General features: G+C 37.6%; 1 protein-coding gene and 2 pseudogenes across 3 annotated transcripts; all 3 read right to left on the bottom strand.

Annotated features, from left to right (window-relative positions):
- Nucleotides 1–28,458: 28,458 nt before the first annotated feature.
- On the bottom strand, nucleotides 28,459–36,387 carry LOC308513696 (high mobility group protein B3-like; annotated as a pseudogene). Its single transcript has 3 exons — nucleotides 36,333–36,387; nucleotides 36,213–36,274; nucleotides 28,459–29,120 (listed from the first exon to the last, which is right to left on the bottom strand). The product of its transcript is annotated as a high mobility group protein B3-like (transcript).
- An 11,095-nt stretch (nucleotides 36,388–47,482) lies between these two features.
- Nucleotides 47,483–122,990, bottom strand: LOC308513695 (uncharacterized protein; the record flags this gene model as incomplete). The annotated part of the gene is made up of 6 exons (XM_081083868.1): nucleotides 47,483–47,744; nucleotides 86,748–86,879; nucleotides 102,118–102,164; nucleotides 120,264–120,308; nucleotides 121,407–121,458; nucleotides 122,880–122,990. The coding sequence occupies 6 exons, from the start codon at nucleotides 122,988–122,990 to the stop codon at nucleotides 47,721–47,723; spliced, it is 411 nt and encodes a 136-aa protein (XP_080939994.1). The 3' UTR covers nucleotides 47,483–47,720.
- A 230-nt stretch (nucleotides 122,991–123,220) lies between these two features.
- On the bottom strand, nucleotides 123,221–124,116 carry LOC308514124 (large ribosomal subunit protein uL1-like; annotated as a pseudogene). The gene has a single exon. The product of its transcript is annotated as a large ribosomal subunit protein uL1-like (transcript).
- Between the last annotated feature and the right edge of the window lie 20,063 nt (nucleotides 124,117–144,179).

Raw genomic sequence — 144,179 nt, 5'->3', positions numbered from 1 at the left:
AAGCAGGCTTAGGGAGTTTTAGGAATAAAGAGGGAAGGATTGCATATTGGAGCTGCCAAAAGGCATACATTCACAGAGGGGAAAAAAAAAAAGAGGTGCCACAGGATAAGCGGGGAGGAAGACATCCATTCACAGAAGATAGGGACAAGCCACAGGGAATGGGGAGAAAGAGGAAACAAACTTTCACAGAGGATAAAGAAATGCCAACAAATGGGAGAAAGAGGAAAACAGATTTTCACAGGAGATAGAGAGTTCTACCACTGAAGAGGGAGAAAAAAAAGGGGGACACCACATGGATTTTGAGCTTTGAAGCTGATATTCTACCAATTGGAAGGCAGTATGAAGAGACAAAGAACTGCAGCCTTTATAAACCTTAGAAAAAAGGAGCTCAGAGGGCTACCCCCTTGGGGCCACCTCCCTACCCGGGAGTCTGTACTTGCTTCTGAAGGGGAAAATAAGACATTTGGGGGGCTAGCTATATGAATCTATGCTAGTAACCTGCCTGCTGACATACACCCTTGCTTGCTGATAAACTCCATTCTTATCTGTGATGCCTGTCCTGCCTTGCAGAACCTGTTTCCCGGAATACTCCCAAGAGGCCATAAACCATGAACCATATACAATCCCCAGAGGGGCTGGTGCCAGTGCTGGCAAGCCTCTTGGTGTGGTCTCACTTCTGCCATCTCAACTTATGGAGTGGGGGAGGGGGGTTGCAAAGCCTGCGAAGGGTCTGGAAGCCTGATCCATATTTGGGGGACAAAGGAACTAAGAGTATAAAGGGAAAGCTTCATCCATATTCATCGCTCAGGATTTGGAGACTGACTCCCCTGAGTCACGGCACTAGTGCAATCTGCAATAAAGGCTACTTTTCTGAAAATATCCTCTTGAGTGCCCAGCTGATTAATTCTCCTGCACTGCCTGGCAGTTTATCTGCAACACTTCCTATAAATTTCCACCCTTTTCATCTACCACCTTTTGTCCATGGCTTCATTCTTCAAATCCATCTGGACAAGAACCCAGGAAAGAAATCACCCTTGCATCCTGCTCAGGAAAACAACCTGACTCATAAACAATGATCACCTTTAGAGTCTTACAACTCATGACTCATTATCTAAATAGAGATAACTCTTCTTAATCTGTAAACTCTTGGTTAGGTCTAATCTTCATTGAGGTCAGACATTCCATTGTCCTGCAATTTGCTTCCTTAGCATAATGACTGAAATATAGAAGGGGACACACACACACACACACACACACACACACACACACACAGCTAAGTCGAGGACACACTCTTGATCTTCTAATCATTGCCTTTTCAAAACCCTTACTCTTTTAAAAATATACATATTCTTTTTTTTCATTTCAAGGGGGAAGAGAGAGAGAGAGAGAGAAACATCAATGATGAGAGAGAATCATTGATTGCCTGCCTTCTGCCCACCCCACAGTGGATTTCCGGCCTGCAACCCCAGCAGGTGCCCTGACCAGGAATCAAACTGTGACCTGCTGGTTCATAAGTCAATGCTCAACCACTGAGCCCCAGGCTGGGCAAACCCTTACTCTTTTTAATGTGTTTTATTTCTGCCTTGATTTGGCCAACTTTTCTCAATTCATGGAGTTTTAATTCATCATTTTAAGAACATAGCATTTAGAATAACATATCCATGGTTTTAACATCTTGTTTTATACTTATTACCTATGTGAACTAGAGATAATATACAATGCTTCTTAGATTTAGATTCTCTACTTTTAAATTTAGCTCTCCTAAATTTTGTTTGCATAATTAATCATAAATTGCATATAAAGCCATTGGAATGCACAAGCTTAATAGTACTTAACCTATTGCAGGAAAATATCTGTAAGGATTGTGCCATGATCTGGAATATAGTGTGCCAGATCAGCTTGATTTTTTGATTTTTTGATATTGTAATTTGTTTCCCCTTTTTGTTACTTAAATTAAAAATTGTCATCAAAATATTTTTAAAATTTGTGCTTAAGCACTAATATAACTTGGCAAATGGAATACTTTCTAATATGATTTTCCAGCTATTTCTTCAGCCTCAGTAAATTATTTTCTATGTTATCCTTATTCCTTTTGCTTTATTTTCCTTTGGTTCATTTTTGAAAATGATAACTATTAAAAGATTACTGGTTTTGATGCTATATTTCAATATTTTTCTCCTATTTCTTGAACTGAAGGATTATAACTAGTTTTCACTCCCTACGTTATTAATTCTACATTTTGCTATACCATGTCTGCAATATATTACCTCTAATTAGAGTTTTATTATGCTGTAGGAATATGTCTTCTGTTCTCAATGTTTCTTGCTTTTTAATATTTCAACATGCCTCTTTGAAGCTATTTCATCTTTTATAAAGTAGATAATTTCTTATATTTTATTGATATTAGAAATGCATGCATTATAGAATTATCCTCTCTTATATTGTAATTTTTACACCATGTTTATACTCTCTAATACCTGAAAAAAACTCTCACCTCTGACATTTAAAAAAATATATGTTTATTGATTTCAGAGAGGAAGGGAGAGGGATAAAGAGATAGAAACATCAATGGTGAGAAAGAACCATTGATTGACTGCCTTTGAGCCTGCAACCTGGGCATATGCCCTGACTAGGAATCGAACCACTACCTCCTGGTTCTTATAAAACATGTTTTCTTATTGTTTTGATCTTAAACTAGGCAATGTGCAAGCTTTATTTCTTATTTTCTTTCAAAGGAAGTCTTTAAAAATCTGACTGTATTTTCAAGTTGGAAGATAGCTCTTAACCAAATATTCATTAACCAGTTGATTCTCACTTATGTTAGGCTCTGATAAATTAAGAAAGACTATTATGCTTTTTAAAGTATTTGGGATTTTTGTTTTCCATGATAAAGTGGTGTGTGAGTTATTCTTTAAGAATAAAAAGCAGTTCAAAATACATCTGAAACTAATATAACCATTATGAGATTGTATACCAACTATACTTAAATTAAAAAAAAAAAAGAATTATCTTCTAATCCTCAAAAGTGGATAGATATTTTTAAGCTTCAGCATCAATGAATTTTGCCCCCAGTGTTTTCATCTTTTTCCATATACATAGCTCACTTCACAAGCCAGCATACAATTCACTGTTTCCTTTCCCTACTTCTCTCCAACTGTGTTGCAATAAAGAGCTCTTTTCTCTTAGTGGCTATCCACAGAGAATAACTGTGAATGAATGGTTGTGTGTAGGAACTCGGGAAATCGTGTAGGAACTCAGGAAATTGTATATGTGCAGTGGAGAAATAGGTTCCTCTTCTTTTGGTTGATAGAACATTGCATCTCTGATATATTGGTCATTGGTCAAAGCATAGGATGTTACAGAATTTAAACTATGGATTGACTTTCAGGGCTTTCTCAATAATAAAGTTGATGTTAACATCTTCTGATGATAATAAATATCAGAAAATCTGTGATAATTGACCATTGATATTTCTGTTTACCATTTGTGAATTATATGTATTCCTGATTCTACATGACTAATTACATACATTTAAAGAATAATTAGATATTACTAAAAGAATCATCTTAAACCAAACTACCTAGAATTGTTAAATGTTTAAGATTCTGAAAAAATATATTTCTGTTATCTAATTATGTGGTTCCTTTCAAAATCCCATGTAAAATATGGTTCTTCAATTTGAGGTGCACTGTAAGAAACTTGAGATTACAGACTACAGTCAGAAATGTCTCTCCTATGTTTTGCCTTTATGAATATATATTATTGGGTTAGGTTCTCAAATTGCACAAAATCATTACAATATTGACAGCAACTCGTGTCCTTAGTACAAAGGACAATGTTAATTTTTTTAATATTGGAGTTATCCTCTGTCACATCTTAATGCCTTTGGCAGCTTTTAAAAATAAACCCCTCTATACTGCAAAGTCATAAAGCTCCCCTAAATTTTGTTTGCATAATTAAAAATCAATTCATATGGAATATATTTATATATGTTGTGAGGTAGGAACCTAATTGTTTTGTTTCCTATATTGTCTGTTCTATGTATCTTCACATGTAAGTTGTCTGTGAAACATGGCACTGTTATTTCATCTACTTCTAATTTTTTCCTGTGTGTTCGTCTCAGCCATTGAGCTGCACTTCAAAATGAGTCTGCTTCTTTGCTTTGGAGTGAGAAAATCAACTGTCAGGACCTGAATACAGTATCTAGCTTTATTCCAATAGTTTGGAACTTGAGTGAACTCCAACATGCAGTCTCCACTAAGGGTACTTTGTACCTTTCTCTAGTTGACAACCTTTCAAAGCACTGCCTTGTCTTTTTTTTAAAGTTTATTCCAGAAAATTCTTTGTCTTGGCCAAATACCTTAAAATCACAGCCGTTCAGCTCTTAGGTGGGAGCAGAAATGCAAAGTAATTAGTAGCCTACCAGTTTCCATGTTGGAAACCTACCTTAATCACATCAGTTGCCCCAGGTGCAGTGTTGCTGCTTCAAACTTCTCTGAAATCACTCTGTAATAAGGATTCTGACCCATTTTTTGGCACATGGCTGCTGACAACTTTTACACCTCACCCCTGCATCTTTCCCTCTGCCCTACATCTAGGCAAGCAGATATGAATATTGGATGTTCTGTCCTCTGGTACCAGTGGGAGATTCAAACAACATAAGCTCTTACCTATACAGGGAACCCTCACCCAGACCCTGCTACTAAATCACAATTGAAAAAACCTAAGCCATGTAAGGATTGCTTAAGAGGCTGGCCATCCTTGCCCCTAGAGATTTCAAGTATGTCAGTAACAAATATTTTAATACACTTTTGATATGTTTGGCATGATCAGTCTCAATATCTGAACCAAATTTTGCCTAGGGGGTTCCTCCTGTTTCAGAAAAGTTACTACAACACTGTTACATAAGTTGCTGTGTTTGATCTAAATACTTTTTTTGAAATCTTTCTCCATTAACTTCTATTAATTTCTAATCTCTCATGGGCTCTTTATAGTTACATTTCTATGAAACACTGGAATTTATATTTATGAAAAGGGCCTTGCATGTGCCAATAAGAATTTTTAAGAATTACTGAGGCCCAGTGGAAACCAGTTAGGTCATAGAATGTGCTCCACGTGCCATCTAGGTCAGAAGTCCTCTAGTAGACTTTGTACTATTCTTATTTCCTATATATACGAAATATACATGTAAATATACACATATACTAGTATATGTATGTATATATACACTAGTACACAGGGTGAGCAAAAGTAAGTTTATAGTTGTGTGTATGCAAAACAGTTTATTCTTATATTATTATTATTTTCTATATGAACAACTATAAACCTACATTGCCCAACCACTTCTATATATATAAAACCCTAATATGCAAATAGACCAAACACTGGAATAAACAACCAATCACTATGACGTGCACTGACCACCAGGGGGTGCACACAGAACATGGCGGGCGTTAGCTGCAGTATGATGGTGGAGCAGGTGAACCGGGGTGCCAAACCAAGGCAGGGCATGGGTCACTGTCATCTGGGTGAGCCTCTGGTGGTTACTGAAAATTCTTTGCTCCTGCGCACGATGGTCCCACCCAGCACTCACACCTGCTGCCAGCGCCAGCACCAGCCCCACTCTCAACAGCTGCTGGCACCAGCCCTGCTTGCACACACAGCCAGCACCGAAGTCACCTCTCACACCTGCTGCTGGCACCTGGCACTGGTCCCAATTGCTTGGCACCATCAGCTGGTGCGAGCCGCAGCTGCCGACCCCGATTGCCCCTGAGGGTTTCTGCACCTCCCCCTGCTCCTGAGGGGCAATCAGGGCAGCAGCCACCACTCACATCTGCTGAGAGAGCTGGACCCACTTACACCCACTGATGGCATCAACCCCACTCGTGCCCGCTGTGGGCGCCAGCCCCAATCGTTCCACACCATCAGTAGGTGCGAGCTGTTAGCACATGGTAGTGGTGGCAGTGGGAGTGGGGCTGCCGGCACACAGGGGACTAGGACCCACAATGGGAGGGGCCAGGCAGGGGTGTGGATGATGGGCCAAGACCCACCCCTGTGCTCACCGCAGCCTTGCGGATCACAGTTCCTTTCAAGGTGCAGGAATTCATGCACTGGGCCCCTAGTCTATATATATAAAAGCCTAAGTGACCAAATGACCGAACAGCAGGTCGACCAGTCACTATGACATGCACTGACCACCAGGAGGCAGATGGTCAATACAGAAGCTTCCCCCTGGTTGTCCTTGTGCTCCCACAGCCAAGCTCCTGTGGTGGGTCAAACTCCTGCGGACCCTCTCCCCAGCCAGCTGGCCCCAATCGAGACTAGGCAAGATGGCTCCAATGGGCCCCAATCTCCGGCCAGGCTGAGGGACCCCACCCTTGCATGAATTTGTGCACTGGGCCTCTAGTATCTATATCTATATCTATCTATCTATCTATCTATCTATCTATCTATCTATCTATCATCTATCTATATATATATATATATAAAACCTATGCTACTGTTACAACCAGTTGACTGGTCGCTATAATGCACACTGACCACCAGGGGGCAGACGCTCAATGCAGGAGCTGCCCTCTAGTGGTCAGTGTGCTCCCACAGTCAACCTTCTGTGGTCCCTCCCCTCAGCTGGCCAGCCTGATTGACCCTGATCAGCCCAACTGGGACTGGACAAGAAGGCCCCAATTGTTGGCCAGGCCGAGGAACCCTACTTGTGCACGAATTCGTGCACTAAGCCTCTAGTATTAGCAATAACCCTATTTAAAAAACTGTACAGTTGGGCCTTGACTTACGAGTGTCCCGACTAACTAGTATTTCAAGATATGAGCCGTCTCTTGGCCGATTTTTTGCTTTGAGTTGAGAGCTAAAATTCGGGTTACGAGCCAGCTTCAGATACCCCACCACAAGTTGGTGCAGCGAACGTCACAGTGAACACCACAACATCAGCCCAGCATCACATGCCTCACTCGTTCACTTTTTGATTTGACATATGAGTAATTTGAGTTACGAGCTCCATCACGGAACTAATTAAACTCATAAGTCAAGGCCCCACTATAGTAATAATTAGGAACAGGAGTAGGCTCAGATTTATTATAATTACCATGTCAATGTTATCTATCAAGAACTGCAAAAGTTGTTTATTATGAGCTTTCTATTTGTACAGTTATATATCCTTTGCAATCATTATTATAGTTTCAAACTAGAGGCCCAATGCACAAAAATTCATGCAAGAGTAAGCCTTCCTTCCCCCAGCTGCCAGCACCAGCTTCCCTCCAGCATCCAGGACCCTGGCTTCCCTCCTCCAGCTGCTGGTAGGCACCCAGGACCTGCACTTCCCTGTTGTTGAAATAGAAACCTGGCATACTGGATTTGGAGGTCTATTATACTGATATAGAGACTTGTGAATGATGAAGTCTTTCTCTTCATGTTTTTAGAATTTATGGGCTTCCCTCCAGCCATCGGCAGGCACCCAGTACTTGGGCAGCTTGGCTCTCACCCCGGCTTCATCCTACGGACATCTGGTCTAATTAGCATATTACCTTTTTATTATTATAGATATAATTTAAATTTGAGCCCTAGAAGAAAGCTAATTTATGGGATTTTCAGCCAAATATATATTATAGTAACAACTATGTTTTTGAGAAAATTGTGTCTTATTCCTTTACTTATATTTATTGAACTTCAATCATTTAAAGTATATGAAGTATCATTTTAAAAATAAGTTATTATTAAATAACTATTGGATGTCATACCTTTTTTAGAACCTTTTGTTCACCATACAGATTTTCCAATACCTAAAAATTTTAATAGATCTTCCCCTCCCACTAAGCTTTTCATAATAATTTTGGAAAATATGATCATATGAGTTTGCTGATAAGTTATTTTATTTTTTTAATTATATTTTTCAATATATTAGATTAACCATTTTCTCTTCTTCTTAATAAATAAATGCTTTCTAAGGGAATTTTTATATATTTCTTTACTCATTGTTTTGGAAGTACTACCTAGACCAAGGGTGGGCAACCTTCTTGTGAGTGTGTGCCCAAACCAGCAAAATCTCTGACTCAAAATTCTTCTGCGTTCCAACCCTAATTTTTTGAGAACATGTCACACCTACTTGATATTTCTTAAGGTGTACATATGTGAAGAACCTTGAAGAAATATCAAAATTGATTCGAGGGATGAAAAATACATTTATTTTTTAATGTATACATGTTATGTAAAATTATTTATTTACCTAAGATACACCTATACTGAATTTATCTGAAAAATAAAAAAGTCAATATTAAGAAAAAAATTGTAAATGGAAGATTATGAGAGAGGGTTTCACGTGCCAGCAAATGTTACTGGCATGCCATGTTTGGCACGCGTGCTAGGGGTTGCCCACCCCTGACCTAGACAATATCTTCAGTCCCATTGTTTTTACTTTATTAGTAGGAGTCTATCTCAAATAGTGCATTGTAAAAATCTGCCAAACACTTTTCAATACTTGCCAGACTTGGACTTCAGATGATAACTGCAGTGGATTCTATCAACACTGTTGTTGAAATAGAAACCTAGCATATTGGATTTGGAGATCTATTATACTGATACTAGGGGCCCGGTGCACGAAATTCGTGCACTGGGTATCGGGGGGGGGGAGGGGGAGTGTCCCTCAGCCCAGCCTGCCCCCTCTCACATACTGGGAGCCCTCAGGCGTTGACCCCCATCACCCTCCGATCACCTGATCGGCCCCTTGCCCAGGCCTGACGCCTCCGCCAGAGGTGTCAGGCTTGGACAGGGGACCCCCATATCCCCCCATCACTGGCTCCGGCCCCCGCCCAGGCCTGAGGCCTCTGGCCCAGGAATCATGCCTGGGCAGGAGACCCCCATCTCCCTCTGATCGCTTGCTCCACCCCCGCCCAAGCCTGATGCCTCTGACCCAGGCTTCAGGCCTGGGCAAGGGGACCATCATATCCCCCCAATCCCCAGCTCTGCCCCCCACCCAGGCCTGATGCCTCTGCCAGAGGAGTTGACCCTCATCACCCTCCGATCACCAATCACCGGATTGGCCCCTTGACCAGGCCTGAGGCCTCCAGCAGAGGTGTCAGGCCTGGGCAGGGGACCCCCAGATCCCCGCGGTTGCAGGCTCCGCCCCTGCCCAGGCCTAACGCCTCTGGCCTAGGCGTCCGGCCCAGGCAGCGGGGACCTGCAGTGGCAGTGGGGGGCGCCGCGATTGTGGGCTTCGCTTTGGGCCCAGGCAAGGGACCCCTAGCTCCTGGGACTGCCAGCTTCGACCGTGCCCAGCTCCCATCACTGGCTCCACCCCTACTTCCTGCTATCACTGGCCAGGGCGGCAAAGGCGCCTGATTCTCCAATCATGGCAGGGGGGCAGGGCAAAGGCGGCCCCAGGGCCGCCTTTGCCCTGCCCCCCAGCTCTTAGCTCCCCCTGGGTTTCAGGTCACTGTCAGTGGCAGGGGGCTTCTTCCTGCTTTCCCTTTCGCCTCCCTGCATTGTGCCTACATATGCAAATTAGCCGCCATCTTGTTGGCAGTTAACTGCCAATCTTAGTTGGCAGTTAACTGCCAATCTTAGTGGGCAGTTAATTTGCATATAGCCCTGATTAGCCAATGAAAAAGGTATCGCCGTACGCCAATTACCATTTTTCTCTTTTATTAGTGTAGATAGAGATTTGTGAACGATGAAGTCTTTCTCATTACGTTTTTAGAATTTATGCTCAATTGTGAAGCAATCTACCTGGAAGAAAGCAAGTGGTGTGCTCAGTGTCAGTGCAGAGTTGTAATTGATGTTTCATATGAAAAAAACATTTGCAGGACACTATTAATGTAAGAAATATCTTGAAATTTCTGAAAATGCAGAAGTGTAAGAAACTGAGAGAAAAACAGATGCAATTGAAAGTAAACCAGTGGAGCCGAAACCGGTTTGGCTCAGTGGATGGAGCGTCGGCCTGCGGACCAAAGGGTCCCGGGTTCGATTCCGGTCGAGGGCATGTACCTGGGTTGCGGGCATATCCCCAGTGGGAGATGTGCAGGAGGCAGCTGATCGATGTTTCTCTCTCATTGATGTTTCTAACTCTCTATCTCTCTCTCTTCCTCTCTGTAAAAAATCAATAAAATATATTAAAAAAAAAAAAAAAGAAAGTAAACCAGTGGAGAAATAATTTGTATATGTATAGTTTTCCTTACTAAGGTAATAGCAAATGACTAAGTTTGATATCATGATAAGAATGGTTATGTATACAATAAACTGAAATAAGAGTTGAGTATTGATATTAAATTTCCTTTACTTCTAACAAGCTATCCTATCTAATAAAGCGGGAATATGCTAATTGACCATCACACCCTCACAAGATGGCAGCACCCACAGCCACAAGATGGTAGTGCCCAGGCCCCTCAGCACTGCCTCATCCAGCCGGAGTCCACCAGTCCCTTTAGCCCCATAGGGGAAGGCAGTTGGGGGTGATTGGGCTGGCAGGGGAGGGCAATTGGGGACTATCATGCTGGCAGGGGAGCAGTTAGGCATCAATCAAGGCAGCAGGGGAGCGGTTAGGGGGCTATTAGGCTGGCAGGCAGAGCGGTTAAGGGAAATCAGGCAGGCAGGCTAGTGGTTAGGAGCCAGTAGTCCCGGATTGTGAGAGGGATGGCTGATCGGACATCCCCCAAGGGGTCCCAGATTGAAGAGGGTGCAGGCTGGGCTGAGGGACACCCCCCTATGCATAAATTTTGTTCACTGAGCCTGTAGTCTATATGTATAAAACGCCTGTGGTTGTCATGCCCTCATACTGTAATGACCGATCAGTAGAAGGCTGTGTGTGCAGCAGGTACACATGGGTGGGCAGAGACTTGACTCTGGAGGAATGACTGGAGGCGTGGATGGGTTTCTGGGTCCTGCCTCTTATGGCAGCAGTGGCAGCTGCAGGGCTCTTTCTGGGTCCCACCAATCTGCGGGACTCTGGGTCTTGGGTCTCACTTAATTTCGTACTCTGGGCCCCTAGTCTATATATATAAAACAGGGGTCCTCACACTAAGGCCCGCGGGCCACATGTGGCCCGCCAAAAACATTTATCCAGCCCGCCAGGTGTTTTTGCCGCCACTGCCTGTCCTGCTTAGCAGCCGACTCATCCCAGGCCCCCAGTGTGCATGTGTGGAATGTCTGAGGGACAGTGAACTGGCCCCCTTTTTAAAAAGTTTGAGGACCTCTGATATAAAAGGTTAAGTGTCTGTCCAACTGTCAGACTGGTAGCTATGATGCACACCAAACAACAGGGGGTAGACTCTCAACACAGGAGCTGCCATGACATGCACTGGCCATTTAAAAAGAAACAGCAACAAGGACCTGGCGCCAATAAACCACCACCCTGGAGCAACACCCCACCATATCACAGCCAACACTGCCAAGACCCCATGGCATAAAATATAGCTCATAGCCCAGAACAGCCCAGAAATGGTTGCTGTGGGCATTGGGTGATAACATCACATAGCAATGCCCGGCTTTCTCTCCCTAGAGACTAGCCTCCTTAGAATTTCTTCAGCCCAGGAACATGATTTGCTTTATAGCCGGGTGCAAACATTTTACAGTTTAACCAAATGTATGTGAAGTTTTGTCCCACGCCTCATCTCCTTTGATCCTCACAGAAATCCTAGAATAGGTACATAAGAGACTTGGTAGAATCCTATTTTCTTTTCATTAACCAGAAAATGGAGATTCAGAGAGCTTAGAAACTTGACCCAACTGAAAAGAAGCAGGAATGGTGGACCTTGAAAAATGACTTCAGGTTTTCTCACTGTGCAGAATATAGTCAAACACTGCTGCAGTTAAATATTTTACCTTTTGTTCTCCCTGCATCATCCTATCTAATAAAAGAGAAACATGGTAATTAGTGTACGACCGCTACCCTTCCCATTGGCTAATCAGGGCAATATGCAAATTAACTGCAAGCCAAGATGGCGGCCGGCAGCCAGGCAGCTTGAAACTAACATGAGGCTTGCTTGCTTCAGTGAAGGAGGACTGCAACGTTCCCCGCCTGCCACTGCAGGCCTCTGAGCTGCAACTAAGCAACTATGTAACAAACATAGAAGCTAAACAAAACCCCAGAAACCTGCTTTAGTCCCTGGCTTCAGCCAGCAGGATCACAACATTGTAAGCAAAGGCCAGAAACCTACTTTTAGCGGAGGCCTAAGAGTTGGAACCAACCCTCAAAGCTAAAGCTGGCCCAGAATAAAAAAAGAAAAAAGAAAAAAAGGAGCAGTTGGGAGCTTCAGTCACCCCCAGCCTGAAAACAGCCCTCAGCCCCTCACCCAGACTGGCCAGGAACCCCAGTGAGGACCCCCACCCTGAAGGGTGTGTGACCAGCTGCAAACAGCCATCATCCCCTCACCCAGGCTGGCCAGGCACCCCAGTGGGGACCCCCACACTGAAGGGTGTGTGACCAGCTGCAAACAGCCATCATCCCCTCACCCAGGCTGGCCAGGCACCCCAGTGGGGACCCCCACCCTGGTCCAGGACACCCTTCAGGGCAAACCAGCTGGCACCCACCCGTGCACCAGGCCTCTACCCTTTATAGTAAAAGGGTAACATGCCTCCCAGCACCGGGATCAGCGGAGCCGCGAGGCCTCCCGGCACTGGGATCAGTGTAACAGGGGACAGCACCCAAACCCCCTGATCGCCCTGTGGCTCTGTGTGTGACGGGGGGGACCACAACCTCCCTATCCACCCTGCTCTGTTTGTGACAGGGGAAGGCGCCCCAACCCCCTGATTAGCCCTGCTCTGTGCCTGATAGGGGGGAGCTCCCCAACCACCTGATTGCCCTGAGGCTCTGTGTGTGACAGGGTGCGGCGCCCCAACCCACCCCCCCCACCACCACCACCACGGGCCCTGCTCTGTGTGTGACGGGGTAGAGCCACACTCGGCCCTGCCCTGAGTGTGAGAGTGGCAGCGCCCCAACCCCCTGATCGGCCCTGCTCTGTGCATGACAGGGGCAGCTCCCCAACCCCCTGATTGGCCCTGCTCTGTGCGTGACAGGGTACAGAGCCCCAACCCCCCTGATGGGCCCTGCTCTGTGCATGACAGGGGGTGGCGCTGCAACCTCCCCATCGACCCTGCCTTGAGTGTGACAGGGGACGGTGCCCCAACCCCCCAATCAGCCCTACCCTGAGCGTGACTGAGGGTGGCATCACAACCTCCCGATCTTCCCTGCTCTGTGCATGACAGGGGGCGGCGCCCCAACTCCCCAATCAGCCCTGCTCTGAGTCCGACCAGGGGCTGCACCTAGGGATTGGGCCTGCCCTCTGCCACCCGGGAGCAGGCCTAAGCCAGCAGGGCGTTATCTCCCGAGGGGTCCCAGACTGCAAGAGGGCACAGGCCGGGCTGAGGGACCCCCCCTCCCCCCCAAGTGCACAAATATTTGTGCACCAGCCTCTAGTCTATAATAATAATGTACTTCATGTTGATATTTGCTGCGGTGTTGCTGACCTGAAAGAGAAGTTGGGGTGCTTCACTGGGCTGAAGAAAGTTTAGCTAAACCAGAAAGCAGGTCTAATTAAGCAGATTTATCTTTATATATAAAAGGCTCAGTTGACTCATGCATGCATGATACATATAAAGCTCTTGCTGGCACCAATCACATGTGTGTTTTTCGATCTGTCATTGTCGATAGTGAATTTGGTTGACACTTCTATTGTAGAGAAAGGGCAAATAGCAATATTAAAATATTTCTTCTGATTAATTTCTTTTCAATGTGCATGAATCTGTGCACTGGGACACTAGTTTATAATATAATTATTTTATTATGTAAATTACTGTTGAGGAAACAGAAGGAAGTTAGGCCATTATGGGTGGACCATGGAGGAAGGAAGCAGAACCAGGGAACCGAACCAACCAATGGAATTGCTAAGGCAACCCAGCTGGGCAGAGACAGAAGGATGCACTTGGGAGACATGGACCTTAAAATATATGGATATTGCTAAGAAAGGCAACTTGCAGATAACCAATCCCAATGATGTTGCTAAGGCAGAATTCTTTGAAAGAACCAATCAGAAGCTAGCAAACATGTATCTACCCCTAGATAAACAAGCACACTCTCTTATTCCTCTCTCTCTCTCTCTCTCTCTCTCTCTCTCTCTCTCTCTCTCTCTCTCTCTCTCTCTGGCACGCTGGCGCTCCTAAGGCAGGAGATATGTACCCCTGTACCCTTGTGGTTTATGGCCATGTTGGACTCCACATATATGGACTAATGAACTTTAGTTAGCTTGGATGCTGAACTGCACCCTGATGTAACATGGAATGGAATCTCTGGACACTGGCCTGCTCCTAGAACCCCAGCTACACTTTTTCCAAGACCAGCTTCTTTCAATAAACTTTGCTTCTGCTAACCGTTTTTGTCTGCAAATTTGTTTGTCGATTTTGCAAGATAATGAACTGGGCCCCAACACCATATTTCAGTTTCTTTACTAAATTTCTTTTAGTAAGTAGCTTGACCATGTGAGAGAAAGTACTTAGAATTTCAGAAAAACATTGCATATTAGAAAAATGAATGAAAAATGTGTCTCATTTACAAATAAATTTAAATGGAAAGTTTATAGATATCATATGTTTTCATTTTGAAATTTTGGTCATTGAAACATAAAAATCCATAATCCACTGATAATTTCCATATAACTCCATAGTAATAATTACAAATATATAGATAGCTTATATATTTTCAGTATGGGAGCATATATGATTAAATTTCTACTTCTCAAAATCCCAGTGAAATGATTAACATATAAATAAGATAAAAAACATTGCTAGAATATGCATTATGATCTAGAATCTCAAATAATATGAGAAAGCTTGATTTATTCCATAAATGGTAATGTAATATTCATAATCTATTTTATTTATTATTATTAAATTTTATGAAACAAGATAGTTTCAACAATATAGAAGAGTATTTACATAATTATGTTTAGAAGTATGCTCTGCATATATATTCTATATTAGTTTGCTAGGGTTGCCATACCCAAATACCACAGACTGGCATTTTTTAAATAACAGAAATTTATTTATTTACAGTTGTACAGGAGAGATGTTTCAGACCAGTGTTGGCAGTGGTGGTTTCTTAGGGTGCCCCTCTTGATGGCTTTTACATGGCAGTCTTCCCCATATCTTCATATAACCTTCCTTTTGTGTGTATCTGTATCTCTTCTTCTTGTAAAGACAGCAGTAATATTGAACTGTGGCCTACCCGTGACGTCTTTTCAATGTAGTTACCTTTGTAAAGACCCGATATCTACATACAGTTGCATTCTGAAGTACCAGGGATGAGGATTTCAACATATGAATTATTAGAAGTCACAATTCAGCTAACTCACATATATATACTTTGAAAAATTTTATCAAAAAGAATATTATAACTAAAAGGATAATAAAACAAAAACTTGTAAATATGTGCAAAATACATATATTTTGAATGATTTATAACATATAATATTTTAATTGTAACAATAATCAAATACTTAAAACTAAAACAATAATATAATATATTTAATCTATTTCTGTGCATTTATATTAAATGGTAAAGTTTAACAAGACTATTAAAAAAGTGAGTCCTATCCTTGTCATCTATTAGCTATGTTACCTTAGACATATTATTTACCTTCTTTCCCAATTTAAATAAAGTAATTTACTAACAATGCAAGACATTCATAGGACTTTAATGAATCAGTAAAAGCAAAGTGTTTATCATTATTATCAAATATAATTTTATATTATAATACAGCAGATTATTTCAAAGAAAAAATAAGAAAGATTGGACTAGGGCTAGCATTTACTCATATAAATTTTACTGAATTACTTTATAAAATTTTAACCAAACATATTCTTTAAATTCCGCATAAATGAGTGTCAGCTCATATCCTCATATTAATTTTAATATTTTTAAACTTAGTACGACCAGTTGTTATATTCTTCTGTATCAATGAGTGCCTATATGAATCTTTTAGGGTTTCAAAGTAGCACTTTCTTCTGCATTTTAATGATGTTTTACTATGCTAATCACTTCCCATTTTAATATCTTCTTTGAAATAAAAATCTAGGTGCTAGATTGCTTTTAGTTTTGATCAGAAACACCGTGAAGACATATAAACAATCAAGGGGAAAAAAATCAAGGCATGGGTCATTGAGCGCAAGCTGTCTATTTCTAAACTGTGAAAAATAATCCTGTCTGCCATAAATCAAATATATCTTATGAGATAAATTCAATACATTGCCTACCCAGAGTGCATTAGTTTTATTGATTTTTCCATGTTTTACTTATTTAATATTTTAAGTTATAGAGCATTTGCATGCTAACTTTCCAAGACCCTAGCAAAACCCATAAATGTATTCACATTATCATCTCCTTAGTAATAAATTTAAAGTATGGTATTTAGTATTATTTTTTAAAGAACTTACCACTATCACCACCACCATGGCTAATTATATAACTTTCAAGCATTAATAGCTGGATCTGGCACTATAGCATGCTTTATATACAGAAATATCCAGTAATGCACATTATCATTTCTTCCAGTATTGTGACTGCAATAAATCCCTTTCATTTTCCCAGGCACTGAATGATTTGGATTTGTGCTAGAAATATTTAAACACCTCTGACTGTCAAGATAATGTTTCTAAAATAAGGCTGAAGCAATAAGCACAGGTAGAATTGAGGATGATTGGAAGAGGGAGGAAAAATCTGGGCTGGATTATTACAAGATGCTTAGTAAAGCTATGTAAAATTTAAGGAAGTAAATACAGTTATATTTTACATATAAAACTTTCAGTTAATGTTCTTCTACCCTCTTGTATATCTTTCTAATATTTTTCACCCATATGCGTATAGATGTTAAATGAATATCACAGCTCAAAGTTTTAGTTCTAGAAAAAAGTTGATAAATTTGTTACATAATTATGAAAGGAAAAGAAGTCCTTTTTATGGATGTATCAGGTCCTTTAGTTGCTGTCCACCTCCACTCATCAGATAGGAAACTTTTTATATGGATTGACATTGTATCACTAACATAAATATTAAAACTCCTTCTTCTTTATCTCCTACCTTTCTTTCACTATTTCCCCAATGAATGACTGTGAGAGTGTTCTGAAATCGTACGTGACTATTCACAATGATGGGTATATTGACATACTTTGTATGCATATTGTATATTACCATACAGATAAAATAATATTATCAATCATTCTGGGCTTAATGGCCACCCTACATATTTCATCAATACAGCAGATGTTCTGTTACAAAGTGATTGATTGGTGTCTGTTAAAGTAAGTCCACCACATACCGTTCCAGCTCATTTAATCTTGAGAAAGAGGTTTTGGTTGGTTGTTCTTATTTGGTGTTTCTTGACAAAATTAGCCCTGCCAGGGATGATCAGAACCTGGAACAAGTCCAAACTTGACTAATACAAGTTTATATTTTAACTATCTCCTACAAATAATCATTAGGAAAGTAATCCCTAAACTTTTTTCTCAGTCCCTTGACTATATCCTGAGCTTCCTTTCTCTCATAATTATATTCAATAAATAGAATTTAAAAATAATTTTACACAAATATGTTACACTCTAAACACCTCTCAAAATTCAAATAGGTGTTAAACCACTGAATCCAATGTCCTGTCTACTGTATTCATCTTCTTTCAATGCTGTAACACATTTACTTTTTTAATTTCCCATTTTTTCTTAGTGGGAAATAATCCTCTCCAATACTGCTTCCTATCTCACATTAACAGTCAACATTTTTTATCTCATAAAAATTAATAATTGCCACTTTAAATACCACTAAAAACCATAAGAATCAATTGAAACTACAAGAAAAATAGGCAAAGCAGACATTACTGATATAGTTTCGTTTGAAGAGGTGGGAGCAGTTACTTAAATAAGATATTCACTAACTACTTAAAATAAAAAAAATACATTATAACTCTTTTCATAATAACTGGTACATATTACCTGTAACTTCCTAAAAATCATATATCTTGTTGTCCCTAATAAGGTTCTTTGAAAATAAATGTCAAGTTTACTTGTACTGAATAAAATTTAAAACTACAATACATCTGTTCCATTTATCAGAGTTTCACACAATAAATGGGTGTATGTCGCTCTCCTTAGATAAATGATGAATTTGAGTGTGACTGTAACTTCAGTATAGTTCATGCTTGGGTTTGAATTTATTCTTCATAATGTGTATACTTATCTTTGATGAATATGCAGATTTATAGAGACATTGAAATATATACAAGTAATATAATATACGCGTTATATTTGTATATATATATATATATATTAGATGTTTTTAGTTGAGATAAATATTTTAATGTTTTTATGTTTATATCTTACTTACAGCTATTTAAAGGAATTAATTTAGTTAGATTAACAATTAGCATTTTTCCATTTTGAAAATCTCGCAGCACAGATCTAACCTCCAGTGTCCATTCTGCAAAGTGTTTTAGTTCTGCAGGCAGTCAAGGGTAAAGGAGCCAAAGAGAAACCTGATCATTTAACTCCCATGTTTTCGTCTTTCGGCCTATTTAACTTTCCATTAGCTCACTCAACCTCCTCAGAAGTTATCAGCAAGTTAAGTGGAAATGGGGACTTTTAACTGTTGAATTCAGTTTATATGTTCTTGTTTGAGCACTTAAAAGCTTTGTTAGGAAAATATGAGCTGAAACTAAACACTCAGTGGTTCTCCTGACATTTAGATAAAGGGGCCTGAATTAAATTCAACAGAGCCAGAACAATCAGCTTGGAGGCTTATTTTCTTGGGGGATTATAAAATTAAATGACTTTATTGGGGTCCAAGTAAAGATATTATTTAACTTAGACATAATTTTAAAAAACCTATAATAATGTTGCTTAAAATACTGCAAATATTAATTTCTGAGTTTTCTAATTAACAAGTCTTATAAATTCATTTATTATACTATATTTTTATGTTTCAAAATAAATAGCCATGTTTTTGAAATAATGAAGAGTATTTCAATGTAGAAAGTAATTGAGGTTTCATATAAGAAATTAAAATTAATTTTGCTCATTTAGTATATTAAAATACTTCAACATATAAGCATAAGTATCTGTAAATAATTTTGTGAGCTGAAACATAATTGCACAATCATTGATCAATCAATGATTGAAAGAAAGGATGACTGCACAACGGGCTCATGTTTATCTGAGAGTCAGTTTTTCAGCCCTTCCCAGTGCCTCTTAGATAGGGCCCATTCTGTCCAGGTTAAATATTGTGAATATCACCTTGCATACTTAGCATATTAAATTTCATGCCCAAAGGGTATATTTGTCAAACTTACATGAATGGTCATTAAAAAACCATAAAATGTATATAGTTATCACAATTTTTTCAAGTCTTTCCTAGTAATTTGAAATTGGTTTGCCTGTGTGATCATATTTATTAACTAAAATTAATTAATTTCAAGAATAAGTTTTTAGAGTTATATTATCTAGCAGAAAAGATGAACAACATGTGATGGTGACAGGAACAATGGGACAACAGCTGAATATTGTCATGCTACGCCACCTATGAGAGAGAAAAGTGGAAATTTTTATTCCACTTTCATTTCCCCTAACTGCTTTATCCACAGATTAAGCCTCCTAGGCCCTTGAAAAATATTAAGCATTTCATGAAATTTGACTGTTCCTTTCTCCATCTTGATAAGTGGTACCCTAAACTTCTCCTTTATATCTTTCCCATGCAGTAGCTTGTATAATATAATTCAAAAGATAGCTTCCTACCATCTGCAAAACAGTTTCCTATATAGCTCAAAACTTTGTGTATAATAGATTTGTGTTGCCACGATTTCCTACGTCTTTTCTGGAATTAAGTCACTTCACCCATTTTCCAAATTCGATTTCATTTATTTTTAAAAATCAACTTGTTTTCATACCTAACAGTCATGAAGCAATGTCAGTGAAATGAGGGCTAAAATAAGAAAGAAAGCAAAGAGGTGTATTTTTGGATTGCAGCTGATTGAGAGCAGATGGGCTTTTGACATCCAAAGGCAGCAAGAGGGGCAGACATCCTGAGGGATTGGATACAGCAGACACAGAGAGGTGAAGTGTGTCAGACATACATAAAGTTCAGTTAAATCTCTAAGAAAAATATTAACCTATTCAAACAAGTCATCTGTACACTATATTGTGTGTTCACCACCCAAGGCCTTACCTCTCTTCTTCTCCAAGACACTAAGCAGAACTTTTATTTTATTCTTAAACTAGAGGCCTGGTGCACAAAATTCGTGCACTGGGGTGGGGTGTGTCCCTCGCCCAGCCTGCACGCTTTCCAATCTGGGACCCCTCTGGGGATGTCTGACTGCCGGTTGAGGCCCGATCCCATATGGCAGTCAGACATCCCTCTCACAATCTGGGAATGCTGGCTCCTAACTGCTCACCTGCCTGCCTGATTGTCCCTAACTGCTTCTGCCTGCCAGCCTGATCACCCCCTAGCCACTCCCCTGCTGGCCTGATTAACACCTAAACTGCTCCGCTACCAACCCTACTGCTCCCAACTGCCCTCCCTTGCCAGACTGATGTTGCTTCCAACTGCTCTCCCCTGCCGGCCTGGTCACCCCCAACTTCCCTCCTCTGCTGGTCAATTTGGTTCTGATTGGTTGGTTTCTATGCCAATCAGTGTAAAAAACTCTGCCTCTTAGGCAGCCATTGGCTCCTCACAGTTCACCAGATTTGGTTGTGATTGGTCAGTTCCTATGCCAGTCAGCGTCAAAAGTTCTGCCTCTTAGGCAGCCATTGGCTCTTCACACTTCACCCAGATTTGGTTCTGATTGGTCGGTTTCTATGCCAGTCAACGTCTCTGGGCCTATCAATGAAGCCTGATCAGAAAAGTGGGGCTGATCAGCAGCCCCAGTGGAGGCCTGGAGAGAAATGGAGAGCCAGCTGCTGGAGAGAAAGAGAGAGGCAAATGCTGATCAAAAGCTGCCACAGAGGCTATGGATCAGTCCCTGCTTCTCTCTTTAGGCCTGATTTGCAGCCCCCTCAGCAGTCAGTGCTGGGTCACCATGCCTGCAGCCTCAGCAGTCAGTGCTGGGTCGCCACAGCAACCCAGCACTGACTGCAGGACTGACTTCTAATTGGTGGAGCCTCCAGTAATGACAGACCCAGAGTTTTTATATATTAGGATTGCTTCTTATATTTGAAAACACTGCAGGATCCTGGGAGGGGAAAATGCTCTGGGAACAAAAGAAAACAATAGTAGCCCTGATGCTGCTGATGACAATAATATAAGGTTATGCTATATTTACCGATATTTCAGAATAGTAGACTCTCCTCTGGTTTTCCAGCTATTTTATTATGATTCAGAAGAAAGTAATCATGTGGAAAGTGTCTACTTGTGAGAGTCTACAATTAAAATAACTATATGGTCTTAGCAGTAAGTGATCTCATTTATGAGTATTAAATATGGTTTGTGGGTAAGTAACTCATTAAAGACTTGATATCTTGGAAGGAGTAGGTAGGATAACACCATAGAAGACTTCTTCTGATAACACACAGAAGAATTGAATTAATGAAGTTCCAGGCTCTAAACCCCATAACAGCTGGAGGCTATCGATCACAAGTGTTTCATTTGCTGCAGAGGCTCTTGGAATCACTGAATCTCAAAATGAACCCATCATCAGGGAACTAAATGGTTGATTACGCTCCAGAGGCTGGGAAATATATTTCGTCTTTTCTTTTCCTTCTTTTTTTTGTAATAAATTATATCTGTGATTTCTAATCAAATACACTACATATTTAAGAATATATTTGAACAAAATATTTAATTTTCCTAAGGTGATTATTTTAAAAACATTGATCAGAAAAGAAGCTCACTACTTTGGAGATCAGGTTTCAAAAAATTAGATCTAGAATTAGTTAGCCAATGGCAGGTGTTTGCTACTTAAAAGAATAAAAAACCCATAAACATGAAAAAAATATATAAAAATAAAATGAATGCTGGTGTTGTGTACAGATGGCAGATTAAAGTTCTTCCTCATCCAAATCCCAGGAATTATCAGGTGGGGGAAGCCAGGCACAGTGGTGGTGGTGGTGGTGTGGGGGGGTCGGGGAATAAAATACCATAAGGATCCTTGAAATATAAAACAACATGTATTTGTTCAGGAGAAAATACAGCAGTCCAGTGTACATGTGAGAAGCACCGCTACAAAAGGGACAAGTATTAAAGGTGTTGAAGACACACCAGAGCACGTTTAAGTCTGTGAGTTTAGTTGAGCAAACATGGATTTAAATTTGGCAGTGCCAGACTGAAGTGGATTCGGAGCGCTCCACCACAAGAACGAGGGGTTAATATTTTATGGAGAAGATGAAAGAAAAACAAGGCCATTATTTGATTGGCTATCGTTTAAGCAGTTCTGTATATGGGAAAGCCTAGTGGCTGTTTGTGACTTGTTGGTCTTTAGTTTCATTTCCTCGATTTCCAGTACATTGACTCTGGGTTAGGATTGGGTTTGTCCGTGCAGGCTACCAAGGCATTAGAACCACCTCCGTTAAAAGCTGCCTTGTTTAATCATTTTCACAAGAAGCTTCTCCCAACTGAGAGGGGCAGAGGGGAGAAAGGAAGTGGGAGGAACCTGGGACATCCTTCTCTCAGTGTCTCAGTCAGAAAACTAGTTGACCCTGCAAAGTATAGTGCTTGCTTTTTCCTCTGGTCTTGTTGTGCCCAGAAGCAGATAGGAAGGTGTATTTCCTTAGTAAAAGACAGGGATCACCAGGATGGGAAGGGCAGGGTCGGGTAGGAGAATGCCTGTCAGGAAAAGAGTGACAGGCAGCATGCTTGGTGGCTGGTAACACTCAGAGGAAATAACCAGGGCAAGAACTTCCAGATCACTCCCTGTGTGCCCCACCACACAGAAAGGCATCTTGTCTTCAAAATTGCTGGGGGCAGGTTGTGTCAAGATAGTGCATAAATAAAGACATTTAGACTTGGTATCTTAGAAATTAAGCATGCTCAATGATGAGCTAAAGAAAGAAACTAAGATGTGATGAGTGTCCAAAAGGGTACAATTACAGGGCACATTTGGGAGAGGAAAGATGGAACTAAAATTTTCTCACATAAGGTGACAAAAAGATCAATCTATGGTGACATATTTTTCTCATCACAAGAGAACAAGTGAAAGTAGCCCATAACGTTGAATGTGAAAACATGATCAAAACTCTGTAAATAGATGGAAATTGTTTTTATGTGTAAGGAATTTCTTCTAGAAACATATTAATCATCAAATGTGTTATTCATGGGCAGTGTGTTCCCATAAATATCAGCAGCAATTACAGAAGAAATATACTATGGATATAGTAATCAGTGGACCCTGTAGGGAACCGCAAAAGATAAAATCTAAAGCTCAGAAAGGGGACTTTTTCTTGTACCAGGAGAGGCTCATATTTTCAAAATTTTTTCAGGGAATTCTTTTTTCTTTATAGAGTGGTATGTCTGAAATAAACATGTAAATATTTAATAGATGCAGTGTTTTGTGTTTTTCCCACTGTTTCTATTTTTTGTTTGCTAGGTCTATAAGGTTTAGTTTTTACCTTCTCAAATTTAGCTTTAATCATCTTCCTGTGCATGAAAATTCTAAGCTACTTTGATTCATAGATATATATTTATGACATACTGCATATTCGGAGCTCTCTTACCTTTGTAGATCAGAGTTTGAGGATGGTTTTGGCTCACAGATAATTTCTTTCAGGCCATTTACTCATTAAAAATATTTTAAATTTAATCACGTGTATAGACATTTAGATGTCTTTGGTATGAAAATTTTACAATATTGCCGAAATTAAAATTCAAAAGACATTCCTTAAATTCAATAAGCAACTTTGAAACATGATTCTTATAACCAAGATGAGAAAACTAAGACCAATTATTTCATTAAATTATTTAAATTATAAAATCAAGATAGAAAATATACTTTGCCTTAATACAGATACAGCTCTAGAACCTAGTACAGTTGCCATACAGATTTGATTTGGTGGACTCAACATTTTTCACAAATGAAGTTTTTAATTTGAAGTATGAAAAACATAGATTTAAATACAAATGTTAATATTTCCACATACTTATAACATACATTGTGACATTAGATTTGAAGTTGCATTTGAGGTTATCCTAGATAACAAAAGGCTAAAATTCAAATAGACCAAATGGTAGAATAACCGAACAACCAGTTACTATGACGTGTGCTGACCACCAGGGGGCATGCATGGAATATGGTGGTGTCAGCCATGGCAGGATGGTGGAGCAGGTGAATGGGGGAGCCAGACAAGGCAGGGCACTGGTCGCTATCATCAAGGTGAGCCTCTGGTGGTTACTGAAAATTCTTTGTTCCCACACATTGTGGTCCCACCCAGCGCTTACACCTGCTGTCAATGCCAGCCCCACTCACACACGCTGCTGGTGCTGGTGCTGCTCGCACCCACAGCCAGTGCCGGAGCCACTGCTCATGCCTGCTGCCGGTGCCCAGGGCCGGTCCTGATCGTTTGGTGCCATCAGCAGGTGCAAGTGGTGGCTGCTGGCCCTCATTGTCCCAGAGGACTTCTCCAGCTCCCCCTACTCCTGAGGGACAATCAGGGCAGCAGCACCTGCTGACAGCTCTGGCCCAGCCTGCACTCACTGCTGGCGCCAGCCCCAGTCACTCCATGCCTTCAGAGGGTGTGAGCAGGGTTGGCTCTGTCAGGGCATGGGAGGGGCAGTGGCAGGAGTGGGGTTTCCAGCAGACAGGGAACCAGGGGAGGTGATGGGAGGGGCTAGGCAAGGGAATGGAGGATGGGCCAGGAATGGTTCATGTGCCTACTGCAGCCTCGCAGCCCACAGTTCCTTTCAAGGTGCATGAATTTGTGCACTGGGCCCCTAGTTTTTAAAATAAAATTCTTTAAAAGTAATAGGAAATATTCCCGAAATCAGAAGTTTTAACATACTACAGTTAATAAACATATTTTAAATGTACAATTTCTCTTGACAGCAAATTGAGGTACTTAAGATTTTTTGGAAGCTAATTGCACTCTCATTTAGTTTAATGAACATTTTCATTAGCAATATTATGATTCATGTTTCTCTGAGAAAGAGCAGCTTGATACTTATGAAGTGTTGAGTTGTTCTAAGCAAGACATGTGGCTACTAGGGGGATATTTTTTTTTAAGCAAATAGCTCAGTCTTACATTGTCAATTATTTCTTAAAGAAATCTATTCCTATATTGAAAGCATGTTGTGCTTGAAATAAGAAAGCTGCGCTTCAACAGCACTGTAACTATTCTAGAGAAAATTTTACCTGAATGCATCAGCCCCAATTCTTTCTTTATTTTTTTTCTCACTAGCAAGAATCCTTCTGGAAATGATCAACTATTGTTATGACCATTTAATGTGCAGGAGGGAAGAAGACTTCTCTAAAACTTTCTACACAGTTTATTTTTTTTAAATTATAGGTTTCAAATAATTATTTTTGAAGATATCTGATTTTATGTAAGTGAATTATCATTACTATTGAGATTCGCCAATAGTTGAATAATCACATGTTTTAACCCTCTCAAGTTTAGGCCCAGTTGAACAATAGAAGTATAAATTAAAAATTTATCAGTTTAATGATTAATGAAAGATTTTGGTGAACATGGCTTATACCTATTTACAAAATTGCATAATCTTTATTAGGGAAATATCTTCCTACTGTCCTGGCATACTCACCCCTCCACCTTCTCCCGCTCTTCCCTCAGTCCGACTCTCCTCCCTGAGCTCTATCCCACTTTACACCTCAGTTGCCAGGGGCTGCCTGCTGCACTTAATCTCAGGCAGTGGTCTGCAGCATTGCCTGCTGGATTTCTTGAAGCTCTTCTTTGCACAGATTCTGGGACCTAATATTTCTTGAATGAATGAAGCCAAGCAAATTTGGCCAGATGCCACAACAGGGAAATCCAGATGGCAAGGAACTGAAGTATCCTGCAAAGAACTGAGACTCTCACTCCAATGCCCAGGAGAAACTGAATCCTGCCAACAACCACTATAAGATTACCATGTGGATTAAAGGGGAAGAATCACAAAGAAAGATAAAATTATAGAGAGAGGAGCTATGGAAGCAGCAAATGCTCTTCCTTTCTATTTGCTACTTAAGGAACTCCCATAAAATAGACACCAAAATATCTAGATCTTTTTTCAGTTATATTTATCTAAAACATTTGGAAATCTGACAACATGGTAGAAATATATAAAGCAACAATACCAGTGACAATTGAAGTTTAAATTAGTATAATTTATGAATTCAAAAAGTAGATAAATATATCTTAAGAAAGATATCAATCATAATAAGTTCAGATAAGAATATTGCCAGGATCTTTGAAGCTTCTACAGTGTCACTTTCTGGTCTAATATTCTTTCTTCTGGTACAACTGGTAGATAGGGAGGAGTTAAAATGACTGATCTGTAATCCATTTATTTTCTGATTATCTGAAAACCATCCTATATAATTAAGAGCTAATATGCAATGGTTGTCACTCCCTCGTGCCCTCGCCCCCTCACGCCCTCGTGCCCTCACTCCCTCACACCAGAGCTGGGGGATCTGAGGCTGGGCCAGGGTCCTGAGGCTGCACCCCCAGACTTGCCACTGGGGCTAGGGAACCTGAGGCCAGGTGGGAGGACCTGAGGCCACTCCCCCTGCCCTGGCACCGGTGCTGGGGGACCTGAGGCCGGGCAAGGGGACCTGAGGCTGTCCCCCCACCCTGCGGGGCTTGACGGGGGTGGGGTTGGCTGGGTCTGGGCCTTGCGCAATTTGGAGATGCATGCGGGTGGGCGGGGACTTGACTCTGGGTCCTGTGGCGTGCCCCAGACTCTGACAGGAGAGACATTTTTGTATACACTTTACTAATTTTCTTTCATCACTGACACTTCTATTATAGAGAAAGGGCAAATAGCAATATTAAAATATTTCTTCTAATTAATTCCTTTTGAATGTGCACGAATTTTGTGCACCAGGCCACTAGTACCTAATAAAAAGAAGAGAACAAAACTGCCATGATTTTTTGTTTGTTTTTTGTTAATCTTCACCTGAGAATATTTTTTTCCCATTGACTTTTAAAGAGAGTGGAAAGGAGAGAGGAGGAAAGAGAAAGACAGAGAGAGAGAGAGAGAGAGAGAGAGAGAGAGAGAGGGAGAGAGAGAGAGAGAGAGAGAGAGAGAGAGAGAGAGAGAGAGAGAGAGAATGTGAGAGAGACACATCTACTGGTTGCCTCCTGTATCTGGGGAATGGACCTGCAACCCAGGTATGTGCCCTTGACCTGGAATGAAACTTGCAATCCTTCGGTGCACAGATCAGCACACTCCACCACTGAGCCACATAAACCAGGTATTTTTTTTTTTTTTTCAAACAAAATCCACGACCTATCTAGATACTTTAATAATAAAATATTAAAAGATATATTTTATTGAAAAGCTCTAAAGAGAAAACAGATAAATCCCCTTACAAATAGTACAGTAGTGAATAAGGTACCAAATCATAAAATATATAAAGCTTGGTTTAATTATGTACTAAATTATAAAAGGAATATTTTATAATGATTTTATTAATTTGCTTTATTTTTTTTTAAATGTAACACTGTTTTCATTTAACTTCAAAAACATTTCAGCATTCTAAACACAGGAAAAATAACAAAACGTTGCAAATTGTGTTTAGTACAGAAGGTTCTTGAACTTTCTTGACTCTTCACTTTGTTGACAATGAAGAGTTGTAGTTTCTTTTAAAACAGTTTAAAACTACCACACAACTAAAAAAAGATCCACATACTTCTCATTCCAGCTGAGCCCCCTTTTTCCACAGCTAAGAATGTCAGGATGCTATGTCACTACTTACAAAGACAAGATGACCTGAAGCTAAATGGCTGCCCATTGCAGTGTCCACAGGTCCAGACTCACAGTGCACACCCCGAGCTGCAGCCCCTCCAAAAGGCATCGTCCTCACAGCCTCAACGCCAAGCAAAGAGCATCAAGAGCTTTTCTTAGTTGTTTCTTCTTTTTACAAACTATAGAGATGTACAGTTGAGAACTCAGGATTTCTAGCTAATAACCAAATATTTAACACCTCCTTACAGATTAAAAAAAGAGAGAGAGAAAATGCCAGAAACATCTTTAAATGCTTTGTCACACCAACAGCAAATTGCACGGAGTGAGAACACGAGGGTCTTTTCATTTGAAAATGTTTGGAAATATGTACAACTTTGATACAGTTTCTGGGTGCTCTGGACACCCATGGCCACTTCATGTAAACCACTGACAATTTCTAGAGCACTTTGAAAGACTACATGTGATCATGATCTGATTGTGTAATTAATCCTAATGAGGGCAACAGACACCTCTCAAATTAGAGCTGTGTCAATTACAGCGCTCCCCTACACTAAGGTATTCACAAGGAGACAAATAAGCACTTTTCTTTTTTATTCCTTCTCCTCCTCTTCTTCCTCCTCCTCCTCTTCCTCCTCCTCTTCTTCCTCCTCCTCCTCTTCCTCCTCCTCTTCTTCCTCTTCTCTTCCACCTTTTTCTGGGCAACTTTAGCAAGACCCTTTGCGCCATCAAACTTGACTTTAGACTTATAGTCGGCGAGATCCTTCTCATACTTCTCCTTCAGTTTTGCAGCTTTATTGTTGTAAGGTTGCTTTTCACTGTCACTTGTTATTCCACATCTCTCCCAGCTTCTTTGCCACATCTCCAATAGAAATTCCAGGGTTTGTGGATTTGATCTTGAGGTGGAATTCCGAGTAGAAAAGGAAAAATCCAGACAGTGACCTTTTGGGAGCATCTGGGCCCTTCTTCTTGCCTCCCTTAGCTGGTCCATAATTCTTCATTTCCCCATCATAGCGTACTTTATCTGCCATTGCCATCTCATCAAATTAAATTTCTCTTTTGCCGACATTGTCTTCCACCTCTCAGAGCACTTCTTAGAAAATTCTGCAAAATTGACTGGAACTTCTGGGTTTTTCTTCTTATGTTCCTCTCTGCATGTCTGCACAAAGAAGGCATAAGCAGACATCTTGCCCTTTGGCTTCTTGGGATCACCTTCAGCCTTCCTGACTATATTGTTCTCTAGTCTGGGCAGTGCCTAATTTGCTTTACTGTTGCTAAGTAGAAATTGCTTCCCTTTTCTTTGTATCCTGTTGGGAAGGCTTAACAAATTTTTATGCTCTTGCATATATATATTTCTTCATTACTGGCACCAAAACATTTTTGATCATTAAAGTGATGCATATAAAGGTGAATTTAATAACAGCCTGAAGATTGTGTAAAATTTGTAGAATACAAAGAAACTGAGGGCAGAAAGAAGTATATTTGATTAAAACATAAAGTTGTACTGAGTTGATTTAGAGCTAAGGACATAATCTTCTTTTTAAAATGATAACTGAACTTCTGGGCAAATAGGCTAACAGTTCCTGTTGAGAGAAGGATACGTGTGTATGAAATGTTTTAAAAAGCATGTCCCAGATTAAGAACTTCATATAGTTAATAAGTCCAGAATCTATGAGTTAATGAAGCATGACTCCTTAGGAAATGACACATGAACAGTGATATACAACAGAGATGCCTTACATGCTAAATGCTCTTCTGTTATTGGTGTAAAACTACACAATTTTACATGAGGCCTCCTATGTTATTCTAGACCATGCCATCCACATTTGATGTACCAAAAATCGCAGGCAGCCACCCACACAAGATGCTAGGTTTATCCAGGATTTTCCTGAGACTGGGACTATTGATTGCCTGTATCCTTGTACTTACTAGTAAACTTTAATCTATTGATACTAATAAAAGGGTAATATGCTAATTAGACTGGACATCTTCCAGATGTCCTTCTGGACAAAGCCATGGTGGTGGGGGCCGAGGCAGAGATGGTTAGGGGTGATCAGGCTGGCAGGGAGCAGTTAGGGGGCGATCAGGCTGGCAGGGGAGAGCAATTAGGGGCAATCAGGCTGGTGGGGAGAGCAGTTAGGGGCAATCAGGCTGGCAGGGGAGCAACTAGGGGCATCAGACAGGCAGGCAGAGGTGGTTAGGGGTGATCAGGCAGGTAAGCAGAATGGTTAGGGGCAATCAGGCAGGCAGGCGAGTGGTTAGGAGCCAACTAGTCCTGGATTGTGAGAGGGATGTCTGACTGCCAGTTTAGACATTAATGATCAAAACTGGCAGTCAGACATCCTCTGAGGGGTCCTGGATTGGACAGGGTGCAGTCTGGGCTGAGGTACACGCCCCCCTGTGCACGAATTTTATGCACCAGACTTCTAGTCTATACTAATAAAAGAGTAATATGCTAATTAGAACGGATGTCTTCCAGACGTCCTTCCAGACAAAGCTGCAAGGGTAGGCAGCCATGGCAGCAGCTGCAAGGCCTGGGGCTCAGGCAGTCGTGGGCTCAGGCAGTCATGAACCCCAGCGGCTGTGAGGCCTGGGGCTCAGGCCTTGCAGCCATGGCAGCCAGCTGGCATTGGCAGCAGCTGCAAGAGGGTGATGGAGAAGGTGCCTTCCACTGATCAGCAGGTTGCCTCCCACAGAGGGAGGCCAGACTGCGGCTTAGGCCCTCTCCCCATTGGGGGATGTCAGAGTGCCGGTTTTGGCCCGATCCCCCAAGGGGTCCTGGATTGCAAGAGGGAGCAGACTATGCTGAGAGACCCCACAGCTGCACCGGGGCTCTAGTTATTTTTATAAGATCTCATTAGCATGTTTGAGTTTTACAATCCAATCCTTTGTATTAGTTCAATTATAGATTAGTTTAGCATGTATTGAAACAACATCGAACAGTACATATGCATTTGTACATGACTTCTTTGCCTTAATGTTATCCTTATGACATTCATCCATAGACATCTTTTCCTGTATGATTCACTTCTGCTTTCTCCACATATGTAGAGAAAGAAAAACTTTCAGTTTCATCCTTCAGAACTGTCTGCTTTTTAAATATTTCCATAAAATATTAGAGATTCTTTATAAATATTCAGAACAAATATGCTGGGAATTTTATTGTAATTTAGAGTGAATCTATACATCAGTTGGTGACATCTTAACAATACCAAATTTTACAAGTACATCTTGTAAAATGTACTTGTAAAATGTACTTGATGAGTACAGTACATCTTTCCATGAATTTAAGTATTTTTTTAATGTCTTACACATATGTTGATGCTAAATGGTTATGTTATATTTTGGCTTCTAGATTTTGTTGCATATATAAAATTAGATTTTTTGTTGCTATATTGATCTTGAATCCTGCAAGCTTGCTAAATTCACTTAACAATTTGATATAAACTGGTATTAATTGAATGTATAATTCAATTCTTTGAAGTTTCTTTTTTAATGTTATCTAGGTTTTTTCTGTTATTTTATGTTAGAAATAAATACTTATTATCAAGTTACCTTACTTTACAAAAGTTAATACTAAAATAAGATTTATTCATATTTAAAAAGGAAGATAAATAAAATTTGTAAGAAAAAAATTTGTCCTCAGATTTAAAAAATAGGGAAAATACTTATTTCTAACCAATTAGATTATTATTTATTTTTATTTATGTTTGTTGTAAAAATTCATTTTATTAAACATTTGTTGAACTCCTTCTAGAAGCTGAACCTCAGACTATAAAGATTTTTCATAGGACAGAGGGATATGGATAAAAGTGGAATACATTATTCAGGCCACTTGAAAAACCAGGGCAGCAGAGAGGAGAGCTGTTGCCAGGCTTCAGTCTCTGAATGGGAACATGGTGCTCACAGCCATTTAAATGTTATCTGATTTTGATTTGTTGGTAGCCCTTCTGACAGGTGTGAGATGGTACCACATTGTCGTTTTGATTTGCATCTCTCGGATGATTAGTGACTTTGAGCATGTTTTCATATGTCTCTTAGCCTTCCTTCTGTCTTCTTTTGAAAAGTATCTATTTAGGTCCATTGCCCATTTTTTGATTGGATTGTTTATCTTCCTTTTGTTAAGTTGTATGAGTTCCCTGTAAGTGTTGGAGATTAAACCCTTATGGGTGATAACATTTGCAAATATGTTTTCCCATACAGTGGGCTTTCTTGTTGTTTTGTTGATGGTTTCTTTTGCTGTGCAGAAGCTTTTTATTTTGATGTAGTCCCATTTGTTTATTTTCTCTTTAGTTTCCATTGCCATGGGAGCTGTATCAGTGAAGAAATTGCTCAGGCATATGTCTGAGATTTTACTGCCTGTGGATTCCTCTAGTATTTTTATGGTTTCCCATCTTATGTTTAAATCCTTTATCCATTTTGAGTTTATTTTTGTGAATGGTGTAAGTTGGTGGTCTAGTTTCATTTTTTTTTGCATGTATCTGTCCAGTTTTCCCAGCACCATTTATTGAAGGGACTGTCTTGACTCCATTGTATGTTCTTGCCTCCTTGGTCGAATATTAATTGGGCATAGTGGTTTGGGAGGATTTCTGGGTTTTCTATTCTATTCCATTGATCTATATGTCTGTTTTTGTGCCAGTACCAGGCAGTTTTGAGAACATTGGCTTTGTAATACAGCTTGATGCAGAGAAAAAGGAACCCTCATGCACTGCTGGTGGGAATGCAGACTGGTACAGCCACTGTGGAGAACAGTATGGAATTTCCTCAAAAAACTATAAATGGAACTCCCATTTGGCCCAGTGATTCCACTTCTAGGAATATATCCCAAGAAACTAGAAACACCAATCAGAAAGGATATATGCACCCCTATGTTCACAGCAGCACAATTCACCATAGCTAAGATTTGGAAACAGCTTAAGTGCCCATCAGCAGATGAGTGGATTACAAACCTGTGGTACATCTACACGATGGAATACTATGCTGTGGTAAAAAAGAAGGAATTCTTACCATTTGCAACAGCATGGATGGAACTGGAAAACATTATGCTAAGTAAAATAAGCCAGTCAGAGAAAGATAAATATCACATGATCTCATTCATTTGTGGAATATAATAAAAAACATAAACTGATGAACAAAAACAGATCCAGAGACAGAGAAGCATTGATCAGACCATCAAACCTCAGAGAGAAGGTAGGGGAGGGTGGGGGTAAGGGAGAAAGATCAACCAAAAGACTTGTATGCATGCATATAAGCATAACCAATGGACACAGACACTATGGGGGTGAGGGCATGAGTGGGGGAATTTGGGGGGGCAATGAGAGGATAAGGACACATATGTAATACCTTAATGAATAAAGAAATTTAAAAATAAATAAATAAAGCTGGCCAGGGGTGGACCCCTAGCACAGCATTTTTTCAAAAGAAAAAAAATCAATGATGAGAGAAAATCATTGATCAACTGCCTCCTGGACTCCCCTCACGATGCTTTACTTATGTGCTTATGGTCATGCTGGTGTGAACATGCCTACAGCACTGCCAGTGGCATAAAAGTACAGTACATACAATTATGTACTTATTAATGATAATAAATGGCTATGGTACTGGTTTATATATTTATTATTAAAAAAATAATATCTGATGGCCGCTGGTCCTTGTGCAGCAGGAAGCAGGATCCGGGCTGGCTGAGAGTGCCTTGCACCCTATTCCCAAGGCCCCCTGGAAAGACAGGAAAGCACAGGCTCTTCCTTCCCAGCCTGCTTCTCTGCATGGAGTTCTGAGTCACCCTTGGGAAACTGCCAGCAGACTCCACCAGAACATCTCGAAACTTCCCTGGGTTGTTCTGACCATGCATGAGAGCATGCATGGTCAGGGGCTGACCTGACTTTCTTTTAAGGGAGGTGTATTGTGGTGTCTCCTGGGGTAGAGAAGATGGGACAGTATCATCATGTTTGCCTTTGATAATTCCTAGCAGAGGTTTCTGGGCAATTACTGCTCTGGACTCATTGCAGGAACCTCCTTCACCTGGAAACTGTGGAGGTGCGGGAAGAGAGAGGAGATCTAGGCTTGCAGGAATGTGACATCCTTTTACTTCTGAGCTGAGCTGATCAATTTAGAGGAACATACGTGCTCTAATCAACTGTCTTGTATGAAGAGCAAGATGTTTATGAAACTCGAATGTATTTTCACCATACTGTTCTTCCTCTAGCAGACATCTTGGACTGTGAACTCAGCCAGAAGATCAATTAGATTATTTTGATGATTAAACTATTTAAGATATATAAAGCTCCTAGAACATAAAAACTATAATTCCTACTAATGCATTTTATTCCAAATTTAAACAAATAGAACTATATAAAACTACAAAGTTTCTGCACTGAAAAGGAAACCAACACCAAAATGTAGAGGAAACTCACAATATGGGAGAACATATTTGCCAACGATACATCTGATAAGGGGTTAAATTTCCAAAATATACAAAGTACTCGTACAACTCAACAAAAGGAAGACAAACAATCCAATTAAAGGACGGGCAGAAGACCTGAATAGACACTTCTCTAAAGAGGACATGACATGCAAATGGCCAAGAGACATATGAAAAAATGCTCAATGGCAGGAATCATCCAGAGATGCAAATTAAAATTACAATGAGGTGCCACTTCACACCTGCCAAATGGCTATCATCAATAAGTCAACAAACAACAAGTGCTGGCAAGGCGTGGAGAAAAAAGAATCCTTGTGCACTGCTGGTGGGAATGCATACTGGTTCAACCACTATGAAAAACAGTGTGGAGTTTCCTCAAAAAGTTAAAAATGGAACTGCATGTTACCCAGTGACCCCTCTTCCAGGACTATATTCTAAGAAACCTGAAACACCAATCAGAAAAAATATATGTACAGTGGGGCCTTGACTTACAACTGTCCCAGCTAACGAGTTTTTCGCGATACGAACTGTATCTCAGCCGATTTTTTGCTTTGAGTTGCGGCGAGCTAAAATTCGGGTTACAAGCCAGCTTCAGATACCCCACCGCTAGTTGGCGCAGCGAACGTCACAGTGAACGCCACAACATCAGCCCAGCATCACGTGTCTCACTCGTTCACTGTTGATTTGACATACGAGTAATTTGAGTTAAGAGCTCCATCATGGAACGAATTAAACTCGTAAGTCAAGGCCCCACTGTACTGCAGCATTATTTACAATAGCTAAGATCTGTAAATAGCCCAACTGCCCATCGGTAGGTAAGTGGATAAAATAGCTGTGGTACATTTACACAGTGGAATAATACACAGCTTTACAAAAAGCATCTTCCCTGGCTGGTGTGACTCAGTAGTTAAGCATTGACCTATGATGCAGAAGGTCATGGTTTGATTCCCAGTCAGAGCATATGCTCAGGTTGCGTGAGCAATGTATAGTAGGTAGCCATTCAATGATTCTCTCTCTTCATTGATGTTTCTATCTCTCTCACTCTCCCTTCCTCTCTGAAATCAATACAAATATATTTTTAAGAAATTGTTTCAACTCTAGTGCATTTTTCAATGGAATTTGAACATTAAATTATGGACTTGCTCAAAAATTTTATGTGTGTCATGCATCTTAAAATGCATGCTTAAGGCATGGTCTGTTAATGCTACTCATTTTTTAAGGTTATATAGGTAGGTTAACAATCTGTGGGGGAAAATCAATGAAAATATTTCAGGGAGACAATCTGTAAAATAGGCTTTACGTGTTATTTAAAATGAAGTTCTCCTCTTAAAAAAATACTTTGCTTTGTTAAGCAGGAGTCTATTGAATTGTCATCTTCAGACATTCCTCTGCAAATTATAATATGACACAAAAACAAAACAAAAATATGAAAAGGAAAATGGCCTATACCTGACTTCCAGCCTTACAAAATATACCTCCCTTTTTTTTTTTTTTTTTTTTTGTTTTATCTCTAGTGACTAGACTAGAACACCTTTCTTATCCCTTTGCCTATATACGGAGTTGAAGGTTGAGAAGCAATTTTTATAGTTCTGCTGATAGGGATAATCTTTTCCATGATGTGCTGATCTCAAAAGCCTGGTATCCCTAGGGTTGAATTTGGAAAGATGTAAATCGGTTCCCTAACACTACGTTTTGCAATGTGTAAATTAATAAGTTGACATTTCACAGCTGTTTTAAAGGCTGTGCTTTAAAGAATGAAATATCAATCACAAATATACATACACCCGGAAATGTCAAATCCCACCCAAATGAATACCACCGCAAATTAGCAGCAGGTCACATTGTTCTGCTGTCTCTCACCTGTGATTCATGTCCTTCCTTTCCAGGTTAAGAGTTTCCCTGGAGAGGCTTAAACCTATTTTATACCTCATGAAAAAGACGGGTGGTGAGCTGCTTTAATAACAGGACATAGTACCCAAATGCTGAACCTATGTGTAAGAGGCAATGCGGAATAGTAAAAGGAGGTTAGGGTAGGAGTCAAAATACCTGCACTGAATTCCCAAGACTGTGCTTTAGAGTTAGTTGAACTGAGACTACTCATGGCCTCGGCTTTCACATCTTTACAATTGGTCTTGCCAATTGCACAGGATTACCTAAAAGTGACTTGCCTTTCTCATAGGGGCTTAAATTAGTTAATAAGTATTCCATTTTAAATTTTAAAAATAAGCTTTGAGAAATACAAAGGAATAATAATGCTCTAAAAATAATGTTTTCTCTCTAGTTATATATGTTTATGTCATGATCGGTACCCTGTTTGTCAGATCATGAGGGAAATGACAATTTGTCTCATATAAGGAATAATTTCGTAAAACATCTTTCAGTGATTGAGCCCACGTGAGTAAATATTGGCAATAGCTGCTTAACTACATTCATGTCTAAAAGACCTATATCATATTTCCATTAATTTTCAAAATACAATTCACATTCTGTGTCTCTAATAAGCCATTTCTGATTTTCAAGTAGTAGTTGATCCTTGGAATTCTCTAGAATATTTCTGAACTTTTATATTGTATTACAATTGGTTGAATTAAATTTTTGCCTTCCTAATTGCACTCTAAAATACTTTAAGTTGCGAAGAGTGTTTTATTCTCTACTATATACCTTTGGCATTGACCTGTGATCTGTACACATAGAGATTCAATAGAAATGGCACTGCCTTAGCCGGTTTGGCTCACTGGAGCGTCAGCCTGGGGACTGAAGAGTCCCAGGTTCGATTCTGGTCAAGGGCATGGACCTTGGTTGTGGGCACATCCCCAGTAGGGGGTGTGCAGGAGGCAGCTGATTGATGCTTCTCTCTCATCGATGTTTCTGACTCTCTATCCTTCTCCCTTCCTCTCTTGAAAAATCAATAAAATATATCTTAAATAAAAGAAATTGCACCTACTTGTTTTAAGACCACAAATTTTGCTCAAAAAGCTATGCATAGAAGCACACCTTCCTTAAGTAAAATTTTACACAAACCATACGATACTGTGTAATGAATTTCCCAAACATGTGAGAGGTACAAGAAATGTAATGAATGCATTAGTGTTTCTATTCATCAATTGCTTTAACTTAAATAAATTATTCATGTAGGGACTACCATTATTATTTCATAAATTATTTTTATTTAATTCTGTGTTTAATTATCTGAAACAACTTTCAAAAATAAAAATGAGATTCTCTTCCTTATGGGATATTCAGGAGAGCCATGCTCTAAGAAAGTCAGAACAAACAATTTTTAAACTAGAATAGCAAATTATAGATTCTACAGAGAAACTACTAAGCATTAAGTTCAATGAGAGCACACTTAGCTACAGAAATTATGAAAGTACCTTAATAATGTCTTTTCATATTTCACACAATTTTGTGAAAATATTATAAAATGAGTCTATAGTCTATAGACTCCATCTTTATAAGTAAAGTCAGAGAGTACGGCTTCATTTTTCAGTGTCTCCTGCCACAGGAAAAAAAAAATGTTATGTTTCTTGTCTTGGAATTAAATTAGCTTTACATAATTATCTCTAACTAACACAAAATAAAATCTTGTTTCAGATTATTCACACCAATATAAAACCAATTTTCAGGATATACTGATTCGATGGAATATTTTCTGATATACAGTAGGACTTTGCTGGGATTCTTCTAAAGATTCAAATACAGAGAAAGGCTAAAAAACCATAATTAAATGCAAAACCAAGTTGAGTTCTGAATGTCTAAGAAATTATAATTTAAAAAAGAAAGATTATTTCTTTATTTCCTGTGAAGACATTATTACTAGATATTCTTTCTCAATTTTAGGAGCACAGGCATGCACACCTTAACTCATATATGCATACTTTTATTTTCTCACTAAAAATAGAGCTAAGAATCAACTTAAAAATATTTTGAATGGATAAGCCTCATTTTTTAATCCATAAAATAATTTTGATATGATCAACATTGACACTTACAAATTATTCAAATTTTATTTTTCAATTCAGTAATATGAAAGTATATATAATTTTAATCATTAAAAATATTTTTTTTTTACTTTTATATGATAGTTTAGTCAAAATAATAAATACGTATTTTTATACCAGTTTTATTTTAGGTCTTGTCTCTAACATATATAGCTAACTTGTCCAGCACTGTTTTCCATGTGTTTAACGCAAAATCACCCATCTCTTTGAAAGATAGAAACCTAAAGTGTTGGTATTTCAAGCCAGTCTGTCTATCAGTAACTGATGTTGTGGCTGGACCAGTCCTTGTGGATCTTATTATGACTCTAAGATATTCTTCAGCAATAACCAACAGGAGACTGAAAAAAATACAAGCTTTTTACTTACAAGACCATAAAGTTACACAGCACATGGACGGCTACACAGTGAGGTCTTGGGTAGAAAAAGAGCAACAGGCCTGGGTTCTGCTTTTATTGGGGTTGAGTATGCATGCCTAAGTTTCAAGGCTTATTCTGTTGGTGAATTTAAAACATAAAATTGGAACTTAAAGTGTACTGGGGGGCGGGGGGCTGGACACATAGCCCAAATAGTTATTGAAATCAACCAAGATCTCTAAAACAAAAGAGCCTCAGTGGGAGAAGGTGGCCTGGCTCTTGAAGTAGTCCTGTAGTTGACAGTGTGGTGTTTGAAACAGCCCTCTTCGACGTGGATGCCTCTTTGAAATGGATGATTCACCAATCAAAGTTTAGGTCAAACATGCATCAAGGCTTAGACCAGGGGTGGGCAACCCCTGGCACACGTGCCAAACATGGCACGCCAGTAACTTTTGTTGGCACGCGAAACCCTCTCTTATAATCTTCCATTTACAGTTTTTTTTCTTAATATCGACTTTTTTTATTTTTCAGATAAATTCAGTGTAGGTGCATCTTAGATAAATAAATAATTTTACATAACAAGTTATCTTAAAGACCATAGACATGGATTGACGAGAGAGGGGAAGAGCAGTTTCTATGCCTCTGCCTTAACTCTCCCTGCCTTCTTAGATCCGACCAGTGTTTTGGTTTCATTTACATATGCTTGTGAATCTTTGTTCTCAATGATGAATTTTGTTAAGTCTTGTAATAGGAGTAGCCTGACGGATGAAAGTAGTAGCTGGTGCATATCTCTGAAGGTCACGAAATATAAACCTGATGTAAAATCTCTGTCATCAGTGATGCAGCAGCAAAAGGCCCACTGATAATATCAAATGGAGTCATAAAGTTTTCTGTCGGACTATCAGTGTACATGTATACATTAAAAAATAAATGTATTTTTCATCATCATATACTGTGTTTTTGTCGCTCTAATGAATTTTATTATTTCTTCAAGGTTCTTCACATACGTACACCTTCAGAGATATCAAGTAGGTGTAACATGTTCTCAAAAAATTAGGGTTGACATGCAGAAGAATTTTGAGTCAGAGATTTTGCTGATTTTGGCACGCACTCACAAAAAGGTTGTCCATCCCTGGCTTAGACTACAGTTGGTACAATTGGTAAATATAGGAATTACTCTGTATCATTCATTGTTGGGAATTTCTAATTTTGTGGGGGTAGATGATGCTTACATTAATCTAATAGAAGTTTAAAGACATACAGAAATACATTTGCTTAATTTCCCCCCTCCATATAAAGTCATTCTCTGATGATTTTATAAAGACTCCATGTATGTTATTAAATTTCAAAATAATTCTCTAGATGTGAAATTTACACCCCTCAGAAACCCTTTATATTGATGGAGCAGATATTATTTTCCAAGAATAATAGTTGAAACACATGAATAAGAAAATACTTGATTTCTATATAAAATATAATTGAATATTAACAAAGTATTCTACTAATAAGATCCATTGAGAGATGGAAGAAAGAATTATGAAGCAGATGCCTCCCTCCATCTTCATTCCCACTAGTTCCTCCTCTTGACCATGTTGCTCAGTTTCTTCTATAAAAGTCAAAGGAAGAGGTACCTTCTCATGGTTGAGTTAGATAACAAGAACTTATGGCAGTGAGTGGTGAGTGGTGAGTGGATCAATAATAACTACTCATTGTTAGTATTAGTAGCAGGAATAGTAGTAGTATTCGCAGCAGCAGTAGTGTTTGTCTACATGTGTGATAAAAAGTATTGGGAAGAATAGCCTACAGGAATCTGTTTACTTGTTTACTCATATTTACAAAAGCTTCTCCTGGAGATGAGAATAGTCATAAAATATTATATATATATATATATATTTTTTTTTTTTTTTACAGAGAGGAAGGGAGAGGGATAGAGAGTTAGAAACATCGATCAGCTGCCTCCTGCACACCTCCTACTGGGGATGTGCCCACAACCAAGATATATGCCCTTGACCAGAATCGAACCTGGGACCTTTCAGTCCACAGGCCAATGCTCTATCTACTGAGCCAAACCAGTTAGCGCCATAAAAATATTTTTAAACAGAATTTTTCTAGGTCCTATATACCTAATCAGTAAATATTCCAAATAATCCCAAATACTTCCTAAATTATGCAAATTAATCATAAGCAATATTTTGTTTGTATTTTTAAAAAATATTTAATTTACTCCTTCATGAGACCTCTAGTTTTCATAATTTCCTATTTCTGCACATATCAACCCTTGTTATTCAAGTCTAACACCTGGAGAAGTTTATTTCCAAGTAAATGCTGCTGATCTGACCTAAGGAAGGTCCAACCTTTCATCATTTCCAAAAGGGATAGTGGCCCATAGTCTCAGTGTACAATGGAGATGGTTACAACCCTTTGAATACAGTAAATTCAATAGATAAAACCTACAAAAGATCTTTGGGGTTCTCAATGATTTTTAAGAGTACAAAAAGGTCCTAGAGAGGTGATTTAGAGTTCAAGTTAGGGAAAAAGTTAAACTGAAAGAGAAAGCCCTGGCAAAGAAAATGACCACTATGGGGTTAATGTGGGAATGGACTGGTTGATGAGCTTTTCACCTTTAAAACAACTGAAGTTTCATGTCAGCAGCAGTTGAGCCATTATCCAAGAGGTGCCCTTATGTTTTCCATTACCAGTCACTTCTATCTTGTAGGATAAAGTCCATGTGGGCCTCATGGCCAATGATGAGAAATTAGGAGGAAGATTTAGCTGATGCCACTGAATCCCTTTTTTGTAAAGGCCTGGCTATTTTAAAAAAAAATGTATTTTAACTGCTTATGTGAAATGGTGACCATCCTCATTCTTCAGTCCTGCTGGCTTGCTTTATTTGTCTGTTTGGTTCACATGTTTGAAAAAAATATATGAGACCAGATGAACGTTCAGTTTTCAATTACTTTAATTCACTACTTCCTATATAAAAGTTTCATTTCCGGGACTTTCTGAATTGAATTGTTAGAATGGAATACTAGGTTCTGCATTTGTAATTCTTCCTGGCTCTGTTTAACCTTTGTGTATCCTGGGTGCCTACCACCGAATCTAGTACTGGCTCTGCATACAGTGAATATATACTGAAAGCATAAAATCACCTTTTTGAAAATTCTGACTGTGTAAATTTTTTGGATGTGCAAGAAACAACCAAAATTACACCCGTCAAAATGTACTTTAACTTTATTCATTCTCTCAATTAAAAAAAAATGCAATATATCTGATATTGCTCTTAAACAATGAATTCTGTGTTCTCTTAGTCACAAAAGAGTTAAATGTTTTTGGAACTACTATTATGGCTTTAGGATATTGAGCTGTATATCTCTGTCTATTCACCTGTCTTTGTAATAGCATTCACTATTTTTTCCACCCACCAGCATAACCCTAGTTTTATGCAAACTTAGTTTTATCTTTTAAGGCCATAGGGACTTACATCAATCATTCTTGCTCCCTAATTTTCCAAGCAGTAAAGCCTGGCAATTGCTCCTCCTCTAGTTTGTTATCACAATACACTCTTGAAATTTTTAATGAGTTTGATTCTAAACCTGAACTTGCTTCATGGAGCAAAGTATTTTATGTTGCAGCTGAGTAACAACTCCCCTATTAAATAGAACTAGTGATATTCTGTAATAAATAACAGTTTCAGCAAATTTTCATATAAATGGAGGTAATAGATAGTAGATGGACAGGCCATTCATCCAAAACCTTATCCACAGAAAAGTATCCAATATTTGTATACCACACATCTTCTCTACAAACAACTCTAATAGTCTTATTGGTAGAAACAAAGCATTTAGATTGTTTCTGTTAAATGTCTGACATTTTTAAAAGTGTAATCTCCAGATTTAAAAAAGTACGGCATTCCACAAAAGTTCTTGAAGTTCATCCAAATATTCTTTCCTGGAAGCAATAGCACTAAGCAAAAGATATCCCAAAAGATATTTGCTTTTTTAACTCAGCAATCAATTAAATGTAAATTTTTAAGAATTCATTTTACTAGGTTTTCTAAAACTCAGGGAAATAAGAGCTTATTACATTGTTGAAAAATTATGCACATCATGATTAAAACCCTAATTCCTCTCTCAAATAGATTATTAATTCTGACTGTTGGACATCACCATGCATGTATAAAGGCCTTCTTTGTATTTTTTTTTTTTTAATTTCCACCAGCAGAGGGCTCAGGCCAGCAACTGATATATGAATTCCTCCATTGCCACCTCCTATCATCTTTACAAAAGTTAGCGACTGACACTCAACCTTTCTCTCTAGCATTTAGAAAAATCAGTGCATGCTCTGTTTATATATCCCTCTTGGAATCACCAATTTACTTTTGATAATTTCCATCCCCACTCCCAACCCCCAAATGCTTTGCCCTTGAAAGGAGCTTTTAGGGGTAAAATTGGCAGGTTTAGGAAGTTTTAGGAATTAGCGGGCCCGTAAGGGAGAACCACAGGCTGCAAAGCTGAGAGCTATCCAAAGGTATACATTCACAGAATAATAGAGCTGCAGAAGGTATACATTCACAGAATAATAGAGCTGCAGAAGGTATACATTCACAGAATAAGGGAGCTGCCAGCGGGCACACATTCATTGAATAAGGAGGACTTCGTTTTTCGAATCCACCTGGACAAGAACCCGGGAGGCCACCTTTGCATCCTGCCCAGGGGAACACCATGGGTTCCAGTTCAATTTTCGCATTTCACCCTCAACACCACCACCACAAACAAACATAAGAAAACCGAAAGATGGTCTTGGGGAACTTTTAAAAAATGTCCAACCTTTTTCTGAGGCATTTCTCTTCCAATATAGTCTTTTAAACATACTGACAGTTGATCATTTTAGAAAATAGAAACCTAAAATCATTTATTATAAGAAAAAATTTACAACAGAGAACAAAAAACTGCAAGATAATCTGGGAAGCTGAATTTGCAGAAAATAAATGAGGCTGGTTTTGCACATAGTGTGTAGAATTGATTTGTATTGGCCTAGAATCGGCAAAAATGGAAATAAAGTTATGAAATGTTGAATTAAAACAAGGCTGAATTTCAGATAGCATATAATATAATACACGCATACTGGAAACATTTGTAATCATATAAAATCTATTATTTTAATACTACTTTTCAAAAGAAGAGATTTAAGTTGAATACTAAAATCAAATCTAGAATAGTGCATATAAAGCAGTGTTTTCAGTGAGGCACCTTAGAGATACAAGTTACACTGGTAAAGGCTGATGGATGTATCATTACTCAGTTCAGATCCATCAGCTGATTTCATGGAATTTTACTGTCTGTGCTTCAAGAGAGGATAAAGAGAGGGGGTATAGTATCAGAATAGCTAACAAATTTCTGTTGTACTCTGTTTCTCATACTATATCAATCCATCAGATTATTTTCATAGTGTCTAGTGAAAATATCTGACTGTTGGTAATCACAACGCATGTACAAAGGTCTTCTTTGCAGTTTTTTTTTTTTCTTTTCCTACAAACAGCTCTAATAGTCTCATTGGTAAAAACAAAGCATTTAGATTGAATCTATTAAATGTCTGACATATAGCCACAGCCTTCTCCTTCAGAAAGCAGAATGTTTATTCATCTCTAGGGTCTGTTTATGTTTATATCTCCAAGACTATTTACCTTTCACATATACATGCCCCAAATAACTTTATCTTCCTTCCCCATCTTCATTATGACACCCTACCTAAGGGGTTATTCTGTCCCCAAAACTTTCTTTTCTTATTTTGCATTTATTTATCCTCCAAATTTCCTTAAACAGCAGCTTTTGAAGACATTTGGTTATACCTCACAAAAACAAATACCATGAGAAAAAATTAAAAAGACAAAGCAACATATTCACACAGCTACAGTGATAAATTCTACAAATTAGGGTAGTCTGTCTGGAAGACTAAAAATAAACAATTTCAAAAGACTTCAAGCATGAAAATTTGTCAGTTTATAAGCTTAATTATAATTATACTAGAGGTCTGGTGCATGAAATTTGTGCACTGGGGGGGCGGGGGGGGGGACGTCCCTCAGCCTGGCCTGCGTCCTATCACAGTCCGGGACCCCTAACTCCTTACTGCCCACCTGCAGTGAAGGTGGGAGAGGCTCCCGCCACCACCCTTGTGCTCGCCAGCCATGAGCCCAGCTTCTGGCTGAGGGGTGCTCCCACTGTGGGAGCTTCTGCCCCCTGGTGGTCAGTGCGTGTCATAGCAACCAATTGCTCCACCATTCAGTGGATTTGCATATTAGGGTTTCATTATATAGGATTTTAGATATACTAAAAGGTTTCCTCATTGCTTGTATGAAAATGCCTAGCTTTTCCAGAGTCCAGAGTAATGCCCAAGAAGGAACTGGCAATTTGAATTTTAGCTCTGTTACACCCAACACATCAAGTTGCACTTCCCCTGTAATAAAATAGTTGCACTACCTAAAAGGTCATGATAATGCTCATCCAAAAAGTCTTTGGAGGCCATGGAATGTCCCTGGTGTCAGATACTTATTTTCTGTTCTTCTGTTAGTAAAAAAAATGCTTTTACGAACAGAAAGAAATAAAGACAAAAGTTGGGGGAGATTGTTAGAAATGAGCTTTCCAAAGATTTTTAAAATTTTTATTCTTCTTAAGTCCTTAGTTTTTGACCAAGTCATTTAAGGGTGCATGCCAGTCCCTGTGTTTAAATACAAGGTGTGGCAAAAGGAGGTGTATAGTTGTGAGTACACAAAATACAGCATTTATTCTTGCATTATTATTTGTTAATTATTGTATTAGTTTCTATACAAACAACTGTATACCTACTTTTGACTTACCCTGTATATTCTACTTGCAATAGTCAGTCTGTATCACCTATAGTATTTTTTTTGTGTTTTGTTTTTGTTTAAGTAAGGTCTTTTGGGATGTACTGGCATATGTGAAGAACAGAAGTATAAGCTAAGAACTAACACAGAAAAGTCAGCCACACAGCCTGATTTAGCAATACTGATTTCTCGGGTGCAATACCTACTTTACCTGCACTCTTTCTTGATATTTCCAGAACAGCAAAAATGTAATTTTCAGCTAGTTCCCTTAACAGTGGTCAATTACAGAGTACCCCTGACCTATTCACTGATTCCATTCTCTGCACAGGCAGTTTCCAGAAATTGAGTGCACAGACCTGTGATTTTTACCTTCGGATACATCTCTAGAAAAAATAAGCAAGAAGAAAAGAAAGGGGAGAAAGAAGAAAGTAAAAGAAGGAGGCTAAGAACGTTAAAAATTACAGTGGAAGGTAAATACATGTATGGCTGCTATTTTTAAGTGCCCTGACACATTTATATAAATAATTTTGAAAACTTATAGAAATATGAAATGCAGGATAATTTTAAGTGACTTAAAATATTAAAGAATAAGAATCCTTAAAATGAAGCTATAGTTGATATTTCCTTCCTTTGCTTATATAAAACCAATACCTTTAAAGGCATATATACTAGTATGTTATATACAGGGTGTCCCAAAAATTGAGTACACCCTTTAACAGCTGATAGCTCAATTTTGAAAGTGAAATGTACTTGAATAAATACTACCTTTATAATTATTCAAAGTGTGTGTATACATTTTTGGGGGAACACTATATATATTTGTCTATATAAAAATATATATAATATATGGGAAAATTGTACCAAAACATTTGTAGCATATTAAAATTGTTTTGTGAATAGAAAAGAGAAACGATGATCCAAATTTTTTTTCAAAAGCATACTAGAATACTAAAATAAAAAACAAAAATCTGTATTAAAATAAACATATATACATGACATGGTTAAAGAGCTATAAATACTGCATTAAGCAATTACATTTAGTCAAACTTACTAAATATATTTGTCTACATAGAGAATATATTAAAAAATAATGCAATAAGGGAATTATGTATCATTTCTTCATACAGGACCAGCACACACAAAATATAAGTTTTTATCAAACTAACAATAATCATTCAGAAAACATGATATATAATTTGAAAAGAATTCCATTCACTTTGGCAAGAAGAAAACATAACTTACCTAGGAAGAATATATATTTAAATTATAATTTGTGAATTTATATATATAAAGAGGCAGAGGCCATTGTAACAGAACGGATGATCAAATGAATGACCAAACAAGCTGAGTGGGGCGTCAAGGCTGGCAGGGGGGTTAGTGAAGGACGACCAAATGACTGAGCAGCAGGCTGTGTGGGGCAACCAGGCTGGTGGGGGGGGAGGGGCAGTGAGGAATGACCAAACGACTGAACACCAGGCTGCATGGGGCGATCAGGGGGCAGGGGAGTTAGTGAGGGACAACCAAACGACTGAGCAGCAGGCAGCGTGGGACGACCAAGCTGGCAGGGGGCCGTGAGGGGTGACCAGGCTGGCAGAAAGGGGCAATGAGGGTCAACCCGGCTGGCTGGGGTGGGGGATCTGGGGACGACCAGGCCTGCAAATGGGGCAGTAAGGGGTGACCAGGCTGGCGTGGAAGGGGCAGTTGGGGACAACCAGGTTGGAGGGGTGGGGGGGACAGTTGGGGGCAACCAGGCCAGCAGGCAGAGGAGGTTAGGGGTGATCAGGCTGACAGGGGGGCCAGTATATCAGGCAGGCAGGCAAGTGAGCAGTTAGGAACCAGCAGTCCTGGATTGTGATAGGGATGTCCGAATGCCAGTTCAGGGATCGGGCCTAAACTGGCAGTCAGACATCCCCTGAGGGGTCCCAGATTGGAGAGGGTGCAGGCTGGGCTGAAGGGACTTCCCCGCCCCCATGCATGAATTTCATTCACTGGACCTCTGGTAAATTTACAAAACTGCAATGTATTTTTGGATACATTACCAAAATAATTGGAAAGTACAATTTAATCTAGGTTTTCAACGAAAGCTCAATCAAGAAAAACAAATAATGACCAAAAAAATTTACAACGTTAAAACACAAATGAAAGGCTAGGAAAAGGTATCAGCTGTGTCCGTTTAATTCTTAGATGTTGGCTTTCAGACTCTCAAAAGTTACGGACAGTTGTTTCCCAGTCTTCCACACTAAGCTCCAGTTAGTCCTTCTCGCTGGAAAATAGAAATGCAGTTTCAGCAAACATGGATACAAAGGTACTTTATTTTTTATTGTTATATTTTATTATTATTATTACAACTATTTTTACTTTAAAATGTTAATGTTGACTAAATCTGTCTCCATTTGTTGTTTTCTGCAATTATTTTTCTTTAAAATATGTTTCATTGATTTTAGCGAGAGAGAAAGGAGAGAGAAAGAGAAAGAAACATTAATCAGTTGCCTCCCCCCCACAGCCCTACCAGGGACCAAACCCACAACTTGGGCATGTGACTTGACTGGGAATAGAGCTGGTGACCTTTCTGTGCACAGGACGATGCTCAATCAACTGAGCCCCACAGGCCAGGGCATTTTCTGACATTCTTTAACTGAGATTCACATTTTTAAAAAATCAGGTGTGTGGTAACTTCTGTCCCTTAGTGACTGTACAAATCACTTACTTCTTCCTAGTAATTTTAATTAAAGTCCAAGTTTTATTCAGTTGAGTATAATAATCATTTATATCTTGTATATGTTGCTATGATTTAAATATTTAATATCACTTTTTTTCAAAATATTCAAAGAAATTGAACCTTTTATCATTATGAAATATATCTTTATTTCCCTTGCAATATATCTTCTTCTGATCATCTCTTTTGTCTGATATTAATATAGTTACACTAGGTTTTTTGTAATTTGTGTCTACATTATATATATATATGTATATACATATATGTGTATATATGTACATTCATATACATATTCATGAAATACTTTATGGGAGGCTACTAAGTAAATGAAACAGTATTAATAGTTGTAGAAAATAACAGAAAACATGCCTTCCCTTATAAAACATATGGTGTAGTAGAAAATCCAATTAAAATAGTGTGTGATGAAGCATTTTGATAAAGTCTGGCTTATTATAAAAGTACATGAAAATGTTTATAATCTTCACCTGTGGGCATTATATATGGCTGCTGAAAGTAAATGATTCTCTCACAGTGAGTGGAAATAGGCAAGGCGAATGAATCATGGATGGAAGTGAGAGTAACAGTAAAAAGAACAGTTTGTGCAAAACATGGGATAAAAGGAAATACAGAATCATTTGGGAAATAAAAGACATTTGAGTTGTGTGAGTAAAAGATTACTTGTAGTGTTGATTTGTCGAACACAACAAATGAGGTTGGAGAGGTAAGCAGGGGCCACATTACTCAGGCCATATAAGCTCTGTCAAGGACTCAGGACCTCAAAAAGAAAGCAAGGGGGGGAGGGGCTTGAATATTTTTTAATGTAAGTAAAACTTGATCTAATTTGAATTTAAATGATTTGCTTAATGTGTATTTTAGAAAGTGATTTAGATGGAATTAAGTCCTAGTTATCTATGTATATATAAGCCTAAGTGACCGTCCAACCGTCTGACTAGTAGCTATGATGCGCTGACCACCAGGGGGCAGATGCTCAATGCAGGAGCTGCCAACTTGTGGTGACTTGGGTGCACCCAGAACCAGAAAGGAGAGAGCCTGATTCCTGGGTGTGTAACCCGAGAACCGCCCTCTCGCAATCTGGGACCCTTCAGGGGATGTTGGAGAGCTGGTGTCGGCCCCATCACTGCAGGCCAGGCCAAGAGATGCCACCGGTACATGAATTCGTGCACCAGGACTCTAGTAAAAGAATAACTGAGAGGGAATACCAGTAATGCAAACAAAAATTTATATTGATCTAGAGCAGGGGTGGGCAAACTTTTTGACTCCGGCCACAATGGGTTCTTAAACTGGACCGGAGGGCCGGAACAAAAGCATGGATGGAGTGTTTGTGTGAACTAATATAAATTCAAAGTAAACATCATTACATAAAAGGGTACGGTCTTTTTTTTTTTTAGTTTTATTCATTTCAAACGGGCCAGATCCGGCCCGCGGGCCGCAGTTTGCCCACGGCTGGATTAGACCCTGTTTCTCTCTTCAGGCCTCACTGTAAACAGAAAAACTTGGATTAATTTAGAAAAAATATACAAAAGAGAAGAATGGAAGAACTTTTTATCATTTGGATTGAGAGGGAAAGGAATTGGAAGGGAAATAATGTCTTTTCTAGGAAGCATTCATTGGATGGTATTTCTATTCACTAAAGTAGAAAAGTGACTTAGAGAGCACAAGATAAATGAATTTTCTGTATTGGACATGTTAAGTTTGAGGTACCTGCAGGCCAACCAAATAGAGATGTGCAACAGGATGAATAGATCCAAAGTGAACACCCTCTAAACTGGTGGTACTTATTTGGATGATATAAGTTTAGATTACATTCAGGGGAACTACTGAGAAAAGGACAAATGAAATGAAATACAGACCACAAGTAAAAGTTAAGAGAAGACTGCTATAAAGAAAATCAGAAGAGTGCTGCATTTTAGAAATAAGTGAAGAGGTTTTTAAAAACAAAACAAAACAAACACAAGTGCTGAATAATGACAGAAGTTATGGAAAGATTAAATATGACAAAACTAAAAAAATTAATGGTAAATTTAAGTAATTTAAAGAAGACGATAAATCCTTTGTCAAATTCTCCTTCCCTTGATTTTGGATTTACTTGACAAATACACCATGGTGGATTGACAATCTAGGACATCTAAGATGAGCCATGAAGAAAATGTGTGCCCTGTATCATAGCTCCTAGGGAAGAGGTTTAGCTGCCTTGCTGGAAGTCCTAAGATTACATGAAGAGAGAGGCACTCCCCCACCCCCTTAGCCTTCCAGCTTTTCCCAAGGCACTGGGCATGTGACTAAGTACATCTAAGAAACCACTCCCACCTCTGCCCCAGGTGCCAGCTAAATTCCACTGAGTTAACCAAGTTGACATCAAGAAAGACAGGAAGGTTGTTGTTGTAATTCATTAAAGTTGGATGCATTTCTTAAATGTAGCAATGAATAATGTGAACATGTCTTGCAAGTAGAATGATGCTTTCATAAATCCTCTAATAAGTCACGTTGGCTTTTGTACCTGGATTCCAGACTGAAAGTGTAAGGGCCTCAAGGAAACTTTTAGTGATCCTGGAGAAAAAGGGCCCCTTATTATACTAGTATAGTGGCAGCAATATTAGTGAAATCATTGCAGGTGTAACATGGAAAATAGAAAATATACGTAATTAATGGGGGGATTTAGCTAGATGGAATCTGAGTTGGGTGTTAAATGTAACAAAGAATTCTATTTTCTTGCTTGTGATAAGGTACAGACAAAGAAAAATGAGCTAAGAAAAAACGTTCAGTGTCCAAGCAGAATTTAGAGGAGATCTAAATGAGCAAGAACTTTCTTAGTTCAAAAATAAATTGGTTTCTCATTCTTGGTTACCTCAAGAAAAAAAAGAAATGTTATCACTTAAGGAACGGATTCAGAACAAATGTTCAATATTCAGGGCACTATTGTAAAGCAGATAAAAGAGTGACAATATCAGGAAATGTGACCTTAAGATCTTTTAAAATATATTTTAAAAATTAACTTTTTATTTATGTATTTATTTTTTTTGCAATTACATATTTTTTTAAATTTTTTTCCATCACCATTTATTCCCTCTATAACATCACTCCTCACTATCACCACATTGACCTTAGAAGAAATGAATGGTAGGAGGGGCATTAAACATATTAGGACACAATATCCTTCAATGTAGACAATTAACACCTAGTAATCTTAAAGATAGCATCAACATTCTATATCACTCAAATGCATGTAGGGGAGGTTCTGTCTTGCAAAGAAAAGAGAGATCTTTGCATAATAGAGAAAATTATATGTGATTTGATACATAAGAAGGTTTTGACCAGTTTGAATTGAAAGAAAAATTAGAATACCAAAGTTTAAAAAACACACCAAAAAAACACTCTGGGCTCCCATACTTCTACAGGCAGGAAACAGGCTGGATGTTTCAGTGGAATCTGAAGGCTGGAAAGGACCAATGTCCCAGCTCATTAATTCAGGTGGGAGGAGTTCTCTGTTACTCAGCCTTTTTGCTCTATTCAAATCTTCAATTGATTGGTTGAAGCACACTCTCTGTATGAGGGCAATTTGTTTTACTCAGTCTACTGATTCAAGTGTTAATCTCATCCTCATCGATAAACCCAAAGTACTAATTGACTGAATGTCTGAGTACCACATATTCCAGTCAAGTTGGCACATGAGATTAAACATTGCATATAGAAAGGCAAATGACCCAGAATAGTCACATGATAATAAAGAAAAAGAACAAGAGCAGAGGACTGACACTACCTGACGTCAAAACTTGTAGAGAGCTATTATAATCAAGATAGTGAGGTACCGGTGAAAGAATGCATGAATAGATCAAAGAAAGAGTACAGAGAGCCCAGAAATATACTCATACAGATATAGTTAACTTATCTTTCACAAAGGAACAAAAGCAATTCAATTGAGAAAGAGTAGACTTTTCAACAAATAGAAATGGAACAACTGGACCTCCACAAGAAAAAAAAAAATTTGAACCTACATACTGATGTTAAACATTTCACAAAAACTAACTCTAATGGACCATAGACTTGAAATGCAAAACCCAGAAGAACATAATATAGAAAGAAATCTAGATGACCTTCGGCAATGTGCTTTAGATATACCACCAAAAGCAAGATTTATGAAAGGAGAAAATAATAAGTTGGACTTCATTACAATTAAAACTTACGTGCTGTGAAAGACATTGTTAGATGAATGAAAGACAAGCCATAGATTGGGAGAAAATATTTGCAAAACATATATCTGGTGCAGGACTTGTATCTTAAATATAAAAAGATTTCTGAAAATTTCAACAAGTAAACAACCAATTTAAAACTGGGGTAAGATCTGAACAGGGACTTTACCAAAAGGATACCCAGATGATAAATATGCACAAGAAAAGATATCAACTCATTAGGGAATTGCAAATTAAAACAACAGTGAGATCTGATTACATGCTTATTAGAATGGCTAAAATCTAAAACATGGAAACACCAAATGTTGATCAGGATGCAGAGCCACAACAAGTATTTTTTAAAATATGTTTTTGTTTTGTTTTATTTTGGTCTTAAACATTTTTTAAATATATATTTTTATTGATTTTAGAGAGTAAGGGAGAGGGAGAGAGAGATAGAAACATCAATAATGAGAGAGAATCATTGATCTGCTGCCTCCTGCACACCCCCTACTGGGGATTGAATCCGAAACCTGGGCATGTGCCCTTGACCAGATTTGAACTTGGGACCCTTCAGTCTGCAGGCTGATGTTCTATTCACTGAGCAAAACCAGCTAGGGCTAAAATATGTTTTTATATTTTTAGATAAATAGGAAAGGAGAGGAAAAGAGAAATAGAAACATTGATGAGAGAGAAACAATATCCATCAGCTGCCTCCAGCACTCCTCTTGTGTCCTGAAAATTCACAATGGTATATGCACTTTAGAAGAGATTGGCAGGTCATTAAAAAGTTTAACATAGTCCAACCGTATAATCCAGAAACCACACATTCAGATACCTTAATTTATTGAAAACTATTTCCACACAAAACCTGCATACAAGTGTTTACAGCAGCTTTTTATCTACTTTCTAAAAGAATGGAAACAATCAAGACTTTCTTCAATGGATGAATGTACAAACATACTTTGACACACCAACATAATAAAAAATTTATATATTTATAAGTAAAAATAAATGATTTATCTAGTTATGAAAAGACATAAAAGGACACTTAAGTGCATAGTCCTAAGTGAAAGGAGCCAGTCTGAAAAAGTTACCGATTGTCTAATTCTAATTCTACAGCATTCTGGACAAGGCAAAACTATTAATAGTAAAAAGGTCAGTGGTTGTGTTGGGTTGGTGGAAAAAGGGATATATAGGTGGAGGGTGGGTAAAAAGGCACAGGAAATTTTTTGAGAAGTGAAATATCTCAGTATTATATTGTTATGATGAAAATGTGTCATCATACATTTGTCAAAATACAACTTCATAACACAAAGAGTAAAACTTAATGTTAACTATAAACTTTAGTTAATAATGCCATATCAATATTGGTTCATCAAATAAAACAAATGAACCACACTAATGCAACATATTAATAATAGGAGAAACTGCATGGAGGATACAAGAGGCATATGGTTACAATCAAAAAACTATTTGCTCAATTTTCTTTGAACTGTTCTGAAAGTTAGTTTTTTTAATGTAAAATTAAATTAATTTTAATTTATAAAGGATTTCAGGTAATTATTTTCTTGTCAAATAGAAATATTTTTCTAAAAGTCGCAAAAGGAAAAAAACACACCAAAAAACTGAATATTAAGGAAATGATAGCAAAACTAGAGGCCCGGTGCACGAAATTCGTGCACTGGGGGGTGGGGGGAGGGTGTCCCTCAGCCTAGCCTGCATCGTCTCCAATCTGGTATCCCTCTCACAATCCGGGACTGCTGGCTCCCAAGCGCTCGCCTGCCTGACTGCCTGATTGCCCCTAACTGCTTCTGCCTGAGAGCCTGATCACCTCCTAACCACTCCCCTGCCAGCCTGATTGACACTTAACTGCTCCCCTGTCGACCCGATTGCCCCCAACTTCCCTCCACTGCCAGCCTGGTTGACCCCAACAGCCCTCCCCTGCTGGCCATCTTTGACCACATGGGGGCGGCCATCTTGTGCAAGGGTGTGATGGTCAATTTGTATATTACCTCTTTATTATACAGGATATTCAATATACAATTACATATCACAGGTAGACTCACAGATATTTATAAGCATATATTATTATTTTTTTAATTTTTATTAAGTTATTACATATGTGTCCTTATCCCCACATTACCCCCCATCCCTGCCACATATGCCCTCAACCCCTTGTTATCTATGTCCATTGGTTAGGCCTATATGCTTGCACATAAGACCTTTGGTTGATCTCATCCCCTTTACCCCCACCCTCCCCTACCTTCCCTCTGAGGTTTGACGGTCTGATCGATGCTTCTCTGTCTCTGGATGTTTTTGTTCATCAGTTTATGTTGTTCATTATATTCCATAAATGAGTGAGATCATGTGATATTTATCTTTCTCTGGCTTATTCACTTAGCATAATGCTCTCCAGTTCCATCCATGTTGTTGCAAATGGTAAGAACTCCTTCTTTTTAACCATAGCATAGTATTCCATTGTGTACATGTACCACAGTTTTCTAATCCATTCATCTACTGATGGGCATTCAGGCTGTTTCCAAATCTTAGCTATGGTGAATTGTGCTGCTATGAACATAGGGGTGCATATATCCTTTCTAATTGGTGTTTCTAGTTTCTTGGAATATATTCCTAGAAGTGGGATCACTGGGTCAAATGGGAGTTCCACTTTTAGTTTTTTGAGGAAACTCCATACTGTTCTCCACAGTGGCTGCACCAGTGCACGAGGGTTCCTTTTTCTCCACATCCTCTCCAGCAGTTGTCGTTTGTTGATTTGTTGATGACAGCCATTCTGACAGGTGTGACATAGTACCCCATTGTCATTTTGATTTGCACCTCCCAGGTGATTAGTGACTTTGAACATGTTTTCTTATGTCTTTTGGCCTTTCTTCTGTCTTCTTTTGAAAAGTATCTATTTAGGTCTGTTGCCCATTTTTTTATTGGGTTGTTTATCTTCCTTTTGTTAAGTTATATGAGTTCCCTGTAAATGTTGGAGATTAAACCCTTATGGTGATATCATTTGCAAATATGTTCTCCCATGCAGTGGGCTTTCTTGCTGTTTTCTTGATGGTTTCCATTGCTGTGCAAAAGCTTTTTATTTTGATGTAGTCCCATTTGCATAATTTCTCTTTAGTTTCCAATGCCCTAGGAGCAGTATCAGTGAAGAAATTGCTTCAGCATATGTCTGATATTTTTTTTGCCTCCTGTGGATTCCTCTAGTATTTTTATGGTTTCCCATCTTCTGTTTAAGTTCTTTATCCATTTTGAGTTTATTTTTCTATATGGTTTAAGTTGGTGGTCTAGTTTCATCTTCTTACATGTATCTGTCCAATTTTCCCAGCACCATTTATTGAAGAGACTGTCTTGAATCCATTGTATGTTCTTGCCTCCTTTGTCTAATATTAATTGAGTATAGTGGTTTTGGTTGATTTCTGGGTTCTCTATTCTATTCCATTTTTCTATATATCTGTTCTTACTCCAGTACCAGACTGTTTTGAGAACAGTGGCTTTGTAATACAGCATGATATCCGGTATTGAGATCCCAAAAATTTTGCTCTTCTTTCTCAGGATTGCTGCAGCTATTCAGCGTCTATTTTTATTCTAGATGAGTTTTTGGAGAGTTCATTCTAGGTCTGTGAAATATGCCATTGGTATTTTAATGGGAAGTGCATTGAATTTATAGATTGCTTTGGGTAGTATGGACATCTTGATGATGTTGATTCTACCAATGCATGAACACGGTATGTTCTTCCATCTGTTTATATCTTCCTCTATCTCCTTTTTCAGTGTCCTTAGTTTTCTGCATATAGGTCTTTTACTTCCTTAGTCAAGTTTATTCCTAGATATCTTAATTTTTTTGGTGCGATGGTAAACGGAATTGCTTCTTTAGTCTCTCTTTCTGTAAGTTCATTATTGGTGTATAGAAATGCCATAGATTTCTTGGCGTTAATTTTGTATCCTGCTACATTGTTGAATTTATTTATTAAGTTTAATAATTTTTTGATGGAGTCTTTAGAGTTTTCTGTGTACAGTATCATGTCAATTGTGAATAAGGATAGTTTTACTTCTTCTTTTCCACTTTGGATGCTTTTATTTCTTCTTCTTGTCTGATCACAATGGCTAGTACTTCCAGTACTATGTCGAACAGGAGTGGTGAGAGTGGGCATCCCTGTCTTGTTCCTGCTCTTAGGGGAAATGGTTTTAGGTTGTGCCCATTGAGTATGATGTTGGCTGTGGGTTTGTCATATATGGCTTTTATTATGTTGAGGTATGATCCTTCTATTCCCACCTTGTTGAGAGTTTTTATCAAGAAAGGATGTTGGATTTTGTCAAATGCTTTTTCTGCGTCAATTGATATGATTATGTGATTTTTATCTCTCAGTTTGTGTGATGTATCACGTTTATTGATTTGCAGATATTGTACCTCATGTGTCTGCTGCTCACATGGTTGCAGTGCCCTGGACTTTCTCCGGGATCCTCTGCCCTTCCCGGCTGCAAACCATCTCCCGGCTGAGTCTCCTTTGCCAATTCGGGCTGGATGTTACTCGTTTCAGCTGCTCACCCTATCTGCTTCGGGACATGGCTCAGGACACATTCATCTATACCACCGCCATTCTGTCTCTCTAGCATATATTATTTTTAATGATAATGTTATATATGCAACACTATTTTTAAAGCATATTTAGTAGTAGTTTGTTAAATTTAAGAATAGTTTGTGAAGAAATTGGTAGCTCATGTAAACTTTGTTTATTAATAAGAAATAAATGTCAAAAATTACATCATAATTTTTGAGAATATTAATACTAAAAATAAAAATTTATGTTTATGTGATTTTTAATTTGTAATCAGATGTAATTATATTGTTGCACTATTATTCATATTCAAAGTATACATGAACTATATACCTTTGTAAAATGTTTATTATAAGTTACATCACAAGGTCAAGCTATGATGTTTTTATTGTGTAGCTAAATAAATATAAAAGTTTTGTTTCATCCTCAGGAAACATGTGTGTGGCTGCTTTCATTTGTAAGGATGATATCACCTTCTTTCCATGATAAACAACATTTTCATTTAAATTATCTGTAGTATCTCAAAAAATACATGGCTTATATACATTCATGAATATGCTTTCATATGATTAACTTATGTCAAATCCTATCTAATGAAAGAGAAACATGGTAATTAGCTGTACATCTGCTACCCTTCCAATTGGCTAATCAGGGTGATATGCAAATTAACTGCCAGCCAAGATGGTGGCCGGCGGCCAGGCAGCTTGAAGTTAACATGAGGCTTGCTTGCTTCAGTGACAGAGGACTCCAATGTTCCCCGCATGCCTTGCTGGCCTCCAAGTGTGCAGTTTGAAACATTGTTACAAATATAGAAGCTAAATAAACCCCCAGAAACCTACTTTCAGCCAGCTGGGATCTCAGAGCTGGAGTTGATACAGTGTTTTGATTATAGAACCCAAACAAACCAGATACCTGCTTTCAGCAGCAGAGGCCTCAGAGCTGAAGCCAGAGCTAAAGCTGGCCCAGAATAAAAAAAGAAAAGAAAAAAAGGAGCAGTTGGGAGCTTCAGTCACCCGCCAGCCTGAAAACAGTCATCAGCCCCTCACCCAGGCTGGCCAGGCACCCCAGTGGGGACCCCCACCCTGATCCAGGACACCGTTCAGGGCAAACCAGGCAGCCCCACCCATGCACCAGGCCTCTATCCTATATAGTAAAAGGGTAATATGCCTCCCAGCACCGGGATCAGCAGAGCCGTGAGGCCTCCAGGCACCGGGATCAGCATGACAGGGGGCAGCGTCCAAACCCCTTGATCACCCTGGGGCTCTGTGTGTGACAGGGTGCGGTGCCCCAACCCCCTGATCAGCCCTGCTCTGTGTGTGACAGGGTGCGGTTCCCCAACTCCCCTATCAGCCCTACTCTGTGAGTGACAGGGGGGAGCTCCTCAATCCCCTGATCTGCCCTGCTCTGTGCATGACAGGGTACGGAGCTCCAACCCCCCTGATGGGCCCTGCTCTGTGAGTGACAGGGTACGGAGCCTCAACCTCCAGATTGGCCATGCTCTGTGCATGACAGGGGGCGGCACCCCAATTCCCCAATCGGCCCTGCTCTGAGCCTGACCAGGGGCTGCACCTAGGGATTGGGCCTGCCCTCTGCCACCCGGGAGCAGGCCTAAGCCAGCAGGTCATTATCTCCCGATGGGTCCCAGACTGTGAGAGGGCACAGGCCTGGCTGAGGGACCCTCCTTCCCCCCGAGTGCACAAATTTTTGTGCCCTGGGCCTCTAGTATGTAAATAATTGTGTAAATAAAATTTATATAAGTAATTTTTTTCATCTGTTTTTTTCATCATAAGGTGGGCAAATACAGATTTGTAATAAAATAACATATTTATAAGTAAAAATTATGTACTTTAAAAATATTCAAACATTAGTTCCATTATTATTTTTATATAATTTTGGTGTAAGTAACAATTAATCTAAAATAATAACAAGTGAAGATTTGTGGTTTAAATTTTCAAAAAAAAAAATTGATTAAAGAATGGTAAGCTTTTCATACCATAATAATAAATATATATTTTAAACAATTTTGATGTTTCTTTTAAATTCTGGTTGGGGAAAAAGAAGTAAAAATTCCTTTACGTATATTTTTATTTGAATACTCTTTAATTATGAGCCAAAAAGTTATTGTGTTTACACACCTTTAATATCTCTGAATCAAGTTTCTCCTTCATTAAAATTTATGCTTTTAAATAACCATTGATTGAGAAAATTTGTTTTATACATAATTTGGTTGGAGCACTGTGTTAACAACATATTATTTCTACCTCTACAAATTTCTAGTTAAAATGCATAAAAAAGAAATTTTAAAATTATTAAGGATTTCTGATAAAATGCAGTTATTTATTTATGATACTTTTGAAGAAACAATATTTCCTCTAACATCCATTTCTTAAAAATGAATATACATGGGGAAGCTAGTTGATATAATTAGCAGATAGTTGATGATAAAGCAATTAAACGAAAGGTCATTTGCCTTATCTCTGAACAAAAAAATTATCATCCCTATTAGTCTATTAGGTGGAATAATTTGTTTTGTAAATGTTTCTGTTCATGCTGAAAATCAGTAGCTCTCATAATGAAATGCCCTGATTGAACCTGGTATACACAAATTGTAACACCTAGTGCTATGGTTGCACTTTAAACTGATATGTTGTCACTTCAAATTACTTTGCATTGGCATCTGTGGTTATTTAGAATTACAAGTTAATTTGGATGACTTCCAGAACAAATAAACAAGTGTAAAACTGTCTCAATGCATTTATTGTGCTTGAATGATTGAAGGACTTTTTTTGTGTGTGACTTCAATGTTCCAGAATAATTTTCTCTAACAGCAGGAGGTGGCTAGACTTCCAAACGGTTATTTTACTATAAATTATATAAAATCTGCATTAAAAAGAATATTTAATTTTAAATACAATAAAAACAAATAAGAACTGACTAAAGCATCTTACAAAAAAGTTACATACATAACATAATGACAATAATAACTATAACAGTAAAATATAAATGACCATATTGATTAAAAAACAATATAATAAATTAGAGGCCCAGTGCAAGCCAGAGTCCATGCATGTCATCGCTGTATCATCCTGCTTTTTCCGTGTTAGAGTAGCCTTGCCAGGTTTTAATTTTTAAATCTCAAAAACTATTCCCAATATATAGGGTAGGGTCCCCAGGCCTGGCCGGAGATCAGGGTCAACTGTGGGGTGACCAGCGGGGCGATAAGGGGGGGCCCCACTGGCATGCCCCTTGGTTGGTGGCCTGGCGCCACCCGCTCGCAGGCCCCAACCCGGGACAGCTCTCGCATTGAGCATCTGCCCCCTTATTGTCATTGTGCATCATAGCGACCGGTAATTCCGCCATTTAGTTGATTTGCATATTAGGGTTTTACTATATAGGATAGAAAAAAATGATTTTGAACTACTCATAATAAATTAAAGAAATCATGGTTGAATAAACAGGAGACAGCTATTAAAAATACTGGAAAAAATGTAATCCTAAAACAATAATTGTGTTTTTGGAAGCGAAACAGTGTACCAATTCAATACCAACTAAGGAACCACCGGCAAAATGAATATATATCCATTATGTCTACGGGCATATACATCATATCCATGTTCTCAGTCTCTCACTATAATCTGTTAATATCATAATGCCTGCTTACAAATCTAAATCTTAAGTTGTGCCTGTAATCATGTAAAATGGATGCTGCAATGTGTTGTTGGCTTGCTCCTTGGGCACTTCTTTTTCCCATTTGTATATTCACTCAGGGAAATCTGATCAAGTCCCTTACTTAACTCTGCATCCATGGATGTACATGTCCTGCCCTCATCTCCCAACTAACTTGTAAAACCTCCTAGGTTCAAATGCTGTGATGGTTAAATTTCATGTAAACTTGGCTGAGCTATTGTTCCCAGTTGTCTGATCAAACACCATTTTATTTTATTTTATTTTATTTTATTTTATTTTATTTTATTTTATTTTTTAAATATATTTTATTGATTTTTTACAGAGAGGAAGGGAGAGGGATAGAGAGTTTGAAACATCGATGAGAGAGAAACATCGATCAGCTGCCTCTTGCACAACCCCCCAGTGGGGATGTGCCCGCAACCAAGGTACATGCCCTTGACTGGAATCGAACCCGGGACCCTTCAGTCCGTAGGCTGACGCTCTTTCCACTGAGCCAAACCGGTCAGGGCTCAAACACCATTTTAGATATCCCTATGAAGATACTTTTTAGATGTGATTAAATATAAATAAATAGGCTTTCATTGAAGAAGATTGCCCTCCATGATGGTGGAATGAACCTCATCTAAGGAGTAAAAAGCCTTAAAAATAAAAATTTTCAAAGATGCAATTCTGCTTCAAGAATGTAACATAGAGGCCCTATTTCCAGTCTGTAGATTTCAGACTCAAGATTGCAAATCAATTCTTTCCTGAAATTTTAGCCTGTTGACCTGCTTGACAAATTTCCAACTTGTCAGCCCCCACCCAATTCCCTAATATTGTCAGGGAATGTTAATTTCATTTTTTTATTGAAAAATAGTCATTTATAATATATCTAATATATATATATATTATAAATGACTATTTTTCAATAAAAAATGAAATTAAAACACTCTTAGGAATTAATAGAATATTTAAAAAGTGATCGTTGAAATATTTAACAACCAATATTACAAAGATATCAATAAATCAGAAAGAACCTTAGGATTATAGAAAGATAAGTGAAGATAAACTGGTAAAATAGTGTACTAGCTGTTATCAGCTTTGCTTTAAACCATTAATGAAATTAAATTCATAATAAAAATAATTTTAGAAAAAGACTATCAGATTTAGAGATACAGTTCTCACATATATTCATAGAAAACTTCAATTCAAATATGAAGCAAGCTTCTGCAAAGTATAACAAAACACATTTTCTCAACAATTAGAGACCAGCCTCATTCATAGATTTGCAGGTAATTATTCTTTTAAAAGTTCACAAATAAATTTAGCAATGCTTTAAAAATTATAATACATATTGGTTCAGTGGCATTTTATCCTAGGAATTCAAGAATCTATTATATCAGAAAATTAATAAATTTAACTAAATTAACAGGGTTAAGTTAAATAATCCAGAAGTTATCTATAATAATAAAAGTGTAATATGCTAATTAGACTGGACATCTTTCCGGATGACATTCTAGATGAAGCTGGGGCTGCGAGGGAAGCCTGGGTCCCGGGTGCCAGGGGGAAGCCATTGCTGGCAGCCATGGGAAGGAAGACCTACTCTTGCATGAATTTCGTTCATCAGGCCTCTAGCACTCTATAATCCTTTCAATGAAATAGGGCCAGAGATTTGTGTATTTATTTTTATTAAATGATGTATCTGTATTTAGAAGTGTGCCTGGCACATAGTATTTTTTCAATAACATTTGTAAATAAGTAGCTGCAGGAAAAAAAAAATACATAAAACCACAACTTCCATTTCTTTTTTTTTCTTTTTTTTAAGTTAAGCTTTTACCAAGAAATAAAGGAAACAGGGACCTTGCTAATGTGTTAACAGTAGCTTAAAAAATAAAAAAGGAACAACTATAGCCCAGTGAGTGTGGGCTCAGTGGATTGAAAGTTGTCCCATGAACCAAAAGGTCACTGGTTCAAGTCCCTATCAAGGCAACATGCATGCCTGGGTTGCAGGCTCCATCCGTAGTAGGAAGCCTGCCCGAGGCAGCCATTCCGTATTCTCATCAATGTTTCTATCTCTCTCTCTCCCTCTCCCTTCCTCTCTCTCTCTAAAAAAAAAAAAAAAAAAAAAAAAAAAAAAAAAAATTAAACAAAAAAAGAACAACTATAGAGCCATAGGAACATTGCGCTTAATATTGAAATATTGAAAACAATATCTGTAAAACTGATGAATATAAAATCAACATAAAAATAACTTTTATTAACAAGTGAGCAAAAAAAATGTGACTTTGTAAATATACATTTTACAGTGGCATTAAACTGTGAAGTACCAGTAATAAATGGCAATTCTAAATTATTTGATATTCTATCTATGAAATTATAAGAATTTATTGAAATGCATTAAATAATCCTAAGTAAAAGAAAGCTATACCATGTTCTTTGATTGTAACACTTAATATCATGAAGATATATTTTTCCCATTACTTTACTTTTTTACTTAATGTAATTGCATTCAAAATCAATAGATTATTTCTTGAGAAATTTCACAAGCTGATTTTAAAATATGTAAATATAGGCAAATAGTCTAAAAATTATAATATAGTTTATAAGAAAAAATAACCTGGGGAACATGCTTTCCTACATTAAAAATATAAAGTTATAGGAATTAATGTAATGCAGTATTTGATCAAGAATACATACATTTATGTATTAAATACACCCATTCCCATATGAAACTTTAGTATCCCAGAGGTGCCTTATCACATCAATGGTGAATGGAGGACTACTCAGCAATGTAAATAGAAAAAATGATTATCACTTTGCAAAAGAAGGAGTAGGAGGAGGAGAAGGAGAAGGGTCCCAAATCACCATAAACAAAATTTAACTCCAGATAAATTAAAAAACTAATATCTGCAATTTCTAGCAAATCAACCTGGCTATCTCAGTTTGTAAAGCACAAGACTCAAAATTTCCAGCAAATTGATGAAGAAAAATGATCCACCTGATTGAAAGAATGAGTAAACAGCATCAATAGATAATTCACACACACACGAATGACATATGGCCAGGAAATATAAGAGAGATGTTCAATATTATTAACTAATGGCCCAGTGCACAAATTCATGCACATTGAAAGGAAATTAATTAGAAGAAATATTTTAATATCGCTATTCACCTTTTCTCTATAATAGAAGTGTCAACCAAATTCATGATCAACAGTGAGAGATCAAAACACACGCGTGCGATTGGCACTAGTGAGAGCCTTATATGCATCGTGCATATGCAAATCAACTTAGCCTTTTATATAGAGAGAATAAACTTGCTTAATTAGACCTGATTTCTGATTTAGCTAAACTTTCTCCAGCCCAGTGAAGCACCCCAATTTCTCTTTCAGGTTATTGTCAGCAACACAGCAGTAAATATCAACACGAAGCAGTTTATTATTATAGATCACACAGGGAGAACAAAGGGTAAAATATTTCACTGCAGCAGTGTTTGACTATATTCTGCATAGTGAGAAAATCTGAAGTCATTTTCAAGGTCCACCATTTCTTACTTCTTTTCAGTCGATTCAAGTTTCTAAACTTTCTAAATCTCTGTTTTCCGGCTAATGAAAAGAAAATAGGATTCCAATGAGTCTCCTATCTACCTACTCCAGGACTTCTGTGAGGATCAAATGAGATGAGGCATCAGAAAATGCTTCACAGACATTTGGTTAAAGTGTGAAATGTTTCCACCTGGCTATAAAGCAAGTCATATTCCTGGGCTGAAGAAACTGCAAGGAGGCTAGTCATCGCTAGGGAGAGGACGCCAGGCGTTGCTACATGACATCATTACCCTGACTGGCACTTAGCATATTAGTCTTATATATATAAATTATTAGAGGAATGTAAGTCAAAAGTGCAATAAATGTCATTTTATGTTTATTCAATTGGCAGTAATTGTAAGGCCTATGAATGTTGATTGTTGAAGAGGATGTATGGTAAATCTACAGGTTCTCTTAGGCACTTCTTGTGAGAGTTTAATTTGATACAACTGCATTGGAAAACATTTGTCTATTTTTACATTGGAAAATACTTTTTCATAACTAGTATGCTCTTCCCAATTTCTCAAGCCAAAATCTCTGAAATCAACCTGACACTTCTTTTGTTCTCAAGACTATGATGACTTACCACCTGGTTTTCCTGGCTCAAGCCATTTTCAAGATGCAATGCTTTCTGTTCTATAATGAAAAATTCAAGGCAAATCAAGAGTTTGGTTACGCTAACTCACATGCCATAGCCAATTTATCAGTAAATCCAGTTTGTTTCAACTTCAAAATATGTTCATATAACCACATGATACTCTCTCTACCCCAACCTGCCTCATGCTCCCAATGTCTGTTGTCTTTTTGAGGTAAGAAATTAGACTCTGAAGGCAAACATTGATTTGACGTACATGTTCACTCATTGCTATTATTTCTAACAGTAATAGTTAAGTGCCAAATGAAGCTTCAGGAGTTTATAAGTATTGATGTGGCTCAGGACCAGCTACCCCAAAATATGCCACTTTGTCATAATGATGATTTTGAATTAAAGTTAGTTACTTAAGAAACATGTTCAAAAATGACAGTCTGACTGCCATTAGTTTCCCTAACAGCAGGAAATAAATCTCTTGTGATGAAAGCTGCCCTGCCTACATAGGGAGGTAGAGAGATATCTTTATCATCTGAGACAGGGGGTTCAGAGCAAAGAGGGCTGTGTAAACAAACTCTGCTTAGATTTTTCACTAATTAAGCATTCCAGACTAACTCTTTGTATTGTCCTTTTGTCATGAATTTATGGTTTCTTTGTCTAAAATGTATAAAAGTTTCCTGCTTTGGTCATATCTTTAGGTCCCATATACTAGGATATGAGACCTCTACACATACTAAATTAAATGTGCTTTTCTCTTGCTAATGTCTTATGTCAAATTATTTCTTAGATGACCCAGAACCTAGAAAGGTAGAAGAAGAAAAAAAATTCTCCTGACAGTGGCATAGTCAGAAGGATTAACTTCTTTGGCTACACACTATTTGCCTTCCGCAGCTGGGAACCCTGGGACCTCTGATAAGCACTGGCGGAAGGTAAGAACATGCTAGTCCCCCAGATCTCTACCCGCAGGGTCTAATGCAAATGAGAGTAGTGAGAATCCTTTTCTCTCCGCCTGAATTTACATTAGCCACAGGAAATACTTGTGGAACTAGTTCCTTGGGCATACTAGTAGTGATTCTGGTAAAATTGGTAAATGCATTCTCTGACTTTATTGATCTTTTCTTTTTTAAAAAATATATTTTTATTGATTTCAGGAAGGAAGGGAAAGGGAGAGAGAGAGATAGAAACATCAATGCTGAGAGAGAATCATTGATAGGCTGCCTCCTGCACACCCCCGCTGGGGATCAAGCCCGCATGGGCTGATTCTATTGATCTTTTCCTCCCAAAGATGATGTTAACATAAGAAATGTCCAAACCTGTAGAGAATTTTAAAAATAATTTATTTGAGCCAAACTGACCATTGCCAGGGATCAATGACAGGTTTGCGGTTTCTTTTATAGCTTAGGAATTAAGGAGCAAAGTAAGGAAGCTTACAGGAATGTGGGAGAAAGCGAGGTACAGCACAGCTAACAAGATTATATGCTCCCTTGAGGGTGGTTTCCCCTGCCAGGTGTCTGGAAGAGTATTACTCCTGGCATTGCAAAAGTGTGCTAACCTAGATTCACAAGAACAATGTACAGGGATTGCTTAAACTTTTCAAAAAAGAAGTTATAGGCCTGGGGTGTGATTACCAACCATGAATGCCCAGCTAGGAATTTGTGATCAGATCATCCTGGAAGGCTGCTTCCCTTAGAACTCCTTTTTCATCTACAGTCGCCACTTTTTTTATTTTGTCATTGTTTCATCTCTGTCTGTTGTGCAGTCTGTCTTGTTTTATGTCTTAAGAGCTTGGCTTTATGATCTGTGAGAACATACATACAGACACACACACACACACACACATACATTCATTCTCTAGGGCAGCGGTTCTCAACCTGTGGGTTGCGACCCCTTTGGGGGTCAAACAACCCTTTCACAGGGGTCTCCTAAGACCATCGGAAAACACATATATAATTACATATTGTTTTTGTGATTAATCACTATGCTTTAATTATGTTCAATTTGTAACAATGAAATTAGGGGTCACCACAACATGAGGAACTGTATTAAAGGGTCGTGGCATTAGGAAGGTTGAGAACCACTGCTCTAGGGTCTCTACCATCTGAAAGGTGCATTTACTGAGTTCCATCTGGTTATTAGTCAAATAGACTGGAGTTCTGAGATACAGTCACAAGTGGCACTCTCTCTGTTGAACCATGCCAGCTCTCAGGAGAATTTGTCATGAGGGATCCCAGTCTGTAAGGGGACCTGGCCATCTCGATCTCTGTTGCTTTGTGAGTGCTGGAAAAGTCCCATCCGGTGCCTGCTCAGTGTCACAGATTAATGGGTCAGTGACTGGAGGGAGCATACGTTACTATTGAAGACCTGAGACACTGTTTTCATCGCCTGCACAGCAGATTTTGCTTTCTTAGGTTAACATTGGGAGTAAACTTTCTGGGTGTTGTTAGGGATGCATATTTTCCTCTCTCTTGTGGGACATCTCTGGCATCTTTGTTTAAGCCATAAAAATGCTTATTGGCTTGACTTGCTAATGAGATTTATAGATCCTATATAGCAATGCTCAGATAATGAATTTTTTAAATTGGAACGTTTTCGTACAGACCTGTTTTATTAGTACCTATTGAAAGATCAAATTTAAAAAAATGATACAAAGAGTACAATAGAAACTTCCTAACAAAATGAAACAACCAAAATTAAACTGAAGACAAAAATCAAATATAAATCCCCTTTCTTAAAAAGTGTCTGCAGGTTCTCTTGAAAATAATCAGAAAATGGATCAGCTAGAGGCCAATATTCAAGGGCTAATAAAGCAACTGTCTTTGAATTAAAGATATCTACAAAGCCAGAATTAAAACTCTAGAAGCAAGTCAAAACTCACTTATTTTAACAGTCCCCCAACTTCACCTATTCCTTCTCTCAAATGCTTACACATATTAGAAAAGATCAGGATATTAGGAACAATTTGTCCTTTACTTAAGAAAAGGAAGGAAAGTTTTAAATAATAAAATATACTCTAAAACTCAGGAAAAAGCTTGCATTCTTTCTATGTTCCTTGAAGATGTAAATCTTTGAAATGCAAATATAGCCCATACTCACCTGAAGCTCAAGAAAAGGAAAAAAGAGCCCTTTTAGCATTCAGTTGTAAGAAGTGCTCTCTTGCCCAACTCTAGACCACAGCCTTCTTAAAATTATTTTCCAGGACAAGTACAAACCTTACTGAGTCTTCTACACAAATATTAAAAAGTGTTAGCCATCTCAGCAGGCAAACTTAACTTACCACAGCTGCCAAAACAAAATTTGGATCCAACTGGTCTTTTATAAACTAGTGAGTTTTGTACAATTGTACCCATGTCTTGACTAACATTTTTCAAAATCAAAGCTAAAAAGTCTGTGCATCTGTCTATATATGTGTCTATATAAATATGTGTGTGTGTGTTATAAATCTGTGCTGTGTTCAAACCCCAGATGGTATTGCTAAAAATAATTTATAACAGAGCCCTAAATTGGCCAAAACAAACAAACACATATATATTTAGTATTCATAAAAATTTTTCAAAAATATTATAAAAACGAATACAAAACCTTTTCAGGTTCTTATTATCTAGATAAATATTTGGTATTAAAGCTAATTTAAGTTGTTGGTGTAATAAAAACAGACACATCCTCAGAGTTATGGGCTTTCAATATAATGCAGATAAACAACTTTTTATTTGACCTGGGTTTGTTAGTCAAATAAGTTCATTAGCCCTGTTGCAAAAATTGTCAGCCAAAATATAAATAAATAAATAAACAAACAAACAAATAAATAATAAATAAGATGATGACTGACATTGTCTAATGAAGTTTTCATAGGTAATCTATACATTTGTTGAAAACAAATAATTTTAATAAATGTAAGTATAAGATTTTTTTATGAACTTTTTAAAAATTTATCTCTATTGTTGAAATATTACAGATGTCCCCTTTTATCCACCATTAACCCCCTCCACCCCACTCCCACCCCCTCTCCAGGCCTTCACTGCACTATTGTCTGTCCACAGGTCATGCATATATCCGTATAAGTGCTTTGGTTAAGCTCTTCCCACCACCCTCCCCACTTCCCTCCGAGATTTGTCAGTTGTTTCCATGATCCCATGTCTCTGGATCTATTTTGCTTATCAGATCATTTGTTCATTAGATTCCGCATGTAAGTGAGATGGTGTGATACTTGTCTTTCTCTGAATGGCTTATTTTGCTTAGCATCATACTCTCCAGGTCCCTCCAGGCTGTCTCAGAAGGTAAGAAACCTTTCTTTTTACATCTGCATCGCATTCCATTGTGTAAATGGACCACATCTTTTTATCCATTCATCTACTGACAGACACTTGGGTTTTTTATCTTAACTATTGAAAATAGCGTGGCTATGAACATAGGGGTGCATATATTCATTCTGATTGGTGTTTCAGTAGATGAATTTTTTAACAATAATTATATGTTATGGCGATGATACCATTATAATTAGCAACTTATTAAAAAAACAGGAAAGGAGCAAAGGGAAGGCCAGACATTACAGGCACATTCCCTACGAAACATCGGGGGAAGGGGACTGAACAAAGAGAAGATAGACTCATGCCCAGTAAAGTTGGGGTGACATAGGGAAGATACTTTTTTGTCAATCACACCTGGGGACAGAGATAGTCAGAATGGGAGTAGCCACTGCAAGTGCATGGAAATTTGGGAAACTTAATTCCCTGAACAAAGAAGCTCGCTCTCTTATGCTCTTGGCTCTCTTGGGACTTGTATGACTCTGATCTTGTGGGGCTCTTTTATTCCTACTTCCTGTATAGTTAAAGTTACTAGAAATAATAACAGAAATATTTTATTTTTGCAAGAGGGAGAGAATGTGTGTGTGTGCTTTTTTAAAGGTATAAATGGGCATGCATTGTTATGGATGGAAAGAAAGTTGTAGAAATTTTGTGGAAAAGGAATCTTTGGAAAAGGAATTTTATATTTAGTCAGGAATGGATGTGACTGCCATATCCATCTGCGGCTAGGGATCAAGGTCTGGAGAAGGGGCCGCACACAAATGGATATACTAGACAAGAAATATAAATTTAGAAGGCATGGGGGGAGCCAGGCCTCTAGCAGAGAGGTTCCCCAAATGCCCGGACCCATTGGCTTTTTATTTACTAGAATACACATTTGTTCTTTAGCAAAGCAAACAGAAATATCAATGGTAGGGTTTGGTAAACAATAAAGGATTATCAGGTTAGGGGGTTGCCTTGAGCCACCATTGTCTCGATGGAACAATTGGTGCATAGCTTTTAACCCTTGCTAAAGCCCAAGGTACATCAGCCTTCTGTGTTCCCTGCTGCACTTTCATGATAATGTAGACAATGGGTAGTTTCCAGCAAATGGCTAAGGTTAAAATGAATGTAATTAATAAGTGAGTATTTAATATCAAAAGTAAGATGGTAAAATTGAAATTTGGTTTCCGGTATCTTAAAAGTATAAATAAATTTGAGAGAAATAAGAGAAAGAAGGAATCTTAACTGGTGTGGATAAAATTAAATTATTATAAGAGCTTCAAAAATAAGCTTGATATCAATAATGTACTTGTATAAAAATAGGACTTAATTTTTCACTATCTGCTCAAAGGTCAGAGTTTTCTTGGACTGTGGGTCTGCTCCTGAGAGATTATGCAGGGTTCTTTACCTTTGGATAATCTGCCTGTTATCAGTGGAAATAGAATTCTTGGGGTGCCACAAGGTAAAGAATTTCCTGAGGCCCCCACGGGAGGATGGGATTTTATGGAAACCTTTATTGGTGATATAAAATTAAGGCTATTCCCCTCCAAGGTCCCATTTTTGTTGGTTTCACCATGGAAGAAGTCTGAATTTGTCTTAAACAAGGCCAGAATTAAGGCCACTGCCCAGAATTTCTGTTCCATATTCAAGTCCAGTCCAGTCTAGCATCTGGCTAGATTTGCTTATATTCCTAGCTGAAGCCCATTGCGTGTGGGGTCCTAAGGCCATGGGCCACATGGCTATGGAGAGAGAACAGGTGAGCACAAGGGCAAGTGCAGATCATGGCACGAAGCAAGAGAGAGGAAGCACGAACAAGAGTAAAAGAGAGGGAACCCTTTGGGAATTTTAACCTGGAGCTTCTTCAGACTAACCAACCAACCTTCCAAGATTTTGCACACTTCTGCTGGGATCCACCCTCTAGCCAATCCATTGTTCCCAGGCTGACAGACTAGCACCACCTCCCCACTTCACTATGCATGTGCCTGTCTCCCACTTTTCCTTACAAAATACAGTATTGGGTGGGGTAAGGGAGAGATGTTAATTCCCTGGGGAAGCAATGCTGTGTGAAGCTGTAGTTTCCTGGGGAAGCTTTCCACCTGAATATGCTCAACAATGTCTGACACTCCCTTTGATTTCTTCATTTATTAACATTAGCTTGTCACCATGATAACATGCCTAGAAAGCAAAGATTTTTGTGTTTTATCAAAATAATTTTCTGGCCCTAGCCGGTTTGACTCAGTGGATAGAGCGTCGGCCTGGGGACTGAAGGGTCCCAGGTTCGATTCCAGTCAAGGGCATGTACCTTGGTTGCGGGCAAACCCCCAGTAGGTGGTGTACAGGAGGCAGCTGATCAATGTTTCTCTCTCATTGATGTTTCTAACTCACTATCCCTCTCCCTTCCTCTCTTTAAAAAATCAATAAAATATATTTTTAAAAAATAATAATAATTTTCTGTGCTTCATCAGGTCTTTGATTGGTTTTGATCACAACTATTTAACTTTCCCATGAATAAATAAATAAAATTAATGCGTGAAACTATATGGGAAACATTATCAAATAAGTAGTACATAGCCTTCTTTATATATATATCTGTTTAGGTATATAGTATTCCAAAAATTATTTGAAATTCCTGGAGATTTATATGTCCTGGTACAATGTTATTAGTCATAATCCCATTATCTCAAAATGATGTGTGTCACAGAGATAAGCAAGTTTTCATGTCATTGCATTATAACTATCATCAGATCTTTGACCATGGCCATTTTTAAATTCTTTGTCATTTCCAGAAAATTATTGCTCTACGTTGATGCTTTTGAAAATGTGTTTCATCTGCAAAGAGATTCATGGACTGTAACCTGAACACATGTTTCTGATAAACTTTTAAGTCATACCATTGAACTGGGTAAGAGTTTATAGAAATTGGTGACTTCATAAAGCTGCTAACAGAAAATCAAATTTAACAAGAATTAAGTACATAAAAATAAATGAACTAATGAAAACACTTATAATTTTAATGACTTATTTATTTGAAATATTACTTATTTTTAAAAATATTCATTTTTTCTAGATGTAAAGAAACCTTTTTCTCTTTTCTTTTAAGCTATAACAATTGGTAAAATATATAGCTCTGTGAAAAAAGATGAAGCAATTATCTTTTCTCCCTATATAATCTTTCCAGAATTAAGGAACTCTCAGTGAGTATTCTTATTTTAATAGCAATATAGATATTTACATAAGTTCAATAAGAATCTGTTCTCCTTGTGAAAGGACACAATCCAAATCCAAATTGGTTATATTACCAAGGCTTTGGTTGGAATGTCATATTTGAGAATGATGTACATAGTATCAGATATGATCAGATAGTTTTAATGAACTAAGGTTAATTTTTACTCAAATCATTTTTTAATGTTTTCATTTATTTCAGAGAGGAAGGGAGAGGGAGCGAGAAAGAGAAACATCAATGATGAGAGAGAATCATTGGCAGGCTGCCTCCTGCACGCCTCCTACTGGTGATCAAGCCCACCACCTGGGCATGTGCCCTGACCTGGAATCTAACTGTGACCTCCTGGTTCATGGGTTGACGTTCAACCACTGAGCCCCACCAGCCTGGCTGATATTGATTTTTATGGGGCCAAAAAAGCTTTTCAGAAGAATAGCCTGATGCCTTGCTTACCAGGTCTCCCAGTAGCATTAGCAGGTGCATAAAGAATGTCTCTTCCTAGCAGGTAGAGGAACTTTAGGATATTCTGGGGACTTAGAGCAGAGAAGATTTCATCCAAATTTATAGGTATTGCAGGCAAATCTGAGAGCAAGTTCTTGACTTCACTTCCTGGCCTTGACAGGTAATTTAAAAACTCAATCTTAGATTCCTTATAAATGTTCCAGCAAAACAGATTTAAACAGTCTACATGGTCAATAGTTATTTTGCTGTCCTTACATACATACTTAAGCTATGTTATTCAAAATTGGATTTGTTTTGCAAATAAACTAGTCTTAATTTTGCTTCTTTGGTGGAAATGAGGATGATTTTAGAGTGAAAAATGTTTACATAAAAAAATAATGCATACCTGTGAATATTGGCTTCTAGTTCTGTTAATTGTACCTTTAAACTAGACTAGGTTCAAATTCTTCTAGTTTTCTCCAATGTTGCTATACTCAAAAATTTCCAATATTTCTTGCACTCTTCTGACTTGAAATTTTTGAGAACTAAACCTGTCCTTTTGGAATGGATTTAAACTTCAAAGAAATCACCAAAATAACTCATGTTTAGGCAACATTTATTCCTGTTGCTATGTGGGCCAGTCAAAAAGCTTGCCTGAACACCTGATGACATCATCAAAGACATTCAAACTATAAAGGATGCTTTGAGCCTAACATCTCAAATTCTTCTTGTCTGGCTACCCTTAGAACTCAAAACCTGATTTATAACTTGCTGAAACCATGAACCATTGTTTTTCTTTTGTTTCCATGGAAATGCTTTTCATACATACCTGATTTCTTAGCACCATAGGCTAACTCTGGGAGCCTATCTACATCACCGCCTCCTGAAATGAGCATAACTGTTTAAACTGACCTATTTTCAAGACTAAAATATTAATTCAATGAAATAATGGCACAATCTACCAACTCAACCTTTAATGTTTGAAACTTGCAGGGAAGATTCAGAAATGGGGTTCAAGGCAGGCAACCTCAAAATATGTTTCTTTGGCATATTAATTATTTTGAATTAAAGCTACTTGTAAAAAAAATAGTCAGTGCTAAAAGGACCCTCTGAGCATTTTTTTTTGTCTTCTCAAAAACAGAAAATACATCTACCTTGTAAAAGGTGCTATCTCTACATCTCAAGGTAGATAGACATCCTTATAGTATCATGCTATATTTGTGTTGTTTAGTATTATATATGAAAGTTTTCTTCTGATGAGAAGGTGCGAATGGAGCATTTTTTCCGAACTTCATGCTTATTAAAGATATAAGAAGGAACACTGTATTGTAGATACATTGTTTTATTTTTACAGAAGTCAAGTGTTAGTACAAGAAAAATTTCTCTAATTGGAAGGATGTTTTTTCTTCATAAAAAAATCAAGAATCCATTCAGTGCGTGTTCTAAATTTAATAACATGTTTTCTGGCAAAGTCTAATTCCTGTGCTTTTTCATTATAATGTTAGAATTTTGTGTGAGTTAATGTCCTTTAAAATTAGTGACTACTGATAATTTGTGAGCTCTTATTATTGGAATCTACTTATAGTTTAAAAAAATATTTTTTTATTGCTTATTTTGTCTAGGGCTTTTTGGGAGGACATATCTGCCCTTGGCTGTACTGGTATGTCACATTGACAAAACACTCAAACCACAAGATGCCCCAAATGACTTTGTGGAAAATACTAAATAACAACATCGAAAGACAGTCATTAGTTTCCCAAGACAAACACATTAATCATAACTTTCAGGGGAATATACTAGTTTAAATATCAGGCACAAAACTATTTATTTGTCATGCTTTATTATTATGAAAATGTATTTCTTTTTGGAGTATAAAAGCAATGTATGCTCAATAGTTTACACACCCATCTGTATATTCCTTGGGAATGACAGACATAAGACAAGGGCAAAAAAAAAAAAAAAGTGAGAGAGTACTGGAAAGCCAGAAGGATGCCATTCTTAACAAGAAACAGCCAGCTAAGGATGCTAGACATACTGTATACTGAACTGGACATGTTAGAAGAAGACTAATGAGGCATCTTAAAATTCTGACTCTCATTAAGTAGCAGTGTGGGTCTGTGGAAAGCATCTTATCAAGGTCTCATTAATAACGCCAAACTTGGAACGGGGGCAGGTGGAGTACACGCAAATAGTGCAAGGAGAAACTCTGCATAATGAAATGGGCCTTCCTTCCTAAGAGTGGTCACAACAAGCAGAAAGGCAACGCCATTGGGACTCCTCATGAATAAGGAAGCCACAGCAGCAACAACTAGTGAGACTTATGAAAATATATGTTGCAAATTTTAAAAGGGAATGGCACTAGATTAGCAGAGAAAATAGATTTAGCTTAGATTAATCTATAAAATAATCTATAATCAAGTTTCCCAAATGATTCCCTGAGGTAGAAACTTAAGCAAGTGATAATGAAGGCAGAAAAACTTAATGACAGTAGAGAATGTGAAAATGTGCTTCGAAATAAAAGAATTAAAAAAAAGAGTGTTCATTAATGAAAATTGATTTAGTAAAGAGGAGCTAAATAGGAAGTGGTTCTCAAGTAAACATTTAATAAACTGTTTAACTGTGAAACAATATAGTACCATCAAAATCAATTGTAAGATACATTTGCCTTAACATTTTTCACATATTTTCAAACATCTTGGGAAATGAAATGACATAAAAATAGACATAAAAAGAAAACTATTTTTAAAACATATAATTTATCATTATTATTTGAAAATGAAATTGTCTTTCTTAAAAACACAAGAAAAAAACTAAATCTCATAGAACTAAGTAAAGTAGTTCCATAAGATGTATGATAATAAATTCACTTATCAAAGAACATATGCACATATACAAATATAGCTAATATTTACATAATTGCAATAGATGGTTTTCAGTAAATCAAATGTCAAAATGATATAAACTGTCAAACAATGGATTTTTTATTATACACAAATCCTATATAATAAAGCCCTAATATACAAACGACCAAATGGCAAATCAACCAGCAGAATGACTGGTCGCTATGACATGAACTGACCACCAAGGGGCAGACACTCAATGCAGGAGCTTCCCCCTGGTGGTCAGTGCCCTCCCACAGGGGGAGCACCACTCAGCCAGAAGCTGGGTTCATGGCTGGCAAGCGCCACAGCAATTGTGAGAGCCTTTCCCGCTCCACTGCAGGCGGATAGTAAGGAACGAGGGGCCCCGAACTGTGAAACACCTGGACTGCGAGAGAGATGTCTGACTGCTGACTTAGGCTCCATTCCCTGGCGGATCGGGCCTAAACCAACAAGTGGACATCCCCCAAGAGGTCCTGGACTGCGAGAGGGCGCAGGGGCCGGGCTGAGGGACACCCTCCCCTGCCCCAGTGCACAAATTACGTGCACCAGGCCTCTAGTATTTTAAATAACTGCCTAGGCCAGTGATGGCGAACCTTGTGAGCTAGGCGTGTCAGCATTTTGAAAAACCCTACTCTAACTCTGGTGCCGTGCCACATATAGAAATTTTTTTATATTTGCAACCATAGTAAAACAAAGACTTATATTTTTGATATTTATTTTATATATTTAAGTGCCATTTAACAACAAAAAAAATCAACCAAAAAAATGAGTTTGCATGTCACCTCTGACTCGTGCGTCATAGGTTCGCCATCATTGGCCTAGGCTTTTATTTTATAGATGTATCATAATTTTAAAAACATTTCAATTGTGAGGTCCATAGATTGCTTTGAATATTATCACTATAATAAGAATCCTACTAAGAAAGAAGCATCTAAATTCTTCAGACTAATTATTTTCTTTTTTGACTTTAACTTTTTTTATTACTTAGTTGCAGTTGACATACACTATTACATTCATTTCAGGTGTTCAGCCCAGTGATTAGACATTATATAACCTACCATGAGATCACCCCATAACTCTAGTATCCATCTGGCACCATACATAGTTATTTCAAAATTATTGACTGTATCCCCTATCCCAGTGGTTCTCAACCTTCTGGCCCTTTAAATATAGTTTCTCATGTTGTGACCCAACCATAAAATTATTTTCATTGCTACTTCATAACTGTAATGTTGCTACTGTTATGAATCGTAATGTAAATATCTGATATGCAGGATGGTCTTAGGTGACCCCTGTGAAAGGGTCATTCGACCACAAAGGGGTCGCGACCCACAGGTTGAGAACCGCTGCCCTATGCTGTAATTTACATCCCCATGACTATTCTGTAACTGCCATTTTGTACTCAATCCCTTCACCTTTTTTCCCTATCTCCCCAATCCCTCCTCCATCTGGCAACAGCCAAAATATTCTCTGTATCTATGCATCTATATCTTCTCTGCTTGTTTATTTTATTTTTTAGATTTTACATATAAATAAAACCACATGGCATTTGTCTTCCTCTGTCTGACTTAATTCACTTAATACAATATCCTCTAGGTCCACCTATATTGTTACAGATGGCGAGATTTTATTCATTTAAAAATATAGTTTTTTATTATTGATAGTATTATAGATGTCTCCAGTTCCACCCCCCGCCCCTTTATGGCTGAGTCATATTCCATTGTATGTATACATCACTTCTTCTTTATCAATTAATATATTAATGGACATTTAGGTTGCTCCTATATCTTGGCTATTGTAAATAATGCTGCAATGAACTTATGGTGTATGTGTTTTTTGCATTTAGTTTTGTGTTTCTTCTGAAAAAAATACTTAGAATTGGAATAGCTGGGTCCTTCTTTGACTTTTCTTATATAGCCATTGTTTTAAAATATATTTTTTCTGGTGTAATTTCACTTAAAGCAGCATGAGTCAAATTCAGAAAAATTCTGAAAAATTTGACCCACGCTGCTTTTCCAATAAGTTTCCAATAATTTTTATAATTAGTTGTTTCTGCTTCCTTATATTTGACCTTCTGCTTAATCACTGTTGATTCACTATAATGTATTCTTCATTTCAGTTCATGTATTCTTCATTTCTGACTCGTTCTTTTTTTTATATTTTTAGACCCATTTTTATGTTTCCTATCTCTCTCTGAAGCTCTTACTAAGTTCATTGAGCATGCTTATAACCAGTGGTTAGAACTCTGCATCCACAGTAGATTGCTTTTCTACATTTTGGTTCTTTTCTTTTATTTTTTAATATTTTTTTTATTGATTTCAGAGAAGAAGGGAGAGGGAGAGAGAGATAGAAACATCAATGATGAAAGAAAATCATTGATTGGCTGTCTTCTGCACGCCCCCTACTGAGGATCGAGCTGCAACCCTGGCATGTGCCCTTGACTAGACTCGAACCTGGGACTCTTCAGTCTGCAAGCCGACACTCTATCCACTGAGCCAAACCAGATGGGGCTTAGTTAGTTCTTTTCCTGGAGTTTTGTTCCATTTTGTTTGTTTGTTTTTGTTTTTGTTTTTTACTTGGGGCACATTTCTTTATCTCCTCATTTTAGCTGCCTTGTTGTATTTGTTTCTTCACCTCACTTCTCAGGGAAGACCTCCAAAGCCGAGATATCCCTCCTGATTTTTACCTGACACAAATGGGTGTGGGACCACCCATTTCAGGTTTCTGTCCTTCCTACCAGTCTCACTGTGGCGGCGGCTTCTTCTTCTTTTTTGTTTTTTTGTATCCTTAGTAGTAGGTTCTGTTCTTCCAGATTTCAGACAGAAGTTCTAAATAATAATTGTTCTAAAGTTTAGTTATAATTTTGATGTAGCTTACCTATTCCACCATTTTGACCAGAACCCCCATAATGATGGATTAACTTTTTAAATTCACAGGATTTATAAGATTAAACTATAAATAAATAAGGTGTGACATGGAAAGGCCATGTATTAGAATATGAAAAGTTAGTTTTTAGATTACAATATAAATTTAAAAATATATTTTAAAAGATAAAGAAAGAAATAATAACCATGTAGTATATTGGAATAATAGAAATTATTTATATGATTGTTCATATAAAACAATGAAAAAAATATGACAGATATGGAAAACTGCTATAGTAGTCACACACACCCTTATTTATGTGATATACATTCCAAGGCCCCAGTAGATGCCTGAAAAACAGATAGTGCTAGATCTTATACACAGTGGGACAAAAGTAGGTTCACAGTTGTTCGTATGGAAAGTAATACAATAATTAATATACAATAATACAAGATTAAATTAAGTATATTTCATGTACTTGCACTTTAAGGGATTGCTAGACCAGATGTGTGGTCTGATTTCCTGAGGTCAAAATTCTAGAATCAGAGATCGTGTTGTTTTTGTTCTTTATTAAGGTATTGCATATGTCTCCTTATCCCCTCATTGCCCCCCTGCCCCCCCCCCCACTCATGCCATCACCCCCCCCGGTGTCTGTGCCCATTGGATAGGCTTATATGCATGCATACAAGTCCTTTGGTTGATCTCTGTGTTTTAAATTATCAATTTTACAATCTTTGCTAAGGCTTGTTTTGCTCTTTTAAAATAGATTTTAGGGAAAAAGAAATAAAGAAAAATTTTGGTACCCTGAAATGCATTTTAAAATTAATACAAAATTATTTTATACTGAATACAAATAGTTACAAACATCACAAACTATCTACAAAGTTTGTAAAAATATTTGTACAATATTGACATCTTAACCAAGTGTCACTATCATTCATTAAAAAAAAATTGTAAATGAGCTGTTCTTTAACAAAAGAAAAGTTAAATTTTCCTTTTGCTCCTTGAATTTAATTTATTCAACTTTTCCCCATATGTCTTTCTTTTTTATCATAATATAATATAGTATTTTTTCTTGAAAGTCCTTATCAAGCACTCATCATTCTTCTCACACAATAAAAAAACTTGAACATTTAAGTTGAAGCTTTAAAAAATTCCTGTGACCTACTCTAAGTGATCATTTGGTTCCCACCCTGGGTTCATTTATCTTTATAATTATTAATCATATACAATTTAATTAATTAAATTGAAACATAATAATTTAAAATTTTATTGGTGGGAATGATATTGTAGACAGTCAGGAGTCTTCCCCTTTGGCCAAGATGGCAGAAGGGAAGGATCTTACAACTAGCATGCCAAAAGCTAGAAAGATGAATGGACAGGCCCCAGTGCTGCCTAAAGCTAGTAAGCTAATCTGATAAGAAAAAAAAAAACAAACCAAAACCTCCCCTAGCTATTCCTAAAACAACTGCAGGCTGAGCTGGAAAGTAAGATGGTTTTTGAGACAAGAGTCCCCATTCTCCCAGGTACCTGAATAAACCTCTTTACTTTTGCACCAGAACTTGTCTCACATGTTTGGCTTTCATTGCAGAAAGCAGCTGAACCTGTGTATAGGTTCCAGGAATGGAGATTGGTGCAACCTCTGTGGAAAACAGTATGGAGTTACCACACAAAAAAATTAAAAATTGAAATGCTTTATGATACAGCAATTCCCCTTGTGGGAATATTTCCAAAGAAACCTGAAATACTACTTCAAAAGAATATATGTATCCCTATGTTCACTGTAACATTATTTACCAATAGCCAAGATATGGAAGCAGTTCAGGTGTCCATCATACACGAGTGGATAAAAAAGTTGTGGTGCATTCACACAATGGAATACCTCTTGGCTGTAAAAAAGAAAAAGAAAAAGAAAAAGAAATCTTACCCATTGCGACAGCATGGATGGACCTGCTAAGTAAAATAAGCCAGTCAGAGAAAGACAAGTACGTTATGATTTCACTCTATGTATAATCTAATTAACAAAATAAACTAACAAACAAAATAGAAACTGACTCATAGATACAGCTCTGACTGACAGCTGTCAGGGGGGAGGGGGTTTATTGGGGGCTGGGTGAAAAAGATGAAAGGATTAAGCAACAAAATAAAACAAACAAATGAAAAAACCTCAGACACAGACAACAGTATGGTGATTACCAGAAAGAAAGGGGGAGGGTGGATGTAGAAGAGGGTATAGGAGGGATAAATGGTGATGGAAGGAGACTTGATATGTGGTGGTGAACAACCAATACAATATACAGATGATGTATTATAAAATTATACATTGGAAGCCTATATAATTTTATTAATCAATGTCACCCCCAAAAAGCCAATAAATAAATAAATAAATAAATAAATATTTATTTATTTATTGGGAATGAATCTCAGTAAGTTTCATAGGACTGGTATTTTTTCAGTTAGATAATATATTCATGAAAACACATTACTTATTGCTAGAATGAGGCACTGTTCAATATCAATTCTATTTCTATATTTTTATTTCATAGTTATAACCTCTTAGAAAATTTTTCACATAAAGAGAGATGGAAATAATTTAGTAATGTCATTAAATTTTGAAATTACTCTCAATATATATGTAAGAATCATAATATTTAGGTCTTGGTTAATTAATTTTTTAAAGTTAAAAAAAATCAACTTGCCTTACAAAAGGAAATATTACCCAATTTTTTGTCAACCCCATTCTTAACACCAATATTAGGACACAGCACTACAGTGATATTGATTAGGGATAAGCATGTATCTTTATGTGGTTAGAAGAGATTTTGAAAGAGAAAATGGCAAAGGGATATACAGAAGATTGACCTCCATGCTTCTACCAAGCCTTTCTTTGTCCTTCTTAGCTCTCAAAGGGAGTAACAGCTAAACTGATTTATTCAAGTGCAGGTAATTCGGTGATCTCTGTTTTTCTCATGGATACAGTATGTAACTATTTTTTTTTTTAAAGAAGGGAGAGGGAGAGAGAGATAGAAACATCATGATAAGAATCATTGATCAACTGCCTTCTGCACTCCCCACACTGAGGATTGAGCCCCAAAACCAGGTATGTGCCCTGTCCAGGAATCGAACTGTGACCTCCTGGTCACTGCTCAACCACTGAGCCATGTCGGCAAGGCTGCAGTATGTAACTATTAAAAAATTCACGTATATCACCAAGCCAGAGTTATTTCATTGATAAATTAAGTATAACTGCATATCTCATTTTAGTTTTACTTTTCCCTCTTTCACTACACCTTCTGTAATTCTTTATTATTAAATTTGTGAATAACCTGTTAGCTGTTAAATGCTAAAGACATATTCAATATGAGTTCTTTTTAATTTTTAATATTATTTACAAGAGACCCAGTGCACAAAATTGGTGCACTGGCAGGGTCCCTAGCGGCTACTGGCTGTGGGCCAGGGCCACCCTCCCTTCCCCCGGTGGCTGCCCTTCCCCCAACCAGGCCCACCCCCACCCCCTGGTCAAACTCCTGGAAGAACTTGGGTCAAGAGGACTTTTATTATATAGGATACTTTTTGAGTTCTTCTGAAAAATATCAATTGTTATATTTGAAAGAAAACTGTATATTATTGACCTTAATTATTAACCTTAATTCCAGCCTACTACAATCAAGACATGTCACATCTTCTCAACTCTTTAATGTATAGCTATATTTACATGTCTCACAAGAACCTCAAATTACAATGTCAAAAATGAAAGTCAATATCTTATTAAGTCATCCCTTCTTCCTTGCAAACTGTCTATCTTGTTAATTAATTGGGTTTTATTATTTACTAAGTTAGCCAATCAATAATTTTACTTTTACCAAATATTTGTTAAGCATTTCTGAGAATAATATTGCATATTCAGAATGAAAAATAAATGATGCAGTATGCGACCTGGGCATTTTTTTTAAAATAAATGACACATGGTTGATGATTGATTTCACATAAATCCCACCAATCTGTTCTATTATAAAAGGAAACCAAATAATTCTCTCACTCATCAGAAAACAAAACAAAGCAAAATTTGGCCATAACCACCTTCCATATGCCTCTATTCTTCTTTAGCACATCTTTGGTTTTATATTCTTTTTGTACATAAAACAAATATAAAACACACGCTCTCTCTCAAAAACAGTCCATTGCTCAGTCTTTTAAAATAATTTTCGAAGTATCATATGCAATGAAATGGACAAACTGAATTGACCATAACTTAAAATAATTATTACCACATTGGTTTTTAATATTTGCCATCTTCTTGGTATACCATGTATTCCATTTAGTATAAAAATGTCTAAAAATTTAAGATAATATTAATTTCTTTAAATTATTAAAAAACACAAGAAAAAAATAGTGCAGTCTATCTAATCACCATATGAACAAACAAATCTTAAAAGTGGACCTCATATATGACAAGGTATTTTTATATTAACTTTAATATAATTATATAAAGTTTGCATTCTGATTATCAGTGTAGTGTTCTTAGGTTTAAAATGTCTGGCATCAATGAAATTTATAATTTATTTATTAAAATGTACTATTACAATTATAAATTCATATTTTCTGTCACCGGTTCAACAATATTCTGGTGATGATGCACTTATTGAGTTGGAAAAAGTAAGCTAAACTGTTGAATCTGAAAGAATCTGCCATTCCTTCATTCTCTGTCCATGTATGAATTATGAACATTTCCCTTGTTCTCTTTTCATTTTAAGATTTCCTGATGTCTTTGTCTTGCTCAAACCCAGCCACCTGTCATCTGACTTATTCACCAATGTCGTCACTTGGTTAATGCTGTTTCATAGGCGTTTACCTTTGTGTGACATCGTCTGAGCCTTGTATGCTATGGTTTCTGCCAGCTACTCCTGCAGATCATGTCCTGCTGTTATATAATCAGGCTCATAGAGCCTCACTGGAGCAAAACAATGCTGACAGACTGGCAGTGTCCCAAGTCCAGGTTGGTAATAATCCTGTCTTGCCATTTGGTCTCTCTCTGAGGACTGACAGGAATTTCAAATCATCCTGCATTCCACTATCCTGCTCCCTAGAAACCTTCCTTGATAGGTATTACCTTAAATAATAGTGGTAGATAATTACTTGTCAGTTGAACATATAAACATAGGTTTAAGAGAACTTATTTTTTAACTATGTTTTTATTGATTTTAGAGAGATGGAAAAGGAGAACAAAAGAGAGAGAGAGAGAGAGAGAGAGAGAGAGAGATAAAAAAAAGTATGAACTAACTACCTCCTGCATGCTCCCTATTGGAGAATGAGCCTGCAACCCCAGGCATGTTCCCTGACCAGGAATAAAACCTGTAGCCTTTTGGTGCATGAGATGAGGAGGCTCAACCAGTTGAGCCACACAAACCAGAGTGAAATTTGCATTTTAATAGTTTCAAACTTTATATAAAACTGTAAACATAGTATGAAGATTTCCCACATACTCCTCAAAGAAATTTACAAAATTTTTGACACATTTGCAACGTATTCCATATATGTGTGTGTGTTTGTAGATACATACACTATAAAGAATAGGAATTCAGTTATTCAGCCTCCCAAAGTCTGAGGCTACAACCATACACATATATATTACTGTCTCACCGATATATATAATATATATATATATATATATATATATATATATATATATATATATATATAACAAACTAAATGCATACTTGTATATATTATATTAGAGGCCCGGTGCACAAAAATTTGTGCACTCGGGAGGGTCCCTTAGCCTTGCCTGTGCCCTATCGCAGTCTGGGACCCCTCAGGAAATGACCACCTGCTGCCTTAGGCCCTTTCCCTGGGAGATTGGGCCTAAACTGACAGTCAGACATCCCTCTGGAAGCCCAGGACCCCTTGGGAGATGTCCACTTGCTAGCAGGGAGCAGGCCTAAGCTGCAGTTAGACATCTTTAGCGCTGCTGAGGAGGCGGGAGAGGCTCCCACCACCACCACTGTACTGGCAGCCATCAGCCTGGCTTGTGGCTGAGCAGAGCTCCCTCTGTGGGAGTGCACTGACCACCAGGGGGCAGCTCCTGCATTGAGCATCTGCATCCTGGTGGTCAGTGTTTGTCATAGTGACCAGTGATTCCCAGTTGCTCTGCTGTTAGGGTCAATTTGCATATTACCCTTTTATTATATGGGTAGGATAAAGGCCTGGTGCATGGGTGGGGGCCTGCTGGTTTGCCCTGAAGGGTGTCCCAGATCAGGGTGGGTGTCCTGTTGGGGTGCCTGGCCAGCCTGGGTGAGGGGCTGAGGGCCGTTTTCAGGGTGGCCACACCCCCTTCAGGGAAGGGGATCATGCTGGGGTGCCTGGCCAGTCTGGGTGAGGGGCTGATGGCTGTTTGCAGGCTGGACAAGGCCCCCCGTGGGGACCCTCACCCCATGAGGGTATGGCCATCCTAGGTGAGGGGTTGATGGCTGTTTGCAGGCTGGCCATAGCCCTTTCAGGGTGGGGGTCCCCGCTGGGGTGCCTGGCAATCCTGGGTGAGGGACTGATGGCTGTTTGCAGGCTGGCCACAACCCCCAGCCACCCAAGCTCCCAGTGGAAGCTGGCTGGAAGCAGGTATCTGGGATTTATTTAGCTTCTATAATTGAAATTTTGTTGCCATTTGCGGAGGCCACAGCCAGCCAGAGCAGGCGGGAAGCTTGGCTTCCTCCATCACCAGGGCAACCAAGCCTCCTGCTTGCTCCAGCTCTGTGGCTGCCGGCTGCCACCTTGGTTGGGTTAATTTGCATATAGTTGCTCTGATTGGCTGGTGGGCATGGCTTCAGCATAGCTAAGTTATGGTCAATTAGAATCTTTGTCTTTTATTAGTATAGATATGTAAACATATGCACAGAAATGTAATTTTGTGTGTGAATCATTTGAGAATAATCTTAACACGCATGCCTTTAATTCTAAAATACTTCAGTGAGTATTTCTTAGAACAAAAATATGCACTTATATAACCACAATGCAATTATAAAATTCAGAAAAGTCCACACTTATTCAATATTACTTATAGAATTAACTAACATTATTCAATTTAATAAAATGTTCAATGATGACTTTTAAAGAACTTGCTCTCCTCATCCCCCATCTCAGTTCAAGAGTATAAACCATTGTGTTTGGTTTTCATGTCTATTCAGTCTTTTTTGGAGTGGTTCTTTTGCACGCCTTTATTTTTCATGATATTGACATTCTTGAATAGTATAGAATAGAGCCAATTGCTTTTTATTTTGTAGAATATAACTAAACATTTGATTCTTCTCAAATTTGATTAATGTCCTATTTTTTGGCAAAAGTATGTTGTGTTTAACTGGCATATTTCTAGTAATCAGGGATATTCAAAATACTACTTTCAGAAATTTTGACTACATAACCTCATTATCCACTAAAATAACAAGAAAGGATTAGAATAGAAATTGTTGTTCTATGAAAATATATTATCTAGAAGCAAATGGAATCTAGCTTGGAAAATATGGGAAAATCTATAAAAAAATAACAATTTTATCAGGTAGATTAGTATGTTGAAAAATTTAACCTATCCAAAAAATTAAATGTATATATTTTATATGTACAGTTTCAATATAAACTGAGTGTCCAGATTATTATGACCACCTGACGTTTGTAAGCTAGCTATAATTTCATGCTGAAGTTCCTAGAGGGCCAGACCATTATAAATAGGGAAGGAGGTTGTTTACCACCACAGTAAAAGTGATTTTTTTTTCTGAAGATATGGGTAAACAATGCAATTTAACAGCCTTTGGACGTGGGATATATATTATGATGACTGGCCAGATTATTATGACTAGCCTATCATAACTTCGTTGGGCCACCTTTTGCCTTCAATGCTGCGGCGATTCTGTGAGATTTGATGGTTTTGGAACCTGTTGCCTGACGGCTCTTTTAACTTTATCCCACAAATGCTCAATTGGATTGAAATCTGGTGATTGTGGGGCCACCTAAGCAAGGTGAAGTCTCCCTCATGTTCTTGAAACCACTCCTGCACAACACAAGCACCGTGGCATGGCACATTGTCTTGTTGGAAGAAGCCATCTCCATTAGGATACGTCATCAACATGATAGGATGAACTTGATCAGCAATGATACTTAAATATGTTGTACTATTCAGACGTTGTTCCACACAAATTAAAGGGCGCAAATCATGCCAAGAAAACATTCCCCAAACCATAACACTTCCCCCACCAGCTTGAAAGATTGTACTCACGCATGTGGGGTGCATGCTTTCATGCTGTTTCCGCCAAATTCTCACTCTGCCATCTGCATGATGCAACTGGAAACATGATTCATCGGACCACATGACTTTTTTCCAAAGCTCAACTGTCCAATCCTTGTGTTCCTGTACGAATTGGAGACGTTTTATCTTGGTAACTGCAGACAGCAAAGGTGTTCAAACAGGCCTTTGGCTTCCATATCCCATACAATGCAGTGTACGGCTAATTTGCCTACAAACTTCATGTGTTCATAATAATCTGGCCACTCATAATAATATATATTCCACTTTCAAAGGCTATTAAATCGCATTGTTTACCCATATCTTCAAAAAAATCACTTCTACTGTTGTTGTAAACAACCTGCTTCCCTATTTATAATGGTCTGTCCCACTAGCAACTTCAGTGTGAAATTATAGCTAATTTGCCTACAAATGTCAGGTGGTCATAATAATCTGGCCACTCAGTGTATATTTCTGGAGAACCAAATATGTGGAAGGCATTACACTAGGTAATTGCAAAAACACACAGGGCTTCTGAATTCTGAGTCGTATTTCTAGTGTGGAAGCATATATGAGTGAAAGAGGCATAGAAATAGATTTAAAATAGAGTCTGGTGGAGACCATGGGATGGCTTCTCCATTATCCATTTGAACCACCTTCTTACACAGAGATTGAAAAGCTGAAATTCTATTTCCCAGACTCTTTTAAAGCTAGAATTTAGGAAAATTTACTTTTACTTATTCACTGCACTTGCAAGAGACTGGTTTGAGACTGTCTCAGGCACTAGGTGCCGATTCAGCGGCTTACAGCAGCAGGAGTAACAGGGATCGCTGTAAGATTCTTGCAGTGAGGGTGGAACTTTTCTCTTCCCTATCAAACAACATGTTTCTGGGTCCTGGGATTTTTTTTTAATTTTTTTTTTTTTTTTTTACATTCAAGCTAGAGCCTCTCCCAGCTCTATCCATGGGCTTGTATGCACTAAACACCATGTATTAGGTTACTTTTTTCATCAATCATGTCAAGCAGCTTCTGTCACTGGCATTTAAAATTCAGAAAAATTGTTAGAACATCAGAGTCTAGGGGAGGCTGTTTATTTGGTTTGAAGGCTCTTTTTAAAAAATCCTTTAGAATACACACACACACACACACACACACACACACACACACACGGTGCCCCAAAAATGTATATACACTTTTTTTTCTAATAGCTCAATAGATATTTCTTTCTTTTCAGATTTAACCCATTGGAATTAATAGCTATCCAAAGTATTTATAAATTTTTGGACACATGTTTTATATACATTTACTGAACATGTTTAATGTATACAGTTTAATGAGTTTAGAGATATACATACATCCGTAAAACCATTTTAACCACAATCAAGTTAATAAACATATCCATCACCTCCCAAAGTATCTTCCATGTCATTTGGTTTTTGTATCTGTAGGTATTTTCATTTGTTTTGTTTTTATTCTTGTGATAATAAAACTTAACATGATATCTATAATTTATAAATTTAGAAATGTACTATAATTTATAAATGTACTATACTAAATTGTTAACTATAAACACTCTGTTGCACAGTAGATCCCTAGAATTGAAACATCATACCCTGTGTGTATTTCCCCTTTCCCCCAGTCCTAGCCCAACCACCATGCTACTCTCTGTTTACATGTGTTTGACTATGTTAGATATCACATAAAATTTAAATTATACAGTATTTTTCTTTTTTTAATTTAAAAAATGTTTTAAATATATTTTTATTGATTTCAGAGAGGAAGGGAAAGAGAGAGAGAGAGAGAGAGAGAGAGAGAGAGAGAGAGAGAGAGAAGAGAAAGAAAGAAAGAAACATTAATGATGGGAGAGAATCATTGATTAGCTACCTTCTGCAGGCTCCACACGGGGGTTTGAACCTGCAATCCAGGCATATGACCTTACTAGGAATCAAACCATGACCTCTTGGTTCATAGGTCAAGACTCAACCACTGAGCAAAACAGGCCATGCTACAGTATTTATATTTACTGGCTTATTTCATTTAGCATAATGTCCTACAGGTTCATCCATGTTGTTGCATATGGCAAGATACTTTTCCTTCTTAAGGTTTATAATACTCAATTGTATCTCACATTTTCTTTATCCATTCATTCACTGATATTGTGAGTAATGCTGCAATAAATATGGGAGTGTACATATAACTTTAAGATATTGATTTAAATTATTTTGGATTTATAGCCAAAAGTGGATTATAGAATTATATGCTCTATTTTTAATTGTTCGAGGGACCTCCACACTTTTCTATAGCAGATGCACCAACAGTGTAGAGGGTTCTTAATTTCTCCACATGACAGCCAACACTGGTTACATTTTGTCCTTTTGATAGTAGCCATTATGACAGGTATGCAGTGATATGTCATCATGGTTTTCATTTACAGTTCCTTGATCATTAGTATTGTTGTGTACTTGTTCATATGCCTGCTAGCTACTTGTATGTCTTTGGAGAAATGTCTATTCCTGTCCCCTGTTCATTTTGTCATCAGGTTATTTATTTTTTTTGCTATTGAGTTGTATGAGTTTTTAAATATCACCCTTTGTCTAATATTAACCCTTTGAGTCGAGTTGTTTCCCTGAGCAGGATGCAAGGGTGATTTCTTTCCTGGGTTCTTGTCCAGATGGATTCAAAGAATGAAGCCACAGACAAGAGATGGTAGATGAAAAGGGTGGAAATTTATTGGAAGCAAATACAGACTCCCATGTAGGGGAGGGGTCCCAAGGGAGTAACCCACCTAGCTCTTTTTTTCTAAGGTTTATAAAGGCCGCAGTTCTTTGTCTCTTCATACTGCTTTCCAATTGGTGGAATATCAGCTTCAAAGCTCAAAACCCATGTGGTGCCTCTCTCTTCCTCTCCCCCTTCAGTGGTAGAACTCTCTATCTCCTGTGAAAATCTGTTTTCCTCTTTCTCCCATTTGTCTGCATTTCTCTATCCTCTGTGAAAGTTTGTTTCCTTTTTCTCCCCATATCCTGTGGCTTATCCCTATCTTTTGTGAATGGATGTCTTCCTCTCCCCTTATCCTGTGGCACCCTCATTTTTTTCTCTGTGAATGTATGCCTTTTGGCAGCTCCAAGCCCTCACCTATACCTTCCTCCCCCATGGACCCTCTTTATTCCAAAATCTCCCTAAACTTGCCTATTTTATCCCTAAAACTCCTTTCACCTTTATCAGATGCTAGAGGCCCAATGCACGAAATTCATGCAAGAGTAGGCCTTCCTTCCCCTGGCTGTCAGCACCAGCTTCCCTCTGGCACCTGGGACCTGGGCTTCCCTTGCAGCCCCAGCTTAGTCTGAAAGGTCATCTGGTCCAATTAGCATATTATGCTTTTATTATTATAGATATCACTGAATTTCAACTGGTGTGCCTCAAGAATTTTTAAAACATGCAACACCTGATTATTTAGTCAGGGACACTGACCTCTTTTTCCTTAGATTATCAAATAAAAAAATGACAATAACCAGCACAATAGCTGTTTGGTGTGAATGAATCAAAATTACACCCCCTTTTTTTGGATCAGCAAAATTGTATTTTTTTGTGTACTGCAGAATTTTAGTGCTTAATTTATATGTGCCATGAGATAAAAAAAATGTTGAAAATCGCTGAGATATACAGCATGCAGATACTGTCCTCTATTCTGTAGGTTGCCTTTTCATTCTGTTGATTGTTTCATTTGTTATACAGCAGCTTTGTTACCATTAGAGAATGGGTTACCGGTACAAAGTGACAATTTAGGATTATCCCTGTGGCCACCTACATTCAAATGCCTATTGAAGAACTAGTTTTGAGAGACTAAGTGTCTACAGTAGGTCGTCGGGTTACATGGGAGATCCGTTCCTACAGCGTATGTAATGCGATTTTCACCTTAAGTCGGAACCCACCTGCATAAGCACCTACATCACTCACATGGAGCACATACACAGCAGTAATGAAGTGAAACAGTAAAAAAAAATTAAAAGAAAGATAACAATTCCTGACCTTTACTTGTGGTAAATAAATATTAAAAAACATAAAGCACATATGTACATACATTGAAATGACGGAACTTTTTTTTTTATATAAATAAATGGAGATGGCGATGTAACCATGAAACAACGTACATCGAGTCCAACATAACCTGAGGACTACCTGTACTATGTTACATGTTTATGGAGGTCATGGGGGATAGAAAGATATGAAAGATGGGTTTGGATGTCTCGACAGCACTAGAGATTTATAAAAAATGATGAGCAAGAGGTTTTAAATGCTTGCCTAAATGCATGGTCAGGAAAGCAGGCAATTTCTATGAAGGCTTTAAAAACCTCTTATCTTCACAAGTTACTAAAATTTAGACATAGCCAGGGGTGGGCAAACTTTTTGACTCGAGGGCCACAATGGGTTCTTAAACTGGACCCGAGGGCCGGAACAAAAGCATGGATGGAGTGTTTGTGTGAACTAATATAAATTCAAAGTAAACATCATTACATAAAAGGGTATGGTCTTTTTTTTTTTTTTTTTTTTTTAGTTTTATTCATTTCAAATGGGCCGGATCCGGCCTGGGGGCCGTAGTTTGCCCACGGCTGGATTTCTGTAGTTACTAAATCACAATTTAAGTTATATTTGCTGCCTAACAAATCCACTAATTGAAATTTGAGTCATTGATTAAAAGTGTGGTGTTTTCAAAAGTAAATGATAGTATTTTAAATGATTCTGTTGACTCTATCTATATCTAAACTCCAAAAATCCATTAAGCCTTCCAGGTCATTGGATTAGTTTGCTCACCTGTCTGATGAAATTGTTCCTGCCTTGCCTGAAGAGCCAATAATGATAGTGTCAGAAGTAGTTTCGCTGCAAGGGAGCAGCATGCCCATCATGTCCACTGCCTCAGGCCTATAATTAGATCAGATATTTACCTGTACCATGAGCCATTTGCAAAGCAGGTTTTTATATAAATAATCATTAATAAGTGATAATTATTAAAATGTGCTTATATATTTTGGTTTAACCTTGGAGATTATGTATGGAGAATATTTCTGAGGGTATTAAAACCAATGAGGAGAGAATATAATTTTATTTCAGTTTGAATCTATCAATATGCATAAACTTTCCAGAAATAATGGGTTCAATTCAAACATAAGCAACTAAAAGTGGCTCTATTTTTTTTAAATAAATTGCTCAATAAATACTGTACTCAAAAAATATATGTATTGAATAGCATCAACAAGAAGGCAGGTAATGTCAAGGAGAAAGAAAAAAGAATCCAAAACTATGAAGTTGCCATCATCTTAAAGGCCCACAACCATGATATCTGATAGGACTTTAGGAGACATCTTTTCCCTCAACATCAAGAAGCACACTGGTGGTTGTCTCATTTAGGATATGGCAAGGAGAAAAACCAGACAATGCAGGGAGGTGACCATTGTAGAGATAGGAAAGAGGTAGATTAATGAGGAGCAGTGAGGACAGGTCAAGTGGCCTAAGAGAAGGAGAGACAGCAGTGAGAGGATACTAATTTTAGTTCCTGAAGTTTACAAGTTCCTTGACTAACTACATCATAAAACGAGGCCGAATTATTGCTCTTGGATTCTTTATGACACTTTGGTAATCGTCTAATACATTTTCTATTTGCCTTAAGCTCATTAGTGAGTTTTGATTCCTGGTAAACAAAGAACCACACAGAAAGGCAATAACTTATTTTTTATATTGTCTTTATGTGTTTATATTATTAAAATAATATTCTGATTGCTCTGTATTTCTTATTGACTTCAATGATTAGTAATTGTTGTTCTCTCTAATCTCTCATAATCCTCCATGTTTATCAAATTAGTACTTAACTATGCAGTGTTGTCTACTTCAATATGTCATATATATTTTGCTATAAAACATTAATGTTTAATTTTCTAAATAATAATAGAAATAGAAAATATATCCAAAAATAATTTTTGAAATGAATAAATAGAGCTTTGACAAAAATGTGACACATGAAAAAATAATAAAATCCTTTTGTTTTCATATATTTTACTTGGATATCTGTAATTTATATTGAGTTTAAATTTTCAATAAATTTAAACTACCATATGTCAAAAAATCAACAAAATTCTGCTCAATAGTGCTGGAAATTGAAAAAAAACAGATCAAATGTTTCTATCTAAGGATTATGAAACAGCTTGGAGAAGGGAGAACAGACATATGATGAAGGGATGGGAAAATGAAGGGGAATAAAAGTTAAGGGTTGATTGTGGTTGCATTGCCTACACTTCATGAAATTATTATATATTACATTTTATCTCTAAAAATACCAGGAATGTTTATTTATTTCAACCTTAAGTTATCATTTTACACTTGAATAAACTGAGCTTTAGGAAATATGATTTACTTTATAGAAGTCACAAACCTAGTTATTAACAGAACACAGTATCTTCATCCTTTCTTCAGCGTTTTTCAACTTTGTAATGTTATTGCAAACTTAACAAAATAAATGAATTGTATTTCTGCTTTCCACATTTTTTTGTCTTTAATCTTCCAACCTAATACTGATTTTAGGCACATGTGACTTATACTTCTCATGTAGTAATAGGAAAAAAACACACACACAAAATGTTGGCTTGTGGTTTATCATGCAGTGCATGCAACTTAAAAATTCTATTATATTTGTGCTAGTTATTGTTTCATTACTACCATAAAAAGATGGATCTATAGCATTTTAATACTATTGAAAAGCCAAAAATCATCACAGTAGAAAAGATAATTATGTATACTTGCTATATGATATCAGCAAAATATCTGCTTGGAATTACAAGGCATAGAGAACATACAAACATAAGTGTGAAATTGCTCAGTTCCTACAAATGTACTCATTTTTGCAAGCATCAAATCAATGTGTTTCTTCTTTCAAATCTACTAATTTATGGTAATCTGTACTGCTAGCAGGCATTCTGAATATCTTTGCATACTAAATGCATTTGGATAATACCAGAGCAAAGTTTTTTTGTCATTAAAGTAACATAATTTTCTTTAATAACCAAAATAAGATATTTTTTTCTGAATAAATACAATTTAAAATATTTCTTAAGACATCATCCTTCAAGAGCGAAATGGTTTCAACATTCAATTGAAAATTACATGGTGAAATGTAAGCACTGTAATTCTCATAACCCAAGAGGGTTCATAGTATGCATGGAAGGAAGTGTAACATTTTCTCATTTCACATGTGCACGATTCTTTTGTATTAACTACAGAATGTAAGTAAGTTTCCAAAGATTTAGACTCTCTGTCAAAGAAAGCCAAGGACTGGGCTTTGACATGTTGTAAAGGGCCCTGCTTGTTGTAATACATGGGATACTTCACTGTTTAGTTTTGCTCAGATTTTCTTTATTCCCAAGATCTCAGCTTAGTACAAAATTCACTGTTTGGCACTCTTCAGTGGGAATTCTGATTGTGGCAAATAAGGAAGAATGTACTGGATGTTTTGTTTTTTGTTTTTTTGTTTTTTTTTACTGGAATTAAAATGTTTTCTGAATATACAGATTCTGACTGTCTCACCTCTCCATCTACCTCAGCACCAGGGGAAGATCTGCTTTGATTATATGGATGAAAGATGGGTAGATGATTGGTTGATTGGTTGATATGAGAGGCAGATATAAATTTATATACTGCAGATATTATAAAAAGCAAGGGGTTTTCTAAAAGAAATTCAATTTAGAAAATAAATGTGCATTAATCACCCCAAGAAATTCTTCCTAGATCATCTGAGTTAAATGATGATGCTTTTAGAACCAAACTACCTCATTTCCACTACCTCCAATATCAGTTTGCCTAAATATAGAAGTTCTACCCATGGTTATAATATAGTGTAAAAATCACAAAAGGATTTCTATTGGTAGGTTATCATATTCAAATAAACAATTAATTAATAGAGGCTCACAATGTGCTCTATAGTATGTCCGATATTATGGGGAACAAAGAAATAGATAATTCAGTCACTAATATTGAGTAATAATGCAGTTAAGTTCTAAACCATAAGAAAAAAAATACATTCTGAGTGTCAGATTTCCAGCTCTGCTTACCTGTATAAATGAAGACTAAAGCATTGTGCAGGGGCTATATTTATGTTCAGCTTCATTTTTCCTCCATTAAATCTTTCCACAAATATGGATAATTGGTCACTGAGGAAAAATAGGTTATGGTGGTGATGACAGCTTTTAATGACTAAACAGTTATAAAAGGATTATTTTAAATTGAAAGTTAATTTAAAAGACTAAAAGAATAATTCTCTTCTCAGGAGAGAGTGGTTTTTGTTGTTGTTTGTTTTGTTTTGCTTTTGTTTTAAATAATCAAGAAAGTTGTATTTTTAGGCCATGGCAACAATCTTGCATTTATTTTTTTTTCTATTACTGAAAACCTGATTTTTAAATTCTGAAAAAGATTAATTTATAGGAACATTCTTCTATATTCTGGGTACTCTTGCTCAATTATATTACTGAGTCCTAAGAGTGTCACATTTTACATATTGCTTATATCTATTCAAGATGAGAGTAAGAGTCTTAGGTGTGATGTGAAGGTGAAGCTGAGGTACAGAGAGATATGATGGAGTCAGAATCTACATATCAACAAAAGAAACACAATTTTAAAGACTTTACTAAGAAACTCTCAAATCATTCACATACTTCTCTCGAAATAATTAGCATTTCTAGTCTTCTGCAAAAATGAAAGAGACAGAAATAGCACAATCAATAGAGAAAGAACAGAGAAAGTATTAGGTAACCAACAGGCTCTTATTCTTTTTTCTTCACATTTTTTCTGAACCAAATTAACCTAGACAATGAAGAAGGAAGAGATGTATATCCCAGAAATAGACAATGTACCCCCTTTCCCCTCAAAGCTAAGAAAAGGAGAGAAAGAATAAAAGAAGAGATCACTTTCCCTACTCACACCAATTCTCATTGTTGGGGAGAAGGGGTCATATTTAAAATGTATATGAGATTAGAGATTATAACTAGAATCAACTGAGTATTTTTGACATAATCAACAATACCTGAAAAATGTATGTCATTTTCCTAGCTATTGATAAGTTTGTTTGTTTGTTTTTTACCCAATAACAAAGCAAAAGTACTCAAAGCAGAGTGAGGGTGAGTTGAGAAAAATAAAAATACTTTTGCTTTCGTGTCTAGCCCAAAGTTCAAACTGTTCAATAAGTTGTTATAAAATTATTCAAATGAAATTCAGTAAATGATTTTCTGTTCTAAATCTACAAACACTTGAAATGATTTATGTACTTTCTTTGAACCAGGTTTTAAAAATGTTATATTTCTCCATTAATCATTTATGAAGGTCACACATAAACTATTTGGATTAAAGAGCATTCAATTGGAAATTGGAAAACTAGTGTTCTAACTATAGTTCTCTCAAGTAGCTGTGTAGACTTTGACAACATTCAACCTTCCTTAGTCTCAATTTCTGTATCTTAAAAAACAAGTATATCTAGTATAAGAAATTTTCATTGTTAATATTTTATAAATCAAAACATTTTTTTATCTAATGGATGTCTAGTAATATTAGAGAAATAAAAATACTGGGTAATTAAAAATGAATGGTTGTTATTTTAAATATGTATTTATATTAATTTTTAATAAATATAGATAAGAACACATAGTTTAAAAATTTATTGAAATTAATGTTAATTACTAAATATTTTGGTTGGTTCATTACATAAATACTAGAGGCCTGGTGCACGACATTTGTGCACTAGGGGGGAGGGGGTCACCTCAGCCTGGCATGTGCCCTCTCGTAGTCCAGGATCCCTCAGTGGACATCCCCCAAGGGGCCCTTAGCACTACTGCAGAAGTGGGAGAGGCTCCTGCCACTACCACTGTGCTCACCAGCTGTAAGCCTAGCTTCTGGCTGAGTGGCACTCCCTCTGTGGGAGCACACTGACTACCAGGGGGCAGCTCCTGCATTGAGCGTCTTCCCCCTGGTGGTCAGTGTGCGTCATAGCAACTGCTCATTCTGCTATTTGGACGATTTGCATATTAGCATTTTATTATATAAGATTATATAGGATTGGCTCTGTAGCAATTGAAATAAAAGAGATAAATATAAAATTTAATTCCCTCACCTAAAAAAGTAACTTAAAACCACCTAGCATAATTGAGAAATCCAAAGAATATAATTTAATTTAGTAAATAGAATAAGTTATATCAATAAGCAGTATGAGATTATTTTGAAATAGATTATATAACAAAGAAAAGATAAGAATTCACATATAAAATAGCTTGAAATAATTATAGGAAGCATTAAAGGAGTTAGAAATATGAGCATTTTCTTTTATTTTTAAAGAAAGGAAGAGAGAGAGAGAGAGAGAGAGAGAGAGAGAGAGAGAGAGAGAGAGAGAGGAAGCAGGAATTTTGTGGGAACATAGGCAGGCTTAGGGTTTTTTTTAGAATTGGGGTCCATGGAAAAGCATGGGGCTGCAGACTGGAAGAAGGTACATTTCCATAACACAAGGAAGCCAGGTGCAGTTGCATTTCCATAAGACAAGGGAGCAGCAACAGGTATATTTCCATAAGACAAGGGAACTGGAAGTAGCCAAGAAAGGCCTATATTTACAAAATAAAGAGAAGGAAGCCGTTCACTTAGAAGGAGAAGAAGAAAGCCCAAAGGGAATAGGAAAACAATAAGGAAGGAGGGTGGAGAACCTCACACATCCAATGTGAGGTTTGACCTTTGAGCCCAGGAGTTACTATAGTAACCAGTCAAAGGGAATAGTGACCAATCAGAGCAAATATCAGGGCACGGGGATCTACAGCCTTTATAAACCCTGGAAACAGGGACTCGGCGGGACCCTTTCCCCTCCCCATGTGGGAGTCTGTGCTGTGTGATTCTTTCCCCTTACCCACATGGGAGTCTGTACTTGTCCTTCAATAGAATTTCCATCTTTGCTAAACCACCTTCCATCCATGGATTCATTCTTCAACTCCCAGGGACAAAGAGCCCGGGAACCATCCTGCCCAATGAAACACCCTGTGCTCCAGTCCAAAAAGCCTGCTTCACTGGCTTTGTGCCTGGGCCCCTGTTCCATACAACAGCACAAGGAAGAAATCCTAGCGGAGATCAGCAAACTCACTGGCAGAAGAAACATTGCACTGAAGTTTGGGAGTTTGGAGATGACTGAAATTTGAAAATTAGGGTTCGACAGAGAAGAGAGCAAACAGAAGAACAGTGCTGGAAATCCGCATAAAAGTCTTCTTAAGACTTTGGTCAAATGCATAGTCGGCATGCCCAGAGTGGGATGAGGTGAGGCCTGGAGGGCTGTGAGCCAAGCGAACATTCTACAGTTCAGTGTCCTGGGAGACATGGCAGTTTCAGCTTTCCAATGTTTAGCGATCTCATTAAGAGCTCACTGAAACAGTTGAAACTACAAAAGGGCTATGCCATTGAAGTATGCTAATCTTGCCCCAGAATTAGAACTACATATATATATATGCTATTATTTCATTGCTAACTAAAAATTGTAACAAAATTCTGATTTTTAATAAATACATTGAAAGCCATCCCTTCAAACTATACCGATGACTTTGATGTTGATTAATCTTTATCTCTTCTGAAATACCTTAAAGCTAGTATGTGAACACTTGAAAATCCTCACTTTATTTTAAATTTAGATATCTTTGATCAAAAACAAAATGTTGCTCAGAAAAAAAAATCGATTTATCTTTTGCCTTAAACCTTTTGTTGCATATCCTATATTTTACTAAATCTACAATATTGTATCATGATGTTGTTTTTCTGATTCTCTATTTACACTATATTAGTGATTTATGGACATTGATTGACTTTTGCTCCAATGCATACTTAATTTATTTTGCTTGGTTGAGAAATATCACTTTCAAGAGGTCTGGAATTTTTAAGCTTGCTGGCTTACAAGGCTACATAAGCTTTTCCCTAGAGAAACAAAACCACAGCTACTGCTGAGAATTTTCCCTTTCTCTCAATTTATGCCAATCTGATACTTCCTTAATGAGGTTACTGAATACAGATAATCATAGATAACGTCAGTCAATGTGACATTGACATTTTTAAAGGGGAGCCACTGTGAGCTTTGATAGCAGGCACACTATCTGCTTTGTCCACTGCTATGTTCTCAGTGGCACACAGAATACTCTTAATCTAGGAAGATCAATAAATAATAATTGCAAAAGGAGATTTGCAGAATTGTCAGTTGTATGACTACATGCTCCAGACCTTTTTGTCCCTTGAACCTAACCTTAAATCATGGTTGAAACACACATCTGCTTAGGTGCTTATAAATGAGGAAACACTGTATATATCTAAATAGCTTCGGTAAATCCAGTTCTTACATTGGATAGGGAGATATAGTTCATTAGTGTTGAAATCTATTAATGAATATATGTTTAAGTGTTTTCTTCTGTGGACATATAGGTAACACATTTCTTAAGTCAAGCATACACTTGCATTGGTTGTATGAAACTATTAAAATGGGGACTGAATAATTTAAAAGAAAGGTGAGGAAGGTGTTAGCTATGTTTGGGAAAATACTGCGAAGAAAGTTTGGTATCTAATACGTCAAATCTGCCCTTAACAAATTATACTATGAAATTATACTATGTATTACCTTCTTGCATTTTAAATCCACTAACCACCTACACACACATACACACACACACACAGTGTTTTCTTGCTTACTCCATTTAAAAATTCAGCTGTGGGTTTTTATAGTCTCATCACAGAAAGTATTTGATTTCGTGAAAAAATCCAAAGAGGAATAGTGCATAGCTAAATATTGCTTTACAAATAATGCTCACATTGTAACATATCTACTTTGCAACAAATCTTACAGAGATAAATATACTAAGAGCTTTTTTAAAATCACCTTTTGATAGTAGAATAAATACCTTTGATTTACATATAATGTAGATAGTCATTTTATGCTTACTTTAATATATTGCATTTAACATTTGGTACTGTTCACTTAATCATAAATATTTTACTTGTCCCTTCCCCCCTTTTGGTAAATAACTCACAAGAACATTGGAGTTAATAGTCTAACCTACATGTTTGATTTCTTTTCCTTACTGCCAATATACAAACTTGAAGAATCTTTAAAATACGGTGAACCAAACTATAGGCTGAATCAACACATGGTTTTACCTTTATTAGCCTCTGGATCTATTCTTAAAATATAGTTATGATCAGAAGCATTTATCTTAATCCTTGGGTTTGCAAAATTGATTGTGTTCTTAGTAACTTAACTGGGCTTATACCAGTCAAAAAAGCCATTAGCAGAACTACCTTTACATTCCATCTGTTACCGACCCTCACACCTATCAGTAAGTAAATTCAGTGAATTTAATTCTTCCACACTTTAGTACTCCTCTCTAAAAAGTTTTCTGAGAATAAGAAACAGCACGCAGGTTAAGGAGTTTGGTCAGTTTACAGTGTTATGAAGCTATGTGAGCACACATTCAAAAATTCTCTCAACAGCAATTCCCTTTGCTTGACTTCCTAAGTTGTGACCTGTTTAATATTATCTCTGGAGACATAATTCAAATTAACCAAAACTTCACTTCCTAGGGATAAAGATATGCATCTAGTTTGACAATGAAATCAACACAATACCTCCTGCCTGTAATTTAACTCAAAACTGTAATATGATATGATTACTTAGAATTGCATGTGAATAAATTTGGAATATAATGTATTTTTGTGGAATATAGTGTGTTTCCAGCCAATATCAAATTTAATTACCAAGAATGGATGCAAAAATGATGTAAAATGTTAATCTTTTCTATAACTCCTTTTTCGCTACTGGAATATCAGTAATTATTTTAACTCATCTTTGTCTCCTCAGAATGAAGCACAGAACCTGTTAGCTCTTTAGAGCAACATAATCTTTAATGGCCATTTGTAAGCTTCCCATCACAGAAGAACAGAAGACCAGGAAGAAAAAGCTTGTTGGACAGCAAGAGTCAGGCCATACAAGGAATTGAAACTGTCCTGAAGGCAACTGACCGCACATCTGCATCCCATCCACATTCCAAGCCCAGTGAGCCAGCCCCAAGCCCACTGAGGACAAGTTTCCTGCCAGTGACTGCATATCAGGGTGAAACTCCAGATCCTGAGTGCTGCCATCATCGACCCACTGTCCACTTGGCTTGGTGCTGTGTAGCCCTTCCCTTTGAGTATCCCATCTCCTAACATCTTCCCTTAAATAAATTCAATTAAACTACCATCTGAGATGGTTATTTAGCCTACCTGCGGCAACCACTATGCTAACCATCCACCATGTTCACCTTTCAGAACCTAAACCAAAGCAAAATATAAGATAGTGAATATCTATGAAGCATTGTACAGGGCAATGACTAAGGGGCTCTGGAAGTGACTTTCCAGGTGTAGGGTTTAAGAAAACTACTTCATTTTTCTTTTTCTCAAATTTATCACCTATAAAATGACAATAATTATAGAACTTGTACCAAAGAGTTGAGAGAAAATTTAGAGGGATGACTGAAGTGAATTAATTATTGAGCAGAGAGGTGGCAATCCTCAAAATATACACCAATTACTCTGAACCTAATATAATACTTAAAAACATTACATGCATTATTTTATTTACTCTACAAAAATTTCTGCAAGGTAAATAAACAACGTAAATTTATATATAATAAGAAATAGGGTCAGAAAAAAAACAGAGAAGACTGACCCCTAAAATTTGTACAATAATAAAAATACCCCATCCCTGCATAATGGATTAAACATTTAAATGCATACAGAGTTCCAGGATTCCTATGATGAAAAAACAGAATCTATTTGTACCAACACCTCAGGCTTATCTAAACTACTACATGGTAAGTATGGAGCCAAAGGAGACAAATGTGATTAAAATGTACTGTAGAAGGTGCATATCCATAAAACATAAACCTGCTAGACACAGTTTTTACCCTCTAGGTTATGACTGAGAGAGGACATTTACTAGTAAAAGCCAAACTCGTATGAACATATCTGTTTAATCAGTAGCATCTAATAAGAACAGATTTAGGGAACGAAGTTAAGGCTATTACTTTCTGCTTCAAAATCAAATACATGCCTAATTATAGATGGATGAGTAAGATAATTGTGGATCCCTCAAAGTATCTCAAGAAGAATCTCCCAAGAGGGAGGGTTGGTAGGACCAAAGCACTTCCTGCATAAAACTTTAAAAGAAGCAGGAAAAACACACTGTGGGAAATATTACTTAAAGTGGTAAACTGTCATTAATTAAGTTCTATGTTCCTCTTACCTAGGGGAAGTGATAGTGGAGGAAGCAAAGGGAAAACATGGTTACCTTGTTGATACTCTTGATGAGAAGAGTGTAGACATCTGAAGCCTCTCCTGTAGAAATGTGAAAAGGAAAAATTAACATCCATCCTCTAACACTTGGATAAACTTAAAATTATACCTGTTCAGGAATTGCTACAATATAGGGCAGCAACATTCAACCCCCTTTTAATCTCATGGCACACGTAAACTAATTACAAAAATTCTGTGGCACACCACACCAAAAGTATCTATATTAATAAAAGGGTGATATGTTAATTGGACCAGGTCAACCAGACATCTTCCAGACATCTGACTTCCTTCTGGACAAAGCCATGGTGGTGGGGGCCAAGGCAGAGGCAGTTAGGGGTGACATCAGGCTGGCAGAGGGTTAGGGGCGAGATCAGGCTGGCAGAGGGTTAGGGGCGAGATCAGGCTGGCAAAGGGTTAGGGGTGATCAGACTGGCAGGGGAGGGCAGTTGGGGGTGTGACCAGGCCAGCAGGGAGGGCAGTTGGGAGCATTAGGTAGGCAGGCAGGTGAGTGGTTAGGAGCCAGTGGTCCTGGATTGAGATAGAGATGTCTGATTGCCTGTGGTATCTGGCCTAAATCAGCAGTTAGACATCCCCCAAGGGGTCCCAGATTGGAGAGGGTGCAGGCTGGGCTGAGGGACACCCCCCCTCTTGTGCATGAATTTCATGTACCGGGCCTCTAGTAGTACATGTTTTGCCAATCTGACATAAAAAATTGGTATAATTTTGATTCATTCACATGATGGCTATTGTGCTGCTGTTGTCATTTTTTTATTTGATGAACTAAGAGAAAAGAGGTAAGTGCCCCTGACTATGTAATCAGGTATTGCATGTTGAAAAATTCTTGTGGCACACTAGTGTGAGGTGGCACACTGGTTGAGAAATCTTGAAAATCACTGATATAGTGTATCATGTGAATGAGCAATCTTGGTAGACTATGATTGATGTAAATTGGTTCTCTAGTATATGCAAGAAATTGACTTGAGATAATACATACATTGGGCCAAATGGGAAGAATATCAATGCAGAGAAAAAAACTAACATTTTTGGAAGAGAAAAGGTAAGATTAATTTGGTTCAACAGAGTCCTTTTGTAAAAAGTAGTTGGAAAACGTTAAAGTGTACATAGAAGTCATTTTGGACCATGCTTCCACTGTCAAAATAGGAAATTATTTTGTTTGCAATATGATAACCATACAGATTTTTCATAGATATATTACATACAGGATAGATATATCTCTATCTTTATCTACATCTATCTGTATCTATATCTATATCTACATACATATCTATCTATATCATATATATATATATATATATATATATATATATATATATATATATACACACACATATATACATATGTGTATACACAAAATTTGAGCATGGGTGGGGGGTCCCTTAGCCTGGCCTATATCCTCTTGCAATCCAGGATCCCTTGGAAGATGTTGGGCCTAAACCAGCAGTCAGACATCCCTCTTGCAATTCGGGACACTGCATGCACCCGTGAATATTTTTCATGTAGGTGAAAGGCATCTTTCTGTTGTATGGGCAGCTACATTTTTTGCCCTGATTATAAAAAGTAGTACATAACATGATCCTTCTGAGGCAGTAGTACCATTTGCCCATCTTATGGGTGGAAAAACTGAAGCAGAGAGAAGTTAAGTAATTGGCTTTGTCACATAGTTATAAGTGTCAGAGTCAGGACTGACCACAAAATGTGCAAGCCAGAGTCCATGCATGTCATTGCTGCATCATCCTGTTTTTTCAGTGGTAGAGTAGCCTTGCCAGGTTTTAATTTTTAAATCTAAGAGATTGTTTCCAATATGTATTGTAGGATCCCTAGGCCTGGCCAGTGATCAGGGGGCCCCCACTGGCACATGCCTTGGTTGGCTGCCTGGCACTTCTCGCTTGCCGACCTCACCCCCCGCTGGTTGGAGGCAGCTCCTGTGTTGGTTCTGCCCCCTGGTGGTCAGTGCACGGTCATTCAGCAGGTCTTTCCACCATTCAGTCAATTTGAATATTAGGCTTTTATTATATTAATCTGCCAAGATTGTAAATACAGAATAGAGATACTGAGACTGCAAGATTATTTGGAAAACTATTGGGGAAAAAAAAGTACAGTGGGGCCTTGACTTACGAGTTTAATTCGTTCCAAGACCGAGCTTGTTAAGGAGCTCATTAAGGAGCTTGTTAACTCAAATTACTCTATCAACTCAATGCAAAAAATCAGCCAAGAGACAGCTGGTATCTCAAAAAACTCGCTAGTTGGGACACTCGTAATTCAAGGCCCACTGTACCACAATACATATTTTATAGATACGAAATTTTATATGGGTTTCAGATAATCTTGTATTTTTAAAATTGATAATAAAAATAGATACAAAAATGAGAAGTAAAAGGAAATAACTTAACACAAATATTAATTAAAGCTAAAATTATTTTCTTTAAATATTTAGAAAAATTTAATATCATTTGAAAACCACATTTTAGTATTTTTCTGGTATGTTAGAAACCAAACAAGATTTCCAGAAAGTCAAGAAAATTCTGGAAAATCAAAATATGTGATCATTGACTAGTAGCACAATTATTTATATACCTAGTATTTATTCTCTGATCATTCTTATCTAGCAGTTGTTTGACTAGACAACCAAGAAGACTTCTGCTTCATTGCTTGGTTCATGGACTCCCTCTAATTTTTTTTTTTTTTTACAGTATGCAAAAGAACATTTTATCTAATTCCTATCTGGGACTGTGAATTATTTCTGCTTCTTTACTTCCTATATAACACTGTCCATGTGGATAATGAATATTGATAACCAGAGGCCCAGTGCAGAGAAATTTGTGTACTAGGGTGGGGGTGGGGGGGAAGGAGGTTCCCTCAGCCCAGCCTGTGCTCTCTCACAGTCTGGTACAACCTCAGAGGATGACCACCTGCTGACTTAGGCCCGCTCCCCGGGGGAATGGGCCTAAGATGGCAATCAGACATCCCTCTGGCAGCCCGGCAGCCCTCGGCGGATGTCCACTTGCTAGTGGGGAGCAGGCCTAAACTGCAGTCGGACATCCTTAGCGCTGTTAAGGAGGCAGGAGAGGCTCCCACCACCACTGTTGTACTGGCAGCCATCAGCCTGGCTTGTGGCTGGGCAGAGCTCCTCCCATGTGAGAGTGCACTGACCACCAGGGGGCATCTCCTGCATTGAGCGTCTGCCCCTTGGTGGTCAGTGTGTGTCATAGTGACCAGTCATTCCCAGTCTTTCTGCTGTTAGGGTCAGTTTGCATATTACCCTTTTACTAGATAGGATAGAGGCCCAGTGCATGGGTGGGTGCCGGCTGGTTTGCCCTGAAGGGTGTCCCGGAGCAGGGTGGGGGTCCCGCTTGGGTGCCTGGCCAGCCTAGGTGAGGGGCTCATGGCTGTTTGCATCTGGTCACACCCCCTTCAGGGTGGGGGTCCCCACTGGGGTGCCTGGCCAGTCTGGGTTAGGGGCTGAGGGCCGTTTACAGGCTGGTGGGTGACTGAAGCTCCCAGCCTCTCCTTTTCTGTTTTTTTTGTTGTTGTTGTTGTTGTTGTTTTTTATTCTGGGATTTATTTACCTTCTATAGATGTCACTGGAGCTGAGAGCCATCTCCAGCTCTGAGGCTGAGGCTGGCTGAAAGCAGGTATTTGGGGTTTTTTTAGTTTCTATAATTGAAACATTGTTGCCATCACTGCCGCTCTAAGCTCTGAGTCCCGGCTGGCTGAAAGCAGGTTTCTGGAGCTTATTTAGCTTCTATAATTGCAACATTGTTTCTTAGAGTGCAGCTCAGAGGCTGGCAGCGACAGGCGGGGAACGTTGGCTTACTCCATCACTGGAGTAAGCAAGCCTCATGTTCGCTTCAGCTGCCTGGCTTCCGGCTGCCATTTGGTTGGCAGTTAATTTGCATATCGCCCTGATTAGCCAATAGGAAGGGTAGCAAAGTTACAGTTAATTACCATATTTGTCTATTATTAGATAGGATAATAAAGTAATGCCAGCTAATATCCTGTTTATAGTTCATTCTGTATCAAGCATTGTTATATGCACTTTACATTTATCAATTTTATTTATTCTTTACAATCAACAAGTAAGGCAAACATAGCAATATTCCAGTTTTTCAAATGTGAAAATTAAATCACAGATTTATTCTATTTTGCTTTCAATGTATCTATTAGCTAGTTCAATAGCTTAAACTCTGGTCTTTGTACCAAAGAAAGTCTAGTTTCTTTAGAGGGCATGCAGATAATTATATTCTTTGTTTCTGATTTTACTGAAAACATCTAATTAGAAAAAGATAAACTTTTTTTTTGCCATTAAGTTTATATGCTGTGTTATTTTTGTTTTAAAAGTCAGCCTTCAGAGTAAAATTGATTAAAGTGTGAGTAAAATAAGCTTCATCAAATCCAGTTGCAGGAAAATAATGTTGATTTTTTTATTTTGTTTGCTTTTTTACATTTTATTTTTAAATGAGCATATATAAATTACAGAGAATAGGATAATTAATCCTAATATATATTCCCTCCATATAATAATTTAATATTTTGCCATATTTGCTTAATCTATTTTTTTTTCCTTTGGTGAGGTTATATAAGACATGTCTCTGCTATTACACTACTTTACCCTTCAATACTCCATTATGTCTCTCTAAAATATAGAAGTTATTTTACATAATCAAAATATCATTATTAACTCTAACTAAACAGTAATAGTTTAATAATCTCATCTATTATCCAGCTCATATTCAATTTTTTTCTGATTTTCCTCCAAACACAATATATTTAATTTTTATATATTCTAACCAAGGTATACACACAACATTTAGAGGTTATATATCTTAAATTCATTTAAATTTGGAGCATTACCTCTACCCATTTTCCCCTATCATTGACTTGCTGAAAGTCTGCATCCAGCTGTCTTGTAGAATGTCCTGCTTTCTGAATTACCTTGTGTCCCATGTTGTTGCATAGCATGTTCCTCTCCCCTTACCTGTTTTATAAGCTGAAAATTAGCACTAAATACTTATTCTTTCCTTTGTTTAAAAGATCTTCATATAAGATGTACTTCATATTACATCAATCAGAAGGTATAACATGTCTGGTTGCACAATGATTCAGAAAGTTAATGTTGTTCATGGTTTCAGTTGCTAAAAACTGGATTACTGCTTTGTAATCCAGTTTTTAGCAACTTGGCAGTTGCTTTGTCCCCATGGCCAAAAAATAATCTTTGGATGAACTTTAACATAATATGAAGAGTGATTTTTATCACTAATATTTGTACTAAATTTTTAGCACACATGCATATTATTCTCCTTAACTATTTCATTAGTTTTTGTGATAGGGTGATTTTGCTAACTTGATTTTTTCTTCTGCATTTATTAGCTCATAATATTCTGCTCTGATAAGAAGATATCCTTTAAATATCCTAAGTAAAAAAAAGTAAATTAAGTAAACCACTACATACATTTGATGGTAAAATAAAAATTATTTAAACACTGTAGACTAAAAAAAATACCTATTTAGTATTGCTAACCATTTTCTCAAATTCATTTTTTAGACTATTTAAATTCAATGCATGTTCTTTGTGTAGTAGATCTTAGAGGTTTATATGCAAAATCATAATAAAATCTTATCTAAGAATACCGTTTTATATGATCTAAGTAACAATCTAAGTAAGAATTTAAATAACATGTTATAAACCTTTAAATAATTATGTCTTAAAAGCTCACTATGATTAATTATCTCCAAAGAGTATATTTATTTCAGAAGCATCTGCTGAAATAAATTAGGAAGGAAAAATAACTTTCTGAAATCTGCTTTTTATCAAAATTATTTAGAGAGATTCAAGCTACCTACAGACTCAGATCTCCTGAGATGCAATGATATAACATTTACATCAACTGTAGTATAAGCAGATAATCAGCAGTGAATCTTGGAAGAGTCACAAGAAAATAATTTTTGGTATATTATTTTATTATATCAAATAATGCCAAACTTTCTCAATCCACAAAAAAATTCAGGTGATATTAAAATATGGTACTATTTAAGATATATTTGCATAGTTAATAAGATATTACAATTGTATTTCACTTCAAGCTTTTAGGCGTCAGTAAATTATACTTTTCAAAAATCCCTAGTTATCTTTTCAAGGCATATAATATGATCATATTTGTATTACATAAATTTAGCTCATTTGTAGAGAATTTATGAATATCATTACCTGATAATTCAACTTTAAATTAAGCATATTTTTATAAATTGTTTTGGCCATACATTCTATTTAAATGGGTTACTATCTCACTTATTGAAAATATAGTAAATATCAATTAGATAGCTACTATCTTTTTTTAAAAAAGTATCACAGAATCTACAAAAGTAAATTAAGTCAGGGAACTAAAACTGTTCAATCAATCCATAAAGGGTGAATAACATACCTACACATCTGTAATACAATGAAGTATGTGAACAATGTATATTCTTATAACCAAAATATATGAAAGATAAATACAATTAACTAGAATTAGGTTTCTCATTGTTGGAGTGAGAGATTACCGATAAGCTTGAATGATCAAGTGGTAATAGATTAGTGCTGGAGATATCAGTATAAACTTGTGTTACTATACATGCAGATGGACATTATAAAATGTTTATGGATATGTGTCTATACACAGGTTAGTAGTATACATGTACATATTTTCTAGTGTAAGAAGTAGAGAAGCAATAACAACCCAGCACCAAAGTACATCCAGTGCATATATTTCTGTTTCAAATATAATTTCCTAGGGAAAGAAACCAGTGTTTCTAGAAAAATTACTGATTCTAGGACTGAGGCATGGAATATATAGCATAAGTCTGGAGTACCTTTTAGTGACAGAAAGTGAGAAATTAATTACCAATAAAATATTAACGGGACAAAGAAACCAGTGAAAGAGCTGCAAATGGCTAAAGGTGGGAAATGTTAGCAACAAAATAGAGTAGAATTGGATTACAACCCAAGGTATAAAATAAATAGTATCCATAAATCTATATAGATATATGTAAATAATTGAATACGTAAGTAAACAAATATGGGAGAATATACAAATCTCCTGTGCAGAATAATTTCAAAAAATTATGGCATGTGGCTTTTAGCTTCCCACTCATTGAGGCTGGCCACACTTAGCGATTTCTTTCCAAAATGTACTTTATGAAAAGAAAGAAAAAAAGAGTAACTTCAGAGAGGAAAAGCCAAATGCATTCAGTCAGGTAATCAAGATTAACATTGACAGCAATAAGCCGTGTTGATTGTGTGTACCCTTGGTATAATGCAATGAGAAAGGCACTTTACCTCTTTGGTCTTCCTCCCAATAACCCATAACCCTGGTTTAATCATGAGGAAAGCATTAAACTAATCCCATTTCAGTTGCAATCTACAAAATACCTATCCAGTACTCATCAAGTTGTCAAAGTCATCAAAAACAAAGGAAGCTTCAGAAACTGTCTCAGCTAAGAGCAGTCTAAGACGACATGTTGCCTACTAGAAAATGTAATTTGGTACATTCTGGAATCAGGCACAGCAAAAACACATTATAAAATATTTGAAAAACATTTTTAAAATAGAGTTAATAATTGTCAAATAGGGTACTGTGCATCAGTTTTTTATTCTAAGAGTGGTCTCCACATGGAGAATAGCCAAGATTATCACACTGCCAGCCACCAGGAAATGAAATCCAAACATGTCTACTCATTCTACCTGGGTCTCAGAGTCACCAAGAAAAGCACAGCCTAATAAAGCACTGGGTGGAACAACACTTTACTGACACATAGAAGAGACAGAGCAAGATCAGTTTTCATAGGGCATAGCTTCCCATCCATGCCTAGCATTACTGCCATTGAAGGACTCCATCGCATCCCTGTGGAGTCTGAAATAGAGAAAGCTGGGGGCATGTCTGAGGCCCATTGACATTCCTGCTTAAGCAGAACAAAGGAGTATTCATTGTGCCTGAAGCAGAAATATATTCTCATACCAGGTTGTAAGTCCAGCGAAGGCCTCTTTATCTCTCAGGAAGGAAGTTCCCGGGGTTCAGGCCCATCCTTCTGTGTTAAAGTAGAAGTTGAAAAACTGCATGGAGGAGACTGCCTCCCCCAATAATAATAATACAGGGTGGGGCAAAGGTAGGTTTACAGTTGTTTGTATGGAAAGTACTATGATAATTAAGAAATATTACAAGAATAAACTTTTGTGTTTCACATACTCAAACTGTAAACCTACTTTTGCCCCATGCTGTGTATTAAATTGTGTTCATTAATTATGACAAATATACCATATTACTGTAAGCTGTTAATATATGAAAAATTGGGAATGAGATATATAGGAACTCTCTGTGCTCTCTTACAACTTTTCTGTAAACCTAAAACTGTTCTAAAATTAAAAGTTTACTTAAAAAACCTCTATGGGGTTAAATAAAATGTAGAATCCTAGATTGAATCATAGAAAAACAATAACATTAGTGCTTTGAATAAGGATATCTTATAGTTACTATATTTATTTATTATATAGTTATTGTACTTACGTTAATTTAAAATTTTTGACAAATGTAATATAATTATGAAAGTTGTTAATATTAGTGAAAACTGGAGGAATGGATATATAGGAGCTTTTTTGTACCACCTTTGCAGCTTTTGTGTTACTCTGTAACTATTTTTGAAGATAAATATTTAAAAAAGAAAAATAAATGAAAATAAACAAGTAAAAGAAAAGCAACAAATATTTAGTAAATCCAAAGATGGTCCTATACATAAGTAATAGGAGTTCTTAAAGATGAAAACCAAAGCAAGGGAAACAAAAATACATACTAAAAATTACAATCCAAGAAAAAACTTATATATGTAACATGAAAATGGAAAGAAACGAGATGATCAAAAACATTTCAATGTAATGCTTTTGAATATATAAAGCAGGAGAAGACTAAGTAAGATATTTGCAAAAATCAAAGAAAATAATATAGGCCAAGGAGTTTATATTTAACTAAATTGACTGTCAAAGATAATGTACGTAGATAAATGGTTATCAATAAATAGGTTGTAAGAAAAATATTTAAAAATCAAAGGATGACTAAAAAGGAGAGGGTGCTGATTAGTTATATAGAAGGGGAAGGATATGATATTGGGACAAGATAAGATATAGGGATGCTCTTCAGGGGTGATTGGCAAAGTGTTATTCCTTGAGCTGGTATTGGTTAGGATAGTATTGGTTAGAAATCCATTAAACAGTATTTTATTTTGCAGATTTTTTCCTGCAACTTTTATTAATTATAAAAAGTTAATACCAAAGCATAAATTACTGTCATGATTATATACAACAAACCCATAAATTAATTCAAAACTGACTTACCATAGAAGATACTTTATACCTTTACATAATGTCAATGTTAGAGCTATTTTATCATTCTCATTATTTAAGCTTTGTTAGGGAGTTCTCCATTAAATATTTTTAAAAATCTTCATTTGCTTATATAAATTTTTAAAGTATGCTTTTATTGTTAACTATTAATTTAAGTCTTTTCTGTAATTTAGCATTATTTCTAGGTCTACTTTTTATGCATTGACTGGATATTAAATTATTCATGATAAATACCATTTCCATGACAGCATATTTTGATTTGGTCCTACTTATCATCCTTAATTCCTTTTTGGAAGTGTCTCCTGTCTTCCCACTATGAAGGGTTTCTGTCCCTGGTACCAGCTAATTGTGACCCACATTTAGCCAAGCCAAGAACTAATCCTCTTTCCACAGTGTTGTTGTTTTATTAGTGGAACACCAGATGACACAATCTTAGTAAATTTGTGTAGAACTACGTCCTGGTCACCATGGTTATTTCAGGACTAGCCATTCACATTTTAAGCAAAATAAATCATGAAAATATTCTAAAATAGAAAATTCCTTGCTTTGTTAGCTTGATGCTTAGGAGGATTTAAACTTAAGACATGGCAACACTTTATTTGATGCTGGAGAAAGCTAACATGAATAGAAGCATGAGATAAAGAGAAGGGACTGTTTCTGATGACAGTGTTTGACACCCGAATTAAGACAGAACTGATAAAATTACAATTCTTAGGTTTCCATTATATATGATAATTCCCCTTTTTGTGACAAATGCACTATTATACTTGCCACGTTCTATTCAAATAATGGCACGTCCAAATAGCATAATTGTTTGTTATGACACTTACCCTTGAATGTGTTCGAACTATCAGGGGAAATTGATAAAGAATGTTTACATAAAATATTTTGTCAAACACAGAGTTGCTAAGTAAAATGACAAGATCATTGTCACATTTAGAATCCCACATTTTTGTTCATTTATTTAAAAATTCTTATAATCTCCACTATGTAAAGTACATGGCTCCAGGTGTGATACACATGATCCATGTGGGACCAATTTAACCTAAAGGGATATAACAGGAAGAGTTATAAGGTTGAAGAAGATAAGATTCTTACTTTCAAGAATCTTATGGATCACACACAACACACACACGTGTGTGTACACACACACACACACACACACACACACACACGTCCTATAAGTAAGTTTGTACTTGTTACTTGCCTCCCTCCTTTATTCAACTATCTCACCTTTTCATCTTCTGCTACTATCCTGAACATACCCTGAAATCCAAACTCTCCGTACTGTTTGGGTATGGCTTTGGTTGGGTTATATAGAAGCAGAGACTGAAATGAAAGTCCAAATGGTTTGCAGTGATGGTGAACCTATGACACGCGTGTCAGAGGTGACAGGCAAACTCAATTTTTTGATTGATTTTTCTTTGTTAAATTACATTTAAATATATGAAATAAATATCAAAAATATACATCTTTGTTTTACTATGGTTGCAAATATCAAAAAATTTCTATATGTGACATGGCACCAGAGTTAAGTTAGGGTTTTTCAAAATGCTGACACGCTGAGCTTAAAAGGTTCGCCATCACTGATTTAGAGGGACACTTTCAGAAAAAGGGGAGAGAATGAAACAGGATACAGCAGGGGAAAAAACCCTAAGCAAGCACGAGTTCTTAACTAGGACCTAATTAGCTTAAGCCATCTGAAAACTATGGAGCACAATTTGTATCACAGATTTACTCCCCCTTGAATGAAGGCCAGGCAATGTATATCCTATGTGTCACTAAGCCATGTGTTGTCAGAGTGGGTATAGTTTCCAGGGGAAAACATTTGGCAAGGCACAGGGGCAATTCACTGGAGAAAAGGGCAGCATTGTGTTGCTATTAGCCAATATGTGCAGGAACTAGGGGTGGATACCTTGGCCAAAGTGGATCTGGCAAGGAACCACCAGTGTCCCCTTTTACATGTCCATGCAGGTTAATGTGTTTGTGGGCATTGACTGGATATTAAATTATTCACCATAAACAATTTGTCTATCAAAGCCTGCTGTGCCTGAGAAAGTTGCATACTGTTCATTTGTTGCTTATATAACACTTTAACTATGCCTCTATGATCACTACAGTCAAATATAATAACTTGCTTACAAGTGTGTTTACGCCAGTCTGAGAATTAATTAAAGATAGTAATTAAGTCTCATTAATCTTTATTTCCCCAGTGCCAAACACAGTGATGTAATCACATGTTATTATCAATTGCACATGTTAATTTTTAATTGTTTGAATGAGCTGACACAATGACAAGCACAAAGCTGAAATTGTGGATACATAGACCAGTGGACATAGACTGTTTTAATGCTGAGTTGATCACAGTAAGTAGACCAGACAGATGACCTGCAGGTACTTTTAACTCTCTATGCCTTCATTTCTTAATGTAAAAAAAGGAGGGGGATAATAAATATTGTTACAGGCCTGCTTCGATAATTGAGATAATGTATGTAAAGGGCTTAGCACCATGATTAATAAGTAGTAAGTGTTGAACATGTACTAAGTATTATTTAGTTGTATTAATAATGGTTTTATAGAAAACTATAATGATTGCAAAAAATATAATGTCAAAACCTCATGCATAAATTGTTAGGTCTGATCAAATAATTGAATTGGTACCCTCTCCCCTGGGAACAGACCTTTAGAACACTTCACAATTGACATTCCCATTTGCTTAGACCACATTCTACTTGCTAAGATCAGATTCCTCTTGTTACGACCATTATCTTTCCCCTCCAGACTTTCCCAGGATCCACTGTTAGGGTCAATTTGCATATTACCCTTTATAATATAGGATAGAGGCCCAGTGCATGGTGGGGGCCAGCCAGTCTGCCCAGACCCACTCAGAGACTTCCCTGCCAAAAAAGCCTGCCTAGAGTCTTTTAAAAGCTCTGACTCCCCACCCCTGGGTGATGGTGCCAATTTGGGGCTCAACCCATCTGGTCTCCAGATGACTTAATAAATTTATAATTCCTTATCACTTTTGTAGAGTGTTAAACCTAAATGTGATGCTTTCTGTATCTATGCCTTGTCTTATTAAATATTCAAATTCACAGCACATGATAGAATATTTTATAGATGTTTCTCCTTCTCCTGCAGCTACTGATATCATTTAGATATAAATATCCTCATTTTGCTGAGGCTTGTATTTATCCTGGCTGAAGTCAGTTTAACACATTAGTGTCATCACGATATTGGTCCCCAAAGGAGAATTTCATGTTTTAATCTCAAATAGCCCTATCAGTTTATAAAGGATGTCTAAGAAGTGACAGAAAACATGAAAAAGAAAAGTATGTTGCATAATAAAGACCTAACTCCTGCAGCTTTCTTAATTAATTCAATTTCTCTAATCAATTATACCACAAGATTGTGTTTACTATAGCAGTGATTCACTCTGCCAGAGGTTTTGCAATGACCATCAGATTGTTCCTGAGATGGTTTTTTGATTGCTGCTATAACCTTAAAATGTGGCTTCAAGAAATAACATTCTCTATTCTAAATTATTCCAAGAACGTTTTAAGATATTGAGTAGTACAATGCATTCTTTTTCTTCTGAAATCTTTACTAAGAAGCACCATTAGGAATTTAAACATCTAATTACAGATAAAAGGATTTTATTACACTTTGTCTTTTATACCTACTTTCATATACTTCAGTCTTTCTCTAAAGCTGCTTACTAGTATTAATCAACATTTGGGAACAGATTAAAGGATTGATAGATGTGTATAATTCAGAGAATGTAAAGGACTGCCTAGTTTTCTATTTTCATTAAAAGCTATAAGTGAATTAAGTGAATTAAAAAGAGATTAAAAATGCGTTGGATTAAAACAACAGTCGTTTGGTCTAAAGTATTGTAACATGTGTGTCTCCTTAATCAGAATTAGGAATCTAGAATTACCACTGTCAGTGGAGCTTGGAAAACATGCATGTCTTTCTGTTGGGATATGTTTTACTCTCTCTTGATTACTACTGTATAGCCAGTACATAGAGGATAATTTGATTATTAGTAGTTGCTCATTGAACACTTGTTGGTTGAGTGACTCACAGATTGAACTAATACATGTTTTCATGTAAATAAAAACTAAAAAGGTCACCAACTGCTGCAGGCTAAAGTCTACAGCAGTCAGCATATTAATGCAAAAAGAACCATTGGAAGGCCAGTGGACTTTGATATTCAGCAAGGCTGAAAATCAGCATAATATTGCCTTGCTGTGGGCTCAATGGCTCAAGGCATTTCCCTAACCTGATAATCCTTTTACTGTTTACCAAGCTTTACCTTTGATATGCCTATATGCGTTGCTAAAGGCAAATGCTTATTCAAGTAAATGAATAGCAGACCAGGCCAGAAGTTAGTGTGCCTCTTCAAGAAAGAGGTCTCGCCGAAACCGGTTTGGCTCAGTGGATAGAGCGTCGGCCTGCGGACTGAAGGGTCCCGGGTTCGATTCCGGTCAAGGGCATGTACCTGGGTTGCGGGCACATCCCCAGTGGGAGATGTGCAGGAGGCAGCTGATCGATGTTTCTCGCTCATCAATGTTTCTAACTCTCTATCTCTCTCCCTTCCTCTCTGTAAAAAATCAATAAAATATATTTAAAAAAAAGAAAAAAAAAAAAGAAAGAAAGAGGTCTCCACCTGGTCTCCCATTCCTTCTAAATTCATATTTCTAGTAAAGCATTTTCATTTCTGCGTCGGCCCCTCCTTCAGATCCTGAACCCTACCATGAAGGTTGCAGCAACCAGCCATTCACATTTCTGTTATTTTGTCTACTGTTAGTCTATTTAAATATTTAAAACCTATTACTAATACCAATTTGCATCATGTCAGTATTTGTTTTGGTCTTGTGCAAACATGAATTTATTTTAGCAAAAAAATTGTTCATTCATTCACTCTGGTGACAAGTACTTACGAAATACTTATTACTTGGCTGTCACTGTTCTAAATTCTTAGGGAAAGGTTACATAATTCTAAATATTAGCAATAAAAAGAGAAGACTATCAAAACATTAAATAGTAACATATGCAATTTAAAAACTAATACAGATGATTTTGGTCAACTAACTGACAATTCTTATTATATGATCACATATGCCACAGTATTAATATCATAATCCTACCTTTAAAATTCAACAAAGAGCAGAGTGGATATGGTAGAACAGCTTCTGAAAGCTTATTTCTATTCCCTTATCTCACCTACATGATTCAATTATATTAAGCACTCTAAAACAATAGGTATTGAAAGATGTTTTAAAAGGCCCAGTTTTTATATGTGGGCATAATTAAAATACTGAAATCAACAATTTTGGTCCCTTCTATAATCCCCCTGAGCCCTCCCCCACCCCTAATTCTCAGGATTCATATTTTGTACCTATCCTTTCAAATTGTTTTTGAGTGATTTTATTTCCCTAGATCTATTCTAGGAAATATTTCCCAGGTACACCGTGAACAAGAAATACAAAGTTTATGTTATTACACACCTCATAATTTAATTGAAAAGACAAAATAAATTTTAAAATGGGGGTTCTGGCCAGAATAAGTGCTGTGGAGGAAAACACAGGGCAAGCAATGTGTTGGGGGATGGTGGAAAAGCTACTAAGTCAGCAAGGTTGGCCTTGGTGAGGAGCTAATATTTGAGCAAAGGGCTAAATGATGTGAGTGGGACCATTACTTGCTGGGAACATAATGTGCATAGGCCCTAAGGTGGAAATGAACTTAGAATAAAATAGGTACAGGAAAAATGCCCAACGTGCAAAAGAAGAGAGCTTTAGGGAGAGCAGGAGATAAACACCATGAAATCATTTTAGCTGTGGCTGGACCTCCATTATTCACTACTTGTAAACTAAGCAAGCACCAAACATATTATATTTTCCTCCTGTTTTAAAATCATCCCTAGCATTTGTTTCCTTAAACATCATCCCTTTTATTAAATAACTCCATAACTCTTTCATATAAATTAGGGGCTTCCTTTTCACTGGTCCAATTATCTCTATGGCCAGTCAAAGGAATGAGAAATCTAAAGTTATTCTGGATCAAGAAACCTCTCTTTCTTAGAGATTTAAAATTTAATAATACATAAATCAATATTTCTCTGGACAGATCATCCCAACCAATATAAAGTTATGTGCACCCAACTCACTTGAAAATAAAGTGTCTTGCCCAACTGATTCTTACAGTAAGATAATATGGTTTTCACTTTTATTTTATAAGAGAGAAAAATTATTAAATGTTATTTAGGGAAATTCTCTAAGTTTATACTGTCCTTTTTCACCCTCCAAGTTAGATGTTTACAATGCAACTTTACACAATATTCTGTAGAATACAGAAGATCATTTCCATACCTTTGACCACTTTACCATTAGAATTATTAGTTAACTAGTGGCCCAGTACACGAAATTCATACATGGGGGGGGGGAGGAGGGTGTCCCTCAGCCTGGCTGCACCCTCTCCAATCTGGGACCCTTCTGGGGATGTCCAACTGCTGGTTTAGGCTTGACCCCTGTGGGATTGGGCCTAAACTGGCAGTCGGACATCCCTCTCACAATCCAGGACCACTGGCTTCTAACGACTAACCTGATTGCCTGCCTGATTGCCCCTAACCACTCTGCCTGCCAGCCTGATTGCACCCAACTACCCCCACCTTCTGGTCTGATCCCCCCGAACTGCCCCCCCCCACCTGATGGCCTGACCATCCCCAACTACCTCCCCTGTCGACCTGCTTGCCCCAACTGCCCCCTTGCTGGCCTGATCACCCCTAATCGCCTCTGCCTCGACCCTGCCATCTTGGCTTTGTCCGGAAGGTCTCCCAGTCTAATTAGCATATTACCCTTTTATTAGTCTAGATTATTGAAAACACAGTCTTTTCCCTGAATACTCACAAATCAGAAAATCTTTGATGATCTGATCATTCAGCCTTTGCTTTTGGATAAGCAACTCATGGCCTTGATGCTGAAACTATAAGAGAAAAATCCAAAAGGAAAACAATTCTCCCATTTGGAAATAAGAGACTCCCCCTCAACCCATTCTATCACCACCTTCCTTTTCTTATTTACTTTACAACACTTGCAATTACACGCTTTTTCTCTCTGTGAAATGTATGTAATTTTTTTTTTTTTTTTAAAAAAGCTAAATGAGCCTCACCTCAGTTTTAAGACACAGGAATGTCTTTGTGAAAGACCTGTGTTTGTGTGTGTGTGTGTTTCTTTTCTCAGCCGGTAAGAAGTTAACCTCTACTTCTCTTTATTCATAATAGTGCTGGGTGACTGAGTTCTCTTGAGATTTATAATCAAATGTGTGACAGGAGATATTATTGAAGAGGAAAGTGAATTTTATTTCTGTGTTTGTGTGTGTGCATGCATATGTATGTAGTATTTATTTTGTTGTGAGTAAAAATTCAAAGTTGCAATTCACCCAAGCTCATTATAATTACTTACAAATCTTCCTTGCATGCTAAAGAAACAATTTAAATTTCCATTCTTATTTCTAACATCTCATGAAATAAAGAAAAATTTAGATTGCTCTAAATGACTGACTTTCTTTTACAATATGAAGATATTTGTATGTCTATTCAATTGTCTTATTTTGCATAAATATGATATAATTAAAATTTATTGCTTGTAATTTACAACATGGTTAATAATAGCTTAAAGGCCATGCTTGCATTCTACACAGTGCTTTAAAATAAAATGTCATTCCAAATGGATAAATGTTCAGTATTAATAATTGCCCTTGGAAGTGCTTTAATTCAAAACTACTTGTATGATTACTTTAGAAATAGACAATGTTAGTAAGTGGCATTTTAACAGATAAATTACTTTCTGTAATAGCATACAATTTACTTAGTGGAATATAAAAGATTTGAAAAAGAAAGTCTCTAGCAATAAATGCAACTTTTTTATGTAAATTTGCAGAGTGCCGAAAAAAAACCAAAACCACTTTGCTCTGTTTTTCTTTTAAAATATTTGACCTCATTTATTTTGTATCTGAATATATTTAAAATGTGAAATTATTAGTAGTAAACAGATGCACATCTAAAACTCTTAAATTATGTAAATAACCTAGATGATGACCCCATTTTAATGAGGTATAAATTTGTCATTTGCCAATTCATCTATCCATAATGAAAATGATACTATAATACAGTACCAAAGCTGTTATTTATTAAATATATTGTTTTTGTGTTATTCTGGGATATATCAAAAATCTGCAGTGCAATTGATTTTGTAGGTATCATGATACTCATTAAAACACAAATTTATACTCTGCCATAAAAAAGAAGAAAAATATACCCTTTGTGACAGCATGGATGGACCTGGAGAACATTATTCTAAGTGAAATAGGCCAGTCAGAGAAAGACAAAACCATATAATTTACTTATATGTAGAATTTAATAAACAAAATGAACTACCAAGCAAAATTGAGACAGACTCATAGATAGAGAACAGGTTGACCCCACAGCTCAGGGGGAGGGTGGGAGGGGAGGGCAGGAGTAGAGAGATTGAGCAAAAAAAAAGAGAGAGACAACTCATGGACATAGACAGCAGTCTATGATTGGCTGTGGAGGTGGAAGAGGGCATAGAGTGGATAAATGGTGATGGGAAAAGCAAAATAAAAACACAAATGTATTTGCTTTAGGCAAGCAGTAATCACAGTTGTGATGAAGAATGACAAACCTTAGGTGGATGGCCAGGCAAAATCTTTTCACCACGTCCTGTACTTACCCTGCTTGTGAAAGGCAGCAGGAGTTCCAGCCACGGCAGTAGCATCTTATTGCAAGTTAAGGGGGATTAAATCAGAAAAACAGGAACCATATTAATTATTAAACAATTCATTATTGTATTGGTAATTGGTAAGACATGTCAGAGGATTGATAGGAAGGAAAGGCGCACTGGAGTAGTTCCAGGTAACCCTAGGGCTGGGGGAAGCCAAGGAGGCAGGTTGGCGTCTCCAGATCCAGAAGTGTGGGAGGAGAGGCCTGTGATCCTCTGTCTGGCACCCAGACTGTTGATGAGAGGACACTAGCTGGCACCTCTGAAGGGAAGTGATGAGGATGGTTCTGGAAGGGCAGCAGGAAGCTGGAGCTTGGGATCAAATGCTTCTTCTAAGGTGGAAGGTTATTGCTATGGCAACACTGACAGAAACACAAAACAAAAAAAGGATGTGACCTCCCTTTCACCTCCTCCTCTCTTCCAGTCACTGTCTATTGCTGCTACTTCAAATCCTGACAGAAAGCCCTCAATCAATCAATCATTCAATAAATCAATAGAATCTGTCTGGAGAGTTCCTGTTCAGCATCACAAAGGAGCATTTAAAAGAGTGGATTTGGAGGTAAAAGGAAATAGCTTAATTTTCTGCACATGTGCTCGCATGAGAACGTATCACCAGAGGGAGTTCCATGCTACAGTCTCAGTATTAAAGCTTTGTAGAGTGGAAATGTTTTTATATTGGGCTTCTCTAGGCCTACCCACTGCCTTGGGCTATGGCAGGTCATTTGGCTAAATTGAAATACAGGCCTAGATGATGGAGAAGCTGTGTGGGACCAAAGTAACTCTCAAGTGATGGGTGGATCTGCTGACACGGTGTTAACACCACTAGGAGCAGGCATGCACAGGCGACTGCCAGCAAACACACAGGGACTGAATCCACACGTCAACCTGAAATCCTGGAAGCTGCAACCCTCTGGGCACTTTAGGATCTTGTAAGACCCAAAGCAGCGGAGCTAGGTGAGCCACTCTGGGTCTGGCCTTACTCACAAAAACTATGAGATGATGAATGAATGCTGTATAAAGCCACTAAGCTGGTAGTGATTTCTTAGGGCAGGAATATAACCTAGTTCAGCGGGCCATCCAGGGTGGTATGCTTGCTTAAATCTTCATCTGCTGCATTCTTCTCGTCACTTTTGACAAGTTCTAAATTCTAAAAAGAGAAAGAGAAACCTCTACTTTAGGCCTCAGTGCAGTGGGCACCATGGAATGGCAACCTGGGCTAACCCTTCAGAAAGAAAAGCTGAATGGACCCCACTGTGCCTTTGTTCTGGGTATAGAATATTTTCATACATGGCAATGAATCCATTTAACTTGAAGATTAGAGATAAAGTCTGCTTCCCTGTTACCCCAAGCCAGATTGTTTACTATGTTCTCCATCTTATGTACACCAGAAACACACAAAACAAAGAAACAAACAAACAAAAAATAGGGGATGGGTTTGCAAGGCAATTCTGGGCTGTTTCTATGGAAGCTCAGATATCTGAGCACCTAGGGTGTGGTAGTACCTTGATAAACAAATTCGAATGTCAGCATTTTGAAATGGCATTATTTTTGGCCAAGAGATGGTGACTCCAATTATTTGGTGGGTTCTGGATTCTTTGAATGGATTGTGATTGATGGTCATTTGATAAGTGCTATCTTTGATATGAACATTTTGGGTTATGTAGGCCTAGTGCAAACATGCAGACTGCTAGTTGGACACAATCTGATAACTCCTGCTGACAGATGCCATAATTATATTTGTAGTGCATTGCCAGGTACCCGCTATACTTACATAAAGAGGGGAAAAAGTATTCAAAAAATATGGTCTTCTCAGAAAATATGTAATAAAGGCAGGGACCCTCTGTGAAACTATTCCATTGACAGTGGACATCACTTACACTTGAGCCCCTTCTGTGGAATATCAAAGTTGAAACAGAAAAAGAACTACTGCACAGCCAAGGGCTGATGTCATCTCCGGGACTGAACAAACTGCTGCCATTATGGTACCTGGTATGAAGCCTTAGAATTGCCAACATTTTTTGTGTGTGTTCTTCCAGAAAAAGATCAGGATCAATTGGCTTCCATGCAGTAAGGCCTGCAATATTTCTGGGCACTCTTTTCACAAATCTGTTTGAATTATTCTGCAATATTTCATCAGTGGGTCAGACATGCTTTAACACACTATGAGCTGCTGGAAGGTATTGAAATGTCCCTTTGCATTGAGGACATTATGATTGTGACTCCCACTGAGGGAATTGCTCACAGAGCAGTGATTAAAGATGGCTGGGCCTTGAATCAGGAGGAAATTCAGAGCCCTGATGCTTTAATGTCCTCTATTGTGAAGTGAAAATGGCACATCCTACTAGCGCCAACCCAGTTCCCTAAGGCCTTGGTCAATTTCAAGAAGAAGTGGCAATACCCTCATAAGTCACAGAACAAGTACCTAAACTACTGGCACCAAAGAACCTTGCCTATGAAACTTGTCACCTGGTAAGAAAGCATAATTCACTGAGAAAACCCACTTTCAATATGGAATATCTAGTACAATGCTGTATCAAGTTACCATAATGTCACTAAGTGTCTGAGTACACATAGCACTGGATAGTCTTCATGTTGGGCTGAAATCCAGATCTGACTCTTGGATGTGCCATCTTGAAGTTTGCCATCTTGAGACAAACTGAACATAGACTCATGGATCATCACTAATCATGGTTTTAGCTCTATGATGAGGCCACTGGACCACCTAGAGAGTAATGACTGAATATATAGTGATATGATATACATATAACTTATGTTCAAGCTCTAGCTGATGCTCTCCCTAATTATCTCTTTATCTCTCCTGTACTCTCAAACAGAGAGCATTCTCACTTAAAGAAAAGTGTCTGTAGTGAATCTGTTCAGGTACTCATCATTTCTACCATTGGTTGGTGGACTTATGCTTAAAAGCATTACACTAATGATATTATGACAAAGACCTACAAAATCTGTCCTGTTTGTCAACTATGCCAGTATCTATGAAGAGGATTTTGATAGGATTTGTTTTCAGCTATATGTAAGTTATACACAATTATTCCAACTCTACCCTAGTGTAAGGGGTATGGAATTTGAATGCTTTTATTTGGTTATTTATTTTTTATTTATTTTTTTAGCAGCAATATGGTTTATTTATTAATCTGTGCCTTATTGTAGGCACTGGAGCTTGCCCATTGTGCTCTTGATGTATAAAATCTGTACATTCTGCCAGTTCTTTTTGAGCAATGACACCAGGAAATTGAAAGCTATGTGGATGTTGTATACAAGCTCATTATCTGTCATCTTCAAGTGGCCAGCAGCCACTGCCAGACAGGGCACAGTCTTCATCTGGAACTTGCTTGTGGATTTCACTTCATAGACTTTGGCCACCACGCTTGCCTTGTGGATCAGCAAGGATGGGAATTTGCCAGCTTTATTCAGGCCTGCGTCCAGGATGCCTGGGATCTGCTTGATCAGAGACTCTAAAGCCAAAAAGGCATCCTATTTCTTGGCCAGCTTCTTGACCAGTTTCTTATTCTTGTTAAGTTCCTTCAGTCCCTGATGTCCAAGTGGAGGATATCCACGGCCTTGGCCTCAGGTCACAGTGTTGCTAGAATGCCCGAAACACATATGGAGAACTTGGGGCAGAGAGTAGATTTGTAGATTGAAGCCAGATGGTGCTCAAAACATGTTTGCCCTTTTGAGCGTCACAGTCCTTCAAGCTGATCTGTAGCTCCAAAAACTTGCCCTAGTTACCATGCAGGACTTCCCGCAGTGCCTCGTAGAGCGTGTCATCAGAGATTCTGTTGCTCATGTTTCCTCACGCCACAAAAAAAAACAGAAAGTCCTGGAAGGTTTTTAGAAGATAAAAAGCACCCCCCCCCCTTTTTTATGCTTCATTTTAATTCCAAATGTATACTTTACCTCCCAACAGATTCATTCTTTTCCGTAAGAGATGGAAACTTACAAACTTGACTACCCTCCGCACCACCCAACTTGTGTGCCCACAAAAGGAAGTATCAGCACTGAGTGGGTATAGACATCATCTTGAGTCAAACTGTGGTTGATACACTGTGCCTCTAGGTCTTGCTTTCTTCTATAGATGGCAGGCCCTTCCCTGCCTCCCCTTTGGATCTGAAGGACTTTATCCTCTTCAAGCGTGTCAAACGTGCGGCCCGCAGGCCACATGCCTCGTTTATTTGGCCTGTGTTAGCCTTGAGTTTGACTAGATAAATGGTATCTTTGTTACGGACCAAAACCCCTGCAGAATTAATGACATTTCCTTTTACTCTCTGTTGCCAGTACTGTGGCCTTCCTGGAACTGTGAGGGACATGTGTTTTCATCTCTAACACATCATCTCTACTTTGGTTGGTAATTATAAAGTCTAATGTGTGATTCTCAATTTATGGGACACTCTATATGGGAATTTTGCTGATAAGACAGCCTGGGTCTTTACTGCAAATTAGGCAAGCATTCATTCTTTATCTAGGCAGTATTAGCCCTAGATTCTTGTGGTTCTCCTGGAAGGAGTATCTGAACTGTCTAAATATTTATACTACTTTTGAGTCAATACCTTAGCCTAAATTGAGTTTCCCATGCAATCTCTGGAGGAGCAAGTCAGATGACTCCAGCTTTTCCGATCACGGTCTTGGTGTGGGGGGTTTTGTAACTGCTTGATGATCTCTCAAATTCTGTCTTTTCTCTTTTGGCTCTGCAAGCAGATGTTAAAAGTCCCGTTCAAGTGCAAGTTACTGTTGGCTCACATTTAAAGAAAAGTTTCTGGACAAGATTAGCGTATATATTCATCTTATATATTTTCTTGTACATTCAAAATATGTAATCTTTTTTTAAAATTTTACAGACTAGGAATGGATCTTTTAAAAAGTTTTATTAAATTTATTGGGATAACATAGATTAATCAAATTATATAGGTTTCAAGTTTACAAGTCTATGATACATCATCTGTATATGGCATGATGTGTTTACAACTCAAAGTAAAAGCTCATTCCTTCAAGCATATATTTAATATCCTTTACGATCTCCCTCTCACGCTGCTTTTCCTCCAGTAACCACCATACTGCTGCCTATGTCTAGGAGTTTTTGTTTGTTCATTTGTTGCTTTCAGTTTTATATTCCTCATATGAGTGAAATCATATGGTTTTAACTTTTTCCATTGGACTTATTTTGCTTAGCATGCTAGTCTAAAGATCCATCCAGATTGTCAAAAATGGCAGTATTTTATCTTTCCTTATGGCTGAGTAGTATTCCATTGTATATATGTGCCACATCTTCATCCAATTATCTATTGAAGGACAATTCCATTGTTTCCTTGTCTTAGCCAGTATGAATAATGCTGCAATAAACATGGGTTGAATATATATTGATGAATAAATATTTTCAAAGTTTGGGGGTAGATACCCAGAAGAGGGATTGCTGGGTCATATAGTAACTATATTCTTAAAATTTTGAGGAACCTCCATATTGTTTTCCATAGTGGCTGTATCAGCTTACATTCCCACCAGCAGTGAATGAGAGTTCCTTTTTCTCCATAACCTCTCCAATACTTGTTATTATTTTTCTTGTTGATAATCACTTTAACAGGTTAAATGGTGGTATGTTATTGTGGTTTTGATTTGCATTTTCCTAATAGCCAGTGAAGTTGAGTATCTTTTCATATATCTGTTGGCCATTTGTATGTCTTCTTGGGAGAAGTGTCTGTTCAGGTCCTCTTTCCATATTTTAATTGGATTGTATGTTTGTTTGCTGTTGAGTTGCATGAGTTCTTTATATATTTTTGACATTAACCCTTCTGCAGAGCTGTCATTTAAAAATATCTTCTCCCATTTGGCTGGCTGACTTTTTTGTTTTTGTTAATCTTTACCCAAGGATATATATTTTTCCATTGATTTTTTTTTGAAAGATTGCAAGGGAGAAGGGGGGAGAGGGGAGAGAGGGAGAGAAAGAAAATCCATGTGAGAGGAGCACATCGATCTATTTCCTCCCCCCATGTGCCCTACTGGGGCTGGGGATTGAACCTGCAACCCAGATATGTACCCTTGACCAGGAATCAAAACTGGGATGCTCTGGTGTGCAGGCCAAAACTCTAACCACTGAGAAACACTGGCCAGAGTTGACATTTTGTTTTGTTGACAGTTTATTTTGCTGTGCAGACTCTTTTTAGCTTAATATAGTCCCATTTATTCTTTTTAAAATTGCAAAATAAATAAATAAATAAAATACCTAGAAATAAACTTAGCAAAGGATGTGAAGGACCTACACACCAGAAACTATAAGACATTATTAAAAGAACTTGAAGAAGCCCAGCCAGCATGGCTCAGTGGTTGAGTGTCAATCTATACCGTTTAATTCCCGGTCAGGGTACCTGCCCCGGTTGCAGACTCTATCCCCATCCCTTATCATTAATGCTTCTATCTCTCTCCCCCTCTTCCTTCTTCTCTGAAATCAATAAAAATCTATTTTTAAAAAGAAATTGAAGAAGACACAAAGAAAGGAAAAAATAATTTGTGTTCATAGATTGGAAAAATAACTTAGATAAAATAGCCATATTAACCAAAGCAATATAGAAATTAATGCAATTCCCATCAAAATCCTGATGGTGTGTGTTTTTTTTAAAGAAATTAAACAAATAAATAAATAAATAAATAAATACATAAATAAATAAATAAATATAAAACAAATAATATTCAGATTTGTATGGGACCACAGAAGATCCCAAATAGCCAAAGCAATCCTGAGAAAAATGAACAAAACTGGAGGTAGCACAATCTCTGACTTCAAATTATACTCATCTTTTTCTAATACCCAGTTTGTACTCACTTCATTTTTAATAAAAATGTTAGAGTTGATCACAGAGTGGAGAAAGAAGAGATGTCCTTGGGATGAATGACTATGCCTTTCCCTTTTCCTATTCTATGCAGCCTTGGTACAGTTGTTCACCTGCACTGGGCTGGTTTTTAAATTAGCAACCAAATTTCTGGCTGATATCAGTAAGGTTTATGTGGCATCTCTCCAGCTGAGTTATGGATTTATTTACTAAGTCTGACTTGTCATACTTTTCCTGCAAAGAAAACAAAAGTTTTCTTAATCTATTTTGGGGTAGTTGACACATTTAAGAAGCTTTGTCAGAACAGGGTAGCCTGTACTAGAATGCTCTTCTCAACAAGTAGACTGACCCAAGTGCAACTCTCAATGGAAAACTATTCAGCTCAAAGGATTCCATGTGCTCTGCTTCAGCCCTACTTCTCTAATGTCATGACTGCCTTTTAACACTTTGTCATAAGTAGCTCGGTCAGCATGTACCTTGGATAACAACTATACAGAATCCCTGTGCTTGTGAAGAAAGTCATGGCAGTATATTCTCACTTTCCATTTAGATTATGAATAGTTTGAATAAAAAAAAAATGGAATTCCATATCTCATATAACCTAGACCTGATTTCAAGTTCACTCAGACTGATGGCAACACCCAGTTCCTTGAGGGAGCATTCCCAAAGTCCCCACTATCTTGCTGGCTGGCTGCTGGGGTGAGGAGGGGGACGCCCTCTGCTCCTGGATGCCTCTTTCTGGTCCTTGCAAGTGGCCCTTTATCATTGGAATCTCTCCAACTTTGACTTCTGCCCCAACCTGGAGAAAATTCTCTGTGGTTTACAGAAGTCTTGCTGAATATGGCACCAGATGTGCAGGATCCAGAGGCCAAGGGTTTTAAACTGTGCTTCTCTAAAGAGTCCATGAGACTTGGGGCAACAGCAGGTCCCTCCATGCTACTAATGAGGCCTCCCACAGAGGTCACTGTCAGGACTACAACAAAAAAGACACTAAAAACAACTTACAATCTAAAATGTACTAAGAAAAACTTTTCTATATCTGCATTACCTCTTTATTAAACATCCTAAATTTGGATACTAGTTTTAAAATGGAAGCAACTGTTTTTAAATTTAAAATAACCCATATTTTTAAAAACATTTAGATAATAGAGAAGTAATATGAATATGACATAACCATCCTTAATATTTTGATGTGCATTCATATGTTTATGTACATATGTACACATAAATGCATATGTGTATTTATATACACATATGTATCTGTGCACATATATACATGTATCATATAAATAGTATATATTGATATTATATATATTTAAGTAAGTGTATCCAGGTACACATAACACATATTTTTATTTCAAATTATCATGATAATAAATATTTTTAAAATGTTAACATCTACTGTGATAATATTCTTTAGTGATACATCCTGAGATAAACTGCCATTTTTTTTCAGATAAATCCTTCTGCCTGTCTGTAACTGTTTTGTAGAAATGCATATTTTGGGGTAATGAGTATGAATGTTTTGAAGCTGTAAATGAATTTATAAAATTGATTTAATGATCACACTTTAGGAGCTGAGGAAAAAAAGATATAATTTTAGTTTGTTTATTAATTGTGAAACCTATCACAAGGAAAGTGCAAATATTTCTAAAAAGAACCAGAGTGTTATAAACACAAGAATGTTAAAGTTTTAGTTTGGTTAAATATTATCCAATCATACTTCTCAATAATAATTACGGTTAGTTCTAATTACCATATCCTCTGAATAAAGAACCCAATAGAAATACTTATCCATTTTTAAAAGTAATTTGTTTTATTTGAAAAAAAATGCTTATGAAACAGAATTTCTGAATTACCAAAATGTAGCTCCCAAAATTATAAAAGAAATATTTTGAAAATCTTATCACTACAAAATTATCAGCAAAACAATTAGCTGAATTTAATTTCAGATTCTCTCTGTCACTCTGCTTTTCTCTCTCTCTTCCCTTATCAACTTAGCTTCAGTAGTTGCATTTCCATCTCTGTCTCTCAAGCTCCTCCTTCCCTTTTAAAAGGACCCTGAGATCCCATGAGGCTCACCCATGTAGTTCAGAATAATCTTCCCATCTCAACATACTTAACTTATTTATTAATCACATCTGCAATGTCCCTTTGACCATGTAAGGTAAATATGGGAATTATTGTAGACATATTTAGGGACCATTATTTTTTCTATATAAATAAAAAATAATTAGTAAAGATAGTCAGTTGGCATTTTTTTACATAGTGACTAGTCATACAGTCCTTGGAATCAGATTTTTAGGTTTAAATCTTATTGTTGACATTTAGTAGTTGTATTACTTTCTGTTATACTTTAGTGAACTTTATTTAAATAACTATAAAATCATTATAGTTTAACTCATAATAAATTATTATTATTATCATTATTATTATTATTATTGTCAGGAACTAAAATTTTTCTGTTTTTATAGCTTGGATTTAAGAATATTTAATTTTTAAAAAGAGTGTTTATTTTAATCCACCACTAATTATTTGGAGTTTATATATTAAATGAAACTTAATTAGCATTGGTGCTCTAAAGAATCTTCACAGGATTCATTAGAGAATAAACAAAGGCAAAACCATGGTTGCTTTTTTGTTTTGTCCTAATATTGAGTCAGGTTGTTTTCCTGAGCAGGATGCAAGGGTGATTTCTTTCCTGGGTTTTTGTTCAGATGGATTTGAAGAATAAAGCCATGGAAAAAGGGTGGTAGATGAAAAGGTTGGATATTTATTGGAAGCAAATATAGACTCCGATGTAGGGAGGGAGTCCCAAGAGGGATTCCCTTCTGATTGGTCGCTCTTTTGCAGAATATCAGCTTCAAAACCCAAACCCCATGTGGTGCTCCCTTCTTCCTCTCCCCTTTTAGTGGTAGAATTCTCTATCTCCTGTGAAAATCTGTTTTCCTCTTTCTCCCATTTGTCCATATTTCTCTATCCACTGTGAAAGTTTGTTTCCTTTTTCTCCCCATACCCTGTGGCTTGTCCCTATCTTATGTAAATAAATGTCTTCCGCTCCCCTTATCTTGTGGCACCCCCTTTTTTTTCTCTGCGAATGTATGCCTTCTGGCAGCTCCAAGCCCTCACCCATGCCTTCCTTCCCCATGGACCCTCTTTATTCCTAAACTCCCTAAATCTGCTTATCTCATTTCTAAAACTTTCAATATCGTGCAAAATTGTACATTACATATAGGTGATCGTATATTTTATTCATTCCAGGCCAAGTTTGAAAATGAAAGTGAGGATTATTAAAATTATGCCAAGAAAAATCAGATGTAAATCTCGATATTTACTCAATGTAATTAAATAAAAATACATTAATTCTATATAATAAAAGGCTAATGTGAAAATTACCTGAACAGCAGAACAACTGGTTGTTATGATGAACACTGACCACCAGGGGGCAGATGCTCAACACAGGAGCTTCCACCTGATGGTCAGTGCACTCCCATAGGGGGAGTGATGCTTAGCCAGAAGTGGGGTTCACAGCTGGTGAGGGCAGCGGCAGTGGCGGGAGTCTCTCCCACCTCCAGGGCAGCACTAAAGATGTCCTCTGTGGGGAGTAGGCCTAAGCTGTCAGTTGGACGTCCCCCGAGGGTTCTCAGACTGTGAGAGGGTAAAGGCCTAGTGAGGGATTCCGCCTCCAGTGCACGAATTTCATACACCAGGCTTCCAGTCCTATCCAATAAAGAGGGAATATGCAAATTGACTCTCACACCATCACAAAGATGGCAGCACTCATAGCCACATGATGGAAGTGCCCAGTCCCCTCAGCCCCACTGGAGTCCCCCAGTCCTTTCAGCCCTGCCACTGAGATCAGACAGCAGGGCATGGGGGCTATGTCACTGTGGCAGCGGCAAAGACCCCACGCACCACAGACAGAGAGTAGACAGCGGGGCGTGGCAGTTTCATTTGCATGATGGTGGCAGTGAAGCCCCCAGACCCAGCAGACAGAGAGCGGACAGCAGGGTGTGGTAGCTTCATCCGCACAGCAGCAGTGAAGCCCCCAGACCCCGCAGAGAGCAGAGAACCATGGGGAGTGGGCCTAGGCCATCAGTAGGACATCCCCTGATGGCACCTGGATTGGAGAGGGTGCAGATCAGGCTGAGGGACCCCACCCTTTTGTGCATGAAATTCATGCACCAGGCCTCTAGTATTATATAATATCACTCAGACTATCACTATTTGATATTCAGTGCACATTGATACATCTTCCAAAAAATTTGTCTATAGTTTTCTCTTGCAATGGCTGTACTAGTATGTTTGAGAAATTTTATGTTTGCCATGATTTTTTTATATACAATGTAACCTTAATTCCAAATTCTGTGCTTTCCACCACACTCCTTTTTCAAGATATTTCTGTGGAGCTCTTACCATTTTTTTTTTATCTGTATGCCATTATATTCAAATCCTGAAATTTATTTTTATTAAGTGAATGCATAGTAGTGTTTCCATATCCCCATGATATATGTTAAATAAAACATGAAGTTCTTGATCTTTTCCACAATGTGAAAAATGCTATTTCAATATGACATTATGTTGTAATAATGGGAATGTTTTGAATATCAGATGGTTATCGCTTTTATAAGCACATTACAAAAGCAGAATAAACGATGTAAAAAAAAGTCCTAGTTTTAGGGCATAATGCATAAATTTTTTCTGTGATTTTTGTGGCAACTCTAATTAATGCACATGTGGACTTGGACCAACTTTGCTTCAAGATGTAAAAAATGTCTTAGTCTAAACAGAGTGCAAGTAATTTAATGAATGAAACATATTTTGAATAATTTAGCACACAGGGAAAATTGATGTTATTGGGTGGGTCCCATCCAAAATGCAACCTGATCAATTATCCTTCTCTTCTCCAAATTTGTGTATCCTATCTAATAATAGACACACATGGTAACTGACCATACCTTCACTACGCCTCTCATTGACAAATCAGCACGATATGCAAATTAACCGCCAACAAAGATGGCGGTTAATTTGCATACGTAGGCTCCAAGCGATGGAGGGAAGACTGAAGGCGAACAGGAGCAGTGAAGACAGAAGACTGAAGGCGGCTCTGGCCGGAGCAGCAAAGACAGAAGATTGAAGGCGGCTCCAGCCGGAGCGAAGGCCTGGGTCCTGGGTGCCAGAGGAAAATCTGTGTCAGCAGCCAGGAGAAAGGAAGGCCTATTGCACGAATCTCTTCGTGCAACAGGCCTCTAGTTTTGTATAAAAATCTAATCAAATTTGAGTGCACATAGAGAATACAGATTTTGTAAATTATAATTTGAAAATTTTAACAGTAAAAGTTTGTGTCCACCTAAATCTTTTTCTTTGGAAATATATTTAGCTGTTACATATGAGGCTAGACCAGCTGTGGGCAAACTACGGCCCGCGGGCCGGATCCGGCCCGTTTGAAATGAATAAAACTATTGAAAAAAAAAGACCGTACCCTTTTATGTAATGACATTTACTTTGAATTTATATTAGTTCACACAAACACTCCATCCATGCTTTTGTTCCGGCCCTCCGGTCCAGTTTAAGAACCCATTGTGGCCCTCGAGTCAAAAAGTTTGCCCACCCCTGGGCTAGACTTTTCAACAAACTTAGCAATCTTAAAAAAACTTTAAAAAATATCATAGTGACCATGTTTCACCAAAACATGATTGCTTATGTCTCTGAGAGGTACACTCTGAGCTTCATCTTTAGAGCCAGAGCTAAGCTTTAGCACTTTTGTGTCCAATAAGCAAGCACAATGCTTGACTTAGAAAGGTTTATGCATAATAAATAAATGAATGTTAGCTCTCTAAATTATTCTCCTTAAAAAACCTTAGGCTATGCTGTTTGGGGGAGAGTTGTATAAGCTGAGGATTTTTTATTTGTGCCCACAGCTCCAGCAAAAACAGATTTCTGAATTGAATCCAAATGCTCTCTTGGAAAGGTGTAAGAATGTAATCTGCTTAGGTGTTGAGATTCAAGTCCACATTTGAGAAGGCATTTTGAAAATTTACATATAAAATCCTCAAATATATCTGCCATTACATTATCATTCTCCATATAGTATTCACTTGAAGGAACACATTTATTTTCATATTTTCTCTTACAAATGCAATTATAGGTCAAGATTTTGTGTTTTTTATGAAGTTTATATAAAAGACAGAGGCATTTTATTGAACTGAAAATCAATAAAATAGAGTTAAAGACTAAGTAACAGACTTAATTATCATTAAATTCCATTGTATACCCTGTATAACAGATTAGATCACCTATTCTTTTAAAACCTTAATTCTATTTTTAAGAGAGGCTACTAAACACATTCTTTGGCTTATAATTTTCCTTCATTATTTATCCCTATGCTTTATTTCTAACAATCTTTTTTTCTTTTGTTAGTTACTTTTTATCTGTAATGTTACCTGACAGGCATCTTTGATTTCTCTCTTTCTTTTAGAGCAACATCTGCCAGTTAATTAATATTATGTAAGTACTAGAGGCCCAGTGCACAAAATTCATGCATGGTGGGGGTCCCCTCAGCCAAACCTGCACCATCTCCAATATGGGACCCTTCGGGGGATGTCCGACTGCCAGTTTAGGCCCAATCCTGGGGATCTGGGACTGCTGGCTCCTAACTGCTCACTTGCCTGCCTGTCTGATCACCCATAACTGCCTCCCTGCTGGCCCGGTTGCCCCCAACTGCCCCCCCTGCCAGCCTGGTCACCCCACGCAGCCTGCTGTTCAGTCATCCCTCACTAACCCCCCTGCTGGCCTGGTCACCCCATACAGCCTGCTGTTCAGTCATTTGGTCATCCCTCACTAACCCCCCTGCTGGCCTGGTCACCCCATACAGCCTGCTGTTCAGTCATTTAGTCGTCCCTCACTAACCCCCCTGCTGGCCTTGTCGCCCCACGCAGCCTTCTGTTTGGTTGCCTATCTGGTTGTTTCGGTCATGACAGCCCCTGTTTTTTCATATATTAGGATGGCCTTCTATTGTGTTGCACCATTGCAAGTTATGGATCAACTTATTACCACAATTTTGCCTATTCTTTTGTTGTCCTTTTCCTGTCATTTATTTGCCATTCTTATTTTTTAGCATTACTTACTAAATTGAGTTAGTTTTCTTCTTAATAACATAGTGTTAGCCTTTTCTTTTTGAACCTACTCTGAGAATATCTTTTAGAGGGATATTATGTTTATTTCTATATTTAATAAAAATTTGTATAATTGATCACTTAAACTCTTATCACATGATGTATATTGAATTTCCTATGTATTCTTCTCATTTATTTTAGGTTTCTTCAATTCTCCATTCATTAAAGTTATTTTCAAATATCTAATGCCTTCCTATTTTCCATAACACCAATGTTTATCTTCCTCTGTATTGAAGGGGGCAGAATATGCCTCTCTAAAATATAAATGTAGGACTTCAGGACATGCCACCCTAAAACGTGTCACTTTGATACACTGATTATTTGGAGTTGTAGGCACTTGAAAAACAACAAATGCAGGAAGAGGCTTTATATAAATTGCCCTTATTGTCATAAAAAACATGTCCTCCAAAAAGAATCCAGTTGTCATACATACCCCTCCCCAGGAGTTTCATCACCAGAAGAAGAGAAAAGTAGAGAAGTTCACACCACACCCAGACAAACTTTGTCACAATCCATCATAACTCCCATCTGTTCTTCTAAGGACCCTTTCAACTTTTCTAAAAATCACCCACTCTCCCCTAAAAGGCCCTTAGCCTTCCTCCCCTTTCCTGAGTAAGATGATATTTAAGCTTAAATTCTCAGCCACTTCAGACAGTTACTCATTTTCCCCTGTTTCTCTCCCTTATATACATAAGGAATATATGTTAACTAACTTCTGTTTAGTTTCCTCTTGATAAGCTGTTTGTTAAGACAAAAGTCTTAATATTGTGCATATGAGGTCAATATTTAATTTTCTAATAATATTTGAAAAAGAATACTATAATTTTCAAGATATACTGTTTCCATCTCTATAGAATTTTATTTTTCTTTCTTTTCAAAAAATGTTTGTATTGATTTTTAAAGAGAGAGGAAGGGAGAGGGAGAAAGAGATAAAAGCATCAATGAGAGAGAAACATCAATCAGCTGCCTCCTGCATTCCCCTACTGGAATTGAGCCTGAAACCTGGTCATGTGCCCCAACCAGGAATTGAACAAATGACCTCTTGATGCATGGGACCAAATGCCTAATCCATTTGCCAGGCTCTATAGGATTTTCTATCTCCTTTGATATGAGGACCATTTAAAATGTGGCCTTTGGAATATTTGTACTACTCTACTCTCTTCCTCTTCCCATAAACACAATGTTGAAATAATTTTACATATTACTCTCTACCTCCAAGCTATAAGGTTTTGCTGAGAATATTTGTTTTGTTTTTTTAGTTGTTCTCTGTGGTTGAATTATTTTCTTCTGTAAAGAGCCAAATAGTAAATTTTTCAAGTTTGGGGGATATACTTTCTCTGTCAGGAATACTTACATTTCCTGCAGTAATGCAAGAGCAGTCATCAATAATTAATAAATTATTGGACATGGCTTTGTTTATAAAAACAAATCCTGGGCAGGATTAATTTTTTTAACTCTGGTTCATATTAGTAATAGAATTTTCCCAAAACTATCTCTTTATTTTCAAGTTTTCTTATTTAGAATTTATATCACATATTTCCATTCTATCATCTTCCATTCCGATTTATTATAAAATTACTTCAAAATTTTCTTTTTACTGTTTTCCCTTCTTTAAGTTTCAATCATGGATTTTTATTTGGTTTCAATCATATCTAAAATATTTTCATCACTTAAGGTAAGGATGTAAAATACCACTGGATTTTTAGAGTATGAAAACTTCCCTATTTCTTTTTACTTGTCAATTAAATTATGAGTAGGTATGGAATTAGTGAATTGCAGTTCTTTTCTCTACACATGCCCTCACCCTGACCTTTAGCTTTAGTCATGCCACTGACATATCCAATGACAGTCTGATTTATGATTATTGTTACTTAGGTAACTTCTTTCTTCATAGTTGTTTTTAACATTTGCTATTTAATCTTTATCAGCACATCTTGTCTAATCAATCCTGCATAAAACAAGATAAATAATTTTGTTACTTATGATGTAATTGCCTCTTCTTCATTGGATTGGATTTTCCTTCATAATAGGTCTATTTATAGGCCTTTAGGTCTATAGCATCTATCTACTGACTTTACTGTCTTAATTATGATCTCTAATTAAACAATTTTATTCTGTGCTTCAAGATCTTTCCACATTTGATTTTCCACAGCCATCAATAAGACTGAAAAGTCCCATGTTCTTCTTCAATTTATGTACTAATTAGAACAATTATTGCTTTTTAACCTATTAATTCTAGAAGGTTTTTGTAATTCACTTGGATTTTCCTATATATTTAGTAGTAGTAATTTATTATATTTATTATTTCTTGTTCAAAATATAAATTCCTTACATATGTTCTAATTGAAAGCCAACTGGTTTTTTTTTTTTTTTTTTTTTAGATCCTGTTTGTTTTTCCATTCTGTTATCACTGAGGAACATATGCAGGTTATTTTCATGTAATGAAAAGAGTTCCTTGGGCCCTCTAGGTCTGTCAAGCTGAGTGGATTTTGACACTGCATTTACTTTGCCAAAGCTTGGAGCAATTTCCTCAGGCCCAAACATACCTCTGAGCATGATAGCAGTTTTCATTACCTTGATTGTGGTAATGTTTTCATAGATGTATATATACATCAAAACCTATTAAATTCTACTATTTAGATACATATCATTATTTCATTCTACATGAATAAAAGTTAATTGTTTTTCAAAAAGATATCTTTTTATACAAATTGGAAATGGTGGTAGGCAGCATTGTTAACTATAAGACCTGTCCTCACCCTGATAAGGTATGCTTTAGATCTGGCAAAAAGTGCTGCTCAAGAGCGATGAAACCAATAGTCAATCGTTTTATACTTGACATTGATATTCAGACTATAAATACATGTGAGTTATTTAGCAGGCCATAGTGTGATAGATGTATGAAATGAGTGTACCTCTGTGAGAAGGCATGTGGATATATAAATGAACTAGTGTTTGGCCTTGCTTATGTAAAGCTACCCAAAGCATTGGAGAACCCCTTAGTCATCTTAGTCTCTATGAGAAAGGACTGTGACTCAGAGAATTTATCATTTTACACCATGACCAAGAACATCTGGTTCTATTTTCAACATAGTCACACCCTGCCCGCTTTACTTTCCTAAGATTTCTCCCCACCTCCTATCATATTAGTCAAAGTCTTATGGAGAAGGTTTGCTGTGTAAAATTTGATTAATTGAATATAATTCCTGCCTCTTCCTTAAGATTATATAAATATTTATTAACTGACTTGTGCTTCTAACACTCACTCTACAATGCTTTTCACATAGCAGTAGATAACTACTTTCATTTTAAAAATAGGAATGATAATAACTGCCTTATCAGTTTCCAAAGATTATTCATTATATAAAACAAAATGAGATTAAAAGGAAAAGTGATTTTAAAACTGTAAGTAAAATTAAAAGTCAAGCAGTAATTTAAATATCCTATCTAATAATAGAGAAACATGGTAATTAACCATAACTTTGCTACCCTTCCCATTGGCTAATCAGTGAGATATGCAAATTAACTGCCAGCCAAGATGGCAGCCGGCAGCCAGGCAGCTGAAGTGAACATGAACATGAGGCTTGCTTACTCCAGTGATGGAGGAAGTCAATGTTCCCCACCCGCCGCAGCTCAGCTCTGAGCTCTGGATGAAACAATGTTGCAATTATAGAACCTAAACAAACCCCAGAAACCTGCTTTCAGCCAGCGCGGCCTCAGAGCTTAGAGCAGCCAGTGATGGCAACAGAGTTTCAATTATAGAATCTAAACAAATGTAGGTACCTGCTTTCAGCAGGCAATGACCTCAGAGCTAGAGCTGGCTCTCAGCTCCAGTGACAGCTATAGAAGGTAAATAAATCCCAGAATTAAAAGAAAAAAAAAAAAGAAAAAAGGAGAGGCTGGGTGCTTCAGTCGCCCACCAGCCTGAAAACAGCCCTCAGCCCCTCACCCAGACTGGCCAGGCACCCCAGTGGGGACCCCTACCCTGATCCAGGACACCCTTCAGGGCAAACCAGCCAGCCCCACCCATGCACCAGGCCTCTATCCTATATAGTAAACGGGTAATATGCAAACTGACCCTAACAGCAGAAAGACTGGGAATGACTGATCACTATGACACACACTGACCACCAGGGGGCAGACGCTCAATGCAGGAGCTGCCCTCTGGTGGTCAGGGTGCTCTCACATGGGAGGAGCTCTGCTCAGCCACAAGCCAGGCTGATGGCTGCCAGTACAGCGGTGGTGGTGGGAGCCTCTCCTACCTCCTCAGCAGCGCTAAGGATGTCTGACTGCAGTTTAGGCCTGCTCCCCACTGGCAAGTGGACATCCCCCGAGGGCTCCAGGGCTGCCAGAGGGATGTCTGCTTGCCATCTTAGGCCCAATCCCCTGGGGAGCAGGCCTAAGCCAGCAGGTGGTCATCCCCTGAGGGGTCCCAGACTTCGAGAGGGCACAGGCTGGGCTGAGGGGCCCCCCATTCCTGCTGAGTGCACAAATTTTTGTGCACCGGGCCTCTAGTAGATATTATAAAACATTGATATAAAAGGCAATATGAGATTAGATTATAAAATTCTGGACTAGTATTTCACATTGTTCACACTAATTTATTGGCATGAATTATACTTTTCTCAAAGGAGAGGACACTTCTATATAGAATCTCTTGAACAACTAAAGATATTAAAGATATTAAGGGAATGCCATATAATACATAAAAACTGTACTTTAAAAGAGATTTCAAAAAGTAGGCAATAAAAATATCTTTGGAAGCTCAAAATACTTTTTAAAATCTTGCTAAAGCTTTTTGAATCTTTTCAAGTCAGAAGTAAGGCACCACACATAGTTTTAAATTACATTAATTTTCCAGGTACAGGTAATGCATCACCTATCATCCTAACTCTCTATTGCCTGTCAAGACATGTCACACTGCTTTTGAACATAAAGCAAAGGATCTATCTTAACTATCAATTTTTATCTCATAAATATTCACAAAGAAAAATATATTTTTCTGAGAACCCACAGATTAATCCTGAATTGATTTGCCCTATGAAATTTTATAGTTTTAAAAAATAAAACAATTTTAAGCATTAGAAAGAAAATTATGTATCTGTTAAGGAGATACGTTATCTCTATAAAGATTTTGCTATCATTAAGAAAACACACATTTCATATTAAGATGATGAAAAGATAGTGCTGGTAAACCTGCAAAAGATCAGAGGCAAAACAAAATTTATATTTCTTTGTTCTGAGATAAAGACTATAGTTATAATTCAGTGTTTTCTTTCACATGATAGAAACAATCGTGTTATTCTTCATCCCTCCCACCTTTTAAAAAAAAATCTATAGACTTTGTTGATAGATTTTTTATTTTTTTATTACATCTATCTTTATTGTTGAAAGTGTTAGAGATGTCCCCTTTTTCTCCCATTGCCCCCTCTACCCTGCACCTGCCCCCCCCCACATACCACATTATCATCTATGTTCATCCCTTTTTATTATCCTTAAAATATTTAAATGAGCCAAAATGTTAAACAAATTAAGAAAAATAAAATGAACTTTCAGTTAGCTAAATATGTGTAAAGGTGATAATTAAAATGAAAAAAGTTTTTGTGAAATAGAATGGGATAGGATTTTAAATGGAAACTCTCATTAAAGTTTCTACTTTATAGAAGCCTATTTCATTTTTATCCAATGTGGTTCCAATTGAACTGTGTACTTTAGAGAAAATATATCTATACCTACATTTAACCTTATCTATCCATCTATCTCTATGTATCTATCAAAAAGATATTTTATTTTTTTTAATATATTTTATTGATTTTTTTACAGAGAGGAAGGGAGAGAGATAGAGAGTTAGAAACATCGATGAGAGAGAAACATCGATCAGCCGCCTCCTGCACATTTCCTACTGGGGATGTGCCCGCAACCCAGGTACATGCCCTTGACCGGAATCGAATCTGGGACCTTTTAGTCCGCAGGCCAATGCTCTATCCACTGAGCCAAACCGGTTTTGGCAAAAAAGATATTTTAATTATTTTCATGATTTTAGGTTCTCTTTTACCTATATTTTTATTCAGATGCCCCTTTTGTTACAGAAAACACATACAGTAGTTATATATTATTCTTTTGAAAACATTGTTTTATTTTTAATATTTTAAAGCTTTAAAACTGTCTTCTAATATTTTGATTCGCACAAAACTTTTGGTGTTCATCAGAACTTTTCTCCAATTTCTTCAAATATTTGAAGAATTTAGACTATATAGGCAATCCTCAAGAATGGAATAGTTTGGACTGGCCTGTGTGGCCCAGTTGGTTGAGCATCATCTTATACACCAGGAGGTCACTGGTTCAATTTCAGGTTAGGGCATATGCCCAGGTTTTCGGCTCAGTCCCCAGTACGGGATGTGCAGCAGGAAGCCGATCTATGTTTTCTTCTCATCAATGTTTCTATCTCTCTCCCTCTCTCTGAAATCAATAAAGCATATTTTTTAAAAAATAGTGGAACAGTTTAAAAGAAGTGATATAATAAGCTAATAGAAGAGCTTCTAGGAGACATTTAGAGATGGAATTAATGTGAACTATATGTAAACTGCTGTCACCAATTTACTTGTGTTCTGGCTGTGGATCTTCCCTCAAACTTTTGAATCTCTTAAATTATTACATGAATATGAATATATGTATATATGTACAGATACATGTGTGTATAAGTGTATACATATTATACACATGTAGGTATACATATATATCTATAATGGTTACAAACAAAGCTATTCTGTATATTTAAATATTTTAAATAAAGCACTTTTAAACATTTCATTTTGAAAATTTTGACTGAACACACAAAGCTTGTCAAAACTTTTAGTGGGATCATTGCAGAAAAGCATCCAGAGTAGGGTGGATTGGTAAGGGACCCTCGCCTCAATATATCCTAACACTATTTTGGTATGCGCACTAGGAAGCATTTATCTTTACTATAGAGACCTGTTGACTTCATTCCAAAATTGTCTACCTGTCACTGCTTATTGTATCAAGATCTCGTGACAATGCAAGCTTGCAAACTTCACAGGCAATATTTTGATGAGACAAAAAAAGTGCTGTTTACAAAACTTTTTACTGATGCTAAAACAAAAATGAAAAACAAAATTAAAAGAAGAAAACAAGCAAAACTTGAAGTATTGGTAATTGCTTGCAAACCCAGTACTTTAGGCACCTTGTGTGGAACTCTTATTATATGATCATGAGGCATATAATAAATTGTGCATTAGATTAAATTTCACCTATTTTATATATGTACTAGAGGCCTGGTGAACAAATTCGTGCAGGGGGGGTCCAGTCGGCCCACCCCGATGGGGACCCATCAGGGCTGGGCCGGTGGAGGGAAGCAGACAGAGGTTGGCTGGCTGGCCTGCCCCTGATTGGTGGGGGACAATGGGAGCTGGGCCAACTGGGGGGAGGGGCCATGGGAGGTTGGCTACTGGCCCCACCCCCAATGAGGGAGCAAATGGGAGCAGGGCTGCCCAGGGGATGGGGCCACAGAAGGTTGAGGGGGCCGATCGGGGCCCTGATCCAGTTAATTGGCTGCCACAGTGCACGTCATAGTGACCTGTCATTCCAGTCGTTCCAGTAGTTCCGTTGTTCCAGTAGCTTGGCTTTTATATATAGAGATGTATAACCCTTGGAAACACACAATAGTGTGGTGAAATCCTGGGGGAGGGACAGGTGTAGGATGGAGGGGATCAATGGGAAAAAGGAGACATCTATAATACTTTCTACAATAAAGATAAATTAAAAATAATAATAATAAATACATTTCATTGAAAGGCGCGCCGCCCGCCTCTCCAGGCGGTGCGGGAGGAGGAGTCTGGCCGCTGGGCTCTGAAATCCCTCTGTGCCCGCCATAGGGCCTGGCCTCCCCGGAGCGGGTCCGAGTGTCCGGACCTGCTGCTTGGTGGCCGGCGGCGGGCCAAGGGGTGGGGCCGGGCGGCGACCGACCACGGGGGAGGTCATGGGAGTGGAAGGCCTCACCGCCTGGCTCTTTCCTCCCTTCCCCCGTGGTCGGCTCCCCGCTTGCCCGCGCTGGGGCCGGGGGTCCATGCGGCCCTTGGGGCAGGGTCAGGGGGACCGGGGCCTGCGTGGGCCGACCGCCGGGCCCCATGGGGGGGGGCATTGGCTCCCTGGCCCACGGCGGGAGCCCGGCATGGGCTGCCACCCGCTTGCTGCCCCCCGGACCGGGCCCATTGCAGCAGCGGTGGCAGCGGAGTGGGGCGCGTGCCCTAGCTCGGGGAGGCCGCCATGCTGCAGTGCACCAGCCCCATGGGCCGGGCCTGCTCAGAGTGGATGCCACTCCTCTGGAGCTGGGCCACTCCACCGGCCGCACCCCGTTTGCTGGGCCTGTGCCGCCCAGACGCGCTGGAGTCCCAGTCTGCCCGCAGGCCGGCTGCGGGTGCTGTGTGGGAGGGCCATCCTGCCTTGTGGCGAGTTCGGGCGGCAGCAGCAGGAGCCGGACAAGGACTGCGCCCTCCATCTTGCCTTGGGTCCTCCATCTTGGGACAGAGCCATGTGTGCCCTCCATCTTGCCTTGGGTCCTCCATCTTGGGACAGAGCCATGTGCGCCCTCCATCTTGCCTTGGGTCCTCCATTTTGGGACGGTGCCATGTGCTTCCTGACGGGAAGAAGCCGCTGCTAGCCACACCCAGGATTTCTCTGGACTGACCAATAATAATCAAGGGAAGTGCACGCCATCACTATGACCACATCCTGTACCGACTCGCGCCTGGCCAATCGGCGGGGCCCACAGTCCCCTCTCCTGCCCTCACTCCACCCCCCTTTAAAACCCCCTGTCCCATCAGGCCTCGCTCTCTCTCAGCCACTAGAGCTTACCTTTGCATTGGTGAGTGTGGCAGGGGAGCCAAACCTAGGTTTGAAATAAATGACTCTTTGCTTTTGCATCGGACTGACTGGTTCCCTGGAGGTCTTGGGAACTTTGAAATCTGGGCACAACATCATCTCAGAAGTGTTTGGAGTTTTTTTTAAGTACTAATGGCCATGCTACAAAGAAGACCTTTCTGTTTTATCTAATCCGATGCTCATAATATTGCATGTAATGAAGACCTTCTCTTTTTACATTTAATTTCTTCTCATATTTTGCCTAGTTTTAGATTGTTAAAATTTCATTTAACAAATAAACACATAGTCATTGGCAGGTAGTTGGAGGGAATGTTAAAGTACAATGACATAATTTGGTACTTGGTGTGCTTCAACATCTGCCTTTCCTTTCTTCTGTCTTTCCTGTCACCCCCAGCTTATTTTATTTTCATTTTTTTATTCGTATTTATTATACTTAATGTCAGGGAACTTGTACATTGCATTGCATAGGTTTCTTTTATCCTGTATTAAATAACTATTTGTATTGTTTTTCATATAACCTGACAGCAAATGTGGTACTTAGCATATTTTTAAATGTTTATTCTTGTTTGCATATAAATATTGGTTAAAACATCTTTGATGATTTTTATCAACATTAACCTATTAAATATGTATGTGATTCATAAATAATAGGCAAAATACAGTTTGAACTTGAAAGAATCTTCAAAATCACCTAATTTACTGTTTTACAAATTGTTTCACGGTGTCCTAGCACAAAGGTATTTTAGATATAAGAGTTCCAATTAAGGTAGCCAGTGAGGCAAGACCTTTTGTTATTTCTGTAGCTTAAAAACTGGGTAGTAAACCCTTTGATATTGTCTGATTTTCTTATTTTACTGTTGAGAAACTTGAGGACTTCGGGGCTTTGTAAATCATCAGCTGTTGTCTCATTCATAGCCACTTAGTAGCAGAAATTTTGCCTCAATATGTGGCCACAA

This window comes from Myotis nattereri, assembly GCF_964212035.1.
Source record: "Myotis nattereri genome assembly, chromosome: 2".
Taxonomy (NCBI): Eukaryota; Metazoa; Chordata; class Mammalia; order Chiroptera; family Vespertilionidae; genus Myotis; species Myotis nattereri.
The sequence above is the reverse complement of the archived record's forward strand: the minus strand, read 5'-3'. Positions and strand labels throughout refer to the sequence as shown.